The sequence below is a fragment of the Aethalodelphis obliquidens genome, unplaced genomic scaffold (genome assembly GCF_003676395.1).
Source record: "Aethalodelphis obliquidens isolate GAN/ISIS:26980383/991018 unplaced genomic scaffold, ASM367639v1 scaffold38, whole genome shotgun sequence".
Lineage (NCBI taxonomy): Eukaryota > Metazoa > Chordata > Mammalia > Artiodactyla > Delphinidae > Aethalodelphis > Aethalodelphis obliquidens.
The window spans coordinates 11,142,874-11,277,951 of record NW_020837982.1 but is presented as its reverse complement, the minus strand read 5'-3'; the positions used below and the strand labels follow the sequence as shown (position 1 = coordinate 11,277,951).

Sequence of the window (135,078 nt, the reverse complement as noted above, 5' to 3'; positions counted from 1 at the left end):
CAGCCACAGAAATTGCTGTGGGGCACCAGTATAACCACCAGGTGAGGGTTTTCCAACCCGCTGGCGTCCCTGCCCATTCTCTTCCATTTTCCCCAGGTTTCTGCCTGCACCCAACAGCCGCAACCCAGCCATGGCTCTGCCCAGCCCATCAGTTCGGCCCTACTCTGCCCCTGGAGTCCACCCAGACCCTCTTATCCCCATGTTCCCTGTTCCTCTAGCTTCTGCACCTATTTCTCTTGCCCCATTCTCCTGACCTGCTAATGTCCTCACGTGCATATACCCGGCCCTGTTCTGGGGTGGCGAGGGAGGGAAGGTGGGTTGACAGACAAGTGAGGGCCACATTCATGCTCAAAGCCCACATGGCACTGGTTGTCTAGACATCGGGTGCCTTTTATGGACCCATCCTTGGCACTGTTAGGGGGTGGCAGCCCCTGATGCCTGGGTGACTGAACCCCGCCCCCATGGTTTTTTCTCTGCCCTCCCCCTCCCCCAACCAGGGCATGTTTCAGGCGCTAATCAAGATTGGCCAGAAATATGGTCTGGTGGGGTTGTGGCGTGGGGCCCTGGGCGGCCTGCCCCGAGTTATCGTCGGTTCCTCCACCCAGCTGTGCACCTTCTCGTCCACCAAGGACCTCGTGACCCAGTGGGAGGTACTGCCTCGGAAGGGGGTGGGGCCACCCTGGGAATGTGGGCAGGGGGAGGGCAAGCTGAAGTGGGCTCAGCTTGAAGAGGGACAGTGCCAATATTCAATGTGAGGGAGCGGCAGGAGGACTTGGGGGGATCACTGTCTCTTTACAACCTTCCCACAGTTCTCTTGTCACTTCCTCCCAGGTGTACCTGAGTCCTCAGGGCCTTCCGCTCTTCCTCCTTCACAGTGTTATCACCGGTGGGGTGGAAGCTCCCTGAGTTACCAGCTCTCCACTGTACCTGCAGCACAGGGCCTGGGCTTTCCGAGGGCTTGAATGATTGGCTGACTGACAGAGCTCTTCCTCCCTCCCCCCCTTAGATATTTCCACCCCAGAGCTGGAAGGTGGCTCTGGTGGCCGCCATGGTGAGTAGCATTGCGGTGGTCCTGGCCATGACACCCTTTGACGTGGTCAGCACAAGGCTCTACAACCAGCCCACAGATGCTCAGGGCAAGGTAAGGGAGTGCTCTGGGGTGCAGGACAGCAGGGAAAGCCAGGGGGTGAGGGAAGCAGATTGTGGGTGCAGGTAGGAAGCCTAAAATGCAGGCTGCTGAGGTGAGGCCTCTGGTGGGCTCTGACAAACTCTGCTCTTCCTCTTCAACCTTTCAGGGCCTCATGTACCGGGGCTTGCTGGATGCTCTGCTGCAGACAGCTCGGATAGAGGGCATTTGGGGCATGTACAAGGGTATAGGTGCCTCCTACTTCCGCCTCGGCCCCCACACCATCCTCTCCCTCTTCTTCTGGGACCAGCTGCGCACACTCTACTACGTGTATACCAAATAACAACAGCCACTCTTCCAACACTCCACCAAGTCGGCACTCCTTCGACTCTTCTGACTCCATTGTTATGACCTGGTGACTTCTGACCAGATCATCCATCAGAGGGCGACCACCAACCCCACTCCCCATCTGTTTTCTCAGGGTTGAATCCCTACAAGGGATCGTTTCCCTCCCTTTCTTGGGTGTTGCTTTAAACCTTCCCTACCCGTACCCCTGTGAATTTCACACCCCTCTCTCAGGGCTGAACCAGTCACTGCAAAGTGTATTTCCTCCCTTCCTCCACTGCCGGCCTTGGGTCCCTTCTGATCCCATGCACAATTTTAAACTCCACCGTCCAAGACCAAAGGGAATTGGGGGGACCCAGGTGTTCTGTTGGATTCAAAGGCGCAGAGATTATATTGGTTATAAAGCAAGTTTATTTCTGCAGAGAGGAGGTGTCTTATGTTTATGCACCGGGAAGGAATTAGGGGAATATATCCAACCCTTTGATCCCCTTGCAGAACAGAGGCCCGAAGTCTTCAGAAGCAGCATGCAGCATTTCAGCGTCCTTACTGGGGACCAAAGATGTTGGGATCGTGAAGGGTCAGACTGGTCACCAACTGTTCAAAGTCACCCAGGCTCCAGGGCGGAAGCGACAGATTTTCAGGGCCAAGAGATGACCTATTCTCAGGGCTTGGGGTGAGGAACAGATAGAGAGAGAACATCATCTGGGCCTTGGGCTTGTAAATTCCCATTTCCTGTTTCCCAGAGGACCTGGTTATCTGTGACCCCAAACCCCTGGCCCACTCCCACTTCCTTGGAGGACCCCACCAGCCAGTCTCCCTACTCTGCCCCTCCAAGCCAGTTCTCCTGGGGACCCAGTCATGAGCGAGGTGCCCTTTCTGTTCTCCTTACGGGGGCTGATTGAAGGTGAGCAGGAAATCAGTCTGGTACTGGGGCAGCCGCAGCAAGGCCTGGTACAGTGTCACATACTTTGCTACCTAAAGTGATCAGAGTCAGGATGCTTACCTGATTCCCTAGAGCCACCCCCTTCACCCCTCCAAGACGTCTCACACTCCCCTGGCCCTCACCTGCTGGTTTTCTTTAGCTACCTGCTGCTTGCCAGAGAGGATCCAGGCTTCTTGACAGCAGCCCCTCAGGGCCAGGTTCTCCAAAAGGAGGGGCTGCACAGCCTCCACTTGCACAACCCTAGCCTCCTGCACCCCGCCAACGTCCTCAAAATGGTACCTGGAGTTGGGGGAGCAGGGTCAGGGAGGGGCATTTCTCACTGCCCCTTACAAGCATCTCATCCTAAACTTCGCTCATTTCTGGTGACGTGGTGTTACCCTTGGAGTTCTCACTGCCCAGATTAACCGTCCCGCCACAGGCCCCGCCCACTCTTTCGGCTCTGGTCCTCCCATTGGCCAGCCGCGGGCCCTCCTCCCTCACCGCGCTGCCTCTTCGCCCTGCACGTGGGCCTGCAGCTCCAGAAGTTCCAGGATCAGGCTCTGGTCTGTCACGCGATGACAGAAAACTTCTTGATTGTCCGGGACCGGTCGAAGGTCGCTGAAGAGAGGCGAGGCAGGCCCTGGTTGACCCCGGCTACTTCCCGCAACCCACCTGGTCAGCCTCCTTTGGTGCCCGGGCCTTCTTACCTTACGTCGATGGCCCCCGGAGGGAGAGTGGCGGAGAAGGCGCCCCCGAACAGTGGGTAGTCTCGCGTGGGCTCCATGGGCCTGAGACTAGGGTATGGGCATTAAAGATTTAAAAGAAACCCACGTGGGGCCACTTGGCATCACCTCCGTTTCGCAGCAGCCCCGGCCCCCTTCAGGTCTTCCTCTGCTCCTGATCCTTTAGGATTTGGCCCCGCCCCGCGATCACGCTGGCCAATTGGCGCCCGCGCCTTGGGGGGGGCGGTGCCCCAGCGGAGCTCCTCCCGGAAGTCAAGCTCTTAGAAGGGCGTGGGGCGGGACTGCGGGGTCCGCTAGGAGCTGAGACTTCTGTTTAGGTTTTGTGACACTCTCGTGGTCACTAGACCGCGCCCGCCGGTCTCCTCCTTCTAAAGGGGTCGCACTTTATAAGAGTGTTGCCTGAGACCCACCTTAGGGGCCGTTGCTCGTCCAAGGGACCGATGTCTTGTGGGGTCTCCTGAGTTGGTGGGGATAGTTTCAGGGTTTCCCGTATCACTCTCTCCCGGGCCTCTTGACAGGGAGTGAGCTGCCAGCCAGTTAGCTAATTCCCGGATGCATGGAATTAGGGGAACAGTGGGGCCAGGTGTGCGGGGCCGGGTTAGGATTCAGGCCTCACGCCTTCCTGAAAGCAAGACCCAAACCGGTGATTATACATCTAATCTCCCTCAAATCTTCACCTTGGGAACTGAGGTGAGGCGAGGGGATGGAGGGGTGGGGAGGGAGGCGTTGCCCACCCCTTACACACACGCCTGGACGAAAGCACAGAATAAACTTTTTCTTTTATAGATTTTTAGAGTGTTCTTAAAGTTTCAGCTCAAGTGTATCCTCCCAGCTAATTGCGCCATTCATCTTTGATCCCCAGCACCTGGCAGAGCGTTTAGAGCATAACAGACCCATGGTGTACTGTTGAGTGACTGAATAAACCCAACAGGGTGAATTTTGGAACCCAGGGGACCACCCATACCCTCAGGGGTTCTAGATGTCATCTACTTCACAGCCAAAAACTGAGCAAGAGGATTCTCATCCTGAGGCCATCCTGTTACTGACCAGGGTTCTTGGCCTCCTTAATTAATAGAAATTGATCAGAGGCCAGACAAGAAATTCAGGCAAGGCTTTATTGGGGCCCCTGCTGCAGCAGGGGGAAGTGAGAGCAAACAACAGTTTCCCTTGCTTGCTGGCTCCCTGAGGGTGTTCTTTATGTGGGTGAGGGTAGGGGTGTGTCCAGGGGTCAGGCCAGAGGAAGGCTTTGGTGGTTTTCCCACCCCATAGGTGGTGTGTGCAGGAGGCATGCGCAGTACCCTGCTTTGGCTCCGGGCTCTTCAAGAGTGGCAGTTGGGTTTTTTGGTTTCTTTGTATCTTTTATCCAGGATTTGTCCCGACTGCGCATGCGTGCAGTTATTTTTAGTCCCATACAATTTCTTTGTATTTTGTTGCTGGAGGAGAGGGGTGTCCAGGTGCAAGCACTGCAGCACCGCAGCAAAAGGTCCCATGTTGCAGCCTGTATCACTAGAGCTGGCTATTTCTGAATGGGAAAAGAATATGGGACAAAGCATGGGCTCAGAAGGTTTGCAGAACAGGAACAGTGAGAAAAGAATTTTATGTGTGATCAGGATTTTCTAAGGTTGGATTAACTTTAATTAGGGAAATAGACTTTATGAAGATCAGGCTGATGCAAGACTGGATTTGGTTTCTGTCTCTCATAAGAGAACAAAGTTGTCCTGGAATGCTGCTTTTGATAACAGATCGTGTGAGTTCCTGTGCCTTTAAATGATCTATATTTACTTTTGATTTTTTTTCCCTACCTTGGCTCAAGGAATCAATATTGTTTGACAGCAACCTATCATCCTATCCAACCGGGTGTTTTAAAACCTTTAAAAAATTTTGACAGACTTGCCAAATACATCATGGCTATTCTGACCCACTGTTGTATGAAAAGGAGCGTATACTGAGGAAGTCCGGGGAACACGCAGATGGCCTACTGGCCACCAATCCACACCACCAGATTTATCAGGTGGATGGGGATGCAATCCCAGAACATGATCCACACTGGGACTATGAATACCGTGTAGGCCAGGCTAGGATGAGACATTCTATTACTCGTTTATCAGAAGGAATGAAAAGGTGTATGGTGAAGCCGTGATAAGGTCTGAGAGGTTACACAGGAAAAAGATGAAAACCTGGCAGTCTTCCTGAGCCGGTTGACAGAGGCATTCAGGAAGGACACAAATACAGACCCTGAGTCTGCAGAAGGGAGGACACTGTCGGCCATGCATTTTATCACCCAGGCTACTCCTGATATCCGGAGAAAATTACAAAAGCTTGAGGCTGGGCCCCAAATCCCATTGTCAACCCTGGCAGAGGAGGCCTTCAAGGTCTAGAACAACCGAGACTTAACGGAGGAGGGCCAATAAGATGAGAGGCTAATAAAGAAAAGGCAGCCTTTGGCTGCTCGGATCCACCCACCACCTCGAGGGAACCCTGGAGGGCCGAGAAGGCGGGACAGACCACCAAGAAACCACCTGGGCCCAAACCAGTGTGCCTTTTGTCTGAAGGAGGGGCACTGGAAGGGGGAATGCCCTGAGCGCCCTCCTGTGGGACGCCCGAGGGGCAAACCCGACTGGCCCCAGTTCCTTGTGAATCTCTCAGATGAGAAATTCCCACACACTGACTGACGGCCCGGATCGATCGCCTGCCCAGCTCCAGATCCAACTCGATATCCTCATTTCTCCAATGGAGCCTCGGGTCACCCTCCCTGTGGCAGGTAGGAGAACTGAATTTCTTGTAGACGCTGGAGCTGCCTGCTCTGTTCTGACTTGGCCAGCCGGCCCCTTCTCCAACCATGACTGTACTGTGACACAAGTTGATGGACAGCTAAAGGTAAGGCGATTTACGTCCCCCCTTGCCTGCGGAATCGGGTCTGTTATTATTACTCATTTTTGTACATGCCAGAATGCCCTGTCCCTCTCCTCAGGAGAGATTTGCTAAATAAGTTAGAAGCTAGTATATTCTTAGGACAGGGTGAAGTCCAAGGAGGTAAAGAATTCGAACAGAGAGTGCATCTATTAGTAGCCCCAGATGACCCACCTGTTGGGCATCAAAATATTCCCCAAGACATCCCTCAAGAAATTAGAGAACAAGTAGATCCTGCAGTTTGGGATATCTCGGTGCCAGGAAGGGCAAAATGTGTTCCCCAAATAAAAATAAGGTTAAGGCCTAGGGAAAAATACCCCTGGAAGAGATAATATCCTTTAAAGCCTGAGGCCCTGAGGGGAATCCAACCTAAAACACAAACTCATTAGGCCCTGCCAATCACCTTGCACCACCCTGATCCTCCCTGTTCAGAAGCATGAATGTGGGAGTCATCCCTATTCACCCTCTGGTGCCAACCCATACATGCACCCTCCTCACCCAGGTGTCAGGGAGCACCCAGTATTTCTCTGTTATGGACCTCAAATATGCATTTTTCTGTATTCCCCTACACCCAGACTCTCAATACCTTTTTGCCTTTGAATGGAGGGACCCTGACCCCCTGGAGGTTACCCAATATACCGCAGGGTTTTCGGGACAGCCTCCATCTTTTTGGAAATGCGTTGCAAGGGAACTGGAGGAACTGAGCCTTGAGAAAGGAACTCTGTTACAATATGTTGATGAGTTATTGATAAGTAGTGAGACCAAACAAGATTCAGATCAAAATACTGTTAGGGTCCTAAATTTTCTGGCGAAAGGGGGATATAAAGTCTCTCCAACCAAGGCTCAGATCTCATAGCAAGGGGTTCAATGTTTAGGATTTGTTTTGACCCCAGGGGCATGAGTCCTGGCCATAGATCGAAAAATAGCAATTAGTACATTACTGTCTCCAACCACAAAGAGGCAACTCCGAGGCTTTCTCCGGATGGCTGGGTTCCGTCGTGTGGTTCCGTCGTGTCTGGATTCCAAATTATGGCCTTGTAGCAAAACCTCTATATGACGCTCTAAAGGGAGGAGAAAGGGAATGCCTTCAATGGAATAAGGACCGCCAGCAGGCCTTTGAGACTCTAAAGGCTGAGTTGATCAGAGTACCAGCACGGGGGCTTCCACGTTTGGACAAGCCCTTCAACTTATATGTTCACGAGAGGTCAGGGAGAGCACCAGGAGTCCTGATCCAAAAGCTGGGACCAGATCAGAGACCAGTGCCTTTCTTTTCAAAACAACTGGACTCAGTGGGCCTGGGATGGCCAAGCTGCCGGCGGGCAGTAGCAGCTGCAGCCCTGCTGGCTAATGAGGCTTCCAAGCTCACCCTGGGACAACACTTAGATGTGTTGACCCATCATCAGGTACAGTCTGTGCTGGAGGTCAAAGGACATCATTGGTTGACTAGAGGAAGGTTAACAAGATATCTGTCCCTCCTAATGGACACCCCCGACATTACCTTAAAGGTGCCAAACCCTGAACCCAGCAACTCTGCTTCCAGCAGTGGAGAGTGGAGACTTACTGCACCAGTGTATAGAGATCAGAGAACAAACTTACTTACTCCAGCAGGCCTGATCTTCTAGATGAGCCTCTTGACAGCCCTAAGGTCGAATGGTTTACTGATGGGAGCAGTTTTCTAGAAATGGGAGACCGAAAGGCAGGGTATGCCACAGTTAGTCTAGATGAAGTCATAGAAGCCAGGGCCCTGCCACCCCCTGCTTTTGCTCCAGGCTCCTCAAAAGTGGCAGTTGGGTTTTTTGGTCTCTTTAGTCCAGAATTTACCCCAACTGTGCATGCACACATAGTTATTTTTAGTCCCATACCATTTCTTTGTATTTGGTTGCTGGAGGAGAGGTGTGCCCAGGTGCAAGCATTGCAGCACTGCAGCAAAAGGCCCCAGGTCCCAGCCTGTCTACCCATTGGGTTCCAAGTGCCGATCATACCTCTGGACCGTAATCATTTTGTGACACTGGGGCCAAGGGGCACATATTCTTTGCTCCCTCACCTTACCAGGCCTTAAGCAAAAGGCTGAAGATATAAAGGCTATTAGGACAGAGCCCCCGCCTCACTAGGAGTATACAAAGAACAGTAGAGGACACTCTGAGTCTTAAAGGTTGACTCAGAATTCACCAGGGCAACCTAGGGGTATTCTAGCCAAGGGGAACGTCGGGAGCAAAGACTGGGAAATGAGAGGGCCCTGCTTTGGGGAGTGTAAGTATATCAGTTTGGCGAGGGTGCCCCGGGGAATGGATGGCAGGGAGCTGTGAGGCTGGAGGGTTGGCCACGGTCAGGATGTGCTGAGGAGCGTGGACCCCTCACTGCTGGCAGCCAGCATCAGACTTCTCTCGGAGCTTCATTTCCTCAACTTTAAAACATTGTTAGGAGTAAAGGAAGTACGGATGTAGTTGAATTGAATCTGTTTCGGGGCAAAGAGAGTGGACTAAGTTTGATCCATGAGCAATTAGAAAGAAGAGGGGTGTGTTATAGACCCCCAAGGGAGAGAAGGCGCCTGGACGTGGGGAACCGAGGGAGCCAGGTCACAGGGGTCAACCCCATGCTGCCTCCCTCACGTAGGGGGTGATGTACCTCTCTATCCCTCCCTCCCCATTTCTGCTGGCTTGCATTCTGCTCCCACCTGGCCCCCTCTGGCAATACTGGCTCTGGCTGCTTGGTGAGCAGTCAAGCAGGTAGGGAACCCTTGGAAAGGGACCTGCAAGGACATAGAAATTAACAGGGCCCTGGCACCGGGCACAAGCGGTGGGGGCCTATTCATGGGCCAGGAGGAGGTCGGACTAGATTAGGAACACTGAGGAGAATCCCCCCAGCTTCCTCGTTTTGGGTCTCTGGCACATTAGGTGTCATGCTCTGCTGTGAGCCTCTTGTGCATCTCGGGATGCCTGGCCCTCCACCGTTCTGGAGCTCTTGGGGCGCAGGTTAGGTGGGCTCTTCCAGATGGTAGGAAGCAGACCTCCAGGAAGTGACAGAGGTGCAGGGCGGGACCTCCTCTGGGAGAGTGGGGTGGAAGGAAACCCTAACTTGGCAAGTTCCTGCTCTTGACTCCACTTTCCTCTCCCTCACCATTCACCTTTTTCTCTGTGTCTGTCACTTCTTCTGGCCTTCCCAACCGCTGACTCCCCCTGCGTGTTCAAGTTCAAACTTCCCAAGAGACAGGATCAAATTGGGTCAGTTAGTCACCATCCAATCTGAAAGTACCTATTTGGCCAGATCTCCTGCCTGTCCACTTGCCATACACGGATGAGATCCCTTCCTTGTCCAGCTGGCTGTGGCTAGGATGACCAGTGTCATGGGAGAGATCTCAGAAGGCTGAGATGGCCCGAAGCTACATTTCTCAAGAGGGTGTGAGGGTGTGTCCAGCTCTCAACGCACGGGTTTGAAGTAGGCCTGCAACTGATTGATGCTGTACCCCTGGGACTTTCCCCCCTTCCAATGCCCTGCATGCAGTTGATGCACTTTTTTTGCTTTGGGGACAGTTTTCTCAGAGCCCCCACCTCCCCCCACCCCATCACCTTAGAGGGCACCAAGAGGTGGAAGTGATGGACTTGGACCAGAGAGGTAACTCAGTGCACAAAGTCAAGCATCCCTTTGGGAAGAGTAAGGACAATATATATTTCTACCAAGCAGGGTTTTTAACTTTTTTGCTTCCATACACCCCCTTGACAGTATGGTGAAGCCCATGGACCCCCCCCCTACTCAGAATAATGTTCTTAAATTCATAAGATAAAATATATAGGGGACTTCCCTGGCGGTCCAGTAGTTAAGACTCCGCGCTTCCACTGCAGGGGGTGTGGGTTCAATCCCTGGTCTGGGAATTAAGATCCTACATGCTGTGTGGCCAAAAATAAATTAATTAATTAAATTAAATGGATAAGCAACAAGGATAATATGTACAGGGAAATATAACCATTATAAAAAAATAAAATATATAGGAATACAAAGAAAATTAAACTATTTAAATACAGTTATCAAAATTAAAAAACAAAATTGTAAATGGAGTGTAACCTTTAAAAACTCTGTGTGTGTGTAAATTGGTATATATATATATATATACACACATATATATATATATATACACATATATTGGACTAAACGTAGATGTCTTCAGTATACTTTGTATGTTTTTAATATTTGAAGAGAGTTTTTTGAATCTGTGCATTTTATTTTTTCAATCTTATTTTACAAATTCCTGTTCTATAAATAATAGGGTATTTCAGATAGAGAAACTGAAGGCATTTTGCCATTTGGTGATGAAATGAAGGGCAGAAGATTTAGAAAAGTACATGTACCCAAACCCACAAAAAACCAAAATTATAAACTCATGTCTAATGTGTCCAGTGGTCAAAGACTTTATATGGCTGCCAGAATTGCCAAATAATTTTAATAAAAGTGGATTTGAACATAAAAAATTGGTATATATATATATACATGTGTTGGTGTGTATATATATATGTATGTGTGTGTTGTGTGTGTGTGTATATATATATGTCTGTATATATATATATACACACATATACACAATTGGTAATTGTGTGTGTGTGTGTATATATATATATATATATATACCAGAATTGTATTATAGTACATCCAGTTGGTGTTAGACCAGTTAGGGGTGAAATAGAAGAGGTCATTGTAATATCCCAAGTTTGGGGTGCTGAGGGTCTGTACTAAGCTGGTAGAGGTGGGAGAGGAGGAGATGAAGCCAGATAAGCAGAAAGCAGGGGCAGTAATAATACGGATGATACACAAAGTATGGAGCAGAAAGAGCAGGTTCAAAGGTGGAGACTTTGCCAAGAAGAACGGAGACACCAATGACGGAAATAGGGCTTCTGATGCAGGGTTTGATGGTGGACAGGGCAAAGAGGAGAGAGGGCTTCTGTTCTTGCCCCCAGGTCACAATTTGGGCACTTTACCCTCTGTCCCCCACTCGCCAACCGTGGAATTCTGCGATGCATCGCTTTTCACTACGGGATTATCATTGGCCAGCAAAGCAGGGATGCCTGCACCGTATGTCAGTGCTCTGCACCATTTCTTCATAAGGCCCCTGTGTCTGGAGCTAGTGAGCTACACACGTCCCCACCACCCTCAGAATGAGTTACGTATTCTTCCGACTGAGTTCTGGCAACTCCCAGTGTTGACTCCTTAACCTGCCCTCCTGCATCTCACACCTGTTTCTCAGCATTTATTCCAGAAGTGGGAGGAGGAGGCAACTTGGACGTGGTCAGATGGGAGAGGTGGTGTGTGGTGGTGGACATCCCCCTGGTGACCTGCTTAGAGTCTGAGGGAGGTGGGGGTGAGGGGCTTGGGGGTTGGTCCCATCACTGCGTTTCATAATCTGATGGGTCCTCATGGAGAGGGGGATGCCCATCACATCCTCGAGGGTAAGGAGAGGTTTCCTCGGGCTGTGACCCAGGCCAGGATCCTTGTGTCCTTAACCCAGTGGGGATGCCCCCTGTTCCTTCCCTTGGAACCTCCTATAAGGTGCCATTGGGAGTCCACGGGGCCGCAGCCCCCAAAGTGCCACATAATTTAGCTCTTTTCACCTGCTGTTTAGCCAAGCCATTTCCTTGTAACCTTCTGCAGGGGAGGTGTTTGGGAGTGGGGAGGGCTGTCTGTACTACGTTGGGAAAGGACCTAGGGGAGAGAAGGGTTTGCCTCACTGTGAAGGTGGGGTCAGCAGAGCTAGGACTCAGTGGTGAGGAGAACAGGCTGACTCCCTAGTCCCTTCTGTTGCCCTGGATACCTTCCCAGGGGCACCCCAGGATGCTCCAGTGACTTGGGCAGTGGGAAGCCACTCAGCCTGTTAGACTGTAAGGTTAGTCTAAGGTTAGTCTCAGCCTCCTCTTTTGCTGCCGACCCCTTCAATGTTGGGTTACCGGGCTCTACTCAGTGCTCCCAGATCACCTTCCCCACGCATAGGCCAGTGCCTCCCAAACCTTCATCTCCATCCCAGATCTCTTCTGACTACCTGGAGGACACCTCCATTTCTGTGTCCCACCGACACCTCAAACTCAACACGTCCTAAGCAGAGCACATCATCTTCCTCCCATATCTGTGCCATCTCCCGTGTTCCTATCACAGTTAATGAAATTATCACCTACCCAGTGGTCCAAGCAAAAAGTCTGGGCTTCATCATCAGCTCATCTCTCTCCTCCCTTCACACCCAGTGCCTGGTGATTCTACCTCCTGATGTCTCTTTTTTTTTATATATATAAATTTATTTATTTTTGGCTGCATTGGGTCTTCGTTGCTGCACGTGGGCTTTCTTTAGTTGCAGCGAGCGGGAGCTACTCTTTGTTGCGGTGCGCGGGCTTCTCATTGCTGTGGCTTCTCTTGTTGTGGAGCACGGGCTCTAGGCGCGTGGGCTTCAGGAGTTGTGGCTCGAGGGCTCTAGAGCGCAGGCTCAGCGGTTGTGGTGCACGGGCTCAGTTTCTCCGCGGCATGTGGGATCTTCCCGGACCAGGGCTCAAACCCGTGTCCCCTGCATTGGCAGGCAGGTTCTGAACCACTGCGCCACCAGGGAAGTCCCTCCTGACATCTCTTGAGTCCTTTCCTCCCTCTCCATCTCCACCGCCGCCACCCTAGTCCTGGCCAGCACTATTTCTGTCTGGAGCGTGCAAAGCCCTCTTATGGGACTCCCCAATCCTCTCTTGTCTTCCTCCTCTGCAGCTGGAGTGATCACGTTTCTCCCTAATATAAACCCATTTGGGTGGTTTCCCATTGCTCTTAGGATAAAATCCAGATTCCTTGACATGCTCTGTTAGGCCTTTAACTGTGCCTGTTCTGTTTCCCATTGTACTTTTAATGTTCCAGACAGACTCATCTTTGTTCATTTCCTTAACTTGGCTTTATTGCTCGTCTCTGAGGCTTTGCACATATCTTCGGCTTTCCCTCCCTCCCCTCTCCTGTGACCAGCCGCTAGTCATCCCTCAGGTGTCAGCTAATCCCGGGAATCCTTCCCTGATCCAGAGTCTGGGCTGCATCCCCTGCTGTGAGCTCCCACCTGTACCCTGAGCTTCCTCTCAAAGATGTTTCATTGAAATTGTCTGCTTCACGGCCCTCTCCCACTGTGTGTGCACCTGCCCAGGGAGGAGGCCCTTGACAGTTTTCTTACCTGAGTGACAGATGGGGCAGGGCTCCCTGTTTCACACCCTTTGTCCCATTCTCTAGCCAAGGGCTTCTCCTCCAGCCTGAGCAGACAGAGGAAGCTGCACAAGGCCACCCGTCCTGGGGGAAAACGGCCCCCAGTCGCTGGCACTCCTAGTGGACTGCTCACATAGGAGGGTCTTTCCTGAAGCCCAAGAGAGGTCTCTAACCCAGGCCCCACCGCAGCAGTGCCCGAGGCTCCACCATCTGGCTGTTTGCTGCTCCCAAATGTCTAATGACAGGCTGAGGATTTCTTTGATTTCTGCCCCAGGGTCTTGAATGCAGAAGGTGCTGGGGAAATAAATACAGCTTGTGGGACCCCGGGGCCTCTGAAGGCTCAGCTGCTTTGGGGGACACCCTCCTCCCACAGGCTCACAACTGTCTGGCGTCCACCTCCTTTTTTCCTTTCTACCCCTGTTGTCCACACCTGGGTTTGGGCAGGGTGTCCCAGGTGCTATTTGGAGGGACGCCCAGGGGTGCGCTGGCCTGTTAGAGAGGCTGGGAGCCTCTCTGGAGAAAGTGGCCTTCTCCAAGGGTCCCATCCGGACCCCTGCACACACGTCCCCCACTCTGTGCCCGGCCCTCCTGGAGCCCTCCTTCCAGCACATATCAGGCTGAAAGGGATGAACGCATGCTCAGTTCAGTGCCGTGTCTTTTTCTGTGAAATTGAAGGCCCTGTTGGCTGCCAGGCAGGTGTTAAGACAGAGACAAGACTTACTGGTTCTCCCTGTCTCTCCACGCCGCCCCCCCCCCGCCCCCACACATGCATACACCGTCCTTCATTTGACATGAGGACAAGAGCTTGCAACTTGGAATGACTGGAGGACTGAAGTCAAAAAGGCAAATGCTTGAGGACTTGCAAAGCAAAGCCACCCAAAGCCACCCATAAGTTCACTCTTCTATTAAGGAAAGAAATGTGTATCAACCTTTACTAACTTTAACATTCACATTTATTCCTTTGTTCAACATATATTTATTGAGCACCTTGTAGGTGACAGGCACCATGCTAGGTGGTAGGATACAGTGGAGGGCAGAAATGGAGTTCCTGCTCTCATGGAGTTTACACTCTACTGAGGAGACGACTCGTTGAGCAAAGAAACACATCGTTCAATGTAAGATTGCAGTGGTAAAAAAAAAAAAACCCAGAACAAAACAACAACAACAAAAGATTGCAATGCTGAAAAAGAAATTACAACAGTGACTTGGGCTAGAAAAGGAGGTGTGTGATGCTACCGTAGGAGCCTCCAGTATCTAACGAAGAATTTGGTCAGAGAGCTGTTGACTGATGACACCCAAAAAAAAGACAAGACTTAGGTTTGGACATTATTGTTAATGGTCTTGTTTCAGACCTCGGGTGTAGTGAGCTGAGGTCACCATACTCCTTCTGTTCACGGTACATTATTATCATTGCTCCACTTGGGTGCCCTCTCTTATTACCTTTGGTCTCTGTTTCTCATTCTGATTCCCCGTTTCCCCCATAGGTGGGTAATGCTGAATTTCCAATGGGACAATCTGCCCTGTTGTCTGGCTTTCTCTGGGAAAGCTGATGGGTTGGGATTTTGTCAAATGGGAATGATGAAAAGATACTGGGTCAAGTTGAAGGGCACTGGAAAAGCTGTTACTGGAAGTTGGATAAGGAGGGAAAAAGAGAGAAGAAATGGATTGGGGGAAAGATGTGATTGAGCTGGAGGTCCTGATGACTTTGAGATCCAAGTACTGAAGAGGAAAATGCATGATGGAAGGAAGGGAGGTTATGGTCAGAGGTAGGGTGCTTGAGTGAGTGTGGAAGTGAAGCATGTCTGGGTGATGACAAAATTCCATGGCCGAGGTAGAATGGAGGAAGTCATTGGAAAAATGTTCAGGTTGCACCCCTTCCTTTAAGAACACGTAGAAGTTGTATACATCATTTTCTCTCCTACCAATCAGAATTTAGTCACAGGGACTTCCCTGGTGGCCCAGTGGTTAGGACTCCATGCTTCTACTGCAGGGGTCACGGGTTCAATCCCTGGTCAGGGAACTAAGATCTCACATGCCACGTGGCATGGCCAAAAACAAAACAGAATTTAGTCACAGCTGTAAGGGACACTGGGAGATGTCATCTTTATTTTGGGCAGCCACAACCCCTGCTAAAATACTGGAGGGTCCTATTTCTAGAAAGGGGAATCAGATATCGGGGAACAGCTGGCATCCCCTTCCACAGGGAGTGATGGGGAAGTCAGCAGAACACAAAGTAGGGGGTGAAGGTGATATAGAATGGTATGAACCTAAAATGGGCAAGATTTTCTTCGAAAAGGGTGGAGAATAATCTGGGAGTGGTACAGAGAGGACCCAAACCCCAACTCCCTGGCCGGAGGAAGGTGAGATGAGGTTTGAGAATAAACGCCACCACATGGAGGGGCTGTGGAGTGGCTTTCAGAGCAGTTGGTTTCCCAGGAAGGCAAAGAGAGGCAGAAAAGAGCTAGCCGGTAGTTTGCTAGACGGCCTTTGGGAGAGGTGGGGAGATAGAAGCTGGGTTGGGACCAGCAAGGACAGGGTTGTGAGGCTTCTGGATAAAAACAGAAGCTGAGCTGACTTGGTTTTGGTAGTGTCCGAGGGTGGGTCTTGCTTGGCCAGGGTAATCTAAACCAGAAACGGCTCCAACTCCAAAATGCATGAATTTACCTATCACAGCCAATCAGCAGGGTACCTCACATACCATCCTTCTACTTTTGCGTCAAGCGCTTGTAAACCTGACATCCAAGACTTGGTATCAGCCCTCAAAATTGTGCATTTGAGATTACCTATATTTTATGTACACACACACACAGACACGCACACACAGACACACACACACACACACACACACACACACACACACACACGGCTTCCTAGCATCAGGGAGGAATACTGAAATGCCAAAAGTGACCCCTACTCCCGCAGACTGCTCAGGGTAGGTCAGTTTGCAAAGCAATGAGAAAAAGACCTGAAACAGTTATTTTCTCCATAGCCATGATTCAACACTGTTTCATCAGTCTCTCCTTAGGCTACTCTACTAGGAGTGCACAGCTCAGCCCGCCCTCAGGGATCTGAGAGTCCAGTCTCCATTCTCAGGGAAATTTCTTTAACCAAGGTGTTGAGCTATTCAGGGGGCAAACTGACTTGAGCTGTACGACAGGACAGTCACAACGGTCACAAGGAAGTGGCCTTTACACACACTCCTGTGAGCAAAGGGAGCAAGGACAGCTGTCAGCAAGAAGTCCTGCCGATGCTGCCTCCGGAAATGTGATTGCAGGGCAGTAGGAAGCAAATGCTGCAATTTATTTAACCTTAATTCTTCCTTTGTTTTAAAAAGGGAGGGGGGCTATCAAGTACTTTGCTGAACTCTTATGAAAAATAATTTAGTTACATATAAAATCCTAGCATATGCTTGGTTCATGGCAGGTGCCATATACAGATACTATTTCTTTTCAGCTTTATTGAGATATAGTTGACATATAACATTATGTGAGTTTAAGGTGTACAAAGTGTTGATCTGATACACTAGCAAGTGATTACCACCATACCGTACACCTGCATCACACCTTACACCTGCATCACATCGCATAATTCCTACTTCTTTTTCCTGGTAAGAACATTTCAGATCTACTCTGGTAGCAACTTTCAAGTATATGATACAGTATCATTAGCTATAATCACCATGCTGTACCTCAGATCCCCAGAGCCTGTTCATCTAATATCTGGAAGTTCGTACCCTTTGACCAACATCCCCCTTTCCCCCATCCGCCATTCTAGTCTCTGTTTCTGAGTTCAGCTTTTTTTAGATTCTACATATAAGTGAGATCACATAGTACTTGTCTATCTCTGTCTGACTTACTTCACTGAGCATAATGCCTTCAAGGTCCATCCATGTTGTCGCACACAGCAGGATTTCCTTCTTTCTTGTGGCTGAATACTATCCTGTTGTGTGTGTGTGTGTGTATATATATATATATATATATATATATATATATATACACATCACATACAGGTATTATTTTATTTTTTATTATTTATTTATGGCTGCGTTGCATTGGGTCTTCGTTGTTGCACACAGGCTTTCTCTAGTTGTGGAGAGCAGGGGCTACTCTTCGTTGTGGTGTGTGGACTTCTCATTGCGGTGGCTTCTCGTTGCGGAGCACAGGCTCTAGGCACGTGGGCTTCAGTAGTTGCGGCTCATGGGCTCAGTAGTTGTGGCGCACGGGCTCTAGAGCGCAGCCTCAGTAGCTGTGGCGCATGGGCTTAGTTGCTCCGCGGCATGTGGGATCTTCCTGGACCAGGGCTCAAACCCGTGTCCCCTGCGTTGGCAGGCGGATTTTTAAAATTTATTTATTTATTTTTGGCTGTGTTGGGTCTTCGTTGCGGAGCACGGGCTCTAGGCGCGTGGGCTTCAGTAGTTGTGGCACACAGGCTCAGTAGTTGTGGCTTGTGGGCTCTAGAGCACAGGCTCAGTAGTGGCACACGGGCTTAGTTGCTCCACGGCATATGGGATCTTCCCAGACTAGGGCTCGAACCCGTGTCCCCTGCATTGGCAGGCAGATTCTTAACCACTGCGCCACCAGGGAGTCCCACAGATATTATTTTAAAGCCTATTAGACCATAAACTCCCTGGTGGCAGCGACAGTGCTTGGCACTGTAGCAAACCATCGAAAATTAATGGAATGAATGAATGAACGAATGAAAGAATAAATGCATACTAAAGGCTCAGTGCTAGGGATAAGGAAGGGAGCTGCTAAACTAGGAGAAGCAAAGATCAGGAATATTGAGTTCAGAGGCCAGCACCAGGGCAGTCCTATGACTCAGCTGGAGACACTGTCACAGAAGCTGCCAACAACTGCTTACACTTAGCACAGCACTGCATTTAAAAAGAAGAATCAAGGGCTTCCCTGGTGGCGCAGTGGTTGAGAGTCCGCCTGCCGATGCAGGGGACACGGGTTCGTGCCCTGGTCCGGGAAGATCCCACATGCCGCAGAGCGGCTGGGCCCGTGAGCCATGGCCGAGCCTGCGCGTCCGGAGCCTGTGCTCTGCAGCGGGAGAGGCCACAACAGTGAGAGGCCCGCGTACCGCAAAGGGCAGACTTGATAGCTTATCTCAAAAAAGCTACTAATGAGTAATAGTTGGCCATTGCCTTATTTATTATGAAACAAATGTCTCATGACTTTTTATGTGTACCACATTTAAATTGATCTCATATAGCAGACTTCAGATCATGAACGGATGATGTAGTCTTTCTGTCCTGATTTGAATAAGATTGGCTTGTGGCTAAATGAATATGGTCAGCTTTTTGAATTTTGATAGTAATTCTGGTTCAACAAGTACTATCACTGTTTTCCCCTTCTAAAGAGATGATTAAACTTGAATAAGGAATGTTAAACTTTTCAGGGATATGGTGAATGCCTTCTCAAACCCTATAGGAGATTGGTTTTAGATTTAGATTTCTATAACTGGTTATATTAATATATTTAAGTACTGAGAAGCTCCCTTCACTGTCTCACAGACAAGCAAAATTCACGTGTGTTTCAAGCTGTGTTCATTTGCCTGTTGAAGCAAGGGCTGAAGATACACTGACAATGTCCATTTTATCTTTTTGGTCTTAACGATGCCAATTTAATTAAAATTCTCTATCTAAAGTTTAAAAAATAAAATAAAAATAGAAAGAAGAATCCAGAAAGCTTCTGCTGTTTTCCAGATGAGCACGCTGAGGTCCTGAGTTGCTTGCTTTTGTCCTCCCCCATCCCCTTAAACCCCGACGAGGAAGGGGGGCATAGGACATCCCTCCGAGCTCAGATGAGTGACATAAGTGATGTGGTGCAGCGAAGCGGGGCAATGGAACCCCCTCCCCCCATGCATCCTAACTTCCCACCGCAGGAAGTTTCTCTGAACCGCATGTTGCTTCCCAGGCCCACAAAGGACAAAACGTGTTAGAACAGAACTGAAAACAGATCCAACAGCGTAAGGCATAGACAGATTCATAAAATTAGCCAAGGTTTTTTTGGGCATTTTGGTCCTTGTCTGTCCAAGACACACAGAAATAATATGAGGTACTTCTAAAGACACCGTGGGTGAAAACCCCGGGGCCCAGGGGAGTCTCCCCGGCCTGCTCAGCAGCCTCCTTTCCGGGTCCAGTTTCGGGCATTGATGAAGAGCTGGAGCCAGGGGGAGGTGGTCATAGTGTCAAACGGAGGAGGTCGCCACGCCCACTGCCAAGGCCTCACAGACCGCTCAGGGTGAGGCATGAGAGCCAGGTGGCGGCCATCGGGGGAGCAGATGCCAGCCATGCCCCCTGGGGACCCGTTGGGATTCAGGGGGTACTGTTCCGTGGGGTTGCCGTCATCGTCTGCCCAGTGCAGCGGAGCCAAGCCCCTGGCCTCAATCTGGGCTTGGAGTTCCGGGGAAGAAAATGCCATGTAACCTGGGGCAGAAGGAGGGACGAGGGAAGGAGGGACGTGAGAGCAGAGCTCCCTGGCGTCCTCCCCCACCCTTGCCCTCAGGCCCTCCCCGACTCCCCGGAGCCTGACCTTCCCCATGGGCGCTCCACACGGGCAGCACGGCACCCTCCATCCCTCGCAGCATCAGGGCCGGCCCGGGCCCCACTCGCACGCTGGCCCAGCGCGACTCGAAACGCCCAGACTGGTTGTGGCGCAGCAGGAGGCCAGGCCGGGCCGGCCAGGACTCGTGGCCCATCTCTGCCGCCTCGTCACCAGGACTGCCTCCCACCCAGCCCAGCAGGGCCAGCAGCTGGCAGCCGTTACACACGCCCAGGCTGAAGGTGTCTGGCCGTTGCCGGAAGCGCCTCAGCTCAGCCCCGGCCTGGGGGTTAAAGGTCACAGCGGCTGCCCACCCTAGGCAGGAACAGGAGGCTGGGGTGAGCACCGGAATGAGGGGGGACTGTCGCCTTTCCATCCCAGCGTGCCCCATTACACTCGCTCAGGACCTCCCCCCTTTGCAGAGCTCAGGGCAAACGCCAGGGAAAAAAAGCAGGTTTAACTGATTGAAACAGATGTTGCCAACTCCTGGGCCTGAGACGGCCCATGACGAGTTTTCTGCTTAGGCAACAGAGCATTTTCAAAATTTTTTATTCAGTTGCCTAACATTTAATCAGGATTTCTGGCTTATCTTGAGAAACAGAAAGATCTGGCTGTGCCGAGCCTGCTTTCCGACAGGACAGCCTGCTGGAGCTGAGTAGCAGCTGCTGCTTCTGACAGGGCACATGCCCCCGGGCTTGGCACAGTGCCACCCAGCCCACCTGCCTCACAAGCTACCTGCAGAGGGCTTCCCTGGTGGTGCAGTGGTTAAGAATCCGCCTGCCAATGCAGGGGACACGGGTTCGAGCCCTGGTCCGGGAAGATCCCACATGCCACGGAACAACTAAGCCCGTGCGCCACAACTACTGACCCTGCACTCTAGAGCCCGCGAGCCACAAATACTGAGCCCGTGTGCCACAACTACTGAAGCCCGCGTGCCTAGAGCCCGTGCTCCGCAACAAGAGAAGCCACCACGAGAAGCCTGCGCAATGCAATGAAGAGTAGCCCCCGTTCGCTTCAACTAGAGAAAGCCCACGTGCAGCAACGAAGACTCAATGCAGTCAATGAATGAACGAATGAATGAAAAAAAAGGCTACCTGCAGGCCTGCTGGCGGCTGGCCCAGAATGAATGCGCTCACGCTTCCCCAGCCAGCCTTATGGAGGCGAGAGGCCAGTTCTCAGTCAAGGTAGAAGGGGGCTAAGGCAGCTCTTCAGGAACGTGCGGGGAGCGAGTGGGCAGGGCCGCACACCCACCTTTGGCAGAGCCCAGGACGTCTGCGTAGCTGAAGCCGCCCACGAAGGCCATGCCTTGGAACGTGTCCAGCCTGACTGCTCCAGAGCAGAGGTCCTGCATGGTCACGTCCCACACCTGGCAGGAGGGGGAGGGCAAGTGTCAGAGGGCCCATGGCCCAAAGCCCAGCCCCGGCTCTGCCGGGCAAGCTGCTCACCTCAAACCCAGCCAAGTGGAAGGCATCGGCCATCTCCCGGTCTCCGTTACTGCCTTCTTCTCGAAAGATGGCAATGCGGGGGGCGGGGCCACCTGGGGGGAGGAGTGTCCTTGTGCCAGAGGGTTACTTCCGCACCCCAGCGCCCCAGACACCTTGTCCAGGGCAGGCCCCGCATCCAAGCCTTGGGCTCCTCCCCAAAGTGCCCAGGCAGCCAAGCCACTACACATGTTTCCTCACCAGGCTCATGAGGCACGGAAGCTGTGGGGAAGGTGGGGGGCAGGCAGTAGGTGGGCCCCGTCCGCTCCCTCAGCCCTCCTTCTTCCTGGGCCACACAGTGGGGCTCTGCCTGCAGCCGATCCAGCTGGAAACTGGTCTCCTCCCAGAGGGCTCGTAGCTGCCCAACGGGCTCCTCCAGAACGACAGCCCCGTTCACTGATACCCGGACCTAGAGACGGGGGCAGATCTTTCAGGGGCTGAGAGCAAAGATGTCCACGTTGGGCCCCCTCCAAGGCTGGCAGAGGCAAACCACGACCTTCCCTCTGCAGGCCTGCCATTCCTCACTTCCTCACCGTGGCATGGGGCCCGGCGCTGCCCGTGCGGCCCAGCTCCAGGCAGTGGAGGCCAGCCTCCCGGTAACGTGTCAGTACTTGGGCCAGGTCTGGCTCTTGCACCTCCAGCACCAAGCCTGGCTCCTCAGCGAACAGTACAGGCAGCGCTGGGAGAGTAACAGAGGGGTCAAGGTGACTAGGGTATTGCCAGGGACTCAGAGGTGGAGTCAGGGGGCTATGGCTAAAGGAACAAAGGCAGAGGTCAGGGATGGGGTGAGGCCTGGGAAAGCAGGACCAAGGATGTGGCCTCAGGGTCTGCAGGAGGTTTCAGAGGTGCCACCTGACTCAGTGGTCAGAAAAGATAGCAAGGGACTCAGGGGAAAAGGAGTTGGGGACACTCTACTCTTTAATAGGACATGGGGACGGTCCACAGGATGGGGCAGGCAGCCCAGGCTGGAACCTAGACCTCAGGCTCCTCACCATTGACCCCAGGGGCAGGGACGGCCACCTCTATCCCACAATTCCCAGCAAAGGCCATCTCTAGCAGGCAGGTGATGAGACCTCCGTCACTGACATCGTGGCCTGAGCAGAGGAGGCGGTCTGGAGGAAGGAATAAAATGCTTGGCAGCCTTGGGACCCAAACCTGGCAGCCCCGCCCCCCTTCTGGGCAGTTGGGAGAAGACGGGGGCGAGAGTGTGGGCTCGCTCAGAGAACCAGAGAGAAGGGCGTCAGACCCCTCTTCGCCCCCCAGCACGTGCTCAGCTGGCCAGTGCCTGCCCCGTGTCAGCCACAGGCACCGTCTCCTCCAGGGCCTCACTCACCTTTCAGCAGCCCCTGGGTGATGCCGAAGGCTCGCACCAAGTTCTCGGGAAGGTCCAGATCGGGAGGCTGCTCGCCGAGCTGGGAGAAGCACTGGGCCAGAGCTGTGCCCCCGAGCCGATGGCGCCCAGGACTCAGAGGCACGTAGAGCAGGTGGCCTGGGGAGACAGGGGCGCGGTGAGGGGAGATGGCTGGCTCAGGAGAAGCCCTCCCGCCGTGCTCACTGAAGTTTCCAGGACGTGGTGAGGCACCCAGACCACCAGCCCCAGAAGGCACCACGCCCCAGTGCTGAACGAGGGGGCCCAGCACTCACGAAGCAGACCCCAAACAAAGGACCAGGCTGTGAATCCACAGTGCACGGAGGAGAGGGAAGAACCCGTACCTCTCCCTCCGGGACACTTGAGGTCTGGGGTCACAGTGGCTGTAATGTCTGGACAGACAGCATAGGCTGAGATGACCAGCGACCCTGCAGAGCAAGGAGTGGAGAGTGAGGCGCAGCCCGGCCCACAGAGCCGCCCCTCGCCCTTGGGCGCCCAGAGCTCACCAGGAGCCCGCACGGTCTCAGCGCCAACCCGGGCAGCCATGCTGAGGGAGTCCTTGCCACCATCCACTGCCACACCCAGGGCCGCCATCACGGCTGCCACAGCCCCACAGGCGTCGGCCAGAGCCGCACCCTCCCCCGGGAGCTTGGCCGCCCACATCCAGTTCCCGCTGCATTTCACGTCCTGGGAAGCGGCAGAGACTCGCGTTAGGGAGGGAGGGCGGTGTGGAGAGGCTGCGGGCAGAGGGGTGAGCAGGCGGTGGTCGCATCTGCGTCCCAGAGGCCGGGGGCTCCAGGACAGAAGCTGCAGGGGACTCACCCGGAGGTCGGTGACCAGAGCAAACACCAGGTTCGTGAGGGCTTCAGCCACAGCCAGCCGGGCAGCAACCTTGGGGTCTAGCAGGCTCTTGACGGGCTGCTCTCCCAGGGCTGTGGCAGCCCCTACGAGCTCCTGGTGACTCAGTGCCACCACCGCCACATCTGCCAGAGGGGTCTGCAGGGGTCCCACACACTGCTGCTGTGCCACCAGGCCGCCCACGGAGCGGTCCACCTGCGGAACCAGGTGGAGTTAGCAAGAGGCCAAGGGACAGGGACAAGGGGGTGGAAGGAGGCCTGGCTCACCCTGGACACAACAAGGCTCAGGGTGGACAGCAGGGGCTTAGGCCATCGGGGTAGCTGCCCTGCCCCTGCCACGTCCCCCTCGGGCCCGGTGGGCTCCCACAGCCATCCCCTGGGCTGGGCGAGCAGAGGGAAGGGCGCAGAGGGCTGAGAGGGCGGAGCAAGGGTGCGGGGCAGACCTTGCTGGTGAGGTAGCGCTTGCTGGCCACCGCAGGCAGCCTGAGGACCCATGCCAGGGCCTGGCGCACGCTCAGCCCTGGGGGCAAGGCCAGGGGCCGCAGCACGGGGAGACTCCTCTGGAGGAAGAACTCCTGCAACACAGGTGGCAACAGTGGTGTGAGCGCCTGGGGAGGTGCTGGGCACACAGGTGACAAAGCACGTGTAGGGCAGATGATGGTCTGAAGGGCTGGGCCAGAGAAGGAGAAACCTCCCGCCCCCCACATACCTTCCGGGGCATCTTGCCCAGCACCCAGTCCAGATCCAGGTCCACAGGTGTCGGGGGAGGTGTTGGGGGGGCATCCCCCTGGCCATCTCTTCCCATAGGACACTCCCGATCGTCCACCAGCACTATCTGTAGACCACAGGGACACCGCCCAGAGAGAACGAGACTGTGACCACCAGCAGGGAATAAACACTTCTGGAAAGCCGGGCAGAGGTGCTCTGTCCACCCCACTTGGCTTCTCCTGTTGAGCCCCCCGGCCCCACGCTGGTCCCCACGGCGCCCATGCTCTCGTCTCTTTCCTGAGACACCCTCCCTCCTGGGCAAGCCCACGCACAGCATCTGTTACCGACTCCCTGAGCCAACTCACCCTCCCGTCTCCCGTGATGGTGCCCACAAAGCAAACTGGGCAGCGTTCCCGGGCACTGACACGACTCAGGAAGTCCCGGTCGGGGGGCCTCAGCAGAAGTGCATTTGACTCCTGGTACTCAGCCCCCCAGATTTCCAGGGCGTTCAGGGTCGGGTCCCCGAGCTGCACATCCATGGGGGAGGACGAAAGGGAAGGGTCAGCGGGTGCTCCCAGTCTCATGTTCTTGCTGGGAGTGGGGGACAGATGGGTGGGGCCGGCTGGGACTGACAGGGGCAGGGAGACAATCAGACTTCAGGGAGGAGACCCACCTGGAAGCGGCTGGTATAAATGACGGCTCCAGCTGGGTCACTCAGCTCCTTCAGGACGTTGCCTGGTGAGAGGGTTTCCGGGAGAGGCTCTCATCTGGCCCTGGTCAGTACCGGGCAAACAAAAGGCCGTTCCCAGCCTCCAAAGGAGCCCCTAATTCTGTGCATCCCTGTTTGAACCGCTACTGCACCCTCTCCAGCAACTAACCCTGAGTCCATCCAGAACGTGTAGTGGGTGCAGAGTGGGGCCCAGAGCTAGCTGGTTGGTTGCAGATCCGCGATACCTCTCCCCAAACTGAACCTGGCAGGAGACCACGTAGGCCTGGTCCTCCGTCCCAACCCCTCCTCTCACCATTGCCACCGGCACCCTGGTCATGAAGGCTGCAGATGGGGTTTCCTCCGGGGGCCTCCACGCAAGCCCGGATCACACGGTTCATCTTCTGTTCCATCTCCGGGTCTCCCCGCTGCACAGCCCCGAAGTCCAGGTCGCTGGCGTTGTCTCCCTGCACCTGGGAGGACAGATGGCACATCTCAGCTCAGGGGGGCTGGGAGCTCACACCCCACCCATGCATGGGGCCCAGAGATGTCATGGAGTTGGCACCTGCGCTATTTGCACTTGCCTGCACGGACGAAGCAGCTCCGCCCCCGACTCCAATCCTGTAGACAGGACCCCCAACCTTCACAACATCCATGCCTGCGAGGAAGGAGGGCAGAATCAGAACACCCGGGAAGTGACCAGACGTGTGAGAACGAAGCAGTGTGAGGATAAAGGGAAGCTGGTATTAGAGGAGAGCAATCAAAATTCTTTGATTGGGTAAATACACTTTGAGGAATTTACCCTCCAGATTTATTCGCACAGGTACAAATCACCTACGTACAAAATTAAATACTGCAGCATTATTTGTATTACCAAAGACAAGAAATAATCTAAATGCTAACAACAGAGAACTGGTTAAATAAATTATGGTATAAGCCATATAATGAAAAACTAAGCCACCGAAACAGAGAATTTTTTTTTTTTGGCTATGCCGCGCGGCTTGCAGGATCTTAGTTCCCCAGCCAGAGATTGAATCCAAGCCCTCAGCAGTGAAAGGTGCAGAAGTATACCTACCCACTTAGAACAGCATCAACAAGAATAAAATACTTAAGACTTACACACTGAAAATTATGAAATATCTTAGGAGGCCTAAATAAATTGAAAGAGATCTCATGCTTATAGATCGGAAGACTTCATATTGTTACAATGGCAATACTCCCCAAAGCGAACTGCAGAGTCAACACAATCAGTCACCTTTTTCAAAGAAACTGACCAGCTGATCCTAAAATTTATATGGAAATTCGAGGGACCTAGAACAAAGCCAAAACAATCTTGAAAAAGAAGAACAAAATTGAAGGACTCATACTTTCTGCTTTTAAACGTACTGCAAAGCTACAGTAATCAAGACAGTGTGTTACTAGCAGAAGGAGACAGGTAGATAGATAGGTCATTGGAATAGAACTGTGAGTCCATAAATGAGCCCAAACATTTATAGCCAACTGATTTTTGGCAAGAGTCCCAAGACAATTCAATGGGGGTAAGAACAGTTTTTTACAAAAAGGATTTTGTTAGAACAACTGGATATCCACATGTGAAAGAAGGAAGTTGGATCCCTACTTCATACCATATACAAAAATTCAAAATGTATCAGAGACCTAAACGTGAAAGCTAAAAGCTATAAAAGTATTACCAGAGAATATATGAGTCACTCTTGGTGACCTTGGCTTAGGCAGTGGTTTCTTAGTCGTGACACTATAAGCCAGAAGCCACAAAGAAAAAATATACAGATAAATTATACTTTACCAAAATCAAAAACATTTGTGCTTCAGGGGACACCATGAAGAAAGTAAAAAGACAACCCACAGAATGGAAGAAAATATTTGCAAATCATTTACCTATCAGGTAAGGGGCTAGTACCCAGAATATGCAAAGAACTCTAACTTACACTCCAAAAAAAAAAAAAGAAAAACCAACTTAAAATTGGCCAAGGACATGAATAGATATTTCTCCAAGGAAGGTATACAGATAGCCAAGAAACAGGAAAAGATGCTTAACATCCTGAGTCATTAGGGAAATGCAAACCCAAACCACCATAAGATACTACTTCACATCCACTATGATGGCTATAATCAGAGAGACAGATAAGAGTTGGCAAGGATCTGGAGAAATCGGAACCTTCACACACTGCTGAGGGGAATGTAAAATGGTGCAGCTGCTTCAAAGACTGGGTACAGTTATCATGTGACCTAGCAAGTCCACTCCTAGTTACCTACCCAAGAGAATTCAGAACATAAGTACATAGGAAAACTTGTACACAAATGTTTATAGCAGGGCTTCCCTGGTGGCGCAGTGGTTAAGAATCCACCTGCCAATGCAGGAGCCCTGGTCCGGGAAGATCCCATATGCCTTGGAGCAACCAAGCCCGTGCACCGCAACTACTGAGCCTGGGCTCTAGAGCCAGCGAGCCACAACTACTGAAGCCCATGCGCTTAGAGCCCGTGCTCCACAGCAAGAGAAGCCACGGCAATGAGAAGCCCACGCACCACAACGAAGAGTAGCCCCCGCTCGCCACAACTAGAGAAAGCCCGCGTGCAGCAACGAAGACCCAGTGCAGGCAAAAATAAATAAATAAAATGTTTATAGCAGCATGATTCATAATAGCCGAAAAGCAGAAACAACCCAAATGTCTACTAGCCGATGAATGGAGAGACAAAATGATATAGCAACACGATGGAATATTATTCAGCCATAAAAAGGAATGAAGTACTGATACATACTATAACATGGATGAACCTTTAAGACATCACACAAAGTGAAAGAAGCCAAACACAACATTTATACCAGGGAAATTCATCGAGACAGAAAGTAGATTATTGGTTTCCAGAGGCTGAGGAAGGGGGCATGGGTAGTGACTGCTCGTGGGTGCAGGGTTTCTTTCTGGGATGATGAAAATGTTCTGGAATTAGTGGTGATTGATGCACAACTTTGTGAATATACTAAAACCACTGACTTGTACACTTTACAAGGGTAAACTTTATGTTATATGAATTACATCTTAATAAAATGGTTATTAAAAAAATGGGTGGGGAATTCCCTGGCGGTCCAGTGGTTAGGACTCAGCGCTCTCACTGCTGGGGCCCCGGGTTCGATCCCTGGTCGGGGAACTAAAATCCCATAAGCTGCGCAGCGAGGCCAAAAAGAAAAAAAAGGTGTGCACACGTGCTATTTGTTTAAACAAGGGGGGGCAAATATACACATGGGTCTGTTTATGTATGCAGGAAAAACCTCTGGTAGGGTACATAAGTAACCAATTAACATTGGTTATCTCTAGGGAGGGAAACTGGGTGGCTGAAGGTCAGGGGAAGGAGAGTTTCCACTGTATAACCTTTCTTTGCTTTTTAAATTCTGAGCCATGTGACAGGTCACCCATTCAATAAATGGTACCTGGCCTTTATCTTGATTCCACCACAGGTCCTAGCATGGTGCCCAGCACCCGATGGGCGCTCAGTAAATGTCGACCGATTGAACTGAGCTTGCAGATAAAAACAGGCCCTGAATAAACACTGGCTGCCTTGACTTAGCAGGGTGGGCCTCTGCCATGCAGAAGTCAACCCGGGAAGAAACAGGCCACACAGACTGAGCCTGCCCCACTGGCATAAAGCCCTGCCCTGCCTTGAAGGCCTGTACGGGGGAGAGGAGACATGAGCTGGGAGATAAAAAACAAACCACTGAAGTTCCTGTAAATTCCACTCCTGCGGCTGCCACGTGCTGGGGAGAAAGCTGGCTGGACCTGGTAGACAGGTGGCGGGCTCTTACCTGGCTCTGGGGGCTCCTTGCTCACATGCTCAGCTTCCATGCACCCAATGCCTCCACTAAACATGATGGGCTTGATCCACTCGCGCCGCTGGCCATCTGGGAGCTGGAGGCCCAAGGAACGGGCAAAGCCTGGAGCGTGGATGGCACAAGGACAGGGGACAGGGTCTGGTCGGCCAGGCTCCTCAGCGCTCGCTGGGTCACACATCTCACCCCACCCCGCCTCTGGGACTGTTATCCCCCACGCCCCCGCAAGCCTCACCAGCCAGAACCGGTTCTCCAAACTTGTTGCCGTAGTCAGAAGCCCCATTACTGGCCTCGATGGCAATCTCCAGGGGTCGGGCAAAGTTCCCAGGATACTGGAAGCTTGGATCCTCCCAGGGCATACTGTAACCTGGGCAGCAAGGAGAAAGATGGGTGGACTGTAGAGATGGAAGATGGAGGAGTCACGGCCTTCAGGAAGAGTCTGACTCTTGGGACCAGAGTTCTTAACACTTTCCGAGAAACTGGACTTTGGGACTTCCCTGGCTGTCCAGTGGTTAAGACTTCCCCTTCCAGTTCGGGGGGTGGGCGTGGGGGACGGAGGGTGTGGGTTCGATCCCTGGTCGGGGAGCTAGGATCCCGCGTGCCTCGCAGTCAGAAAACCAAAACATAAAAGCAGAAGCAATAAACAAATTCAACAGAGACTTTATAAATAGTCCACATCAAAACAAAACAAAACAAAACAATTGGATTTGGGGGGCAGTTGAGGGCCGTAAGTCCAAGCCAGTACCACAATTGTTTTTGGCTAAGTAGATACTGGTTTATAAAGAAAATTGTGGTTCTGCAAAGCCAGATCTGGGTCTTCCTTGGCCTACCGTCCTCACAACCATGGTTGGCGAAAGGCCAGCTATTCTAGAGCCCTCCCTCCCAAGAAAAGGTACCCATGATGACCCTTTGACCTAAGAGATAAGTGCCTGCCAGGACAAGGGATCTGGAAGGGGAGATGGGTAGAGAGGAAAGAGACGGGACCTGGGATGTGCAGGTTTCCAAAGCAATAGCCAGCAGTGCCTGCCACCACGTGGGCCCCGCGGCCTGTGCACTGGACATCTCGGATCCGGCCCCCCGTGCCAGTGGTCGCACCGCTGAAGGGGGCTACTCCTGTGCAGAGAGAGGGAGGGTATGGGTACTGAAAAGGCAAACTCCACCTCTGACCACCCCACTGAAAATAAGGACATGCAGCCAACCTGCTGGTCCCCAGGTGGGCCTGGGGCCTTTGCCCTACCCTATACTCTGACCCTGCCTATCCCTCCTGGGGACTCATCTCACCTGTGGGGAAGTTGTGGGTCTCTGCCGTGAAGACGACATGTCTCAGCCCCTGACGTTGCCGGAAGCAGCTTGGCCGTGAGGGGTCCTCGGGACGCAGGAATTGGACTTCTTTCCCCTGGATTGCACTGTGGACACATCCGTTCTGAGTCTCACTTCCTTCCTGGCATCTGCACTTACCCCACCAGAGCCTGGGGCCTCCCATTCCCTGGGTCTGAGGTCACCCCAGCTGAGGGCACAGCCCACCTGCTGTTGTCACAGAACTTGAGGACGTTGTTGGGGTGCGAGGATGCCTGGGTGCTCATGATGGACTCAAACAGCGAGTGTGCCAGCTCCTGCCCATCCACGTGGAGTCGGCCCTTGAAGAACCAGTGTCGGCTGTGCTCACTGCAGGGGGTGACGTGGGGAGGGAAAGGCAGGGTGGAAACATGGGTCATTTCTCAGGCCTTGCCATGTCTTCTCATCAGCATAAACGGCAGAGTTACGGCCACAGGTCAAAACAGATTCCAGAAGTCATAAGCTTCCAACAGTCTGTCATTGTGGATGGTCCAGATCCAGCGTGAAGATAAAACCAAGATGTGAATGCAGACTACGGGATGGATGGAGAACCCAGGTACTCAGACAGACTCAGGGAGGCCCCTAGGCCAAGAGAGAGCCATGCAGAGTCCCTGCGGTCTTCCCTTCCAACCTCCACGGGCTCAGACATCAGAATGTCCCCATTCCTCCCCACCTATTGGACTGAGCCAAGTCGAAGGCCTCCACAGTGCTGGGGTTCCGCTGCAGCTCCTGGAAGCGTTTGGTGTAGAAATCCAGGTCCCAGGAGTCTAGGGCCAGACCTAGGAGAAAACCACCAGAAGAGCTGACTGTGGGACTCAGCACCCCTACTAGCCTGGCCTGGGCCTTCCTCCAGGGACCCCTGCGCACCTAGCTCCTGGTTGGCTTTCTCCAGGGCAGACCGGCCCTCGGCCAGTATGTCAATTGGGCCGCCAAGGGGTGCTGGGGTGCACCCCAGGGAGAAGCTCTGGATGGGACAGGGGAAGTGCTGCTCCGTCATCCGGTCATGCAGGGTAGCCAGGGCGATGGCTTCCAGCTCAGCCGAAGGCGGGTGGGCAAACTAGGGGTGGAGACACACACAGAAGGCGAGGGGTGCAGGGTTGAAGAATGGACAAGATGGTCCACCCTCGTCCTCCAAGCCACACAGGACCAGCCCACTGCTAGCCTCTCTGGCACCTTGGTTCAGATTAGAAAAAGACGCTCCTTCCAGGCATGAGTCCCTGTCAGCACGCACAGATTAGTAAGGGGAGCACAGGCTGGGTTTCTGTCCTATTCACTCCTTGACCAGGTGGCCTCAGGCAGTGAACAACCTGCAAACAGGGCAGGCGTCAAAGCAGGAACTCCTCCCCCTGCTTCTCAGCGTTTCCTTAGAGTTTAGGACCCAAAATCTCTTCCGCTTCCTCCTCCTGATGCCCACCTGGCTGCCTACGAGCTCACCGAGAGCAGGTAGCGCCGGGTCGGCTCCACGCGGTCCACGGCCCCCAGCCCCGCAGCCTGGCACACTGACACGATGTTGCTGGATGTTGGCGTGGAGAAGTTCAGCCTGTGGATTGGTTAGGACCAGATGGTTAGAGCCCCAGCTGAGAAGGTGGATGCTGCCCACTGCTGTCCAGGCAATCTCCCACCTCTACTTACCACCCCCCCGCACCTGCCCACACCGCTGGCCTCCAGCCTCAGACCTGGGCACCAAGAAACCTGCTTTCAAAGGTCATTCAAATCAAACCATAACTGTTCCTGTAGCAACAAAATGCTTCAATTTCAACTTCTCAGGATACAACGTGTCGTATTTCCAGAACATGCCTGGCAGCTGGCTCAGTCTTCAAAGGTATCTTCCCACATGGGGAAAGCATGTGCCCAGCTTTCTAGGCGGGGAGTAGGATGAAGGGAAAACTAGTCTCCCAAGGACCGCAAGAGGAGGAAGAGGAATGAAAGTGAAAGGGGTGGCAGTGTGTCTGGAAAGGCTGACAGGCTCTGGACCGTGGAACGAGCTACCCGAGGCTGAGACACGTGCCTGGGCCCGACCTCCAGCAGCAGGTCAGTGGGGCCGGGAAGGAGCCAGGACTCCTGAGCGACATCGTCCAGTAACAAGGGGCAGCCAAACAGCCACGTCAGCTTCTTCATCTCCTCGGCGCTCGGGGAGGACTCAGCTGCAGGGAGACAGGGCAAGGACACCTTGAGACACTGCCCCTGGCACTTGGCACCTCTCCCGAAGAATCCAGTAAGTGGCCCAACCTGTCCAGTTCACATTGTAGCACAGCTCGGTCTTGACACCCTGCAGCTCTGGCAGTTCCCCTTGCAGCTTCCTTTGAGTATATTCAGAGGCTGCCCTCTCGTGGCCAGAGGGACGGACATAGAAGTGAAGGACTGAGGACATCTCTGTAGGTGTCCTTTGCTGGCGAGATGAGTCAGAAAAAATAACATTCACTAGAGCCTATCTGTTGAACTGATTTCAAGTTTCAAGGACAGCTGAGGCTGTGGAAGCATTAGGGATGTGGTGGGGGAAAGCAGTGGGGGCACTGAGGCATAAATGTGTCCAGACATTTCCCGTCCAGTGTGGTCAAGGCCACAGGACTGTGGGTACCAACCTAGCACTTTAGGAGTGGGAAAGCCTTCCTAAGGGAAATGGCATCTAAGCGTGAACCTGAAGGATGAGCTGGACGGGGCTGGCCAGTGAAGTCAAATGATAGTTCTTCTACTTCACTGTTTCAAAATATTATCTCCCTGCTCAAGGTAAATCCAAAGCCTTTAGCCTGACAGTCAAAGGCTCTCCACATCTATTCCCCAACTACTTTTCAACTTCTGATCCCACTGCTTCTCGATAGGACCCTGGCTTTACTCACTAAACCCTGCCTAGCCTCCTCGCCATTCCTTTGCCCCATCCTAGAATGCCTATGCCTATCCCTATCCTGTCCAAAGCTTTCCCATTTGTCAAGGTGAGTACAGGTCTCACCAACTCTGGGAGGCCTTCATCACTGCTCCAGTGCTCAGGGCCACCTCCCTCCTAGCAGAGCTGAGGGCTTCTGATCTGCACCATTCATTCAGCTCTGATCTCTCTCTCTCTCTCTCTCTCCCTCCCTCCCTCTCCTTCTCTCCCCCCCACCCCCGCCCTCTCTCTCTCTCTCTCTCTCTCTCTCTCTCTCTCTCTCTCTCTCACACACACACACACACACACACACACACACACACACACACACACACGTCTCCCAGGTGTACACGCCCTCTTCCCAAGGAAGTGGGAGGAAAGGAAGCTCATTGCCTCGCTTCTTCACTTGGACAACTCATAGGCATCTCAAATCTAACTCACTCAAGGCTGACTTTGACTATTCTGTCAAGGTCACCAAAGACTGCAACGTTGCCAATCTAGAGGTCACTTAACTTCCTACCTTATTCGACCTCTCAGCAGCATTTGATTTATTCATTCTCTACTTCCTGAAACACCCTCCTCTCTTGGCTTCTCGACACCACTCTCCTGATATTCCTCTCCCTTCTGGTTGCTCCTTCTCGGTCACCTGTGCTGGCTCCGACTCTTCTGCTCCACCTCTAAATGGTGGGTGCCCAAGACTGTGCCCTTTCTTCTCTTCCCTCTAAATGTTCTTCCTAAGAGACTTCATCCGGACCTGTGGCTTTAAATACAATCTATGAGACTGAACCAATGAAACTGCCAGCATTCAACCATTTTTGACTCAAAATGGCCATTTCACATGATTCGAGTTACTATCTGCCAACAGATTCCATAACTTTATCCAACTCTGACTCTCCCTGAAACTCCAAACTAGTACATTCAAATGCTTAGGTGACACTGCCATATAGATATCTCATAAACACAGATAGCCTGTTCTGGCCAAAACAGAAATTTTGATTTATCGTTTCTCCAGACCTGTGGTTTCCCCCCATTTTTCCCCATCTCGGTTAACACCACCATCATCCAATCTGTTGCTCAAGTCAAAAACACAGGAGTCGATCTTAATTTTTCTTTCCCTGAGCCCTCTCTATACCCAATCTGCCAGCGAATCCATTTCCAAACATATCCCAAATCTGTCCACGTCCTTTCCTCTCTGCTACCGTCACTCCAGTTCAAGTCAGTACCAGGACTCACTTGGACTAATGCACCAGTAGCCCTCCTGACCAGGACCCCTGATCCTACTGCTGCCCCAACCACAATCCACTCGCCACAAGTTAGCATAAATGAGATCATGGCTTCTCATCACACACGGTATAACATTCCAACTCAGTACCCTGCTTTATGTTGTCTGGCCATTGCCTACCTCTCCAACCCTATCTCACACCACTCTCCTTCTCGCCTACAGTGCACCAATCACACTGGCTTCTTTTCTATTACTGTTTTCTAACTTGCCAAGCTCAGTTCCGAAAGGCATTTTTCTCACCCTGCTATTTGCATGGCTAGCTTTCTTGTTATTTAAATTTCAGGTAAAATTCACCTCCTTGAAAAGGCCTTCCTTGACCAACTGCTCTGAAGTAGCCATTATGAGATGGTCTTATATTAATCTCCTATATGGTATTTATCACTATCTGACATTTTATTTTTAGCTCTGCCTTCCCCACTAGAACAAAACCTCGATGAGGGCATGAACTGTAGCTATTTTACCGCCATCGGATTACCAAGGCTTAGAACAATACCTGGGGCTTAAAAACCAAAAAATCTCAAACTTGTAGACTGACAAGTTCCAGGCCAGGTCTCATTTCAGCAACCAATGTTCCTGCCAGATCGTGATTCCTCCCATTCTCAGCGCCCCCACCCAATGCTTATGACCCCCTTTATTTTATTTTATTTTATTTTATTTTTTCCTTTTGCCGCACTTCGTGGCTTGTGGGATCCTAGTTCCCGGACCAGGGATTGAACCCGGCCCTCGGTAGTGAGAGCGCTGAGTCCTAACCACTAGACTGCCAGGGAATTTCCCTTATGACCCTTTTTCAAGTTAGGCGCCTCAGTTGTCCTCCATACCATAATTCCTTCACAGGAATTATCACAACCCGAAATCATTTTGTTTATTATACCAGTTGATTTTCGTCTATCATTCCCAGCGAAACAGAATCTCCAAGAGCACAAAGACAGGATTGTCTACATCAGGGCTGTCTCCCCAGAGACCAGCATGGTACTTGACATAAAACAGGCTGTCAACGGATTTTTTCTTGGTTGAATGAATGGTCATACAGGGGATGAGTTTACGTGGGGTCTCCCCTGCCAGGCGTCCAACAAACGCGAATGGACACCTGCACTAACGCGGGCACCCAGGCGCCCGCTGGGCGCAGCTCGGCCTGGTGAGGATCCTGCACCGGCTTGGATCAGGCTTTGGGTGGGTGGCTACGGGGTGAAGCATATAGGGGTATCCGGGTTTGCGCGCGGTAACCATACGCACGTGGCAGCCGTTCTCGCAGTCCCTGAGCTCCTGGAATCCTGGCGCGCCCACTTGCGTCATCCGCGTGCGCCGCAGGAAGAGGCGAAGCATGAGAACGCCCCCGCCCCCTCCTGCCCGCCGGGGTCTTTTAACTTTTGTGAAAATACAGTCAGATCCGTGCAGCCAGCTTGAGCTCTGACGGAGAGAGCACCTTACCTGTCCAGGACTCGCTTTACCCTCCCCCTACTCCCTTGGCTTTCTTTCACTTTTATCTTTTCTGAATGAATTCATTTATTTAATTCTTAGCAGGGTGGGAGGCATATATATATATATATATATATTTTTTTTTTTGTAGGGGGCAGGGCGCACCCCGATCGCTATGTGGAACCTCCCCGACCAGGGATCGAACCCATGACCCTTGCATTGGAAGCACTAAGGCTTAACCACTGGACCACCAGGGAAGTCGGGGAGGGATATGTTTTTAACTTCTGTATTCTGGCTAGTTACGGTGACAATAATAATGATCGGAAGAATTTATTGAGCACCCATTAAGGTACTTTACATGATCTCGTCCATCCTCACAAAAACCCCGTTTTACAGATGTGGAAGCTGAGGCTCATTGCCATGCTCTTGTTCCTTAGTTTTGTAACTCAAACACTTAGCAGCTTTGTACTGTTTTTTGGCACATTTTTTTAAACTCTCATACTATATACATATACGATTGTGATAGGGACAGAGTAAAGGGACAAATTAGGTAATTAAATAGTTAATCCCACTAGGGGATTGCAAGTAAAGAAAAAAGTATGGGAGACCCCTGTAAGTTAATGATCACTCAAGAAAACAGGTTTGCTTAACCACAAAACCAAGCAGGCCTGCTTAGCAACAAACCATGCAACAGAAGTATGAGACATGCCCCCCAAAAATAAAACCCTGGTGGCATGAGACCCACATCCTGCCCAGTGAGCTCAGTAAGTTAATGACCCCTAGGACATGCTCTCTGCACACATAAAAAACAATAATTTATGGAAAGATGACATATCAAAGTAAAAGACCCTCATTGTACTGAGACCTGAAATAATTTTTCCATAGTGCCATGACAGTCATGGCTTGACCATGTAGGGACAAGAAAAGTGACTTCCAGATTCATCAGTTTGTCCCTGATCCTTCTCCTGACTTGGGTCCTATATCTCCCGCTGCCCCCTGAACAAGTGTAGCTTATTCAAAATCACTGGATCTGAGACAGCACCCAATCCTCCATACTTACCCCACTCTTTGACAGACGCTGTGGCCCTCTCATTTGATCCTGCATGCTGCCACCAGATTAAGCTGCTAACCTGACATTTAAATCACACCAACGAGGGTGCTGGTGGATCCAGTTCAACTTACAGTCTGATCACTGTAGGCTAAACTCAACTCTCCCTCCTATGAACTAGCAGAGGTAAATCCCAGGATATAGGGCACACTTTAATGGACTTGGTAAACTAGAGCTAATCAATGAATTTGGTATAGTAGCAGGATACAAAATAAATGCACAGAAATCTCTTGCATTCATATACACTAATGATGAAAAATCTGAAAGAGAAATTAAGGAAACACTCCCATTTACCACTGCAACAAAAAGAATAAAATACCTAGGAATAAACCTACCTAGGGGGCTTCCCTGGTGGCGCGGTGGTTAAGAATCCGCCTGCCAATGCAGGAGCCCTGGTCCGGGAGGATCCCACGTGCTGCGGAGCAACTAGGCCTGTGTGCCACAACTGCTTAGCCTGCGCTGTAGAGCCCATGAGCCACAACTACTGAGCCCACGTGCCACAACTACTAAAGCCCGTGCCCATGCTCTGCAACAAGAGAGGCCACCGCAATGAGAAGCCCGTGCACCGCAACGAAGAGCAGCCCCCGCTCGCTGCAACTAGAGAAAGCCCGCGGGCAGCAACAAAGACCCAACGCAGCCAAAAATAAATAAATAAATAAATCTATTTAAAAAACAACAACAAAAAACTACCTAGGGAGACAAAAGACCTGTATGCAGAAAACTATAAGACAATGATGAAAGAAATTAAAGATGATACAAACAGATGGAGAGATATACCATGTTCTTGGATTGGAAGAATCAATATTGTGAAAATGACTATACTACTCAAAGCAATCTACAGATTCAATGCAATCCCTATCAAATTACCAATGACATTTTTTACAGAACTAGAACAAAAAATCTTAAAATTTGTATGGAGACACAAAAGACCCTGAATAGCCAAAGCAGTCTTGAGGGAAAAACCAGAGCTGGAGGAAACAGACTCCCTGACTTCAGACTATACTACAAAGCTACAGTAATCAAGAAAATATGGTAGTGGCACAAAAACAGAAATATAGATCAATGGAACAGGATAGAAAGCCCAGAGATAAAACCACCCACCTATGGTCAACTAATCTATGACAAAGGAGGCAAGGATATACAATGGAGAAAAGACAGTCTCTTCAATAAGTGGTGCTGGGAAAACTGGACAGCTACATGTAAAAGAATGAAATTAGAACACTCCCTAACACCATACACAAAAATAAACTCAAAATGGATTAGAGACCTAAATGTAAGACTGGGCACTATAAAACTCTTAGAGGAAAACATAGAAAGAACACTCTTTGACATAAATCACAGCAAGATCTTTTTTGATCCACCTCCTAGAGTAATGGAAATAAAAACAAAAGTAAACAAATGGGACCTAATGAAACTTAAAGGCCTTTACAAAGCAAAGGAAACTACAAAGACGAAAAGACAACCCTCAGAATGGGAGAAAATATTTGCAAACGAATCAATGGACAAAGGATTAATCTCCAAAATATATAAACAGTTCATGCAGCTCAATATTAAAAAAACAAACAACCCCATCCAAAAATGGGCAGAAGACCTAAACAGACATTTCTCCAAAGAAGACATATGGATGGCCAAGAAGCACATGAAAAGCTGCTCAGCATCACTAATTATTAGAGAACTGCAAATCGAAACTACAATGAGGTATCACTTCACACCAGTTAGAATGGGCATCATCAGAAAATCTACAAACAACAAATGCTGGAGAGGGTGTAAAGAAAAGGGAACCCTCTTGCACTGTTGGTGGGAATGTTAATTGATACAGCCACTATGGAGAACAGTATGAAGGTTCCTTAAAAAACTAAAAATAGAATTACCATATGACCCAGCAATCCCACTACTGGGCATATACCCAGAGAAAACCATAATTCAAAAAGACATATGCACCCCAATGTTCACTGCAGCACTATTTACAATAGCCAGGACATGGAAGCAACCTAAATGCCCATTGACAGACAAATGGATAAAGAAGATGTGGTACATATATACAATGGAATACTACTCAGCCATAAAAAGGAACAAAATTGAGTCATTTGTAGAAACGTGGATGGATCTAGAGACTGTCATACAGAGTGAAGTAAGTCAGAAAGAGGAAAACAAATATCGTATATTAAAGCATATATATGGAACCTAGAAAAATGGTACAGATGAACTGGTTTGCAGGGCAGGAATTGAGACACGATGTGGAGAAAAAACGTACAGACACCAAGGGGGGAAAGTGGCGGGGGCGGGTGGTGGTGGTGGTGTGATGAATTGGGAGATTGGGATTGACATATATACACTAATATGTATAAAATGGATAACGAATAAGAACCTGCTGTTTTAAAAAATAAATAAAATTCAAACAAAACAAAACGGTGGCGGGGGGGGGGTCTTCCAGAGTTAAGAAATATTGAATGCAAAAGGAATGATTAGGTTTGGGATTTTGACTAGGCTCTGACTGGTGTTCTAATTAGGGAGCCAGTGTGGCTGGAGGGGAGTAGGAGAGAGGTTTCAGCTTCTCTGGGGGAATCTCTCATTGCTGTTGTTTTGGTGAAAAGGGAAGGAACACATCTCTGATGTAATAATGGGAAATAACTGCAAACAAAGATTTGCCTTATAAATAACTTAGCACCACAGTGCATAACTAGTTCATGCAATAAGGAATAGAGAGCTTGCATTGAATGAAGTTGAATTAGGAGATACCATAACTTGTAGAATTAAAGTCTTTATTCTCCCGTTATGACTAGAGCATTCTTATTGTCTAAAGTGTTTATACTTACTATATTATAGTCAATGTTTATTCTATCTTGCTCCAAAAACAGTTTGAAGCTCCTATAAGTGTACAATGGCGTTAAATGCCTCTCTTTTACTTTATGTCTTTAATTTCCCCTCCTTCCCTCCAGCCTCACTGACTTCTTGCATTTCTTTCCACCGCTGGGCCTTTGTGTTTGTTGTTTCACCTGTCCATTCTTTCTCTTTGATCCCCATCATATGAATCCTTCATCTCTTTCAATTCTTTAATATAAAGTCACCTTTTCAGTAAGGCCTTCTTTATACAAAAGGGACACACCACACCGCCCCCTGCATTCCATAGCACCTATTACTAACATTCTACACATTTTACCTTTTTTTTTTTTTTTTTTTTTTTTTTACTGTCAGTCTCCATGTTCTAGAATGTAACCTCCATGGGAGCAGGGATTTTTATCTGCTTTGTTCACTGCTGTATCCCCAAAGCCTAGAACAGTGCCTGACACATTGTTGCATGAATTCTGTGCACTCCACTGCCTATTAAGACATGGATTGATTGGTTGGTTGACTAAATTAGGGAGAGCAGAGGCTTTTATTAGTAGATCCACAAAAATTTATCAAGTTCTTATTTAACAATAAGCACTGTTCTAGGCACCAAATACAAAGAATAGAATAAAGCTTCTAGGTACTCACAGTCAAGTGGGGAAAATAGGTAAACAATTACAGCAATGAGTTAAGGCCATAAAGCAAGTATGGATGATGTGCTGCATTAAGGAGGAAACACCTCTCTGCTTGGCAGAATCAGGGAGATGGAAAGATGCATAGGAATTACCAGCTAGAATGGCTGTGTTTGAGCTCCTGAGCTCCGCCACCCCACGGATACCAGACAGGATATCACTGGGGAAGAGGCTGGGGGGGTGCCAGAGTCGGAGTGCCAGAGTCGGAGACAGGTGTCAGTGGAGCAGAGAGGTCCTGACGCTGAACGTGGAGAAGTCGGAGGTGGAGCCAGGGGGGCGCCCGCCGATGACGTCACGGGCCAGCCTGCCTTAGAGCCTCCGCGCGCTTTCGAGGGGGTGGAGTCGCCGGGGCATCATGGCTGCCTGCCGGGCTGAGGCTCATGGCTCCGTGAGTGCTGTTCTCTGCCCCTCGTCCCTTTTTTCTTGCCTGTCCCGTATTTTCTTTCTGCTCCTGTAAGCTCCACCTTGCCTCTTTGCCTCCCTGACTTAGCTGGCCGCCCCCAGGCGAGGGGGGACGGTGAGGCTCTTCGTCCCGCCCCTCTCACTGCTTCTGCGATTACATTTATTCCACTATGGCTGTGGCGCCGGCTGTGAACCATAAATACACCTCTGTCCACTCTTTAGGCTTCAAGCCCAATGGGAAGCCAGGAGCCGACGAACGGCTAACTGTGGGGGTGTAGATTCCTGGGGGAGACCTCTGACGCAGCTGTATGGGAAAGGGGTAACCGATAATCTGGAAAAGCTTCTGAGACCCGAAGTACGTGCAGGAGTTAGCAAGGAAAAAAAAAAAAGCGCTAAAAGAGGTTTAAAGGCGGAGGCAAAAAACATGTTCAAAGGCAAGAGACAGAGCAGGTGTCTTTGAAAAACTCAAAAAGTTCAGCTGGGTGGTGGTGGAGAGGTCAAAGGTGACAGCCTCGTAAGTCTTGGTAGGCAGTGATTTCAACCGGAGGATAATTGGGAGTTATTGAAGGGTTTTAAGCAAAAGAGTGGATAAGTTTTGTTTTCGTTTCCTGAGGTAGCAGAGCAGAGAGTGGACTGCGGTGGTCTCCAACCTTTTTGGCACCTGGGACCGGTTTCGTGGAAGACTTTCTTTTGGGGGGGGGGGCATGGTTTCGGGATGATTCAAGCACATTGATTTATTATGGTCTCTATGCAGTCAAACCTCTCTGCTAATGATAATGTGTTTTTGCAGCTGCTACCCAGCGCTAGCGTCACAGTGCCTCAGCTCCACCTCAGGTCATCAGGCGTTAGATTCTCATAAGGAGTGCACAGGCTAGATCCCTCACATGCGCAGGTCACAGTAGGGTTCTTGCTTCTATGAGAATCTAATGCCGTCGCTGCTCTGAAAGTAGGCGGAGCTCAGCCGATAATGCGAGCAATGGGGAGCGGCTGTAAATACAGATGAAGCTTCGCTTGCTCACCGCCCGCTGCTCACCTCCTCCGATGCTGCCTGGTTCCTAACAGGCCACCGACCGGTACCGGTCCATGGCCCGGGAGTTGGGGACCCCTGGACTAGAGAGTATCAGTTAGAACGCTGTGATTTAAATGTAGTAAGAGATGGTAGTGACCCCGACCATGGCAGCAATGTTGAGGTTCCAGAGGTGAAAACAGAGTAAAAAGATACTGAGGAGATAGAATCTAAATTAAGTAAACTCCCCAGATTAATACTGATATAGGCCGAAGTTTGAGAACACTGTACACTTTCTTCTCGACCTCATCCACTGACTGCATGGCTTTAATAGCCAGTGATAGATGCTGATTTTTCCTAAATCTCTACTTTGGCTGTGATCTCTCTCCTGAGCTCTAGTTATATCCATCTGCCTGCCAGATTCTCCATCTGGCCAACCTACAGGCACCACATATGCCCAACACTGAGCTTTTCAGAAAATCCACCCCTCTTCCAATGTTCACTAACTTGGCAAATAGCACCCTCAACCGAATAGTTCTGCCGTGACATGTGGATGTCCTCTTTCACTTCTTCCTTTCCCTACACAGGACCCAAGTTCAAAACACACTCTGGAGCTAAATCCCCCCACCCCACCCACTCCTGGCTTCTGAGTCAATAGACGGGATCACCTAAATATCAGTTGCATTTTAAACAGAACTTTGGTGATTCTGAGGCATCAGTACCACTTTGAGAAACAGTAGTATTCAGTGTGCCAATGGACAGGTCCTCAGGAATAGGAGCTAAAAGAGAAGATCAAGAGAGGAAGGCAAAAAGTGGGAGTCTGATGTTGGTGGGCAGTTCTGAGTGATAACCTGGTCCAATTTTGACAACACTGACCATGAACAAGAGTGTTTGACTGAGATGGGGTGAAGGTGAAAGTCAATGATAGGGCCATCCACAAGGACACTGAAGTCATCTAGAACTTGAACACTGGTTTTTCAAGCTGTTTTCAAGCTGCTAAAGGTTAACTGGATGTGGAGGAGTGACTGGAGGAGCAGGGATACAGCTATAATGGTTTTGAATTATCACTGGGGATCAAGAAGGGTAAAGGTCATTAAGTATTGTTGAACTCTGTCGGAATTTTAAAATAAATCTGCTTAGCACTAGGAGTAGGCTAAACTGGCCCCCTCCCCTAGAGTTATCTATATATAAAGGCTACTATGTCCCCAGAATCTGGTACATATACAGAGATCGTTCCTGTCCTCCTTAGGAAGCCCACATCTTAGCTACAAAGACAGAACAGGAAACAATTCCAGTGGGATTGTAGCTCATATATTTAGCTTATAGACACTCAGATGTATACACTCCACTAAAAAAAGAGGGGGATGCTTAAAAATTATACTCTGCTTATGTCCTTTTTTGCAGTACGCGGGCCTCTCACTGCTGTGGCCTCTCCCGTTGCGGAGCACAGGCTCCGGACGCGCAGGCTCGGCGGCCATGGCTCACGGGCCCAGCCGCTCCGCGGCATGTGGGATTCTCCCGGACCGGCGTATGAACCCGTGTCCCCTGCATCGGCAGGCAGACTCCCAACCACTGCGCCACCAGGGAAATCCCTCTGCTTATGTCCTTTTATGGAATGTCTATTATTAGGCACATTTCCATTTCCATATACATATTACTGTACAGTGTTATGTACTATTCCTTTTGAGCAATTTAAAGGATTTTTTTTGAGGGTGACCTTAGACCAGTCTTGTTTTTCACCTTGCTGGCTTTAGAATCAGACCCCATAGAATGTGGGCTGCCACTGTATCTGGTGGTCATTGCTCCACGTGCAAGGTACTGTGGGAGCTCCAAGGAGGAAGCAGCATTCTGCCGGGGATGCTCAAAGAAGAGTTCACAAGGAATATTTATTCTAATTGAGCACTTTAAGGATCGGTACAGGTTTGTTAAAGAAAGAGGCAAGACCAAAGCTGGATGGCCAGTTGTCTAAGTTGATTGGCTAAACTAAGACTTCTAAGGTTTCTTCAAGCTCTAAACTGCTTTACTTTACATCTTCATTTTTTCCCGGTTGACTTTTTTTTTTTTTTTGGCTGTGTTGGGTCTCTGTTGTTGCATGCAGGCTTTCTCTAGTTGTGGCGAGCGGGGGCTACTCTTCGTTGCAGTGCGGGGGCTTCTCTTATTGCAGAGCATAGGCTCTAGGCACCCGGGCTTCAGTAGTTGCGGTGTGCGGGCTCAGTAGTTGTAGCGCACAGGCTTAGTTGCTTCGCGGCATGTGGGATCTTCCAGGACCAGGGATCGAACACATGTCACCTGCATCTGTAGGTGGATTGTTAACCACTGTGCCACCAGGGAAGTCCTCCCTCTTGATTTTTAAAAAAAATCTCTTCCATTATTATTCCCCAGTTTCCTTGGTGGGCAAGATGGTCAGGAAGGTGTTTGAACTCACTTCACTTTCCTCAGGAGCAAGCCTGGCTTGAGGCTGCCCAGGCCTTCATCGAAGAGACCCTGTGTCCACCTGGCAAGGAGCCTGATGTCCAGTTGACTCAGTTGGTAATTGACTGTGTGAAGACTGTCTGGTTGCCCCAGGGAAGGAACCAGGGTTTAACACTGCCCCTCAGCTACAGGTAAGGAGAAGTGGGATTCCCAGGAAAGTTAAATTTAGGATTGAAAAGGAAGGACTTATCATTTGAGTTGACTAAGGGGAAACTTAAGGGGAGGAAAAGGTGGTCTAAAGAAAACCCCTTCTGCCAGTCTTTCTCATTCTCCATCAAGCTGCTTTCCTTTTCTTGTAGTTCTCCTTAATTGGCTCAAGTCAAGTTTAGAGACAAGGAGAGGGGCATGAGAAGATAGAAAGAAAATACGGAAAAAGAACCCTCAAAGTGGGGCGAGAGGCTGATACTATTTCGTTTTGTGCATTAGGAAACTAAGGTACAGACTGTGACTTCGGCAAGTGTAGATCGTTGATTTTGAAAGACCTGAGTTTGAGGTCTTCTGAAGGTGCTTTTTTGGTTTTGTCCTTTTTAACACTATACTACCATTCCTAAACCGTTCTAGGCAATGTTAATAAAGTACTACAGGAAAAGGGTTCCATGGCCAAATAAGTTTGAAAGACATCGCATAAGATAAACTTCTCTAGGAGAATCATGAGGCTCATTGACATGTTAAAGGCTCCAAAAAGTTCTGCAAAAAGAAACCTGCTTACTTCCTCATAGAAGTAACTAGTATCTGGAGTATGAGGGTATATCATTCTTGTGAATATCTTTATATTTTTTTCTATCCATGCATCTATCCCTAAGCAATATTCAGTAGTTTTACATACCTTTAGACTTTGTATAAATGGTACCATACCTTGTATATCATCTGCGGTTTGCTTTTTTGTGCTTAACATTATGCTTGTGAGATTTATTCACATTGATAACTCTAGGTCATTTATTTTAACTGCCGTGTGGTATTCTGTTACGTGAATAAACGTATCACTTTTTTCTTTTTTTAAAAAAGGTAGAAATCTGTTTAGCTTTGTTTATTTTGTTATTTCCCAATAATAACTGAAAATCCAAAAAAAATAATTGAAAAGTGGTAAGTCAGCAATTTTTAGAAAACTTGCAACCTGTTTAAGTTCCTTGTTATTCTTCAGGATAAATGTAGACTAGATAGCACAACATGTAGAAGATGGTGAATGAGGATAGAGTAAAATTTATTTGACAGTTATAAATATTCATTCATTTTTCCATTTCCCTTCACTGAGTGCCTGCTGTGTGCCAGGTACTGTGGTGGCCTTGTAAGTTGGAGGGCAGTGGCCCATGCAAAAGGTCTGCGGTTATCACCTTCAGTTTCCTGACCCACACCCTGAAGGATCTGAGAAAAGTGACCCCTATCCTTACTGTTTTCTGTCCTGAAGGTGCCTAGGGTAAAGGCACGGTTCCCTCCAGTTGTTTTTTCCTAGGCTTTTGCAGAAGTAGGGAAAGACAAAAAGCCTTTTGAGTGAGACATACCTGGCTTTGCCACCTACACCACTGTGTACCTGAACCTCTGTAAATTTCCTCATTGGTCTGTTTCCAGGGATTTTTGGTGAAGATTCAATGCAGTATTGAGCGTGAATGGACCCAGTACAGTATGTGTATAGCAGGGGTGCAACGATGTTAGTTTCTGTCTTTGCCTTTTATCTGCTCTGAAGTCATTGGGGAAGAATGAGGCAGATGTGGAAGGGGTGTGGGCCATCTAGAACAGCATTTCTAATCTTTAGCACTCACATGTAGCTTATGTTCATGAGTGCAACAAGGAGGATAAATTGTCATGTTTTGTAACCTTATCCTGTTTCTTTTCCGCTGAAAAAACCATGGGAGTGGAAATGAGTGAAAAAACCGTGGGAGTGTAATAATGGCATGACAAAAATGTGAACCTACCACAACTTCAATCATTTAACTTGTATCACATTCTCTGTGATACACCCCACAACTGGTAGTGACTCAGCAGTGTTGCGGCACTTCGCTTAAGAATGGTTGATCTCAGACATCTCTTGAGATTTGGGAGCTTGTGATATCAACTCCCACCTCAGCCTCAGCTTCCCAGCCAGTCTCTAGTACTGTGATACTCCAGACTAGGAAGGAAACCTGGCCGGGGCCAATGAGGTTGAGCCATTAGGCAGATGCCTCAGTGCCCCCACTGAAGTTCTCTGTGGAGCTGAGAGCTGAGAATCTGTCAGGGGAGCAGTTTGTGTTGTCTCTAAAATGTTCTCCCCACCTGCTCATCTCCTCGGGCTGCTCTTACATTCCCACTCCATTTCTCTGGGTCCTCTCTGTGGCACTGTCTTGTTCAAGATATGATTCAGCACAGACTTTCTTCCTGCCTTCGCTAGGTACTACCCAGTGTTTGAACCCAGACCCCATCCTCATTTTCTTAGGCCCTCACTCCCAGTTTTTTCAATCAATCAAACTTTCTTAGTCCAGGTTCCCCATTGATCTTTCCTTGGGATCTTGGGGGATTTGTTGGGGTTGAGGATAAAATTCCTAGGCTTGAACATAGCTTTACGAAACCTCTGTTCCCTTCACTCTGCAGCTTTGTCTCAGTAAAGGACCTCAGGACCCACCAACGTCTCCCATGCTGCAGCCACCTGTCCTGGAGCAGTACTGCGTACCAGGATTGGACCAAAGAGGCCGGACCACGTGGCGTCCCCCTGCCCCGGGAACGGCTGTTACTTTTAGGGACACTAACAGACCTATCAGGGGACTTGGAACAAGAGTGCAGGAATGGAAGCCTCTATATAAGAGATAACACTGGTACCCTGGGCTGTGAGGTGAGTAGGAAGGGGGCAGTCAGATCCCTCAGATACTAATAAGAATGGTGTCTAGGGAGCAAGACAATTAAGTCTCTGAGGGAACAAAGATGGAGGGGGGTGGACTGGATGCCAGGGTCCTGATTAATCCTTGCCCTTGGTCTTTTCTAGCTCATAGATCTGGACCTTTCTTGGTTGGGCCATCTCTTTCTGTTCCCCAGCTGGAGTTACCTCCCTCCTGCAATGAAGTCCTCAGGAGAAGGGCACTTGGAGCTCTGGGGTGCCCCTGTGCCAGTGTTTCCCTTGACCATCAGTCCTGGCCCCCTCACCCCCATCCCTGTTCTCTACCCAGAGATGGCTTCCCACCTGCTCAGGCACAGGTAATTCTTCCGTGTAGGGGAGGAGGCAGCACTGTAAAACTGGGACGATGATGGTGGGTCAGTGGAAGGAGGGAAAGAAAGGCATTGAGAGTAATATAGATGGAATGTTCCCAATCAGGGGAACAGTGGGGCCTCTCAGAAAGTTAAGAGCCAGATTCTTCCAGGGAAGTGTGCCTTATCTAAGGGCAGGTAGAGTTTGAAGGAGGTTTTTAGAACAATGGCTTTGGGCTATGGAAATTTTACATCACTACTAGGTAATAGGGGAAAGGAAGGCATTTGTAGGGGAAAAAAAAAAGAGAGAAATAAAAATGACTTCTGTCTCTACTTTTTTAGAAGCAAGCACAGAAATGTGCAGCCAAACCTTGCTGGGGAGCTGGTTCGATTGAGCGCTCTGGTGACAAGTCGAAGGAAAGCCTACTTCATCCTGTCTCTTGGTGGATCATCCCCAGTTGGCAGCCATGTGTCTGTCATCGTGCAGGTGAGGATTAGGGTCAATTCAGGGGTGTGGAGGTGTGGGAGGGGGGTACGAGCTCCTAATAGGAAAGATAACATCATAGGAGGAACCAGGTGGGAAAGGAGGACAGCTGGGGAGAGTTATTTCTGGAACAGTGCTGTTGAGGGAACAGTGTGAGTGACGCCTTCCCTACATACAGGAGGTGGGGAGTAGACTTCCCTGCTGTGCAGCTCATTCGAGGAGACAACTTTTGTATCGTGTGTCCCATTTTGAAAACCTGCCAGAATCACTTGTTTTTCCCCTGCATTAGAAGAATGAGCAAGGAGAGTATTTATCTTAACACCATTAAAACATGAAATACATGTACTTTTAGTAAAACTTGGTACTTATTGTTGAGTCTTTTTACATCAACTGGTACGATTTTATTTTTTTTATTATTATTTTTAAAATATTTATTTATTTGGTTGTGCCGGGTCTTAGTTGCAGCAGGGTGGGCTCTTTAGTTGCAGCTTGCCAGCTCCTTAGTTGTAGCACATGGGCTCCTTAGTTGTGGCACGCAAACTCTTAGTTGCGGCATGCATGTCGGATCTAGTTCCCTGACCAGGGATCAAACCTGGGCTCCCTACATTGGGAGTGGGGAGTCTTATCCACTGTGCCACCAGGGAAGTCCCTGGTATGATTTTAAAGTCATTCATTTTTATACTGATTATTGTTATATGATTTATACAATTATCTGAATAACGTTTCAGAAGCATTCAAAACAATTAAAGGATGAACGGGCTCTTTAACATGCATATCGAAAAAGGAAACTATGAAATTTACTAGCACTATAAGAATTCTTACCTGTATCTGTGTGTGTCATGAGCTGGAGTAACAGTAATTAGAGTATAAAGAAACTGAAAACGCTTACAAACCACCCAAATTTCTAATCTTGTTTTTTCCTCTTGGGTTAAAGAGGAGCTTATGTATATTGTTTACATTAGAATGTTTTAAGTCTCCTAGAGCATTCAAAAATTCTGGGCATGGTAGGATTGGCTCATTCGAGGGGGAAAGCTCTGAAATGCACTTGAATTTCTGCAGGGCAACTAAAGTAGGCCAAGCCCTTTGGGTAGTTTATAATCTTATTGTAGATTCTATATCATATTGATTTGTAAAACAAGCAGAGCATAATACAGAACAGTGTGTAAGTTCCAAGGTGTGTGGTATAGTTGTAACTGCTATAGCAGGTTAGCTAGAGTTTATTATGTGGAGAGAAGCCTAAGGAGGGAGAGTTTAGACTCGATCTGGTTCTTGAAGGTGGCTAGGATTTGAATCCCTAGAAGAGAGGGAGGGCTGTCTGGGACTGGAGTATCACCTGTACCAAGATTGGCCCTTTATTGAGTATATGCTGTATGCTAGGGGCTTTGGTCATTTCAGAGGCACAAAATTGAGTAAGTTGACGGCTCTTGTCCCCTGGAAGCTCTCAGCCAGATAAGTGAGTCAATGATTACTGTTCAGGGTCATAAGTGCTGGGGTAGAGTCATGCACATGCACAAGGCACTGTGAGGGTGCAGAGGTGGGCTTTGGAATAAGTGGGTGCTCAGGGGAGGAGTGATCTTGGTTTGTTTACAGGCTGCTGAAGAGACACATTGGCGAAATACCGTCACTCTAGATGATCCCAGTGAATCACCTCCATGATAGAGGAGTGAGGTCGTGTCTAGAAAGACTGAACTCTGAAGAGAGGAGTAAAGGTTCAGGGTAAACTGCTGTGCCAAGCAGGTGAGGATAAGAGATCGCTAAGCAGTGACGGAGGCGCAGCTGGAGAGGGTTAGCGTCCGTGTTTTGCCCTGGGGTGGTGTGGGCCTGTCTTCCTCAGCAGGGTTTTTGTCTTAGAAGAAGAGTTGAGGAAAGAGGGCTGTGATGCTGTAAACTCAAGGGTGAAGTGTGGGTAAAAAGGGCAGGATTCAGGGGATAGGTATTCAGATCCTGGCATTCGGACAGAGGAAGGGAAGGACCTCAACGTCTGAATAAAGGAGAAGTGGCTGCAATATTGGGAGGTCCTAGTAAGAGGTTAGAGGAAGTCTAGTGAGGCCAGGGGGAGCAGGGGAGAGCAGAAGCAATAGTATTCAGTCATTCATTCGTGTGTTCAGTCAGACCATCATTAGCTACTTGTTTTGCATAAGCAGTAAGCTTAAGTGAAATCTTAGCAATACCTTGTGATGAATTGTGACGTCCAAGGTCTGACTGGTGGTACTCAGCTGGTTTTAGAGAGAAATGGGGGTCTGTGAAGCCGAGCATAGGGGACTGTGAAGTTCAAGTATCTAGAGTCATCAGTGTGTTTTGAAGCCCCTGAGAATGGCAGCCGTGCTCTGGGAGGGACATGCCCTAGAAGATTGTTATATTTATTGATGGTCTCATCTATGTAACTTTTTTCCTTTTGCTTAAATTTCTTCAACAGCCACCTTGCTCCATTCCATAGGAGACCCTCTGCCGTTCATTTTTATTTTCCTACTTGGATGTCTCTCCCTTTCCGAAAGACTGAAAGTCTTCAGCATGTTATTTCTGGGTTTTTTCTTCGTCTCGGCCCTTCCATCCTGTCTCTGGCAACTGCCAAGGCCATTCCTCCTCCGTCCCGGCAGGGTTTTCCCGGCCTTGCTCATTCTGGGTTCTGAACATTTCTGTGTTGTTGCCTGTGCTTGAGTCCCGCTCCTCTCTCCTCTCTACGTCAGCAAAGCAGAGATGGCCTTCAGGACCTTGGCAAGTTCAGCTTCTTTCACTTGGCCTTCCTGATCATTCCAACCCATCCCGACCTCTTTCTTTCTCTGAAACCTTACCGGCTGTGTATTGTTTTTGCCACTTGATCATACATGGCTCCATGTTATTACTTGGGTTTGTGTCTGTGTTTCCCTGTGGTTTGAAATATGTTGGAGATGAGAGAAGTCCATGATATTTCCCTTAACATCTATCCCAATACTGGATACTTACGTACCGTGTGCATACTGATTAAATAAGTGAACGTTGTTTGTATGGCTGGTTTGTATGTTGGAGTGGGATGGGGAAAGGGCAGAATTTTCTGAAAGGAATATTTATATATTTTAGAGAAAGTTGTAGGGCTGGTTTGTGCCTTGGGGGAGGGATTAGGAAATATTTTCCATTTCCATGAGAGGGGAGAGATCCTGAGAGTTCTGTGGCTTAAGATTTAATTGGGGAGCAGGGAAGATGAAGAGGCAAGAAAAGGCTCTCGAGGAGTAGGTCTTTGAGGGTCACATTGTGATGGGAAGGGACCCTGGCAGAGGGGCAGCATCATGGGAAGCCTCTCACGTACCGTGTTGCCTGCTTCCGCACAAGCCAGATCCCTGCCCAGCTGGTGTGGCACCGAGCCCTTTGGCCTCGTAAGGCCTATGTGCTGACGGAGCTGCGAGCGTCCAAGCTCCCTGGTCACCGTTACCGGATTTGGATGACCAGTCCCTCCTCCCGGCTTTTGCCACTGAAACCAGAATGTGTGCGAGAGCTGGAACTGGAGCTGGAAGGAGCCCCCTTGGAGACCAACCCCCAGCCACTCCCCATACTCAGCAATCCGCAAGACAAGAAGGGTCCGGGTCCAGACGGTCTCGTCCGGGACTCCAGGCTCTTATCATACACGGTGAGCATAAGGGAGAGATCCTTGAGCCCGAAGGGCAGGAAACGTGGCGGTCTCCAAAGAGGATGGGAACAGGGATCACCTGGCCCTTTGGCTTCTTTGCAGGGAACGGTCACTGGCACGCTGAATCAGCCTGCGGGCCTCTACGAGCTGGACGGGCAGCTGGGGCTCTGCCTTGCCTACCAGCAGTTCCATGGCCTCAGGCGGGTAGTGCGACCAGGAGTCCGTCTGGAGGTATGTGAGGGGCCAGGGCTGGTGACAGAAGGAGACCCTTTCAGTAGCTTGTCTTACCTTTACGGGCTGGTCCTTCTTTGCAACAGGTCGATGCCTCTACAGCAAGATTATAAAAATAATAAATGTGTGTTGGGGCGCGGGGGTGCTTTTGTTAAGAATGATTTGGACGAGAGCTCAGGTCAGAAGGGAGTAAAGAGTGGGGCTCTGGGAGGAGCAGTTAGGTCCAGAGCCTCTCCTTTCCAGAAGGGCCTTCCAACTGGAGCTGAAGTGCAGGTGAGCAGCCAGGGCCCCGCTGGCCAGGAGCCCCCGGGCCCACAGAAAGGCTGAGTGAGGCTTCTGGGAGATGAAGCCTTACCGCAGGGGAGCGGCTTGTGATGGAAGGCGAGGCATAAGGGGCTGGAGGGAAGCAACCTGTAAAGGAGAAATTGTATTTCTCCTGGGACCCAGGCAGTGGAAAACTGCATTTAACTCTACCTGCGATCACTGAGTTGCTTTTTCCCTTCTGCCTCCCCAGCTCCAGGATGTTCACCTCCTGCAGTCAATGGGTGGAGGGACGAGAAGGCCCATGTTAGCCCCCTGCCTCCGTGGCGCCGTTCTACTTCAGGGCTTCTCTCGTCTGATGCCTGAGACTCAGTCTTCCCACCGAACCCCCGGGGCCTCCCTGTATGAGCAGCTGGTGTGGGAACATCAGTTAGGACTTCCCCTCTACCTGTGGGCCTCCAAGGCCCTGGAGGAGCTGGCCTGCAAGTGAGGAGGACGACGGTCTGGGCTGGGGAGGCAGTGGGAGTGGGACACTTCCTCTGTCAGCGAAGCCAGATTCTGGGAGAGACAGGGTCTTTGGGGGAAGTGACTTCACTTCTTTCCGTGGCCAAGGCTGTGTCCCCATGTGCTGAGACACCACCAGTTCCTGCAGCATTCCTCGCCTGGGAACCCCAGCCTGGGACTACAAATCCTGGCCCCTACCTTGGAGGTTCTCGTTCCACCTGGCCGCCCCGGTCGGAATACACACAACGAGATCCTTGAAGAGCCGCATCACTGTCCGCTGCAGAAGGTCTGAGGATGTGGGGGAATGGAGTTGGCAGAGCTAATGCCCTGGGGGACACCCCGGGCACAGGGGACACATAATCTGATGTCTCTTCTCTCTGACAGTACGCTCGACTGCAGACCCCCTGCTCTTTCCCTACACTGGCCGCCCTGAAAGAGGAAGGGAAGTGCAGGGCCTGGGCCTCCTTTGACCCTAAGACCCTTCTGCCCCTCCCAGAGGCTTCTCACCTGCCCAGTTGCCAACTGAATCAGCGCCTGGCCTGGTCCTGGCTCTGTCTGCTGCCCTCTGCCTTCCACCCGGCCCCAGTAAGCGCGTTTCCAGCGGGGCTCAGGGGACTTCCTCTTTTTGCCATTTTCACTACCACTACCGTAGTCCTTTCTTGTCATTTTGATTACACTAGCCTTCTAACTAGAATACTCCACCTCTTCTTGGCCCCCTCTAATCCGTTCTCTTGTAGCAGCTAGAAAGGGGTGGGGTACAATTGAACATCGATTATAAAACTCTCTTAATTTAACTGCTTCTCTTGTTTCTACCAGTATGTATAAAATCAAACCCAAACTCCTTATGTCTTGGGAGGTCCTCCATGGTCTCCTAGCTCTAACCTCGGTTTGTATACTTTCTCTCTGGCTACTAAATGTGTGAATGCAGGTGCATTTTTTCCACATCTGTCTACCTCACTTCAATATAAATTCTTTGAGGTCACAGACCATGTTTTTGTGGTTCACTTTGTAGCTCTAACAGTTAACACAGTGCACGTGGTAGATGCTCAGTATATCTGTTTAATAAGACTTGATGCCTCGGCCTTCGTCTCCTTGTAGGTTCTGCTTGGGATTCTGGTGCCTTCGTCTCGTAAAGGTTGTCTGCGACTTCAGGACCAAAGCGGTTCCCTCCCCTGCCTACTCCTGGCCAAGCCCTCGCAGCCCCTCGCTGACCCCGGGCTCATAGGTTTGGAGTTCAGAGGTGGAGAGAGATGGTGGTGGGGTAGAGGTTCTCCGAACTGGGGGCTTGGCAGAAAGCACTGCTGGGATTTACTAGAGATGCTGGAGTGGCTTCTGTTGATCAACCAGTCTGGCGGGAGGTGTAGGAGGCTGGTATTGGCAGGTGGTGTAAAGGAGCAAGGGGTTCCCGGCCAGAACTACAATTCCCAACATTCACTTCTCCCTCCCTAGGCACACCAGGATGACAACTTCCATTTCTTACCTTCTTAGTGTGGAAGAGTAATGGGGCTTATTTGGGCTTATTGAGGTTTGTAGGCAGGGAAACCCTGGAGAGGAAAGCTTTTCAGATCTCGGAGCAGGCGTTTTAGGGATTTATGAGAAAGTAGAATCAAGGCCTCTCAGCCTAGGTGGCCAGGGGTGGGACTGGCCATGCAGATGGAATGGTTTCTCCCTTGGAGGTATGACTCCTCCAAGATGGGGCTCCGGCCTAGGCCTTCACGTTGTGTTAGGGGAGCATCTCTGGCCTGAGTCAGGCAGTGAGACCTGCAGGGCGGTCGGCTCTACTGCCCATCCCACAATCCTCCCCTCTTGCCAAAATAGAAAACTTTCTTCCTCCAGGCTGCCTGGTGCGGGCGGAGAGGTTCCAGTTGGTCGTAGAAAGGAATGTCAGAAGCAGCTTCCCTTCCTGGAAGGAGCTGAGCATGACAGGCTTCATGCAGAAGAAGCAGGCCAGGTTGGTGCTTAGGGTGGTGGCTGTCCTCTGAGACCCTGAGGGGAAGGGGAAGGGCCCGGTGCAGGTGGTAGAACTCTGGGGCCCACAACATCCAGTGCCTGCATCGCTAAGAAACCTATTCCTTGTCTCTCCCGACAGAGTCTATGTCCAGATTTTTCTGGCTGATGCCCTGATCCTGTCTGTGCCCAGACCCGTCCTTCACTCGGCCACCTCCTCAAGGCCTCCTCTGACAGAGCCCTCCCTGCCAGAGGGTCCCCACATAGGACAGAGCCGGCTGTTCTTGCTGTCCCACAAGGAGGCACTGATGAAGAGGAACTTCTGTGTCCCCTCAGGAGCCAGTTCGGAGGTGCCCAAGCCCACCCTCAGCTTCCTCGTGTTAGGGAGCTGGCTTGGGGGCACCCAGAGGAAGGAGGGAACTGGATGGGGCCCACCTGAGCCCAGGGAAGGTGAAAACTCGGATCAGAAGGTAAATTGGGGCCTGGGACCTGGGACCTGACGTCCTGTGCCCCAGCTCCTGTCTGAGGGACCCTGCTCTCCCCCTCAGGTTCTCCTCATCTTCCTCAGCTCCTCAGTCCGCTGGTTTGAGTTCTTGCACCCAGGGCAAGTGTACCGACTCGTGGTCCCTGGCCCTCCCGTGAGTGCCCAGTTCACCATGCCCTTCCCCAGAAAGCATTTTTTGGCTTGGGGTCTGGAGAGGAACTTCTAGGTCTCCTAGAAGAAGGGTGGATTTAGATCAAATAGAAGGCCTGTCTGTGTCTGGATCACTTCCTTCACTAGGCGCCAGAGAGGAAACAAAACTGGGTCGTAGTATGTTAGGAACCTGTCTCCGGACCAGGACACACTCAGAGACAATCATCTCCCCATTTCCTGGCAGACACCAATGTTGTTCAAGGAGGGTGGTTCATCCTGCGTATCACTGCGTCCTCCGGAGCTGGCTGGCTGTGCGTCCTGCCTCACTGTCCAGGATGAGTGGACCCTGGAACTTGCGAGCTCCCAGGACATCCCAGAGGTGCTGGGTATCAGCAGGGCACTGCCTGAATCTTCGCTGACTGACCTGCTCAGTGGCAAGTAAATGTCCAGCAGCTTCTCCAGCTAGTTTGGCTGTTCTCTCTTCCTCTGCAGTCGTTGGGTGGGATGAACAGCCCATTCTCTGCTACAGTGTGTGTTTCTTGCATGTGATTTAGCTCCTAGAGGAATGATGTCACTCTAAGATGCAAGTTGGGTTTCACACTTGATTTTCCCCCAGTATGTTACTGTTCTGAAACGACTGAGCAGGCTTTCTCACAGTTCAGGAAAAGCTTCAGCAATAAAAGGAAATATAAGAAACAAAAAAAACAAGGACAAAGCTGAAAAGCTTTAGGGAAGAACCTTCCTTTGGTGCAAGAAGTGGCTAACTTATGGCTTTAGGAACAGCTGTACTTTCCTCGGGTAGGCTTTTTCGGGGTAGCTGCAGTGCAGTTGAAGAAGCTGCAGAGATACTTCCCCCCTGTGTAAACAAACAAACAAACACCCTACTGGATTACATGTGTAATTTTTACAAAGCCGATCCCTATCAGAAGTGAAAGTTTTCAAGGACCTGTGATTTGAAGGGAGTGGGCGTGGGCCCCAGCATACAAAGCTGTGAACAATGGACTGACTGAGATTCTAGGTGTAAATGCAAGTGGAGATTCACCTCTGCTGGGGCGTTCCTTGGTGAGGCCTCTGAGTGCAAGGCTGTGTGGGTTTTGAGTGATCTGCACAACCCTGCTTTTCCCATGAACCCTGTTACTTTTAGCGTGCGGTTTGAGACAGTGCAAGGCTTTCCAGGGCCTCATAGATAATGTTCCGGCAGACACTGTAACTCCTTTCTGTCCTTGGGTCTGACTCCAGTCTCTGCTTTCTTAGGCCTCCATTCTCACTGTATTTCTCTGACCTTCCAGTTTCACAGATTCCTTGGTGTCTTTCTCAGCCGAGATATTGTCACATCTCTGGATAAAGCCTGGTAATGACATCTGTTTTGGGGAAAGGTATGAAATAGAGTGATGGGACCTTGTGATCCTGAGAGAGACCACTGACCCCTCGCCTCTCCTTCTGTAGGGAGCTCTGGGGCCACGAGACGATGTGTGAAGCTCACCGTAGCCCTGGAGACGGCCGACTGCGAATTCCCCCCTCACTTGGACATATATATTGAAGACCCACACTTGCCTCCCCCACGGGGACTTCTTCCAGGAGCCCGAGTCTACTTTAACCAGCTAGAGAAAAAGGTTTCCAGGTGAAGATCTGTGTTGATGTCCTTGCCTCCCCTTCCCACTGATGTGGTTCTCTTGAACGCTCGCCCCTACGTGTGTGGCAATGACACCTTCTCTTTGGTATTACGTTTGCTGTGTTTCTCTGGCGTTTATGCCCTCTGCCCCCGCGAGATGTTCCAGACCAGTCCTTCCCTTATTCTTCCCTCTGCTCCAGTAGAGCTGGGGTTAGGGCATGTCCCTCGGGGGAGTGGCCTGGCCTGTGTTGCAGTCCCAGCTCCTACCTCACACTGACTTCTTTCTCCTCATCACTCTTCCTCCTCCCCCTGCAGATCCCACAATGTTTACTGTTGTTTCCGGTCGTCTACCTATGTGCAGGTCCTGAGTTTTCCCCCAGATACCACAATCAGGTCAGTGGCCCAGGCCCCGGTCCCTAAACTTCACAGCCTCACATCTGCACACCATACTTGTTCCAGGGTCTGGAATTTTTGCCATAACTACAGTCTTCTCCACTCCTAGCAAAATATGTTGAGTGGCAAGGATTTCCTCTGCTTCAAATAAAAGATGTCCAGTACCTATCATTTTACCCAGAAAGATTTAGCGTTCTAGGATTTTCAAGGCTTTTCAGTCCAAAATACAAATCTTTCTTGGCTAACATCTTGGTTTTTCAAGACTGAGAAATAACTGATGACAATCAGAGATCAAGAATCAAAATGGGGGGACTTCCCTGGTGGTCCAGTGGGTAAGACCCTGCGTTCCCAATGCAGGGGGCTCGGGTTTGATCCCTGGTCTGATCCCTGGTCGGGGAACTAGATCCTGCATGCCGCAACTAATGATCCCGTGTGCTGTAACGAAGACCTGGCGCAGCAAAAACTAGGAAAAAAAAAAAAAAGTCAAAATGGGGGCCATGGGGCTTCCAGGAGAGCACAGAAGCCACTACTGTCCCCATCCGTATGCCTGCTGAGTCCTTCCAGACACACCCTGCTTTTAGAACCCTGTTGGCTGTTTCTTGACCCCTTTCTTTCTTTAGTGCCCCCCTGCCCCACATCTACCTAGCCGAACTTCTGCAAGGTGAGAAGGCCCCATTCCGGGCCACTGCCTCTTGCCACGTCGTTTTGGTCTTCAGCCTTCAGCTCCTCTGGGTGTGTGCTCATTGTACCAGCATCTGCCCGCAGGTATGAGAAGGAACAGGCCGAGCTGGGTGCAGGGTGCCAGAGGGATGTGCTGGGATCCAGGGGATTTTCCCAACCACTTTCTTCATCCCAGGGAAGGTGTACTCGTCAGAGCCCTGCTTGCCCCACTCAGACATCTATAAGCCAGGCCAGCATCAGGTGAGAGCAGAGCACAAGGTGGGTTCCCGTCCCACCACTTACATGACTTTGTGCCTGTTGTCCCAGTGTTAGCACAATTTCTGGCTTGTGGGAATTGCTTAATAAATATTTTCAAATCAACGAATGAGAGTAAAGTGAGCTAACGACTGGAAAAGGTGGAGAGGGAGTCGTGTTGGGTCCAGGTGACTGGCCACCTGGGTTCGCTGTGGGAGTTGCTATTTCCTACTCCCCATCCCCCGCCCCCGCCCCCAGGCTCCTGGTGGAGGATGGGACTGCCGAGGCTGTGGTGACCTGTAGAAATCATCAAGTGGCAGCAGCACTAGGACTGTGTCCGAGTGAGTGGACCTCCCTCCTCGAGCTCGTTCGAGGGCCAGGGACAGTGGCCTTGCAATTCACGGGGCCTGGAGCCCAACCTGAGGTGGGTGAGATGTGGCTGGGAGGCGGGGGCTCAGATACCCAAATTCCTGGGGGCTTGGTAGAGAGCATTTAGAAACTTGAGTTCTGTTGAAACGCGAGTTTCCCTTTCTAGTCCTCAGCCAAGACTGATGAGCCCTTGACCCTCTTCCTCTGGACACTGTGTACCAGTTTCTCTGTCCTCCGCCCTATTGTGCTTTCTTTTGAGCTTGAGAAGAAACCCTCCAAGATCATCCCGTTAGGTAAGGGTGGAAGGGCAGGGGTGTAGATAGATGGGTCCCAAGAGGAAGAGGGAGGAGGGATTGATAGGGGATTTCAGGAGTCGGGGAGGAGAATGGTGGGCGAGGACTAAAAACCACATTCATAGGACACGTGTTTTCCTCTCTTCCCATCTCAGAACCTCCTCGACTACAGCGATTCCAGTATGGGGAGTCCCTTTTCCCGACTCGTGTGAATCCCAGGATCCGACTGTCATGCCTGTCTATCCAGGAGCCTGAGCACCCCAGTGCCCTGGGGGCCTTAGTTTCCTCCTGCTAACCCGAACTGTAGTGGCCTGAAAGTTCTTCCTGCCCTGCTGGAGACCTTGAGGACTGGGCTTCAGCTCTTCCCCCTTGTCATGGCTCTTACCTTCTCTGTGATTGAACCAGGACCCCAGATCCCTGGATTCACAAAATGCTACCCTACTGTTATTTCTCCTATTCTAATGCCAGCCTGCCTTGAGGAGATTGTGGAAACAGGCAGATCATGGTGCTGTTGCTGTTTCCTCTCCAGTTGGTGTCAAGGCACCTGTGCTCACAGGTGGCCCTGAGCACCTGGGTTCTGTCTTTGTGGCAGGGACTTGCCCCTTGCGGGGATGCCCCTGACAGGCCCCTTGGTCTACAATAAAGCTCTGGGGATGTTTCTCACTTGTGCTCACGTGGGTCTCAGGCCTCATGACCTCCTGGCAGCTGGCCCATCGTTTACCATCATTTCAGCCCTTGTTTGCCACCCGTGCCAAAACTGGTTTGGAGAAGAGCTTCTGGTCCAGTCAAGTCAGGCCCTAAAGGGAGCAAAGTGGGGTGCGGGGTAGACAGCATTGCCATGATGGCCTCAGTCAGCAAGGTTGGGCCCAGGAAGAAGTCAAGCCTGGAATTGTTGCTAAGTATTGATGTAAGGTGGTTATGGAGAGAGGGAAGCACCAAGCATTAGGAGGGGCGTGGCAGGAACTTGTAATGTGGAACCCCAGTCAAGGGGTCAGTGCTGTGGGTGTCCTGTGGTCCAGGCCTAAGGCAGATAAGATACTTGATCAACACCATGAGACTGGCAGGAGTTCCTAGTCAGAACCTACAGAGTTAGGGTTTGCAGGAGCAGTTATTTGGAGATGCTCGTGCATTTGGCTGGTGTTCTGTCGTTTCTTTCCTGGTTGCTGCTTGCTAGATAGAGGGGTAGAGCGTAGCCGCACCTCCAAGCGCTGTACAGAGCACGTTCCTTCCTTTGCATTAGGGATCTCTTTTAGTTCGTATTTGAGAGGTCTGTGGATCGTGGCTGCTGCCACACACCAAGGTTTATGAGGATTTGAAAAGGGATTTGCCTCTACTTCAACGATACGTATGTGAAGATTCGAAGGAGACCGTTTCAGCAACTGGCCGGTTAGCTCAGTTGGTTAGAGCGTGGTGCTAATAACGCCAAGGTCGCGGGTTCGATCCCCGTACGGGCCAACAGCGTTACTTTTATTCCCTCCCATAGCCGCTGGTAGCCGGAAGTTTCCGACCGGAGCTGCTTACTTTCCCAATCACAAACGACAGAGAACCCACTACTTTTCAAAACCTGAGTTGCTCGCTCACTCCGACGCTCGGAAGGGCGCGCCCGGGTCTGGGAGCGGCTGCCACGTCTACTCTTCCCTGGGAGCTCACTGTTGGAGGCGGGCGAGAGAATGGGGTAGATCACAGAAAGGTGGGGCGGGGCCGCGAGGGGAAGGTCGATTACAATTATGTCCTCTGGTGTTCTCACCGAACGGTCTCGTAATCCTGGAAGCGCGAAATTGTGAGAGGGATGGTGTTTGCGGAGCAAGAAGACTAATGAAGGTTTGGAGCGAACCGCTCGTTTGCAAGCACGTAGTCGTGGCCGAGTGGTTAAGGCGATGGACTAGAAATCCATTGGGGTCTCCCCGCGCAGGTTCGAATCCTGCCGACTACGTGTCCCTTTTTTCTTCTCCGACGCGCACTAACTGAATTCCTTCCGTCCTACGTGTCACGGAGGATTGATCCGATCGGCGCCGCAGACATCCTCCAACCACGCACATCTAGCTAGTGTTGAGGTCTTTCATTTACATCTTTCAATATCCGGGGAAGCTCTTGAGTGGACGTTTGACTTCAAACATAATGATTTGTCAAAATTAATTTTAGAATCTTAAGTTGTGACCAGCCTGCCGGCGGTATACTTGTATATATCCCTGCAGAAAAACCCCCAACGCCTTTGGCGCCGTGGCTTAGTTGGTTAAAGCGCCTGTCTAGTAAACAGGAGATCCTGGGTTCGAATCCCAGCGGTGCCTTTAGTCAGCCGACTCCGAGGAAAAGATCGTATCTGTTTTGTCCCTGAAATCCTTACACTCTAATGAATTTATCAATTGCTTTTAGACAAGAGGACGCAAGGGCTCCAGTTCCACACTCATTTCCTGCGGAGAGGAACTGCCTTTTCCGGTAGACTGCTTCAAAAGCTTGCGCCGTGACCAGGGCGGGAACCCGGCGCAGGCCTACTCCTTCCTTTAGCAAAGCGGATGACACCCCGCTGGTGTTGGTGGGCCAGCCCTAGCAGCCGTCCCACTGCCTTGGTCCTCCCCAAGAACCAAAGTCGGTTTGTTTTGGTTGGTTCTTCATTATAGTTCTTTTGGTTTGGGGCCTCAGGATTATATATGTATATATATATATATTTACAAATAATTCTTAATTTAAAAAATCGAGGGAGGGGTGCGTCTTCTTTGCGCAGTTCCTGTACCAGGCCCTTCACGTATAGCTGTGTTCACAAGCTGGTAGTCAGGGTTAGGAATTAGCAGGAGATACTGGCTGGCATTCCGCCATCTGGTTTCCTGCAAGAGGGTGCGTAAGGGCTGGGACCCTGCGGACTGAGTGGGAGTAGAAAAGAGCATAGTCCCGGTGGGGCCTCCGGAGAGCCTGGTGTGGAAGGGCAGAACACATTTCTGGAGCACTGAAGCCGGGCGTGTGAGAGTAGAAGTAAATGCTATGGAGAAGGAGGCAAGAATTAGGATCTGTGGGCCGCTGACAGGGCCTAAACCTCCTTGGAAATTAGGTAGAAGGGTCTAGACACCATCCTTTGCCCAGGAACCACTGCAAGATGTCTGAGCACAAGTTTGGCTTGAAGGAATTGGTATATCGAGGTGACAAGTCAAGTAAATGACGCAGCACCACTGGGACCAGATTTGTGCCAAGCACTGGGCTGCACGCTGTCCATAACCAAATGAATAAGGCAAACCCCTTTTCTCATAGGAAGGCACAGTCAGACACAGTGCGCCAAGGGCAGGGACAGGGCACTGTGACAACACGGACAAGAGAAGTGGCATCTCATCGGACCTGAGAGTGGAGAGTGAATAGGGGAGGCTTTCTGGAGGAGGTGAGCTACGTCTTAAAGACCACATGGAAATTTGCCTATGTTCCATTCAACAACTCCATACTCTGTAACAGCCATTATTCTAGGCCCTGGGAATACAGCAGGGAACAATAAGCACAACAAAAAGCGTTTTTAAAAGTAAATTGTGTAATATGCTAGATAAATGCTACACAGAAGAATAACATAAGGGATCAGTATAGGAGGGGAGAGGACTTTGGGGGGTTGGTTATAGAAATGTCAAAGACTTGCACCTGCGCAGCTACAGAGAGATGAGAGGAGGGGATGAATTCGAGACATGTTTAGTATAAAAAACACTACAGGATTCAGTAACTGATACGATGTGGAGTCTGAAGAAAAGGGAGAAGCAATTCAGGACGTTGCCAGGGTTCCACTTTAGGGAGGTGCTGAAGGGAAGGGTTACTACCTTCTCAAATTCACTCTTTCTCACCCTATCTCTTTCAAACAACTGTGATTGCCCAAAGTTATACCTTAGAACTCAGTGTTTCCATGTAAAGCTTTGACTCCTGTTAAAATGTAAAATACTTGCAACAAGGTAGAGACAACATCAGTAGTTTACGTCTTAGTTCTTGGATTCTAAAAGTGGGGTCCATAGATATTGTATGGATTTTTCTAGAAAAGGTGGCCACAGCTTTCATCATGATCTATAAGGAATTTAGGCTTCCACCTCTGTGCAGATTAAGTGCGGGAGACCAGGTAAGACAGAGGTGACTAGAGACTTGGGGAAGGTGGGCGCCCAGGAGGAGGGAGACAGAAAATGGCACAGGGTGGCAGGAGGGAGATGCCAGATCAGCCCTGAGCACTCCTCACACACCTGAAAGGCCTGGGATGCCGATGGGAAAGGATGGGATGTTCTCTGCTGCCCTCCCCCGCCGTCTGGCCAGGGACACCTGGGAAAGAAAAGGCAAAGAGCTGAACCCTTCGTTGAACTCCCCTCCACCAAAGTATCTGTGGGTAGGGCCTTAAGAAGAGATGGGACCACAAATCACACGACTGGGCTATGGAACAAGATGGTTCAGCCCAGAGATGCTACGGGGGGGGGGGGGGTCGAGTTCAGGGGCCGATCAGAACCCTCCTGGGAAGACTCTCCAGAACAGGAACCGATCTGAGGGAACACGGTAGCTGGCAACTGACCCCATCAGATCCTGCCAGGACTCTTGGCGGCCCCCACGTGAGAGCACGGCGAGTGTATTAAAAGCTTAGAAGCTCGCACAGTTTGGAAAGCCCATCCCCCACCTGACCTCGCCAGCCACTCATCTCAATGACGCCTCCTGCGTGGGTCTTCTTGGCCCCCGGAAATATTCCCTCGCCTGGGCACTACCCTGCGGTCTGGGGAGACTGTGGGCTATCGAAGTGTCGGTCACTCCAGAAGGATGGACAGACGCAGGGACAGAAAGAGGGGCTGGTGTTCCCAGAGAGATCTCAGGACTCATTAATTGTCCCCAACCAGGCAACTCTACCGTTAGTCTTCAAAGCTCTGCGCCGGGGGCTGGGTCCGAGGACGGCGGGCGGAGGCAGGAAGAGTCGAGACTCCGGACTACGGAGTGGCGCCAAGTCAGTTACCGTAGGGAGCGGGCACACGGGTGCTCGAGGCAGTCCTGGAGGGCTGCTCGGGGGCGAGGCCGAGACCACTCCCTCCCACTTCCCCGACGTTATTTCCTGGGAGGAGTCGGAGCTCGCGGCTCTGGAGCTGAGAGAGATTCCCAGACCCCAGCTCCAGAGTATTGCGCGTCGGGGCGGGTGGTCCCCGACCGCGTCCTAGGATCAGGCCGCAGTGAATCACAGTCCTAGGACTGCAGAAAGCCTGGGACGACCTCTAAAGTCGTCCGCGGTCGTTACCGTACGTCGGCTCGTTGGTCTAGGGGTATGATTCTCGCTTCGGGTGCGAGAGGTCCCGGGTTCAAATCCCGGACGAGCCCGGCCTTTCAGTTTTGCGGAAAACAGAGCCCCAAGGCGGTTGTTACTTGGAACGGCGCTGAGGAGGCTGGGCTGGAAGGTGATCAGAGTGAACTGAGGGCTTGAAGGAGGTGTTCCGGGAGCTCTTTTGTTCTGAGTGGACACCCGGGTGGCAGGAAGAGGCTCGCAGCGCGCAGTCCTTCCCAGAGTTCCAGGAAGAGGGCAGGCACCTCTTGACATGGGCAAGACGCTCGCTGTCTGTTCCCCTCCTTCCTACTTGATGCTACTCCTCGGTCTCCAGAGCCTGGTTTCGGTTTGATTGATGTCCGTCAACTTATAGTAGTGGATGACAGTTAGTGAAACGGGTTGGGACCTACTTAGGATTATGTCTGGGAGAGCCCCAGGACTGTCAGAATTCAGGTCTCTGCAGGCTTGGAGGCCGTCTGTCTCTCGGTCACTCCTGCTTGTTTTCGCCCTTCTGGGGACTCGCGCTCAGTTATGGTCTAGAACATGCATAGGTTTGGGTCAGCATTTCTTACTGGACGGAGAGACAGCATCCACAGGAACCTCGTCATTGGCACGCCGCGCTCGGCGAAGATAGCAGATCAAGCATTTGGAGCAAGCAGTGTTCGTCTCATTCCTCGTTAGTATAGTGGTGAGTATCCCCGCCTGTCACGCGGGAGACCGGGGTTCGATTCCCCGACGGGGAGGAGTGCTAAACCTTTTGCACTAAATCTTAACTTCGGAAGTACCCATCCCGGGCCCTAGGATGAAGATAAAAAGAAGACGGGAAGAAAAAGGAAAGCAGAAGAAGAGGGAGCGTTTGTCCTGACTCTCAAGCTCACATTCTAAATTTCATGTTTGTTTTATTTCAAGTAACTCGTATTTTAAATATGTGGCTAAATTAATTATTCTCTCCATTCAATAGGTTTATTAGCCATTATTCTCGCCGTTCAATAAGCATATTAGACGCGTTCATTGACGATAATTTAAAATACACAAGAAGGCAAACAGCAAAACACTGTCACACGCGTAATTCGGGGGGGAAAAAAAAGAAAACTTTTCGTCATTATGCGTTGGCCGGGAATCGAACCCGGGTCAACTGCTTGGAAGGCAGCTATGCTCACCACTATACCACCAACGCTTCGCTTTTGTTGTTACTTATTGAAGTTCATAAATACTGAGTTAGGTCTACAGGGTCGTGACTTGAGTGATAACGAGTCAGGGCCTAGGCGAGAAACAGACGAAAGCGACACCGACACAGAAGTAACGAGTGCAGTGTGCGAGGCACTCACGTGTGAGCGGCGCTTGGCTCCCGGCACCGCCATTGAGCTCCAGTCACCACGCGAGGGACTGTTTGATTATACCCAGTCTACAGACGAGGAAACAAAAGTCAAGAGAAGCCAAGTAGGGGAAGAGCTGGGATTAAATCTAAGATTTATCCAGGGCGCCAGATCTGCACCAACACTTTATTAACCCCAAAAATAAATCTCAAACACATGAAGTAATTTCTCTGTTGAGTGAGCTCAATGTGTACCGAGGTTAAAGAATTGGGCCTTAAACCAAGTGCGTCTAAACCCAATTTGTCCAGGGGAGGATGATTAATCCCTTAGTGCGCGCGCGTCTAGCCCACTGGCGGCTCGGAGAACGGCTCTGACAAAGGGCCGGGCGGGGTCTGAGAATAAAACTCCGCCCCTTGATGCTGATGATGCATCTGTTCACGAGATCCGTCGAACAGCGGTTTCGAGAAGGCCTCGTGGCGCAACGGTAGCGCGTCTGACTCCAGATCAGAAGGTTGCGTGTTCAAATCACGTCGGGGTCAAAGGGTTATTTTCGGGAGCTGGATAGTTTTGCAAGTGAGATTCTTTTTCGGGAAAGAAAGAAAAGAATCTTGTGTTATTATATGAAAAAAAAAAGGAACCTGAGTGTTTCTGGGATTTTTTTTCCCTAAAGTATCTGAGTTTTCTACTAAAATACAAATTTTGGAACTTTTATTTTCATCTTACTGTTTCCATCAAATCAACCAATTAAATAATAATACCTTTAATCTCATAGATATTTTAGATATCCTAACACAGAAATTGTTCATAGCCAGTCACCAATTCTTGTTCCGAAAATGTATTTTGGAGCAATAAGTGTTCTTTATTGAAAAGAATATAGCAATAATGAATAATTTTAAAGTAATAATGATAATTCATAATCCTCCTAAACCAGTGGTTTAATTTTTGGCAATTTAAATTCCACTTGCCAGGGGTGTCCATAATCTTGTACTCCAGTATTTTCACTTATCTTTGTAATAGGAATAGGATTCTATTATCTTTATAATTATAATTTTAATGAACATCTGACTTCAAGGACAATGCTGTAAGTTATTAAGCAATTCTTCTAAAGTTAGACATTCTGGTTGTCTGGTGGTTATCTGCATTTTTTTCTCATTATTTAAAGTGTTACCATGTACATCCTTTTTTTTTTTTTTGGCCTCTGCTGAATTTGGTCTATGACATGAATTCCTGAAACTCCAGTTTCAGGGTTAAAAGTTCCCCTTAGCTAAACAGCTAACTGCACTGCTTTTGTTACTTTTTCAACTAAAAGCGATTTTCTTTTTTTCTTTCGTTTCCTCTCTTTTTAAAAAACAATTATGTTTCCATTACCGTGTTCTTGTATTCAGTTCAATTTCTTTTTTTTTTATGGCTTTAATCATCTCTGATGTTCCCTCCATGCGGTAGAACATTGGGTATTAAATACAAATATTTTGTATTTAATTTGCATTACATACAAATATTCTCCAGACTTCACTGCTGTCACTAGAAGCCCAGAGCTATGTGTATTTTTGCCGCTTCTGGTATATTGAAAAAAAAAAAAATAACGAAGAAATTTAAGCCATCCACTCCACAGGCCTTGTCTTTCCCAGTGGGGAATTTCTTCCTTGACATCTCTTTCCTTAACTAATAGCCCCTTTGTTAGTGTCACAGGCTTGGACTGCAGGAGAGGAATTTGAGCCGTCTCACCACAGCGCACAAAGCAGTCACCTACCCAGGCTAGAATCTGTGCCTCGCCTTCCCCTCCTCTCCCTACTCCCAGGACCGCCTTCCACCAGAGTGGTCACTGTGTTACATGTGTCACGACTGAGGCTGACAGTCTGCCAGCCTTTGTTGCAGAGGCCAAGTGTGCTCGATTTGAGAACCGCTGATGACTTAGCAAGGGGACAGCTCAGGAGCGTTGGTAACCTAACGCGGAAGGAGTGTGAAGCTGGCAGTCGGTAATCCTGCATCCCCTCCTTGGTGTCCACCCAGAACAGGGCCCCTTTAAGGAAATACAAAATAGTAATTTTCTCATTCTATCTTTCCTTATACATTAACAAAAATTTGATTCGAGTATAGTTGAGTTGCAATGTCATCTTAGTTTCTGCTGTACAGCAAAGTGAATCACTGATATACATATACATATATTCACTCTTTTTTAGATTCTTTTTCCATATAGGTCATTACAGAGTATTGAGTAGAGTTCCCTGCCCTATACAGTAGGTCCTTATTAGTTATCTGTTTTGTATATAGTATCGTGTATGTGTCAATCCTCCTTTCCCCCAACCATGTTTGTTTTCTACGTCTGTAACTCTATTTCTGTTTTGTAAGTAAGTTCTTTTGTATCATTTCTTCTAGATTCCACATATAAGCAACATCATATGATATTTATCTATTGCTGCACTTTTTTTTTTCTTTTTTTTTTTTGGTCACGCTGCCCAACTTTCAGGATCTCATTTCCCTGACCAGGGATTGAACCCAGTCCAGGCAGTGAAAGTGCCGAATCCTAACCACTGGACTACCAGGGAACTGGGAGACTTACTTTTAACTAGTCTGTGTAAATTTTATCATGTTCATGTATATGTAAAAACCAATACATCAACAGAATGGATAAATCTCACAAACATAATGTTGAATGAGAAAAGTCAGGTGCCAGAGAATATATACTGTGTGATCCCATTTGCATAAAGGTAAAAACAGGCAAAACCAGTATGTGGGTTAGAAGTCAGGACAGTGGTTACTCTTGGGGCCGGGGGGAGTGACTTGAAAAGAAGGCTGGGGGTCCTTCTGGGGTGCTGGTAATATTCTGTTTCTTGATCTGGGTGCTGGTTACCCAGAGGTGTTCAGTTTGTGAAAATTTGTCCAGCTGGACATTTTCCAGTATGTACACTTCAATAAAACATTTTACGATGCATCAGAAGTGTAGTGTAGAGGCTTCTTGTCCCGCCACATGGGCAGGGGCACTGTCCCTGCTGATCCAGTCCCTGAGGATGCACACATGGACCTGGAGGGGGCCTCAGGCCTCAATCTCAGTGGCAGGGATGTTTGGTCCAGGCCTGCGGTTTGTACTAAAGATGAACACTTGGGCTCTAATGGCCAAGAGCAAACCCCAGCGATGCTGTTTGACCTGGGAATGCTCGGGAGGAGTCTGGATGGAGGAGAGCAGCCAGGTCTTGATGCACCTACTCAGCTCATCAGCGTTGCCTCAGGTTTACCTTGAAGAGGACAACTTAGTGGGGAGACATGGGGAGTATTGGCTAGGCGCCTCCAACAAGGCCCTTCCAGAACCTTCTGAGTCTACTACTCCTCGTCCCTGGAAGGGACTTATTGGCTGACGATGAGAATTCATGTCTTGAAATTTCTTTGTGGGGGAGGGGAGAGAGGGGAGAGGGGGAGGGGGGACTTCCCTGGTGGTCCAGTGGTTAAGGTTCCACGCTCCCAATTCAGGAGTCCCGGGTTCGATCCCAGGTCAGGGAAATAGATCCCCTCATGCACGCTACAACTAAGACCCAGCATAGACAAGTAAATAAATTTCTTTGGGGGCTATTCCATTATCAGAAATAAAAGGACTGGCATGTGTGCCTCACACACATTACAGTATCCCAGCCATCCAGCCTGACCTTTGGAACACGCTACATTCTGACCCTTCCCAGTCACTGGAAAATTCAGCTCTGGGAGTAGAATAGTGACAATTGCCCCTCAAGGACACCTCTCAATGTTCCTTGGCCAGTAGCCAGAATCCCCAATCTAACAGGAACTGGGAGGCAAAAGCAAAGCAAGAGGAAAGAAGAAAAGAGTTAGACCTGGAGGAATTTGCTCATTTCCACCTTTATAAACTTGGGGAATCCCTGTGGGAGAGTGGATGCTGAGCTTGCCTCGCCGAAGAGAACAGGCCACAGTTTTGGATGGGGCTGCACTGGAGGTAGATTGCTGGTACTCAGCGTGGCCCGCAGACTGGCGCCACTTCATGAACTGTTACTTTTATGTCCGAGATGAGTATAGAATTTGAGAGCTACGTATTTAAAAACTCTTACAGCACCTGTCACAGTACTTTTATAAACATTGGTTATAACCAAAAAAAAAAAAAAAAAAAAAGCGAGCTTGTTATTTATTTTTTTTTTTGCCGTACGCGGGCCTCTCCCGTTGCGGAGCACAGGCTCCGGATGCGCAGGCTCAGCGGCTATGGCTCACGGTCGCAGCCGCTCCGCGGCATGTGGGATCTTCCCGGACCGGGGCACGAACCCGTGTACCCTGCATCGGCAGGCGAACTCTCAACCACTGCGCCACCAGGGAAGCCTGAGCTTGTTATTTTTATATTTTTTAGATTTCATTTTTCAAGGAACTCATTTTTATTGTATTTTATAAAAGTATCAATCTGTGATGGATTGGCAATAATTAAGGCTGGTTCTTCCCTATAGATCGTTTGAGGAGCACTGGGGTAAATAACAGAGATTTTGTTCACTAACTGGAACAGGCAGCTGATAGTTGCCTAGCTGCTAGAACAGATAGGTTTTGTTTTGCTTTGTTTTTTTGTGAATAATACAAATCTCAATTTTATGCTGGCCCATCAACTATTCCTGAAAGGCCAAATGTCTTCCGACATAATGTGCAAGTGGGAATTTAAAGACTCCGGGGGACAGAGATACTGTGTGGGATCTAACAGGCATATCCCACCCATGCACTGTGTCCCTGACACGCTCTAGAAAAGTCTCCCTTCACTAGATTATGAGGCATAAAGTATACTGCAAGCGACAGGATTTTTATAAAGATCTTCATTAGCTAGTCACTCTATGCCAAATATGTTGATAAAGGCACTGAAATTGAAATGGGCTCCTTGATCTTGGGAAGCAGGGTTGGGCTGACCCTGAGTGAAAACAGCACTGTACCTCCAGTGGCACATGCCTATTTCTACCACCACACCCCTGATCTGCTTTAACTGTAGGGGCTGGAAGAGATACTCACAGTTACCAGCCTCCTTTGCAGTACTCATGTGACACAGTTCTAGGCAAGGAGATATCTACTGGGAACTTTTTTTGGGGAGGGCTGCTCCTTGGGGCTTGTGGGGATCTTACTTCCCTGACCAGGGATCAGACAGGGTCCCCTGACAGTGAAAGCACCGAGTCCTAACCACTGGGCCGCCAGGGAATTCCCATATTGGGAACTTTTAGAAAGGCTTCTGATTTTCCTGATAAAAGAGACAGAGACTGTTGGAATCCATCTTGCAATGGGAAAATGTTAAGAGAATCACGGAGAGGCCAATCCAGACCTCTAACATTGTTCAGTTCCTGAGCCAAACTATCTACTTTCTGATTTCTTGTTATGTAAGAGAAAATAGATGTCTACTGTTTATGCCAGTGTTAACTGAGTTTCCTGTTACTTGCAGCCAAAAGCATTGTGAACTGATCTAGAAACCCATTAGGACTTATTTCATTTACATCGGGGTGAATCATATGAAATTGGAATTTTCTGTAGGTCAGAATAATTGACTGTCAGTAGTTTTGCATCATTCAACCCAAATGACTACAAACACTCTAGGTCTGTAGATGTGTGTCAGTTAGTATGCTTTTAACAGCAAATAACAGAACTCTTAACTCAATGCATTAGAGAAGGAAACCTGTTGGGTCATGGAAGGAAATGGCTGAAATAGGCATCCAGACGTTCAACATTGTCATCAAGTTCTCGGGTTCTTCCCAGGCCTCTCTTCTGCCTTCTACAATGTCAGCTTCGTACTCAGCCTGCTCCCTGCAGGAGCACCCCCACCAGCAATGCAGGCTATGTGCTTTCTTGCCCAGTTCCAGCAGGAGAAAAGGAGCTTCTGTCCAGCATTCTGGGCAAGAATCCTAAAATTCCCACTAACTGACTCACTAAGGTCACATGCTTATCCCTGAACCAGTGACCATGATCCCAGAATAAAGGGTGTTGACTGGTGTAAATCAGACAGGGTCCACTCCTGGACCTGGGATGGGGTCAGCTTCCCTCTCAGACCCACAAAACTCTAGTTGCTTTCAGGAAGTGGGAATCGCTGGGAGAATGGATGCTGGCTAGATAACCACAAAGTCCTCTACAACGTGTCTCCATCAAGTTAGCGATTTGGGGCTGGCAGCAACAGAAACCAACAACACAGAATGGGGAGACAGGTGGTTCCCTAAAGCGAAGTTAGAGTCTTATTATTAGAAGAAAGATGAAGGGTGCTGGACAGGCAGTATTTACAAATATCCACTAGTTATTTCATAGAAGGTCCCAAAATCTATTTATTTAACCCAATAATGAAATTTGGCGTTGGAAAGAGCAGAGAAGGGAGTGCAGCAAGAAGGAGAAAAGTGAGAGTGGGTCCAAGCAATTTGGCCTCGGTTGGGGGACCTGCAGAGAAAGGTCCTCTGGTAGAAAATTCTTATTAGGAATATGAGTAAAAGACTCAAAGAACAAAATAATAATGACATAAGAATAAACGCACATGGACTCCCCTGGTGGTGCAGTGGTTAAGCATCTGCCTGCCAATGAAGAGGACACAGGTTCGAGCCCTGGCCGGGGAAGATCCCACGTGCCCCGGAGCAACTAAGTCCTATGCGCCATAACTACTGAGTCTGCGCTCTAGAGCCCACGAGTCACAACTACTGAAGCCGGTGCCTAGAGCCCGTGCTTCTCAACAAGAGAAGCCACCACAATGAGAAGGCTGCGCACCAGAAAGACCCGATGCAGCCAAAAAAACAACCCCCCCCCACAACATTGTAAATCAACTGTATTTCAATAAGGTATTTAAAACTTAAAATAATAATAATAATAATAATAATAATAATAATGGGGCTTCCCTGGTGGCGCAGTGGTTGAGAGTCCGCCTGCCGATACAGGGGACACGGGTTCGTTCCCCGGTCCGGGAAGATCCCACATGCCGCAGAACAGCTAGGCCCGTGAGCCATGGCCGCTGAGCTTGCGCAACGGGAGAGGCCACAACAGTGAGAGGCCGGCGTACCGAAAAAAATAAAATAAAAAAAAAGAAACACACGTGCAAACGAACAAGCAATAAAACTTGAATAGAGCATCTAACTTAGTATATCAAAGGTAGCATTTAAATTCCCTTGGGAATGGTGCAGTTTGTTTAACAAATGATGCCGGCATAACTGGCTCTCTGACAAAAAACAAAGTTAAACCCTAGTTCATACAAGGATAAATTCCAGATATATCGATGACTTAAATTTTAAAAACAAAACAAAACAACAAAAAAAACCCATGAGACTATTTCGGGGGTCGAGGGAAACTTTCCTAAGCCGGAACCCGAGCTGCTCCGGCGCTCGCATTCCACCTTTTCCATTGGGCCCCTAGGGCTACGTAATGGGACACCCATCCAATGAGGACTGGGCATGGGCGGCGCGCTCAGCCAATGGGGCCAGGGCGGGAGATTTGAAAGGATCTCTGCGTGGGCGCGGCCGGGAAGGTTCAGTTGTTTCCCAGCCGCCAGGGAGGTGGCTGTGCCGCCGGCTCCAGGTGAGCTGTCCTCCTTTCGGGGGCCTTGCGCCGGGAGAGGTCAGGTGATCCGGCAGGTCGGGGGGTCCGTTGGGCGGGCCCGCACGCACTCTGCCGGGCTGCTGGTTGCTCTAAAGTGGAGAGAGGGTCCTGGAAAGGGGTGAGGCCGGTAGCAGGGCTGGGGCAGCGAGGCGAGCTCCGGGATGCGCCCTGATGAGGCCAGCTTGTAAACCTGCTCCCTTTCACCAGCCCCAGACAAGCGCTTCCGGCTAGATCTGTCCGACCCCTCACTCTCTCTCTCCTTTTTTTCTGCTTCTCACGGCTCTGCTTCTCTTCTCTGCCCAGTTCCCTCCCCCTTCCCTTCTAAGGATGGCCCAGAAGGAGAACGCCTACCCCTGGCCCTACGGCAGGCAGACGGTAAGGGCTTTCCCACTTCCCCTCCCCCCACCCGCGTGGCGAGGTCCCGCTTGCAGATTTGAGGTCCTGCAGAGGGCGATCCTCTTACCACTTTCTTCCCGGCTTTGCACTAGTTTATGGGCCCCAGTCTGGTCACTTGTAGCCACATCCTATCAGGTGCTGCCAACTTGAGTTTGACCAGCCTGTGAGGACCTCTGCAGAGCTGAGCCTATTTGTCACATCCAGATGACATCTGGGACTGAGCAGGCAGGGTCTGGCCTTTTGGCCATGATTCCCAACCCTTGTCCTGAAAAAATAGGCTAGGCAGGAAATAGAAATAGACTCTGGAAGGATTTAGATACGTTTATAAGTTTAAAAGGTCCAGGACAAGTCTAAATTAAGAATTTAGAATTTATTTTAATGACTGGTGTGAAGTAAGCATTCAATGGCTTTATTTTCCAGTTGTCCCAACACCTTTCACTGAAGAGTCTACCCTCTCATTTGAAATGCTACCTTTGTTACATATATTAAATTCCCACATATATGTGGATCTATTTCTGCACTCTATTTTGTTCAACTTGCTTATTTGTAAATTCCATGCTAATATCACTGTTTGCAAACAGGTCTGTAGGGGCACTCAGGCTTTCTTCCTCTCTTGGCTAAAGAAGAAAGAAGGGGCCCTGCATGGGCTTTGCTCTGTTTGCGGGGCTTGAGTATCCTGGGGGGTGTCCATATGTCCCCTTGTCCACCAGCTGCCTCCCTGGTGAATCTCTGAATGAGGCTGTCAATAGTGGAGGCTGAATGAGAAAACATTGTCATGCCCACACTGGTCACTCCTAAAAGAAAGGGGTGTATATTACTCAGAAGTTGAAAGTGAAAAGTGGTCCAGGGCCGTTAGAGTAGCCCTCAGTGTCCTAAAGCCTGTTGTGGCAAAGGGGTAAATACTGAGATTTGCTGAACACTCAAGGCCACAAGGACCTTATCTGAGACTTAACAGACTGAGCTTAGGGGACCATGAGAATACCGCTGTGCTAAAGCTCCTTGAATTTTGTGTGTTCATTACCCCAGCCTGTACTGCCCCCTGGGGTGGGGCACTGGGTAAAGGAGTGGTGTTATGGACAAGACTTTGAAGGTTGGACAGCCTTGGGCCTGAGAATGTGGAGTGGGGCAGGGCCAAAGAGGTGAGAGGTTAGGTGTGAGGGTAAGTCCCTGTCTTAGGCTGACTTAGGTTGTTTATTAATAACTCATTTTCTATGGGGCTCTGAGCAGAGTCTTCGGGCTGAGTAGCTAAATTGTGGTCTCAGTGTTCCTCTTTGAACTGGGGATTGGGTAGGTGGGTGGGTGGCTTTATAGCAAGTCCTGAAATGCTGCTTGTAGCACATTCCAACCCGGTCACTGGGATAAAGGCACTCTCAGAGCTCCCCCCTGGTCCTTCTCAGGCTCAGTCTGGCCTGAACACCCTGCCCCAGAGAGTCCTCCGGAAGGAGCCTGTCACCCCCTCTGCGCTTGTCCTCATGAGCCGCTCCAATGCCCAGCCCACAGGTAACTAGGACAAGGGGAGGGCATCGACCTGAGGGGACTAGGGTCTGGGAAAGGTGGATGGGGATGAAAATGTCAAAGGATGGCCTCAATTTCCCTGTTCTTTCCTTAGCTGCCCCTCTCCAGAAGGTGGTGGAGAACAACAGTCGGACCCCAAACTTCTCAATGTAAGCGCCCCAAGCCTTGGGGTGGCAAGAGAGGGGGAGGGACAGTGAACAGGTAGGAAATGGGGGAGGTAGAAGGTAAGGGCAGGAGGAGTAGGGAGGCAAGAAAGCCTGATCCATCCTCAGCTCCCCTGGAAGAGAAACAGGGCTGCGGGCAGGATGGGCTGAGGTGCAGGGAGAAGGCAAACGCCTCAGGGGACCGACTAACCGGTACTCAGCTGCCTACCACCCCCCACCCCCCCTCCAGCAGGCGTTCCTTCACAATCGACGACTTTGAGATTGGGCGTCCTCTGGGCAAAGGCAAGTTTGGAAATGTGTACTTGGCTCGGGAGAAGAAAAGCCATTTCATCGTGGCGCTCAAAGTCCTCTTCAAGTCTCAGATAGAGAAGGAGGGTGTGGAGCACCAGCTGCGCAGGGAGATCGAAATCCAGGCCCATCTGCAGTACGCGGCAGCGCCCTTCGAGCCACAGTACCCCTGGCGCCTCAACCCCCCGCTCCTCTTCCAATCCCACCACATCCGGACTGTCTTCTCTGCAGCTGTGGTCAGGCAGCCCCAAGGAGCTCTCAGTCCTGGCCAGGGCCTTGAACCCAGAGAGCTGCGTCCAGTTCCCCCTTAGCACCGCCAGCCTGGTGTCCCCTGCCTGGCCCAAGCCTGACCCAGTTTGCTGCAGTGGGACCTGTCATCTTTCCCATTTCCTTATGCCAGGATACAGCCTGATGCTTCCTCTGTCTCCTCTCCCAGGCATCCCAACATCTTGCGTCTCTACAACTATTTCTATGACCGGCGAAGGATCTACTTGATTCTGGAGTATGCCCCCCGGGGGGAGCTCTACAAGGAGCTGCAGAAAAGCCACACTTTCGACGAGCAGCGAACAGCCACGGTCGGGGCGGGTGGGCACCTGGGGCACCGGCCAGGGGCTGGAGGCTGGGGGGACGCTGCTTGCAGCCCGAAGTCTATCCTTGTCTGACTGCCTGTCGTTGGCCCCCCAGATTATGGAGGAGCTGGCGGACGCTCTGATATACTGCCACGGGAAGAAAGTGATTCACAGAGACATAAAGCCGGAGAATCTGCTCTTGGGGCTCCAGGGAGAGCTGAAGATTGCTGACTTCGGCTGGTCTGTGCACGCCCCCTCTCTGAGGTATGGTGGGCCAGGAGGCCGGCCCTGGGGGTGAGGCTGGGGCATTCAAAGTAAAACCACTCCAGGTCTTGTTACCCAGAGACATTCTGGGTGGTTCTTATGTAAATATACAGACACAGCAATATCTTTACAAAAATAGGAGACTCTCTGGGAATTCCCTGGCGGTCCAATGGTTAGGACTCCGCGCTGTCACTGTTTTGGCCCGGGGTTCAGTCCCTGGTTGGGGAACTAAGATCCTGCCAGCCACGCGGTGTGGCCAAAAAGAAAAAACCCAAAATAGGAGACTCAGTCTTGCCACCCAGGTTTCTCACTCGAAATATATTGGGACCTTCTTGCCATATCACTGAGAATACGCCCACGTCATTTTTAATGCCTTCATAATAGTGCATAGTAGAGATGTCACCTGATTAATGTAAGCAGGATGTGCTTGATGGACGTTTGAGATTTTTCCTTTAATTCTAAGGTGAACATTGCCCTCATATCTGATTATTTTAACACACAGCCCTCAGTGTGGAAACGCAGGCGCAGTGTGTAAGCCCAGCTTGGGGCTTTAGTGTATGTCTTCGCCCCACTCCTACCCCAAAGGCTCCATCAGAGCCTGGCTGGAACACTCCCCTGGCACATCCTGGGGTCTCTGGGCTCCCTGTCAAGCTTCAGGGAAAGGAGAGAAGGTCTGGACCTGGGATCCCTGCCCACTCACCCCCACCTCCAGGAGGAAGACAATGTGTGGCACCCTGGACTACCTGCCCCCAGAGATGATCGAGGGGCGCACGCACAACGAGAAGGTGGATCTGTGGTGCATCGGAGTGCTCTGCTACGAGCTGCTTGTGGGGAACCCCCCCTTCGAGAGTGCTTCCCACAACGAGACGTATCGGCGCATCGTCAAGGTGGGAGGCTAGCCCCGGGTGTGTGGTTGGGGTCTGTGCTGGCGCAGGGGCCAGGGGCAGGGAGTGGGCATATCGTGGTTGTGGGGCTTACGTCACTCGCCAAATAAAATGGGAAGTGAAGGGAAAGCAGCCAGGATGAAAGCTGGGGCCCTCCTTCTCCTTTACCTCTGCAGGTGGACCTGAAGATCCCCCCTTCCATGCCTGCAGGAGCCCAGGACCTTATCTCCAAGCTGCTCAAGCATAACCCCTCAGAACGCCTGCCACTGGCTCAGGTCGCAGCCCACCCTTGGGTCCGGGCCCACTCCCGGAGGGTGCTGCCCCCCTCTGCCCTTCAGTCTGTCCCCTGAACTGTCCCTGTTATTTTCTCAGTTGTGTCTGTATGTCTGTGTATGTGTAGTTAGGAGAAGGGGTCCCTGGCCTGTTCCCGCATCTGTCTTCTACCTCCTCTTTATCTAATAAAGGCTGAAGCTTTTTGTACTGATGAGTGTAGATGTTTACAGGCAGAAATTGCTGTGAAGGAAGCTGTCACCTGTGGGGAGGAGGCGGGGGAGTTGCCCATGCCGGGTGCCAGGACTGGCATTGCATCACTGCCCCTGGGAGCACCCTGCCCTCTCAGCTCTAACCCCCACCTGGTCAGCTCCACCCCACCCCCAAGTCTTTTCTTTCCCCTGCTCTGACTCCCAGACCTGGGGATGCTGGGGGCTTCAGCTCCACTCTGCTACGCCTGCACGCCAGCCATCTCTGCCCACCTTCTCTTACTACTTGCTCTTAGTTGACCTCTATTCTTTCCCTCTTCTGGTTCACTCCTGCTGACCCGGGAGCAATTGAACATTGTTGTACCCAGAAGTTGTTTGTTTTTCCGCTTTGATGAGGCTCTAGCACAGGAGTGAATAGAAGCAGTCATTGGTTCCTAACCTAAGGTTTAAGGTTTCACTGCTAGATACATGATGCTTGCTGTAGATTTTTAATACATGTCCTTTATCAGGTTGAGGAAGGCCTGGTCACTTCCTAGTTTGCTAAGGGTTTGGGCGTTTGTTTCGGGGTCAGCCGCAACAGCATGCGGGATCTTAGTTCCACGACCAGGGATCGAACCCGCGCCCCCTGCAGTGGAAGCGTGGAGTCTGTTGGGGTTTTTCTGAATCAAAAATAGGTGTTGACTTTCACCTAATGCTTTTTCTGCATCTGTTGATTATTTGCTCTTTTAAGCCATGTGGTGAAGAACATCAATAAATGTTTTTATTTTCATCTCAGTTACTCATGCTATATTCAATTCCTAGGGTTGCTGTAACAAATTACCACAAACTCGGTGGTTTAAAACAGCAGAAATGTATTCTCTGACACTTCTGGAGGCCAGGAGTCCACAATCAAGTTGTCTGCAATGCCATGCTCCCCTCAAAGGCTCTAGGGGAAAGTCCTCCCTTGCCTCTTCCAGCTTCAGGTGACTCTGGGCACTTCGTGGCTTGTGGCTGCATCACTCCAGTCTCTTGCTGTGTCTTCACACAGCCTTCCTGTCTTCTCTCTTTTCTCCTCTGTGTCTTATAAGAACACTAGTCATTTGGTTTATGGCTCACCCAGATAATCCAGGATAATATTGTCTCACGATCCTTAATTACATCTGCAAAGACCCTTTTTTCCAAAAAAACATCGCATTCATAGGTTCCAGAGGTTAAGACACAGACATATCTTTTTTGGGGCTACCATGCAACCCACTACATATGCCCATAGATTAAAACAACTGAACGATGTTATAAGGCTTAAAAAAAGCCCAAAAAAACCCTAGAGTCTGCCCATTTCTCTCTCCCCACAGACAGCCTATTCCAAATCCTTTTATGGGTTTGTTTTGTTTTTGGTGTTTACCATGTATTTCCAAATCACAGGCTTCTGTTGCTACTTCTTAAGTTTTCAGTTTTAGGCTCTATCTATTGTTTTCCTGCTACAAAATGTACAGGTTTCATTCTTTCACTCCACTGCCACCATACACATGTGCATTTTCTGTCCCTACATCCTTCTGATGTAGTTATATCAAAATTTTGGTTAGATTTATTCGTTTGACAATAGTTATTGAGTGCTTTCCACAGTCCAGGCACTGTTCTAGAGGCAGGGGAGTGAATAAATAAGAAAGAAAAAAAAAAAATCCTCTGAGCTCAGGAAGGTTGCAAATCTAGAGGATCAATGTCAGTATCCAGTGTGTATGTTATGACCATGAGATGCCAGCCAAGCTGTCTCATGACATTCTATACCTTTCTTTTGGAATAGATGTCCCTGAAGTCAATAGCCTGTGTTATTTTCTTAGCCCCTCTGAACAGATCACACCTCCAAATTCTCCCCCAGCCTGAGCACTTAAAGGTATCAACATTCATCAGTTGGGCCTTCATTGCATCATATGGGCCTGAGATGGAGTATGAAAGGTAAAAAAAAGCCCATTCTTAGCTCATAGGCCATATAAAAATGGGTGGAGAGCTGGATTTAGCCCACAGGCCATATTTTGCTGACCCCTAATGTAGTGGACACTGTTTTGCTCCCCCATAGCCCCTCCTCCGTCCTCCATTGTGTCGCTGCTACTTCAGTTTGGAGGGAACTGACCCACCTCTAGCTCCAGGAGGGGCATAATTGTTCTAACCTAATCAGTCAATTCTTCAATCACCTTGCCAGAGTGATTGCTTCCAAATACGAAATCCTAAGTCAATAAGACATGGTATCACCCTGACCAAAGTGACTAAATTGGGCATGTGAACCAGTTTAGGCCAAGGAGATGTGACGAGAGATTAACGGGGGCTCCTGGGAAAGATGCATCGGAAGCTAGTCCTTCCTCCCCTTCTGGAAGGTATGGGAGTATATCAGCCAGGGCTTCTGGTTGCATGCAACAGAAAACAATTCAGGTTCATTTAAGCTGAAACAGACCTTATTATGAGCATCCTGGGTAATTCATGGAATCTCTAAAAGGACTAGGCTTGGAGTCTACACAGTCAGGAAAAATTCCACTGCAGAAGTGGTCCAGTAGACCATGGTGGAGCCTGAGCCATGTGCTAGGGAATCTGGGAAAGTGACTGCTTGGTATTCCAGCTTTTGTAGTGGGAGATGGGCTCTGCCTAATGAGGTGGGAGAGTCCTCAAACACTGGGATTCAGATCCTGGGAGGCCCAAGAGAATGACAAATGATCGCAGTTATGGACTGAATATTTTTGTCTCTCCAAAAATTCATATTTGAAGTTGAAGCCCCAACTCTCAATGTGATGGTATTTGGAGGTGGGACCTTTGGAGGTAATTAAGTTTAGATGAGGTCATGAGGGTGGGGTCCTCATGATGGGACTGGTGTCTTTATAAGAAAAGGCCAGAAAGCTAGCTCTCTCTCTCCATCATATAAGGAGACAAGAAGGTGGCCGTCTGCTAGCCAGGAAGAGAGACCTCACCAGGAGCAGAATCAGCTGTCACCTTGGACTTACAGCCTCCAGAACTGGGAGAAAAAGAAAAAAATTCTGTTAAGACACCCAGTTTATGATATTTTTTTATAGCAGTTCAAGCAGACAACTATAATTCCCAAAGAATGACAAATGACATAGTGCCACCATGAGGAAGCCCACTTGGGATAAAGCTACTCCCTTGGGAAGAAACCAGGCCCTTTATGACAGTGTTAGGGCACTGAATGCAGGCTTCTCTGACACCTTAAGACCATTATTGTATGACAATAAATTCCCCTTGTTTTTGTTTGTTTGCTTTTGTTGATTCAACTTGTGTTTTCTGTCACCTGCAGAATACAGAGCATCTGCTTGCTGAGGAGTAAAAGGAGGACAAGGGCGGGGGTGTCATTCCCAAAGAGAGGGGGAGAAGATTACAGTAGACCATTGGTCTCATGCTGTATTAGTCAGGGCTCTGGGTGCAAGTGATAGAAACACATCTTGAATGAGTTCAAGCCAAAAAGGGGAAATTAATGGCCTAGGGTCATTTAATTAATAAATATTTACTGAGCACCTACTATACGCTAGGTACTGTTCTAAGCACTGGGGCTACAAATGAGAACAAAACCGACATAAAGTCTTACCCTCATGGCACTTACATGAGCAAGTAAGCAAAATGTATAGTATGTCAGATGGTGATAAGTGCTCCGGAGAAGAGGTAGAGAAGGAAGATGGGGAATTGCTGGAGAAAGTGGCTGAAATTTTAAACAGACTGTAAGGGGAGGCCTCACTGAAAAGACAACATTTGAATAAGGACCTGAAGGAGAGAAGGGAAGGAGGAATATCCGAGGTGAAAATTTTTCTTGGTAGACCCAGCCTCAAAAAAAGGGGAGGGCGGGAGGGGAGTTGCAAGAGCAAGTGTAAAGCCCTGAGAGGGCAGCATGTCTGTCTTGTCACAGGAGCTGTGAGGAGGCCAGGGCGGCTACAGCAGGACCAGTGAGGGGAAGAGAAGGAAGAGATGAGATCAGAATGGTACCAGGGCTCTGAACTTCAGGGCCATTAATTTATTGAATATTTTACGTAGTGGCAAAATCACATACCATCCTCCAAGAGGAGAGAGACTCAGACCTGGAGGGGACAGGAGACAGAGAACAGAGTGCCAAATACACAGGAAAGCCCTTAAAAGCCCGCTTCGCTGTCCACTGTGAGTCGTTCTGGGCAATTCATCTGCTCGGTCTGTTAGCCGAGGACGATGGAACGAACCATTCAAGCTCTGCTGAGAATTCTGGTTTCATCCTTACTGATCCAATAGTTGCGGTTGAATCCCGACGGTCCAAGCAGGATATACTACTTCCATCCCCAAAACCTCCTAGGAACCCCAATTCTGGTCCGCACTATAAGTGTTTGTTAAGCAGCAATTGTGGGCGTGACAATTGTGGGCGGAAAGAGCCCTAGCCCCGCCCCCGGAGGACTCCGTTATTTCAGGATCTTCACCTTTAAGATCTGCCCCCTCAACTTTTTGAAAGGGCGGGGCGACGAGCGCAGCTGTCACCTCCTTCTTTCCACCCCGCTGGTTCTCACGTGCGTTCAGTCGTTCAATAACAGCTCCTCTCCTGGGACTTCCTGGTTGCCGGGGCCAATCAGAGTGTTCTTCCCGTCCTGACCATTGTGAGCCCAAGGCCAATCGGCGCGCCTCTACAACGCCCCTTAAAGGCGCCGCCAACGCCTCCTGAGCCGGGGCGAACCAATTCCTTGGCTCCTGCCCCCAACTGCAGTATGGAGTCGCCCCGGGGGCGGCCTGGGCCCAAAGCAGGCCTTCTAGCTCTGGGGGAACAGCAAGCCGCGATCTTCGGCGGCGGCCCGGGCCGAACGGCCTCTGAGCCGCCCTCAGGCCTCCGGTTGTCCGAGGAGGAAGAGGCCGAGAACGTTGGGGGCGCGAGCCGCCTCCCCAGGGCGTCCCCGAAGACTTCGAGCTGCAGCTTCGTCCACCCGCCGGAATGGGAGGCTCCGGAGGAAGAGCCGGGCCGCGGAGGGACGCCTTCTGGGGCAGGGAGCAACCGGGGTGCGCCGGGTCCCGAAAACGACCCGTATGCGTCCTCCCGGCGCAAGGACCCTGAGGACAGGCCTGCATCCGAGGGCGTCTGCCGTCGAGGGAGCCCTGGAGGCGGCGGGTTGGATGTTGAGCAGGAGAAGGAAGACGACGACGAGGCGGCGGCAGACAGCAGGGCTGGCCGTTCCTTCTCCAGCCGCCTTCAGGACAGCCGCAGCCTGGACGGGTTGAGCGGGGCGTGCGGCGGCGCCGGGTCCTCAGGGGGTGCAGAGTGTGGCGCGGGCGGCGGGCGGCGCGCCACTATATCCAGCCCCCTGGAGCTCGAGGGCACGGTGAGCCGCCACGGCGACCTCACCCACTTTGTCGCCAACAACCTGCAACTCAAGATCCGCCTGAGCGGCGCCCCTCAACCCCCGCCCCCTGCCCCTGCGCGGCCCTGTTCGGCGCCCCCACCCACTCCGGCCATTCCTCCCATCGACCCCGACGTGCTGCGGGACCTGGAGAGGCTGAGTAGGGAGCTGGGCGGCAGGGTGGACCGTCTGCTTCGCGGGCTGGGTGGTGCGGTGCAGGAGCTGACAGCGCTGAGCGTGGGCTGCATCCAGACCTACCGTGATGCCGTGGACTCCCTAGGCGAAGCTGTGGACATGAGCATCAAGGGCATGTACACCTTGCTGGCACGCTGTGAGGAGCTGGAGAGGGCTCTGCAGCCAGTTCAGGGACTGGCGCGCCAAGTCCGGGATATCCGACGCACCCTGGAGGTGTTGGAGGCCCTGTGCAAGTGACCGGGAGGGCAGGAGAGGCCTGGCAACGCCAGGGTCCAGCAGGATCCTAAGGACTCTTCAGGGAGCCCTGGTGGGACCTGCCCACTGAGGGGAGGCCTGTATATTGGAGGCTCTTCCAGATACATTTAGTAGGCCCGCGACCACTACCTGGGCCTTATGCAGGTGTACACGGGGAAGTTCTAAAGCCTCTCCTGGTGGGTGGGGTTGATGCTCTGCTTCTATTCAGTTGGCCATCTGCAGCTACCTTGTTCTCCCAACTCTCTTCCCTAGTTAGAGCACCATCTCTGGGAAGCCAGGGCTTTAGGTCTGGGCTTGGGAGACATGACTGCCATATGTTCTCAAGAAAGGAGAACAGGGGAGGCTCCAGCCCCACTGTGGCCACCCTGACCTCCAGTGGTCACATCTCAGGTGCCAGGGGCTGTGGGAGCTTGAGGGGTCCTTGGCCACACACCGTGCAGACAAGGATGCACACTTGCAGATGGATAACCCCCTGCTTCTGCCCTCTGGCCCCCTGCCCTCGCACTTCCCCAGCCATAACCTGGGTGGAGCTAGAAGGAATGTATTGCATGGTAGAGGGGGTGAGTTGGGAGGGGTCTCACTGCTCTCAGGGTTCAGACAGAATTGTTGCTGGGTTTGAAGCCCACCTGTTGTGGAGTGTTCTAATCAGTTTTGGCTTTCTGAGTTTTTGTGGAATTAAAGTGCTGCTGCTGCTAAGGGTGAGACTCTGTCTGTGTGGGGTTAAGGGATTGATGAGCCAAAGGTATGGGCATGAAGGTCAGTCTTTCCGTGGAGTTTTCTTGGGGCCGGTGCTGCGAGTGGGGTGGGGGTCCCAGGCCACATGGGGAAGGATATGGTTCCTGCTCCTGAACAGCAGAACGGAGGGGAAATGTAAGACACAGATCTGGGCTCAGAGACCCAGTAAAAGCAGAATCAGAAGCAAGGTGATCCAGAAGAGAAAGGGAAAGGGCCATCTTCTCAGTTCCTGGGCAAACTGGACATCTTGGCTCTGGAAAGAGTGGAAACACTTGCTAACTCCTTTCTTGACCCCATTTCTCACACTCTGCTGATCAGTGCCATATGTATGGTCTGAAACAATCTTTGTTACAATCCCGGACAGCCTTCCATTTACCGTCACATAGTAAATTCCAGGAGCCCCCCGTTATGGTCAGGAGATTTGGAAACAGAGATCACAGAAAGAGATCCAGTTTCCTTAAACTTTTCTGCTCTCTCAAGACACTACGACTCGGAAAGAATTTAAGCACGTTTCTCTTTGGGGTGTGAAAAGTTCCGGTATTAGAAATGCTCCACAAGCCTTCCCTAAGCAACAAGAAATTAGCAGTACACATTTTTAAAATGTTACGTTACTGGCCCGTACGGGGATCGAACCCGCGACCTTGGCGTTATTAGCACCACGCTCTAACCAACTGAGCTAACCGGCCAGCTGACAATGGCCTCCAAAAAATGAATCTATGTAAAATACAAATTACTGATCAGTCCTCTCTTCAGGAAAATTTTAAAATGGGTAAGATTGTTTGGGAAGACAGGAAAACAGAATACGAAAACGGAATCACTTATCGTTTCAGGAAGCAACATCCAAGCCAAAACACTGACAAGCACAATAATGCCACTATGGTGCTTGGCGGCAGATCGAGGTGCAAACATACAGCTTAAGACTGACGACATGCACGTAGCGTTGACGCACACAACCGGAAATAGAAAAGGCCGCCTGATAGCAACTAGCAGATTCCCAAAGAGATGTGGAAAATTATGTATATAAGCGCCAAATGCCCACAGCTCTTTCCTTGCGGTGTTTGCAAAAGGTAACTGACACCTTCGGAGGCACCGCTGGGATTCGAACCCAGGATCTCCTGTTTACTAGACAGGCGCTTTAACCAGCTAAGCCACGGCGCCCGAGTTATATATTTTTCTATCTCGTTTCCCTGGCCAGGTCAGTTCTATGACAGGTGACTGAATGCCAGGGTGCCTTCCTCACCAACCTTTGGCCGTACTGGAAAACAGGGTAGAAGGGACGAAATCCGCGGCCGCAACCGAGAGAGGGTGAAGGGGCGACACAGAAATTGAATCCTGGCAGACCGAAGGTAAGAAGAGAAATTCTTGGATTATAAAAATCGAAGGCAGGCCACAGCAACCGCAAACCGACGAGGATGGGATTCGAACCCACGCGTGCAGAGCACAATGGATTAGCAGTCCATCGCCTTAACCACTCGGCCACCTCGTCAACGAAAAAGTTACTTAGGATCTCCTCTCTGGGGTCTGGACTCTTCTCAGAGTAAGCGTGAGCCCAACTACGTCGCGAAGGGAGGTGCGTCCCGAGAAATCTCGCCCAGCGGCTCGCAGAGCTCTGGTTACCGAGCGACCTTCTAGCTTGCGCCAGCGCCAGACCCTCTGGGTTGAGCGGTACAGAGCGTGCGTCAGTCCTCAGGAGACCCGCTATCGGCCCAGATTTACAGTACCCGGATCTACCACAAAAACTACCGCGACATCATTGCGCTCCCCCGACGGGGCGACTTCGAGCCGGGACCCTCCCCTTCCGGCCCCTAGGAAGAGCTTCTTTTCTGACTTGCGCAATGGGGCTCCAACCGGGTTGAAAATGAGAATAAAGAAAAGTGAGCAGAACTTTACAAAGAGGGAAGCTGACCCCGACGTGATTTGAACACGCAACCTTCTGATCTGGAGTCAGACGCGCTACCGTTGCGCCACGAGGTCCGCCGCGCATGTAGCTGGGCATGTCCCCTTATGACCATTGGACGGTCAGGCTGACGGGTCCCGACGATCGAGGCGCAAGAGCCGAGGGCCTTCCGAAACTTCTAAAATCCCGCGGCGTGGTGCCTGCGCTCTCCCTCCAGCATCGTGGGACCCGCAGGGCCCGCCGCACCCCGCAGGGCACGGCTTTGCGGCCTCCCGGCCTCCTGCCGACCAGCAGGCGGCCCAGAGCTGGTTCCCTGGGGGACCCAGAGCTCACAGTCCAGCGGGGACGGACTGGCACAGAAACTTGTGGAAGGACGGATACCAGGCGGAATGTGGTGGAGCAGTGCCAGAGCTCCGGGCGCGTAGGGTTAAGAGATTAGCTCCCCCAGCGGCGGTCTCCTCCCGGGCTGCACACTACAGTCGCCTGCGGGACCTTCCAGATAGCCAAGCACAGGCCCCAGATTTGGAGATTCTGATTCAAAGGTCCAGGGTAGAACCCCGGCATCGATAACTGTCAATTTTGACAATTCCGAGGAATCATTTACCTACAATGAAATGCACAGATCTTAAGTGTTTATTTTGGTGAGTTTTGACAAAGAACAAAGAAAGAAGACCTTTCCTTCACCCTAGAAGGTTCTATCATGTCCCTTCCCAATCAATCCCCGCTGCTCCCTTCCCAGAGGCAACCACTGTTCTGATTTCCATCGCCATAAATGTAGGTATCTTTTGAAGCTCCCCAGGTGAGCCAGAGCTGGGAACTTCTGAAGAGTGATACCAGAAGCTTGCAGAGACCCCCCATTTGCTTCTTGAAGGGTAAGAGGAGTTCAAGGGGCCAATATGGTGAAAGAAGTCAGGCTGTGTCTCACTCCTTCCAAGCCAAATGCCTGCACTTTTTGCATAAGGGCCATCCCGAAAGTTATCAGGGACCAGGGACAAGTCAAAGCCCGCTGAGGAGCTGGCCTTAATTGACTTGGCAACATCTTTTAAGAGCCTTCTCCCTTGGTTGTCAGGACACTGCTGTCTGCTGACCTTCCCCTAGCCTCTCGCCCTCCCCCCTAGTCTCTTTTTCTGTCCTTTTTGCTAGGAGTTTTGTCTTGTGTCCTCATGCTACACACCTTCCCTGGAGTCAGCCATCACCCGTGTGCTGAGGACTCCTGAATCCCACTCCCAATCCCAATGAAGCCTCTGGATTCAGATGTCTAGGGCCTGCTGGACACCTTCACTTGACCCTGTCATCCTTCTGAAACCCCGCACCTTGGGTGAGACTGGAATCCAGTCGCACCTCAGATGGGACTCAAATCCACAATCTCTCGCTTAGGAGGGGACTCAAACCCATAGTCTCCCAGCTGAAACTGCACACTTCCTCTCAGGACTTACGAAGCACCTGTGGGTGTTATTTAGCGTATGCTAGTGTATTACAGTGAGCCTATAATGAGGCTCAAGGTCTTCTGGAAGTGGAATCTTCTGCCATCCTGGACCTAGTTGGTTCTAACCATTTTATGTCGTATCCTCAACGACTATGTCATTCTTTTTTATTTATTTATTTATTTATTTATTTATTTATTTATTTATTTCTGGCTGTGTTGGGTCTTCGTTTCTGTGCGAGGCCTTTCTCCAGTTGCGGCAAGTGGGGGCCACTCTTCATCGCGGTGCGCGGGCCTCTCACTATCGCGGCCTCTCTTGTTGCGGAGCATAGGCTCCAGACGCGCAGGCTCAGTAGTCGTGGCTCACGGGCCTAGTTGCTCCGTTGCATGTGGGATCTTCCCAGACCAGGGCTCAAACCCGTGTCCCCTGAATCGGCAGGCAGATTCTCAGCCACTGCGCCACCAGGGAAGCCCTATGTCATTCTTTTAACGGTTGTGCCCTGCCCCCTTCCCTCCTGTTTCACCATCACCTTCGGGTTCAAATACTACTTTATTGGCTGGACCCCCAAGGCCAGGTGCTTCTTAAGCATGTGGGTCCCGGAACCAGGCTGCCAGCGTTCATAATCAGGCTTTGCTAATACTAGTTGTGTAACTTGAGCTTGTTATTGAACCTCTCTGTATTTCAATGTCCCTACCTGTAAAATAGTAAAGATTAAAATAGTAAAGATTATAGTAGATAATTATTAGAACATGGCTGGTAATCACCACTCAATTATTATGGTTGCTGTTATCATAACTCTCTAGTCCTTGCATGATTCTTCAGCCACTGCCTCCTCCCGTCCCGTGTGACAACGCTGCTGCCTTATTTACAGTCGCCTAAACTCACCTTGGTCACAGCTGTCTCTGTGTCACTGTCCCTGGTATTGCTTGATGGTCTTTCTGAAATGGAGCAGGACCCTGTGGGGCCCTCCTGGGCACAAATTTTCCTTGTGCCCTGTTTCCCCATTAGCAGGAAATAGGCTTCATTCAACCTCCCTGACCTTCCCTGGGTACCAAAAGGGCAGATTCTAATAGTTGCTAATCAAGGAAGGGAGGGAATGTAGAAACAAAGGAGGAGCAGTCAAGAAACAATAGTGCAGCAGCATGGGGCAGGGTCCTGATTCCTCCTCAAGGAAAGTATATAACAGTATATCTTTGAGCTCATCTGAAGGAAAAAAGACCCCCACCCAGATGGAGGATGGTAACTTCAGGCTGAGCACAATATTACTGGAACACCGCCCTGTTACCTTACCACCAACGAATCAGAAGAAAGTCTGAACACAGTGGAAGATAACAAAGACTACGACCCCCTCCCCTAATGATTACCTGCAATTAGCTTTCCCTATCTCCCTTTAAAAACTTTCATGGTCCAGCAGAATCTTCAGAGTTGGTTCTTGGACGTGAGTCCGCCTTCTCCCCAGGTTGCCGATCTCCTGAATAAAGCAAGCTTTCCTTTCCAGCCAACACTTGTCTCTCAAGTATTGGCTTTAGCCAAACCTGAGTTCGGCAATATTCTCAGTCCTTCTTTACCTGGCTGACCCTTATGTACCCCTCCAGACTCAACTGAGAAGCTCTCTCTTCCCCAATTCTTCCCCCACCTGGGGAAGGAGGTCCTTCCTGTGTCTCCTCCAAGGTAACACTTAAAATGCCGCCTTTTAATTTTTTGCCAGTTGTTTCCCTTACTACACTCTAAGTTACTCAAGAGTAGGGAATATGCATTCCTAGCACCCAGGACTATGGTATGTATTTAATAAGCACTTGTGAACTCAGTGAGGGATAGCTTTAGCAGAAGTACTAGAGTGGGCAAGAGACTGGCTTGTAGAGGAAGGAGTCTGGGTAGTTGAAGAGCATGGAGTGAGGTGGAAACTGTTGCTAGGAGGGGAGGTTGAGTCAGTGAATATGGTACCAGGGAATGGGAACATGGACTTGATTTCTAGGCCCAGAGAGTTGCTGCAGCAAATGAGAAGTATGATTAGTCCAGTGTCACTATCCAGAATACTCTCTGATGTTGAAATCTCCTCCATTCATCCTATCAGTTTCCAATTTTTTTTCTAATTGTATTATTTTTTTATCATTAAAAAAATGTATTTATTTATTTTTGGCTGCGTTGGGTCTTCGTTGCTGCGCACAGGCTTCCTCTAGTTGCAGCGAGCCGGGGCTACTCTTCATTGCGGTGCACGGGCTTCTCCTTGCAGTGACTTCTCTTTGTTGTGGAGCACGGGCTCTGGGCGCTCAGGCTTCAGTAGTTGTGGCTCGTGGGCTCAGTAGTTGTGGCACACGGGCTTAGTTGCTCCGCGGCATGTGGGGTCTTCCTGGATCAGGGCTTGAATCTGCGTCCCCTGCACTGGCAGGCAGATTATTAACCACTGTGCCACCAGGGAAACCTTCAGTTTCCAAATTTTAGAAACCAATAAATTATTCTGTCCAGAGTTGCATTGCTACATATGGTAGCCACTAGGGTGGCTATTCAATATGGGGCTATTGAAATCAAGTTAAATTTTAAAAATTCAGTCCCTTAGTCCAAATAGCCACATTTCAAGTGTTCAGTAGCCACAGGGAGCTAGCTGGCCACCATACTGGACAGAGACAATGTGGAGTATCTCTATCATCATGGAAAGTTCTGTTGGACAGTGCTGACCCCAGACTGAGACAATCTGAGACTCAAAAAGCAAAACAACTGCAATGCACTGAAACACACAAAAGATGTTAAAATCTAACAAATAAAAACAACTAATTAGTCACTTTGGGAGGATACTGGGGAACCATTATTCTGAAAATTGGTAACTAATGGAATGAAAATCACACATTTATCCAACCTTTCCTGTATGACCTGTATCTCATGGTAAACAGTGAGTCGATAAGGGCACATTCTTATTTACAGGAGAATCCCAGGTGACAAATGCAGAAGGAATGATAGAATTAGGACATCCCCAGTTTGCAACCCCCCCCTTGAAATAATGGAGCTAGGCAGTGACGATTAATTAAACCAGTAGGTGAAAAACTGATGGGGAACTTTACAGTGGTTGCCTCAGTCTGACTACACCTGAACCCACTGCTCAGATTAAAAACCAGAAAAAGAGAGACAAGCAAGCATGATGTGCTGCCAAGGCACAGTCATATGCATTTTCAAGACAAGGGATCATACATCAAAATGACATACTGATGTATTACATAAAGTTCACCAAGGCACATAGTCCAGGTAAGCACTTACAAAGTGACCGGCAAGTCACCATGATGCCCTACAGAGTTGGGAAAGAATGCTATTCTTTTAAGAAGTTAAAAAAAAAAAAAGTTACACTACTAGCATCAGAAGAAAGGGGGGAAAATTGATCTTTACAGGTGAGCAGTCACTTCTGTCTTTGAGGAGCTCTGGCTAATGTGTAATGCAGATACACACTGCACATTAGGGAGAGAGGGAGGAGGGCCAAACAAACACACAGAGAGAATTTTATGTTTAGTTTCTCTTGTCCTGCCTTAAAATATAAATTTTATTTCATCACCAGAATGAGGGAATTGAAGGCTAAGAAAGCTGTGTAACAAATGTCTTCATTAGTCAGCTACCCCTAGCACAAGCCCCTTTGTTAAATCTTCACAAATAATATTTCTTTGTCAAACAATGATATATAAACAGCCTGCTTTGGTCACTTCGGTGGTCCCATTTCTATGAGACTTCCCTGTGTATGAATTAAATTGTTTTTTTTCCTCCTGTTAATGTCTTGTGTCAACGTAATTATTAGATCAGCTAAAAGAACTCAAGAGAGATGGGGGGAAATTTCTTCCTCCTGGACAGAATTATTTCGTGATGTCTGGGATTTGCTTCAAAATAACCCAGTGGGACTGGGAGGGAGAGGATAGCTGAAAACAGGTTGGTCATGTGTTGGTAATTGCTGAAGCAGAACGGTAGGCTTCAAATGGGGTTTTCTTTACTTTTCTTTATCTTTACATATATTTGAATATTTCTGTGATTTAAAAAATGTTTTTCTAAATTCTTTTATGACCAGTTCAAATGTTGGGACATGTGAGTTCCAGCCCTGGGACGAGTGGCCCCCTGGGGAAGGGCACCTGGTCACCAGCAATACCTCCTATGGCCACAGGGTGGCTCCAAAACTCGCTTTTGTGAGACTGTAGAGCAGGCTTCCCTGAACCAAGGTCATGGAAAGTGACAGGACAGACCTAAATGCTTGCTGTTTACTAATTCACAATGTGAACTGTGACTGCCCAGTTCTTACTATCTATAGGTCCCCTAGGCAGGAAGGCTATTATGAGCAGAATACCCCAAACTTCCAGCTGCTGGAGCCCAAAATCTAGCAGTCATCCTTGACTGCTCCCTTTTTCTCATCCACCCACAGCCCCATGTTCAGACTTTATCTTCTAAGGATCTCTAGATTCCTTCCACTTCACTCCACCTCCCTGACTCCACTCTGGTCCAATCTCATCCTACCTTTCCTGGATAACACCATGGCTTCTTCATAGACCTTCCGCTTAAAATCTTAAAATCCATTCTCCATGTTGCAACCAAAGTCATCTATGTATGTTATACAAATCTGAGCCTGTCCCTCCGCATGGCTGCAAGGCCATGTCCCTTGTCTACCCATCCCACCTCGCCCTGATCTCTTCTTCCCCTTCCATTATGGGCTTCAGACACACTAGCTCCCTTTCTGTTCAACAAATACACTGGGCTTGTTCCCACCTAAGGAACTTTGCACTTGCTGTGCCTGACCTGGAATGCTCTTTCCCCAGATCTTCATACAGCTGACTCCTTCTGTTCATTCTATTTGCTCCAGGGACCTTGGAGAATCTTGCAAAAGCGGGTCATGGGCTTTCCTCACTTTCACTCTAGGACAGTGCTTCCTTCACCTGTGAATAGTCAGACCCGATAAACTGTCTGGGGGAGCGTGGCTCTGAAGTCCTGGGCTTTCTATTCCCAGAGAAAAGTTCTAACGAGGACATTCTCTTCCATAAAGGCAGTAGAATTATCAAAAACTCAGGAAATTAACACCGATACAGTACTATTATCTAGGCTAGAGACCTTATTCAAATGTTGCCAGTTGTTCCACTAATGTCCTTTATACTAAAAAAATTTTTTTCCTGATCCAGGATCCATTAGGATCACACATTAAATTTCTCAAGTCAAATTTGGCACATCTTTTTTTTTGATTGAAGTATAGTTGTTTCACAATGTTGTGTTCATTTCTGCTGTAAAGCAAAGTGATTCAGATATATATATAGACAGATAGATAGATATTCTTCTCCATTATGGTTTATCAAGGATATTGAATATAGTTCCCTGTGCTATACAGCAGGACCTTGTCGTTTGCCCATTTTTGTCACATCTCTTTGTCTTTCATGACCTTGAGGAAACATCTTTTGACTGTCTCTTTGACTTACGAATTTTTTCACCCACTGGTTTAGCAAAAAGGAAATCCATTTATTACATTGGGGACCTGGAAGAGAGAAAAGCATTTCCTCTCATTTTTGACCACATTTCCTAAAACAAAGTTTAAGAACAAATGACCCATTTTCAAAGAAACTTTCCTGATCACATTATTCTAATATTTCCCTTAAAAATTTTTATTTACAGCACTTATTATCATGCAGACATATTATTTGTTTGCCTGTTTGTCGTCGATCTCTCTGACCCCAGGAAGGTAGACACTTCTGACTTGTTCCTCAAGAACATGAGCCCAGCACAGTGCCTGGGACTTATAGCTAGTCAATGAATATCTGTTGAATGAATGAATGAAGAAATAAAAAATGCCTCTAGGGTTTGTAGTTTAGACCCTCCTAGAAGCACTGAGATGAAGAGTAGTGATAAAAGAAATGTTCACATATTGAGGTATGGAGAAGTCATTCTGGCTTAAACATGAGTTAACTTGAATTTTTGTGGGGTTTTTTTTGTTTTTTTTTTTTGCGGTACGCGGGCCTGTCACTGTTGTAGCCTCTCCCGTTGCGGAGCACAGGCTCCGGACGCGCAGGCTTCACGGCATGTGGGATCTTCCCGGACCGGGGCACGAATCCGTGTTCCCTGCATCGGCAGGCGGACTCTCAACCACTGCGCCACCAGGGAAGCCCCTAACTTGAATTTTATGCTAACTAAAACAGCCTGTTTGTGGCCTATCAAACATACATTGTACACCTGCTTTATTAAAGAAAAGGGCACACTGACCAGAAGTAAAGAATGTCCATGTTAAAAATAAACATGGCATCTTGGGATGCCAATGCTGGTCCTCTTTTGATGATGACTCACTTCCCAGGTGCCAACACCATACTGACTTGCTGTGTACTCATGGTCTGTTCTTTTTTTTTTAAAAAAAAAAATGAAGAAATGTAACACTTGTTTAATGTTCTTTGTTCTGACCAGATATAAAACTGTACTGGAAACCATGCTTCCCTGGGGCAGTTTCTCAGAGTGATGTGGGAAGTGGGCTTCCGGGCTAGTCCTTAGTTTGGTTCAAATAAAACTCTTTTCTATTCTTACTATAGATGTTTATCCATTATTGTTCTTGACAGTAGGAAGAGAGATGATCTGGTAAGTGGGTAGGGAGGCCCCTGCGAGGTTGTGACTAGACTGTGAGCAATGAATGCGGGCGAGAACTGTCCGTTCTGCAGGGATCCCCTTTGAGGCCCAAAGGTCAGTGAGGTCGCGATAGTGAGAGATGCTTGGACTGTAGTTGGGCTAAGTCGTGCCCACAGCTCAAAGAGATAAGGAAATCGTTGCGGGGTCTGCATCTCCGCCCTGGATCCTTGCCTCCCAGGGACGCAGGGTTTCATTCTCTTCCTCCACTCCCCGCTCCACCCCCTTTTCTCGTACACTCCCTTCCCTAAACAAGTCTCTCATCCACACCCTAGTTCAGGAGAGCGGGCCATTTTCTGCACTCTGCAAATCCCTCACCAATCTGAGCAAGTTGTCTGGGGAGTTGGTTGGGGGGAACCCGAATCAAGGAAGGTTCAGGTATGAACCTTGTCCGCCGACAAGCGGTTGTCCGCCGACAACCAGGGGCTCCGGGAGAATAAACGACAGCCGGACAACGTAGGGGCATCCACCTCTCCAAGTTCGGCCCAGGGCAGGTGGAAGCTAAACGGATGCGGAGGATGGAAGAAAAGAGAGTGTCCAGGCCTCAGGCATGGCGATGCCCTAAGGCCGGCGTGGCGGTGACAGTGGTATCCGGAGAGTCGTCCTGGGCAGCGCAGCGGGGGCTGGGGGCCGGGCGGCTCCCGGCGTGGGCATCCGGGTAGGAAGGAGTGTCCTGGGCTAGGCAGGGCGGGTTTCCGTTCGCCGTGGCTGCGCGGGCAGAGTCGGCAGTGCGGGACCGCGCCACCGGCGCACACTCTCAGGTGCCGACAGCTCGGCTGCGCGCGGAGAGGCGGCTGGCTGTCTGCACCCGGCCGGGATGAGGTACAGAGGACCCGTACCCGCGATCCTCTGGGGGTTCTCCGCGGCGCGATAATTTACTGCTCTCGCGATATTTTCAGAGATTCCCGTCGTAGCCCCCGCTTATGCGGTTACCAAGGCAACTGGGCGGCACCAGCGCGAGCGGGAAGGCGGAGTACGTCGAATTTTTGTAGGCTAACCTGGAGACTTAAGGAGTGGCCCTCCCTGAGCTTCCAGTCCCAGAGACCACGGTCTCTGCTCCAGGAGGTAACCCTTACCCAGGGGGCCATGGGTCGGATCTCGGGACTCGTGCCCTCTCGCTTTCTGACGCTCCTGGCGCATTTGGTGGTCGTCATCACCTTATTTTGGTCGCGGGTAAGACCCATGGCCCCCCTCCTCTCGCCCCCCTTCCCACCTTGGGGTGGTCCCAGCCCCACCGCACCTTTTCCCCCGGGGCCTTACCCGGTGGGGTCCTCCCATTCCCCCGCCATCCGCCGCCCGACCCTCTTTCAACTTCTCTTTCTGCCCTGCTCCCCAGGACAGCAACATCCAGGCCTGCCTGCCTCTCAAGTTTACCCCTGAGGAATATGAAAAGCAGGACATGCAGTGAGCACTTGGGGCAGGGTGGTCAGAATTAAGCAGTAGTGGGAGTGAAGGGGTGTTAGAAAAAGGCCAGAAGGCCTAAGCCAGCTCCCTTCCTTTCTACAGGCTGGTGGCAGCGCTCTCTGTCACCCTGGCCCTCTTTGCAGTGGAGCTGGCCGGTTTCTTCTCAGGAGTTTCCATGTTCAACAGCACCCAGAGCCTCATCTGTATCCTTTCTACTTGTGCACCTTTCCTGTACGGCCCATTTCCATCTTAACACCCTTCAGCCACCTAACTAGGCCTTTCTGGCACAGTGGTGTTTGCCCTAGCAGGCAAACAGAATCCCTCCAGTTGAGAGGTCTTCTTAGGTAATGTAGAAGATTTAATACAATCTTTGATCATTTGTTAAGCTCCTGCTATGCGTCAGGCACTGGAGATCTCAAAATGGGAGTAAAACACAGTTTTCTATCTTGAGGAAGAGGCAGACACACAGACAGACATCTGTAATTCAGTGTGATAAGCACTGTGCCATAGGATGTGTAAAGATGTGAAGCACTATGGGAATGCAGAAGAGACTGAGGAAGATGGATCAGGGAAGGCTCTTGACACTGGGATAGTGGACGGGGAGGACCAGGGTGCTGGAGAGTGATTCTAGCAGGGTGTATAATGTCACTGTGAGCGTTCCCGTGTGCTTGGAGTAGGTGGGGAGCCTACTACTTCACCTGATAGATATGGGGTGGCGGTAGCTTGGGGCCCCAGCTGTGCAGGCTCAGTTCTGGCCTCCACTCACATGGCAGTCCTAAAACTCAGAAGTCAAGGCTGCTGACTCTGGCCTTTGCAGTGTGGTAAACGGAGCAAGAGGTGCCCTGCTCTCCAGGAGGTGAACCAGAATGCAGATGCCAGTCCCACCACTGGCCTTTTCTGGCCCATCACTACCTATTGATCCAAAGGCTTTCCTTGACTCTGGTGCGTTCCCAAGCCATTGGGGCTCACTGTAGTGCATCTGTGGCCCTATCCTTCTTCATATTTGAGCGTTGGGAGTGCACCACGTACTGGTACATTTTTGTCTTCTGCAGGTATGGTAGCACCCAATGTTTGAGGACGGGGAAGGACGGTTTACTTTAAATCTGAAGGTTTCCCCTACCCAGCCCTTTACTCCATGTATAAGATATCAGATCCACTCAACATCCCGTGGTCTTTTTGAGGTCCCCCACTCCTACACTTTGGGGGTGGGATTGCTGGCTTGGGGATTTGGATGTTTTTATTGGAAGGGGCCCTGAACCTATCACCTACCTTCCATAGTGCCATCCCAGCCGTCACCGAAATAGCATTATTCATCAGCGTCTTTGGGCTGAAAAAGAAACCTTTCTGATACCTTCGTGACTGGAAGTAGGGATGAAGGCTGGAGAAGCGAGGGACCACTCACCGTTCCTGGAAGAAGGGAACCATAGACTTCAGCCCTCCCCCTAAAACTGCATTTGGTGGAGGATGTCAGTGTTAGGGTAATTGTCTCTCGAGTCTGGAGTTATGAGTTTTGTTTACAATTCTTTGTAAAAAAAATATATTTTAGGGTAAGATCAAGACTTACTGGAATTCGTGGCAGTACAGTGGTTAGGACTCCGCGCTTCCACTGCAGGGGGCGCGGGTTTGATCCCTGGTCGGGGAACTAAGATCCCGCATGCCGCGCAGCGTGGCCAAAAAAAAAAAAAAAAGATAGATCAAGACATAAAAATTTCAGGAGAAAATTGGGGTGGCCAATCTACTATAGAAACGGAAGTCTTGCACTCTAAGATACTAGATGTCGCTTTTATTTTGGTTATTACGGTAGCTTTCTGGCGGAAGGGGGTGGGCGGGGATATGTAAATAAAGTGAGGCGGCCGGGTACGACAGCAGGCTCTTAAGTGAGTGGAGCGTTCTGGGAGGAATTAGCCTATGCTTTTTTGACGCCAAATGCAAAAATATATTTTATAACATCTGCAAATAAATGTAGCAACAGAAATGGAAGAACCTAGATAGCTTTAGGTTGCTCAGGGTAACGTGTTGGGTTCTCACCCTCGCTCAAAGTGGAATCTTTTTCCCAGAGTACGGAATGCCCCAGAGTTTTCTATATCGTCAGGTAGGATAATCCTTACCTGTTTCTCCTTTTGGAGAACAGAATGGAATATGATGATTGGAGCACGCATGATTTCGTGATTAACGGCTGTGCGTAATCAGGCTTTGCAACATCCTGATTGCTCCTCTCTGATTCTTTCTGACGATCTTTATCTTTAGTGTAGTTCTTTCCGTGGGTAATAGTTAAGTGTTTTTAGCGGTATGGTATGCTTATTGAAAGAAGAAACAGACGTGTTATTCGTGTCCAGAGCACCAGAGTTTCTTGGGATTTGTTAGTAATGAGATGCATTTTTTGGAAGGAGAAAGTTTAGGGTTTTTTTTTTTTTGTTATTTGGAGAGGTCGTGTAGCGGTAATTCTTAGATATATGTTAAATACTACGGTAGTAAGTGCTGGTTAATGTTATTTTTTAAGTTTTTAATGACGTGTTATGTGTCTTTGGGTTTTTGAGGAGTGGGTTTTCTGTATTTGTTATGGTTTTATTCTGGCAGTATTAGTTTCGAATCTTTAATTTCGCTCTGCAGGAGTTCCCTTGTCGTGTAATTTTTCTTTTAAGAACCTGTTGAAGCTTCTGTTTTCAGTCAATAGTGTAAGTAAGAGTACCCTGTTTTTGCTTGGTAGTTTATAGAAATAATACGTTCAAAAAGAAGTTATTGAAACGCGTTGTTAGGTGTTGTGAAAACTACAGGAGTCGAAGGTTTGGTCTTGTCATGGGGTGAGTATATTTATTTGCAAGCTCACGTTTTCAAGAGAAGGGTTGTTGTGTGTTGGGAAAGTTTTGTTCGTACATTTCAGTTTTAAAAGGTGGAGTCCAGGCCTTTTTTTTTTTTTAAGCTGTACGCGGGTCTCTCACCGTTGTACCGTTGTGGTCTGTCTCGTTGCGGAGTACAGGATCCAGACGCGCAGGCTCAGAGGCTATGGTTGAGAGGCCCAGCCGCTCCGCTGCATGCGGGATCTTCCCGGACCGGGGCACGAACCCGCCTTCGTCTGTATCGGCAGACGGACTCTCAACCACCGCGCCACCAGGGAAGCCAAAAACACATGCAAGGAGATGTTTTCTGGTGATGCCCTGCAGGTGATTCCTGTACGTAGATAACTTTTTCCTAGCTCTCTCTGTTTTCTGGCAGCGCTTCTTTATGGATACTAGTACTGTATGCTGTAGTAGGCACTGAGGGAGTAGATGTTTGATCCTCGGCCATCACAGATATTGCGGCTCATGGAAAGAGACAGAAGTGTGTGGTACTCCCAGAGTAGTTTAGTTCTAAATTGTTATAAAAGCTGCAGAGGCGATTTACAGGTGCTACGAAGGAGTGATGAAATTGCCGAAGGTGGCAGGAGTGCTGCTTCTCAGGAGCTGTTTGAGTGAGGTCCTCGAGTGTGGCTGGAGCAGAGAAAAAAGGGAGCAGGTTGTCCGCGAGGAAAAAAAGGTGGACCTTTGCAACGTCACGGGTTCGAGCCCTGGCTCAGGAGGATTCCACATGCCGCGGAGCAACTACACCCATGCGCCATAACTACTGAGGCTGAGCGCTGGAGCCTACAAGCCACAACTCTTGAAGCCTACACGCATTAGAGCCTATGCTCCGCAACAAGGGAAGCCATGAAGCCACGACAATGAGAAGCCCACGCACTGCCACAAGGACCCAACACAGCCAAAAATAAGTTAATTAATTAATTAATTAAAAAAGAATCTTTGGGCTTCCCTGGTGGCGCAGTGGTTGAGAGTCCGCCTGCCGATGCAGGGGACACGGGTTCGTGCCCCGGTCCGGGAAGAACCACGCGGAGCGGCTGGGCCCGTGAGCCATGGCCGCTGAGCCTGCGCGTCCGGAGCCTGTTGCTCCGCAACGGCAGAGGCCACAACAGTGAGAGGCCCGCGTACCGCAAAAAAAAAAAAAAAAAAAAAGAATCTTGAAATGTCATGTCTATAGGCTGTTACACTGTGAATAGCACAGAAAGTTGAGGATACATTCCAGGATTTGAAAACTGTTGTCAGTTTCAGCAAAGAAATCACTCAAGTCATTGAGGAATCTGTGAGGTTTCAGCATATCGTGTGTTTCATTTTTGTCTTACTCAAAAACGTAAATGAAAACATCAACGAACGTTCACGTTGGAACTGCACTTGTACTTAGGCTATAACTCCATTTATGAAATCATGGATACAGAATAGCATTTACAATAAAAAAAATTGTACATTTTATTATTTGTGGATTCTGTTACATATCCTTTATATCAGTAAAATTTATAATAAACTTATGTACATACACAAATGCATACTTTTTTTGGAAAGTGGGTTGTTAAACATTTACCAGCACTTTCTTGCTCCTGCAATAATCCCAAGAAACCTCTCATCACCAATGATTTCCTTGTTCCTAAATCCAGAGGTTCCCTCTCAGACTAGAGTTTGATCTCTTTCCAATATGCTGACCACTCCCCTCATTTGAAATTTGTTCTCCCTTCGTTTCTGAAATTAGTTCCCCTGGCTTACCTCCCCCTGTTCTGGCTGCTCCTTTTTAGGCTCAGCTGATGAATATTGACTGAGAACCCAGAGCTGGCCAGTCACTGGGGACATATTACTGGGTTGTCGCCTCTTAAGTGCCGGTGGTCACTACTCCTTGGGTGACTTCATCCACCTCTTCAGACACCACCCAGATGCTGCTGGTTTCCATGCCTTGGCTCTCTTCTGTGATCCCCAGCCTAGGGCAGAGACCAGAAGCGAGCTGTGGAGCCAATCCTGGGGTTAACGTGCACCCTCTCTCCTTGGTTGTGTGATCACCAACAGGTCACTAAACCTCTCTGTGCCTCAATTCCTTCACGCTCCAGAAGTACTTACTACAAGCACCTCAACAATCTATCTCTTAGCCACCACCCGAGGCTTTGCCAATTAGCATCAAAAATAGGTTCTCACTTTATTGTGAAATTAGTGGCTTGTTAATCAGCGTCAGCCAGTCATGAAAAAACAAATACTGCTCGATTCTACTTATATGAGGGACCAAGAGTAGAGGCTCAAAGTCATAGAGACGGAATGTAGAATGGTGGTTGCCGAGAGCCGGGGGAGAGGAAAAGGGGGAGTTGTTTAATGGGTAGAGAGTTTAAGTTCTGCAAGATGAAAAGAGTTCTGGAGATTGGTTGTACAACAATATGAATGTACTTAGCACTACTGAATTGTACACTTAAAAATGGTTAAGATGGTAAGTTTTATGTATTTTTTATAATTTAAAAGTAAAAAAAATTAAAAATCAGTGGGGAAAGGGATTAGTCAATAAAGTTTATTAGAAAAACTGAGTAGCCATTGGGGGGAAAATATGGATCAATACCTTATAATTTTAGAGCACAGAAAAGTTTCAAAAACAGTACAAATGTCCTGTATACCCTTCACCCAGCTTCTCCAGATGTTCACATCTTGCATAGCCATGGTATAATTATGGAAACCAGGAAATTAGTGTTGATACAATACTGTTAACTAATCTACAAGTCATATTTGAATTTTTCCGGTTTTCCCATTAATGCATTTTTTCTGACTCAGGATCTAATCCAGGATTTCACATTGCATTTAGTTGTCACGTCTCCTTAGGCTTTTCCAATCTGAGACAGTCCCTTTTTTTTTTCCTTTCATGATCTTGACACATCTGTAGAGCACTGGTGAGTTATTTTGCAGAATATCCCTCAATTTGGATTTGTCCAATGTTTCCTCGTGATTAGATTGAGGTTATGCATTTCTGGTAAGAATACCACAGAAGTAAATAGTTTGGAGTAAGGAAGACATAAGTATGAAAACAAGATGCAGAAGTCATGAAAGACTGATATATTTAAATCTGTATTTAAAATGTTAAAAGTGTGTGTGGTAAAAAAAAAGCGAAAGTTAAAAGACAAATGAAAATCTAAACAAAAATATTCATAATTCGTATTAGAAAGAGCTAATTTTGATACATAAAAATGTCCTACAAATCTGTAAGAAAAATACTGACAACCCAATAAAAATGTACAAAAAACTGTACAGACATTTCGCAGAACAGGAAATATAAAAGGAAATATAAAGAACTCTCAAATATAGGAAGAGATGCCTGACTTCATTCAGCATAAGACAGATGCAAATCATGCCTAACTTACACTCAATGACCAAGAAGTTTCATAGCGAGTTGAAGAGGGTATTGGGTTTAAGTAAACAAGCCTCACCTGTTTGTTGGTGGAATAAAAATTGGTAACACATCCACCTGAGAGCAATTTGGCAATATCCCATCAAAATCAAAATCAATCACAAAGAGCCATACCCTTTGACCTAGGACTTTCACATCTAGGAATTAGCCCTTCAGGTTTGCACACAGGTAGAATGGGGATGTGTAGATTATTTCTTGCAGCTTTGCTTGTAGTGGCAAAAGATTGGAAGCAAATGTCTGTCAACAGGGGGTTGGTTAAACTGCATTACCATGTAACACTGCAGCCAGGACGAAAGCAAACCTTATACATGGTTATGGAACAGTCTCCAAGATACTTAAGTGACAAAAGCAAGTTACAGAACAGTTCGTGTGGTGTTCTTCCATTTGTGTAAAGAAAGGTGGAAAGGTATGTGCACAGAGCATCTCTGGAAGGAGGGAAACTACTGGGAGGATTGGAGCTGAGAGGTGGAAGCTGGAGGGCTGGGAGAAAAGGGTGAGAGAGAGACTTTCTCCATATGCTCTTCTGAATTTTTGGAATTTTGAACCACATTCATTTTTTTTTTTTAACTAACATTTTAAAAGAATGTGAGCCTGCAGCTGCTTCTGTTCCCTATCTGGAAATGAAGCTAAGGCAAAGGTCAGCAGGCCTGGAAACAGAGAACCAGATCCCTGATGACATCACATGAGCACCTGGACCCTGCTGTTTCCAGCTACACTCCAGTCATGTGAGCCCTCAGAGCCTCCTTTCTGGTTTAAATCTGTCTGAGCTGTGTTGGCAAGTGTCTTGATCATTACGTCCATCAAAGATCATCGTGGGTGCTTTTTTTCCCTCCAGCTTTATTGAGGTATAATTGACAAACATGATGTGTTGTGGGTTTTGTTTTTATTTTTTTGGCCGCACGGCTTGGCTTGCAGGATCTTAGTTCCCTGACCAGGGATTGAACCTGCGCCCTCAGCAGTGAATGAGCAGAGTCCTAACCACTGGACCACCAGGGAATTTCCTCATGCTCTGTTTAATGATCTCTTTTCTTGTATATTATTGTAGCTCCTGGTGCCAGCACAGTGCCCGGCATTGTAGAGTGAAAGAGCCCTCATTTAACAAATGAGGAAGATGAGGCCCAAGCAGAAAGCTATTCGCTTGAGGTCATCATGCAGATAGGGAGATCTGGGACCAGAACCTGAGACTCCTGGCTGTGAGGCCAGATCAGTTGACTCAATTCAGCAAGTGTTTCATAGAGGAGCTTGTTAACCCCAGTGAATTTCTAATGAATAATAAATGGAAGGTTGCAGAGTGAGGGTATGGGATCAGGAGGCCTCCCAGGCCTGCTGTGCTGGGCTCTCCTTTAAAACGTTCCTCACTGAGACCGCGGTTCACCATCATTCATTATTCATGTGCCTGCCTGGCTTCTGCGCTGTGCTTGGTACCTGAGAAGGGAGAACTACACAGATTAAAAAGATGCCAGTTTATGTACTATAATATGTTGCATACGAAAAAAAATTTAAGAGATATTTATTCTATATATGAAAGAAAACACGGACTAACCAATTTAATAAAAGATCCCATCAAGGCATTTCTCTGAGCCTAGGTTTCCCCAAATGTAAAATCAAGCCAATACCTACTTCACAGGATTGTCCTGAGGGCTGACTGATGGTGGGAGGTATTTACAACAGTGTTCCTAAGAGCACTGTTGTAACAGCGGAAAAATTGGAAACAACCTAAAAGCTGGTCCTTGGACTTCCCTGGTGGTCCAGTGGTTAAGACTCCAACATGCCCAAGGCAGGGGGCACGGGTTCCATCCCTGGTCAGGGAACTAAGATTCTGCGAGGAGCGGTCGGAAAAAAAACAGAAAAAAAAAAATCCGAAGTTGGTCCTTGAGGGACTAGTTAAATAAACTGTGGTGAGACTTCTGGCTAAACATGGAAGACATGTGAACATGAGCATTTGTCTTCTCTCCCTTCCATAACTGAACTGCATAACAGGAGAGGCGTCAGAGAGGCATGTATGTACACGGACAAAGACCCGGAGAGAAGACAGCAGTGGAGAAAAAGATTCCAACAGGCTTTAGAGGCTGGACAGTGGCCTAAGGGTGGTGACAGAATGAACAAGAAATGATGCTCCACGATCCTGGAGGTCCCTAGACTCTGGGTCAGGGCCTGGCTGAACACAGAGGGTGGCCGAGAGCCTGTGTTCAGGGTGTCGAGACCCCTGGGTCTCCCTCACCTCCCACATCTGAGTCACACACACCAACCCTCCGCACACTCATTTTTGGGGAGGCTTTGGACTTGGGGACCCCAGGCGCAGCAGAGGTGAGGCTTGAAGCTAGAAATAGGAACTCCCACCCTGCCCTCCCAACCCACACCCATACAGGACAGGGATGGAGAATGGAGGACATTCTCTCAAAAAACTGAACGGCCCCAGAGAAAGCCTGCCACCTGTCAACATTTGGGAGTCTGCGTAAAAAGGCTTTCACTGTCCTACAGCAAAGCCGACAGTCAATGAGTGCCCTTCCCCACACACACACACACACACAGCTTCCACTCGGCTTCTTGCTGGCTCCCTATTAGATATTAACAGAGAGCCAACGACCAGCAGACATTTAAGGAAAGCCTCCAAAATGAAAAGAGAGAGACTCCTTCCATATATTCCTCCCAGATATTAAAAAGCCTATCAAAGAAATCTGGAAGAAATAGAGAAACTAGGAAGCACAAGAAAAAAAGAAAAAAACTCTGTAATTGGAAAGTTAAAAAAAAAATGGAAGGGGAAACAATGCATATAGTCTGTTAGCATTTGTATTTTTAAAGAGAAAAGAAGTATCTATGTCTGTGTCTCTGCACCAACCAATCTGGAGGATTTACAAGACTGAAACAGCAGCTGTGTGGAATAGGGGTCTTGGGTGGCTCAGGACAAATGTTCGCTGTACGTTCTTTCGTACCTTTTGAATTTTGATTGTTACCTATTTCTTGGGTTACAATATAATACTGCATTTAAAAAATATAGATGCAGAGAGATGCGAGAAGATATTGCACTTTGGAAATTAAAAAGGTAATCAACATCCATCTTTATTTAAGCATAAAGAGTAATGGAGAAAAATAAATATAACAAAAAACTTTTTCCCCCCAAAAGGAGGACACAGGAAAACTTCCAGAAAGTAAAACAAGAAGATGAAGTGGGGGGTGTCCAAGGGAACCTCAGTTTTATGTCTAGTGCTTTAATATTTTTTGAGGAGAATGCAGTCATATTATTTGCGTAATTAGGACACTGAATGTGGGTGGCAATCCATGTAAAGCTCTTCACATGCAGTAGGTACCTGGTAGTTTCCCTTCCCTCCAGGAGCCCAGGGATTGGCAGGCAGCCCCGAGCCTTCCAGTTTGGAGGGTAGAGCCAGAGGTCACAGGGTTTGAGTAGCCGATTGTGAGGGGGGCTAGGCCCTTGGTCCCCATTCCATGCAGCCCTCCCAGGGGCATGATTCTCCTAATTAGAAGGCCTTTTCTGTACATGCTGTGTTGAGGGACACACAAGGTCTCTGAAATTAATTACTAGTTTGGTCAAGTTTGACTCATGTGGATGGAGCAAGTTCATGAGTCAGTGGGGCAATGACCCAGCTCCCTTCCACCCCAACTTTGAAGTCAGTTGTTAGAAGAGGAAAAAGCAATAAAAGAAAACCTTTATTAAACCTTTATTAAAGGTCTCTGCCATGCCGCCTACGTCAGAATCATTGGAGGTGCTTGGCCCCCTCGCACATCTTTTGAATGAGCGTTGGGAGTGGAGCCTGGAAATTTGGCTGCCACCCCCCAGAAGCAGGTAAATGTAGAAGCTACGATCTCAGTTATGCAAATATATTACTTTATTTTTCTTTAGTTCAATTTACCTCTATTTTGGGTCTCCATTCTAGCTGCTTGCAGAAAACATTCTCTTCGTCATTCCCAGGTGAACTCACCTGGTCTCCCCCACCCCCACCTCTTCTCCTGCCTCCACCATTGATGTAAATGTGGGGAGTTCCCTAGCACCACAGCATAGGTGGGGTGGGTGGGGAGGGCTGCTCGGTGAGCTGCGCGTCCTCTCTTGGGGATAAACCCTCCTGGGTCCCCGCCTCCATGGGTCCATGTGCTCTCATTTCTGTTCTGCTACTGCTGCCCCCAGGATCCAAGAGCAATGGCAATGTGCCAGCCTTCCAAGCCACACCGCATGGCCTTGGCTCCCCCAGTGTATTCTGGGTTCCGTCCCTTCCATGTCCCCTGGACTTGGCCGTTGGGGAATGAGGATCACTCTTACACCCGTGTCTATCATCGTGTCTGGTCCTCCACTAGCTTCTCCCCTGCTAGCATAGGGTGTCGGGGCAGGGTGTGGGTGGGGAGCGCTGCCTGTTTGTACCTCCTTCCAACCTTACCTGTCTGAGACCCAGACCCTGAGGCTTTTGAACTCAAAAGCCTGGAATTTGGCGTCTTCGTTCTCTGGCTAGAAAGTAAAGTAATCTCAGGGCCAAAAAGCAAGAGCTAGTCTCCCACAGCATCATCTGAGACCATCAGGGAAGCTGCTCTTTTCTTCCTTTTCACATAGGCTGAGCCACCCAGACCTTCTGTGTCAGTGCCCAAGGACCAGGGAAGTGGCGGCTCCTGGGAGGGGAAGGGAGCTGAGCGCATCTTATCTTAGATCTGCTGGGTCCCCACACCCAACACACACTCCCAGTTCACTCACCTCCCCCGGACAGCTGGGAAATGACACCTCTGGTGACAGAGCCAGTCCCAGGCTTCCGCTGGGAGGGAGTGGGGTGCTGCATGGGGGAGGCTGTCACACCGGGAGGCCCTGGGAAGCCTGGGTGGGGGAGGGAAGAAGCTAGCTCCTGTTTGTCTCAGAGACCAAGGCCACCAGCCTCCCCTGCCCCCCTTCCAGGGACACAGTGAGCACCCCTGCCCCCGGGCCACTAGGTCTTCTTCTTCACTCTTGAGGCTGGTCCTGACCCATCCCACCGGACAGGCAGCTCACCTGTTCCCATCTTCCCCTGCCTCAGGGGGGCCAGTCCTTCTGGAAAGGAGCGGGGTGGGTGTGTCAGCTGCTGCGTCAGGGACGACAGGGGTAGTGGATTATCTCCTACCGGGTCCCAGTAGTATATTTTGGGTCCAGAGCCAGGACAGGAGCTGTTAGGCTGACACCCATGAGGTTAATCTGCACGTACAGTAGTACCAAGTACCTGGGTACCGCAGGTGCCGTCCCTGCCTACTTACTGTCCTTCCGCCTAAAGGAATACCAAAACAACAAAAAAGCAAAAGTCCTGGGCTTCCCTGGTGGCGCAGTGGTTGAGAGTCCGCCTGCCGATGCAGGGGACGCGGGTTCGTGCCCCAGTCCGGGAAGATCCCACATGCCACGGAGCGGCTGGGCCCGTGAGCCATGGCCGCTGGGCCTGCGCGTCCGGAGCCTGTGCTCCGCAACGGGAGAGGCCACAACACTGAGAGGCCCGCATATCGCGCGCACATACACACACACACACACACACCCCGCAAAAGTCCTGTCCTTTCGCCCAGGCCCTGTGCCTGGGATCAGAGGTTGAGCCCTCCTGCTGCTGCCAGGGTAGCTGCCGCCACTCTGGGACAGAGCTAGGTTTAGGCCAGTCTGCAGCCACCACCTGAAGCAGCCCCACGGGGCAGCCCCGTGCCCTCCTCCCGGCGCCCTAAGCTTGCCCCACCTCAGCCAGGCCTCTCCTGCCACGGACCCCTGGTCTGAACCTCAGCTGTGAGGATCGTGTTGCTATCCCCCCTACTCAGCTGTCAGGGGCCCCAGACCTCCCTTGAGATATCCGTCTGCAGGGCAAGGGGTTGGGGACCAACTGCCACCACTTCACCTCACCAGCGGGGTCCCAGCTATCCGCATGGCCCGGGAACCTGCACTTGCCCCTTCTGATTTCCCTCCGCCCGCCCATTCCACATGCTGAAGGCGGGTCCGCAGGCGTTGGGACCTGGGGGCAGGCCGAGACCTGGGGCTGGGTGGGGTGCGGACCGGTTGATGGGTTTCACGGAGGAGGAGGACGACGTGTTTGGGGCTGAACGGGGAGAGCTGTGGTCAGACCGGGTGGGCCAGCTGTTGGTGTGGGGAAGCCGCGGCCGCCAGGCTCCGGGCTCCCAGGCGATGAAGGAGTGGCTGGGGCTCCGCGGCGCCAGACCAGCTGCCCAGCCAGCCGCGATCTCCGCCCTCCGCGCCCCGCCCCCGCGGCCCGGCTGCCGACTAGAGGCCCGCCGCGCCCCGCCCCCGCCTGCAGTGCCCGGATGTGAGTGACGTGCGGCCGCCATCTTCCTGTCCCGGGCAGCCAGCGCCAGTCGGAGCCAGCGCTAGCCGCCGCCGCCATCACTGCTGCTGCCAAGTTCTCCGCCCGCTGCCCCCGCCATGTGAGTTGGCGCCCGCGCCCGCGCCCGCACCGGGTGGCCTGCGCCGGCCGCCGGCCGCCGCCCTTAGGCCCAGGCCCAGGGAGGGCCCGGGGTTCGACTTGCGCCCCCCGGCGCGCCCCGCATCCCGAGACCAGGCCGGCGCCAGTGACTGCGCGCAGGCAGCCGGAGGGCCCCGCGTCCCCGGCTGGCCGCGCGGGCCCTGGCCGCGGGAGGGAGCGGACCCGGCGTGCGCCCGCCCCGCCCCTGTCATCGCTGCCGCCTGTCGTTTCGGGTCCACCCTCATTTGACAGGCGGGGAAACTGAGGCCCGGGGGGGAGGGGGCCTCACTCAAGGTCACGCAACAACTCGCTCGCGGGGCCGGACGGAGTCCAGGGTTCCCATCGGGTGGCTTTCTTCCCGGGAAGCAGGAAGGGAGGGACGGATGGATGGACAGGCGGATGGGCGGGGCCCTGGCTGCGGAGCCAAGGGCTCCAGGCCTTGGGTCTTGATCCGTCCCTGCCCTTCAGGTCGGCCACGGCTGCCACCGCCCCCCCTGCCGCCCCGGCTGGGGAGGGAGGCCCCCCTGCGCCCCCTCCAAACCTCACCAGTAACAGGAGACTGCAGCAGACCCAGGCCCAGGTGGATGAGGTGAGTTGTGGGGGGCGGGTGTCAGGCCAGTGGGAAGGACCCTGAGGGTTGGGAAACAGGTGTGCGGGCCCATCTGGGGTTGGGGGTGACGGCACTTCATGTCGGTGAGTTTGGGGACAAAAATATGTCATGCCCGGTCCTTGTCAGCATGCAGTTGGGAGGGCCGTGAGGTGTCAGTCAGCCTTGCTAGCCTGGGGTGTTTCACCCTGGGCGGGTGTGCTCTGGGGATCGGCAGGCTGCTTGAGGCTCGGTAAATAGAGGGTGCTGCTGTGATATCTGAGATGTCTGCCTACCAGCATGCCTTGGCGCATCTGCGGCTATGCTAGGCATGTTCTGTGTATGTTCTTGTCATGTTAGCCAGGCAGCATCAGGGTGCGTGTTCTATATGTGGGCTCATGGTGGAGGAGTGCCCTTTGCGATGGGCCTTGGCACACTCCCCCTGCTTTGCGGGCCTTCCCCCAGGTGGTGGACATCATGAGGGTGAACGTGGACAAGGTCCTGGAGCGGGACCAGAAGCTGTCGGAGCTGGACGACCGTGCAGACGCACTCCAAGCAGGGGCCTCCCAGTTTGAAACAAGTGCAGCCAAGCTCAAGCGCAAATACTGGTGGAAAAACCTCAAGGTAAGGGTGGAGGCAGGCGGGAGGGCAGGTAGGAGGAGTGGGGGGTGGATGGGAGTATCATGGTCTGTCTCACTGACCCTCCCCTCTCGCCCCCAGATGATGATTATCTTGGGAGTGATTTGCGCCATCATCCTCATCATCATCATCGGTGAGTAGGTGGGAGTGGCTAGGGCCCCTTCCTGAAGAGGTTTCCCTTGTCATTTCTGGGTTTTGAAGGTCATTAACCTAGTTTTTACTATTCAGCAGAAAGCACATATAGCTGCCAATAGAAGTTCTGATTCATACACAGCCCCAAACCTTGAAGCTGTTTAGCTTGCTCTTTGCCTGAATCTGGGCAATTTCTCTTAAGATTTTTGGAAACAGGAAAGCTGGTGGATCCCCACTGCTCCCTTGAGGACCCTTTGGGCCTAGGAGCCCAGTCTGGGAACCCTGGAATTGGGGAGTGGGAGAGCAGCAAAGACCCAGGGGCTTGAGAAACAGCTAGGAAGCCAACCACCCCACTGTCTGAGAGCTGTGGTCTCAGAGGCCCAGAGAATTAGGGGTCTGTGGCCCCAAGGCCATACCGTGGAGTTGAAGAGACCTTGGAACCGACCTGTCCAGCCTCTTTGTGTTACAGATGGAGAACCTGAGGCCAAGAGGGGAAGGGATGTCAACCGGCTGGGAGGTGGGGAAGATGGGAGCAGGGCCGGGCTGACACACTGCTTTCTCTCTCTCTTTCTCCCTTCTCCCTCTTCTTCCTTCTCTTTCCCTCTCCACAGTTTACTTCAGCTCTTAAACCCCTGAGGAGCCTGCCCTGCCCAGAGAAGGGCCTCTCCCCCCCACCCCCAGCTGCTCCTCCACCTCTCAGCCATATCTTCCAGCCCACCTCCCTGGATCCGTGTGTGTGTGTGTCGTGTGTGTGCCCCCTTGTAAATAGCCAGCTGTTATTTATACATATATAATATTATATATATTTGGTCTGTTTGTAGTTTTATTACTAGAAGATTTTTTCCGGTTGTCCTTAACACCCCTTCCTGAGGTTCTCATCACCTCCTTTTTCTCTTTCCCTCCTTCCCTTTCTTCCTGACCAGCCCCAAGTCCCCTTCATTTGCATCTGTTATGCAGTCCCCTCTTCCTCCTTCCCTTGGATTTAGCTGATCCTTCCTCCCGCCCTGGACTTCCCCATACCTCCACCCCCTGCAAAAATTATAAAAAGCAACTGTCCAGGCCTCCCTAGGTGCATCTTCTTTGCATCTTTGGGAGGCTCCGAGACTGGTCCCTTATGGTCCTGAGAATCCCAAGGTCTTTTGGGAGCTTCCAGCATGTTAATTAGCATCCATTTGCCTACTGACATCCCTTTTGGTTTCCTTCTCCCCCCCATTTTCTCTTCTGTTCAGTCTTTCAACCTGTGTTTCTTTTTTACTGAGGAGTTAGTCCCTGTTGGTCCTTGTATCACACTTTCATTTGCATGACGTTACTTGCAGGTGGTGGGGAGCCTGGGCTTTTGGGGAGCCAGGCTCTTCTGGCCCCCAGGTTTGCCTCCTCCTAGCCCCCCTAGTCCAGTTTGCCTCCCCTACCCCGATTTTCCAAACCTCTTGTCCCTCCTTTCCCTCCCCCCAGCTGGTGTGTAAGTGTCTTGGAGTTCAGTGTGTTATGATGGACCAATAATTCTGCCACTTGGAGTCTCTCCCCACATTCCTGCTCCCCAGTTTCCGTGTGGGGTGCTCAGTTGACATTCCCATGGGGTCTCCCTCCCTCCCATCTGCCTGATCTGCCTCCTCCTCCTCCCACCAGGAGAGTTGGGGGTTGGCCACAATCTGATCTCTCTTGGGAGAGGTGGCTGCCAGTGTGTCGGGGGGGTCATCACTGCCTTGGGGAGGATGGGGCAGGGCAAAGAATCCCTCCAGTTCCTTCCTGAAATCTCTGGCCCCACCCCTGCTGGGGGCTGAACTGAAATCCCTCCTCCCTCATTGGGGGGTGTTGCCCCGTCACTGCCCAGCTCCTCTGACTGCCCCCTTGAACTCAGGCTGGGAGTACTGGTCACTGCCAATGTGTGCATGGGACGCGCTGCAAGACGGGGATTCTTGCCCCTCTCCGGGTCTCCTCCTTAGGTGAAATGATGAAGGAAGGGTCTAATGTCTTTTTAAATGGCACAATTTTAGGGGTCTGAGGGTGCAGTCCCTTAACCTGCCACTGGAGGGCACCCCCTAAACTCTTTCTTCCCCCCACAGTCGAGGTTCCTGTGTGGAGGGGGAGCAGGGAGATCGAAGCTGTGGTGTGAAAGGGTAGGGAGAGATGCTGGGGGTGAGGGTGCTGTGTTCTAGACCCCCCATATTATCCCAGTATCCCCTGCCCCCCTTCCCTCACCCCATGCCCCCAATTCTGTGGCGCATCCAGATTGTGAAAATGTACAATAAATGTGTAATGAGTAACCAGGTGGTGTTTTAAGATCTTTTCTTAACCAGTGGGAAGCGTATTGGATCTGCAGGTGTAACAGGAAGGTTGAGAAGATACATCTGGAAGGGACAGCTTTGCCAGGGGGCCTGACCTTGGGCAGGGCAAAGGCAAAGTGTGATTCACCAAGTGGCCACGAGGGGGCACCAGGAGTTGATAATGGGAAATGTTCATGATCCCACTGTCTCTCGGTCCCGTGAACCCTGAGGTCTGGGCTTCCCAGCTCCCCCCCCCCCCACTTCCCTGCGGGCATGCTCTTGCTGTTTATTGGATCCCTTTCTACTCCTTGATTTAAGTCTCAAATGCTCTGCAGTCTCTCCCGTGGTCATGTACTCCTAGGCGTGAAGTAGATGGACAACTGTGAAACGTCTCTCCCTCATTGTGCCTAGCACAGTGCTACATCCAGAAGGCGTTAGTAAATACTTATTGAACAAAACAGCTCAGGGAGATCCAGCTGAGTGCGGTGTGGAGCTGGCTGTAGATGGCCTGCTGCCCCTGCACTCTGTTGCCCGACTGGTGGCTCTAGACCCCATACTGAACTCCTTTAACCTCCAGCTCCATAACGCCCTTGACGTGGCACCCTAGCATCCCTGCCCACAGGCACTTCTAACAGTGGGTGGTGAGTGCTAGGTGAGTTCTGGAGGGCCCACTTTTCTGTGCTGCAGCATGAGGATTCAGCAGCCTAGGAAACCTAATAGTGTTTCCCAAACTTCTAGGCTCCTAAGAACTACCGGGAATGCTTTTAAAAATAGATTTTCAGGCCCCTTCCCCGGAGATTGATTCCGCAGTTGTAAGGGACCCCGGTGATTCTTATCATTATGTATACAGTCATTATAATGTTCATCACTTGTTGAGGGCTTACTATTTTCAAGACAGTGCTCAGGGCCTTTTTGTGCTTCATCTACTGAGTCCTTCACATGTTTAGGGTTCCCGCAGGCCTTAGGGCCCACCTTTATCGTATCAGGGACCTGAGTTCAAATCTTGACCCCACCAGAGACTAGCGTGTTAATCCGGATACATTATGTAACCTCTCTGGATCTCAGTCTCATTTGAGACAGTGGGAAGTAGATCAGCCGCCTCCTCCGGGTTTGTAAGCGCATGGCCTGGCCCACAGAAAATATAATCTGGGAGGTGGCTATCATCTTCATCGTTACCACGCGGCACTGAGACCTGAAGATCGCTTCACCGTAATGCCAGCAGCTTCCAGCTTCAGGGAGCTTCAGGAACCCAGGTCCACAGTCCCAGCGCGGGGGCGCTCTTGTCACGCGCCTAACGGCTCAGAAAGCGCCCCCACCAAAGCCACCACTGCTCACATCTGCGCCTGCGCAGACTCGGCCGTCCTGGGTTAGCGTGTCGTCAAGGAAAATCCCCAGCTTCTAGGTAAACAAGTTGCCGCGTGAGATCGCCCGCACGTGTCCTCTACAGCTCCGGGACTTCTCAGCCTATGAGAAAATTTGGAGGACTGGACTGGCGTTCGCGTCACCGATCTAGGCGGGTCGGGGGACGCTGCCACAGCCAGTAAGAACTTCGGAGGTGGATGTGGGCGTGGCTTTCGGTCAGCTTCCAATCAACGTGCTAGGGTGGCCCCTCCCGCACGTGGATCTGTCACTGCTGGTTGGCAAACTGACCAATGAGAAGATGAGGGAGGCGGGCGGCGCCAATGGTGGCAGTGCGGGGGCTGCGCGGCCGCACGCGGCGCGGGGCATGGGTCGGCGCCCTTCCGCCAATAAGCTTGAGGGGCGTGGCATCCTGGTCGGCGGGCGGGCCTGGAGAAGCGAATCCAAGTCTCCTTGATCCTAGTTAGGAAGAAATTGGACGGCGTGCGCGCTGAGCGGTAAGTGCTCAGGCGTGGAGGGTGAGGAGCGGCGGTCGGTATGGGTTTTTCCACGGTGGTTCTGTAAGGAGGGGTGTTAATGCATTGCCGTGAGGGGGATCTTGCAAATGCGTGATCACCGCGGTGGGAGCTCTGATGGTTACGGGGGAATAGGGGCTGCGAACTCAGCTCTAGAGAGAGGGGAGCGGGAATCCTTGACATCAAATCCCTCAACGCCCTAGGGTCCCTGTACCCCTGACTGCCGCGGGGAGGGGCTCAGAAGCCAGCGAACTGAGGGAGCTGAGAACCCTACTCCCAGGGAGGTACGGGACAGGACCCCTGAGAGCCGGTGGGAGACGTTCCAGTGCGTGACTGCTGTTTTGGTAGGTGCCTTAAGCACTTGAAATAGGCAGGGGTTCTGAGGCTGGAGAGAGGTCCTGCTAGGGCAGTTGAGAGGGTACCAAAGGGGATACGGTGATTTGAAAAAGGGTGGGGTGATGATTTGTGTGACCCTGAGCTAGTCACATCAGGGCTCTGGATGTCTTTCTCATGTGTAAAGGGGAGGGGTTGGGACTCGGAGCCATCTTTGGGAGTAAACGTGGGGTAGCAACTGTCGGATCCTGAGAGGGAGGATGGGCTTGTGCAGATTGGTTGTATACTTGTCTTCCTGAGCCCCTGGCGGTGAGGAGGCACCAACAGAGTGCTCTGGTATCTGTCTGTACAAGCAACGAGGCCTGTGGTAAAGTGACCTGCGGTAAGGTGGAAGAGTGAGGAAGTGGGGTTCCTAGGAAGTCACTGGGGCTGGTGGCTGCTAGGGTGATCTCAAGGACTTTGTGAGCATGTGAAAACTGGGACTGTGATGATTTGAAGTGTGTGGAGAGTGCAAACTGAATGTCCCAGGGTAGAGGAGAGGTTGGATGGAGTCTGTGTTTTAGGCACCAAACTTAGAATTGGCTGAGTGTTTGAGAGGCCCAGGTTCCCAGAGCTGGTAACACCTCAAAGGTTCCTGAAGGGTAAGAAATCAGAATGACAAGCCATTATCAGAGCTCAGATTTGAATCCTGAGTCCCATTTGTTAAGAGCCTGAGAACTGATTATGAGACATTTTAGGCAAGTTTGGTAACTTCTGAGCCTTAGTTGGTCCTTGTGGAATGGGGATAATTATACCCATCTCACAGGATTGTTCTGAAGATTAAATAAGATAATGTATGTAAAGTGCTCAGCGCAATGCCTGGGTCATGTTTTTATTTATTTATTTTTTTAGGTAAAAGAAAATTGCTATAGGGTGACAAAAGAACAGTGACAGGGTGTAAGATTTATGTGAATGCTGTGGTTGGGAACTATTCTCATATTCTTTTTTTTTTGCAAATTTTGGTGACCCCCGCCCCATTTCCCTCTTCCTGGTTCTTGTCTTGAGGCACCAGCCCCAAACCTTCATTCCTCCCTTTTATCCCTCTCCCAAGATCCAAGGCCCCAGGCTGGGCCACTTGCTCTTTCCCAGTTCGAGCTCCTCATCCTAGACCCATTCTCCTCCCTATCCCTCCTCCCTGTCTCTGCTACCATAGTAACAAGAGATTCAGGCTCTGAAGGGGGCCTCAGGGAAGGAGCAAAGGTCTCTTGCAGAACCTGGCCTCCAACTTACCCGCCCTGGCTTTGGGATCGGGCCAGCAGATGTGTACAGTCTGGAAGAGGGGGAAAGCCAATGCCAGGAGCTGTAGGAGCAAGCCAAGGGGAGGGCGGATGCGAGTCTGGAGAAGAGAGCCAGGCGTGGGGGCGGGGGAGGGGGGACCCCTTCCTCCTAATCCTCTCTCCAGGAATCCCTGGCTTTGGGACAGGATGGCTATCGTTGGGTTGGGGGGAGGCGTCCAGGCTGGGTGCATGTCCTGGGCTACCAGCCAAAAGAACATGATGTTCCCAAGTTCTCTGGCCGCCGCCCTCTCGGGCTGGCCGCCTCCCAAACCGCTGCCTCTCCAGCCTCCCTGCCCCACATTCCCCGGCTGCCTCGCCCCGCCCCCTTCCTCCGCTTGACGTCACCGCCGCCTCCCGCCCCCTCTCCTCCATTGACGGCAGCAGGGTCTGGTTACTGTGGGGACCGTGAGGCAGGATCCTGATTAGGGCCTTGAGAGCTGCTGGAGCGCTGGACCCTTTTGTCTACGCAAAAGGAAAATATGGAGGTGGAGGTGGAGAGCAAGGATCGCCTGTGCCGGGGGAGATCACATCTAGAGCCCTAAGGAGTGCTGAGGAAGAAGAAAAAGGATGTTTCCAGAGAAGAGGTGTCTGAAAAGGAGACAAGGGACTGGGCCACAATATATGAGTTGGGGGGGCATTTTCAAGGAGAGAAGACTGAGAATCCAGGCTCCTCAATCCTTTATTTCCTGTGTTTTCTTGCTTTGGTTTTTCTGGGTTATTCTGTAAGCTTTTCCACAGAGCCCTGACCCTGCCCACCCCCCCAACCCCCCATGGGGAACACAATTGTTAAGGAAAGCTTAGGCCACGTAACAGGCGTGTGCACCCACGCTGATTACGTCAGCATCAGCCTCTTCACTTGCCACCCACGTTTCCAGGGAGCCCTGAGAGGAACTACACATCAGTCTTGGATGGAGGGGGTCTGTGTAACTGAAGCTCTTCGCGGCCCAAGCTGGCACTTTATTCCCCCAAATTTAGGACTCAGTGTTCTGCTTCTTGCCTCTTAAAAAAAAAATTATAATTTCCAGCTCCTTCTCTATTACTGAGGCCCCTCCCCCTCCCCTAGCTCTAGTTACAAAGTCACCATGTTTATGATCACCTACTGCGTGTCAGGTTCTCTCCTGGGGGCTGCGGAATACAGTTAAGGAGACAGGTGATGAGGTCCTTGGCTTTCTCTTCTCCTTGCGGTGGGGACCTGAAGCCCTTGCCACCCCACCTTTGTCTAAGGTCTCTTCTCTCAGCCACCGCTTTGTTCCCCTGCAGCCCTGGCTGCCTGGCCCCTACTTTTGGTGCAGCCGTAACTGTGGGTGGCTGCATCCTCAGGAGAGAAGCACTAGTCACCACGTAGGTTGCCCGGTGACCTTTTCTCTGATTGGCCATGGAAACACCTGCCATTGTTTCCCTTCACAGCTCCTGTTGGCTCTGGCTGCCCCTTCTATTGTTTGCATCCTTCCCCCCACTCCACCCCCTCCTCAGATGTGGACCCTCGATTACCCTCCTCCTAGCTGTCCACAGGATTTGAAGTGTCAGAGGAAGGGATTGGGTAAAAGGGCTCTATTGTGATGACAAGGCTGGGGAGGGGAACCTAGGAAAGGCCAAGCTGGGTTTTCTGTCCATCTCCTCCCAGGGACCAGCTGTCTCATCCAGCTTGGCCCACCTCCTAAGGTCTGCATTCTTTCTGCCCACCCCTGGCAAGGCCAGGGTGTCCTGTTGTGCAAGGCTGGTCGGTTCAGGAAGTAGAGTTATCTTAAATACCTACTGTGGCCCTGGTATGTTCTCTGAAGAGGGACAGCTTACCTCCCCTCCCTTCCCCTCCCCTCCCTTCCATTATTTACTGTACAAGGCGTCCCGCGCCCATTGGCTGGGCTGTGGTGTCTGGGGCCCTTCAGCCCAGCGCCAGCACCCAGATCCACGTGCGCCCGTGTGTGTGACACAGCCCTGACCTCAGTGGGGGCCAGTAGCCAATCAGGCGCCGGGACGAGATCCCCAGCCAATTGGGGGCGGGGCCTGTGGCTCCGCCGGCAGGAGGCCAATGAGGGGCAGCGCCTGGCGTTATGCAACCCGCCTCCTGGCCCCGCGGAGCTTGCACTCAGCTGCGGGCTGCAACGGCGGCGGGCAGGCGACCGGAGGGCGCTCGCGCGGCCAGGTAAGCATCTCCGCGGCCACCCCAGGGGCCGGTCTTCGGCCCGGAGGCTGACTGCCGCCACTTCCAGCCTGATGGGCCGCTTTCGGCCTGGGCACTCAGACGGCACACCAATAATCCGCCTTCCTTGCCGTTGTCCACCCGCTCCCTGTCCCCGGGGACCTAGGTATTCCTCACAATCCTGCACTGGGCGTCCGCACTCCTGACCTGCCTACCTTACCTCCAGCTTTGCCCCCAGCTCCCAGCTGCCCCGGCCCCACACCTGACCCTCATCAGGCATGCCCCCTGCTGCCTTTGTCACTCGGGGGTCTCCGGTTTTGCCCCAGCACCAGGACCCCTTCGGGCTTTCCACGCTTCCCGCGCTCCCTCCTCCAGTCCCTGGCCTCGCGCCGGCTGTGATGTCAGCCCGGTTCAAACTGGAACATCTCGTTCCCGGTGCTAGTTCCTGCTGTTGGCCACAGCCTTCCCTTTTCTCCTGAAGCTCAGAAAATGCTCTGAGGTTGGGGGTGTGGTTGGAGGGAGAGAGTAAGGGAACAGCCGTCTCTGGCCTTTGTCCGTCCCTTGGTCAGAGCAGAGTGTGTCTGCTTCGGATGGCTGTGGGGGGGGGGGGGGGCGGTGGCGGCGAGTGTATAGAAAAGTAGGGGACCGAAGAGAGGATTCCTGGGTTCCTGACAGTGGCAGGCCTCGGTCCTGGGGGTCGGGAGAAGGTGCAGGGGCAAGAGGAGGAAAGGCTGTGTTGTCTTAACCAGAATGATTGGGATCCTGGAGAGCGCCAGTCTGGGGGCTTTTGCGCGGAGGGCGGTGGTGGTTGTGTTTTGCCCTGGGGAGCAAGGCCAGCCTCTGAAACCCCGATGGCTGCCCCTCTTCCTACGGCCACTCGGCCCTCCGGGGACTGGGGATCTATTAGAGGTGGGCGACCCCTGGTCGCGCTTGCGAGTGCGGGAGTGTGTCGTTGCCCCGTTTCCGCCGAGAAATGGGGGAGGGGTCGCCCCCTCCCCCGCCCTCTTGCGGGCCCTCCAGCAACCGCTGAGCTCAGCCGCTGACGTCGGTTTCCCTGGCGACCGCAGTGGCGGCGGAAGCGCGTGGTGGGGCCGCGCAAGTCCGCGCGCATGTGCGGCGGAGGTGGCACCGCCCCCGGATAAAATTAGCCCGGAGGCCTAAATATAGAAGGCGGCAGGCTCGCACCCTGCTCCGAGGCCTTGGAGTTCCAGGCGGAGTGGGGGCCTGCTGGGAATTTGGGAATGGGAAGTATCCAGGCTGTGGCTCACAGCTGAAGTTCTTTCTAGTCGACCGCTTAGGTATTACCTCCTCAGGCCACGCTGGCAGGGGATGTGGGGGAAGGACCAAGAGAGGCCCCTTTCCACCTGCAGCCCCCCGACGCTCCCCCGCCCCGTACGCGGACAGGAAACAGAAATTGCTTAGGCTCCATATTGGAAGCCTGGGTCGCAGGAGCGTGGGGACCTGAAAGGGAGGGGGCTGAATGAAATTGGCAGGTGTTGTGAATTTACAGCCCAGGTTTTTCTCCTTCTTGGTCTCTCTTTTCAGGCGCTGGCTGTGATCAAACTTCTCAGCTCTCTGAGGCTTGAGTCTCCCACCTCGCTCCCCTGGCCAGGCCTCCCGGCCCCCTCGTGCCTCTCTGGTGGCCTCTCCGCCTTCCCTGTTCTCCTAGGCTCCCCATGGCCCAGACATGAGCGGCCCCCTCGAAGGGGCTGATGGGGGAGGGGACCCCAGGCCGGGGGAATCCTTTTGTCCTGGAGGGGCTCCATCCCCTGGGCCTCCACAGCATCGACCTTGTCCTGGCGCCAGCCTGGCTGACGACACGGATGCCAACAGCAATGGCTCCAGCGGCAATGAGTCCAATGGACCGGAGTCCAGGGGTGCATCTCAGCGGAGCTCACATAGCTCCTCCTCCGGCAATGGCAAGGACTCGGCCCTGCTGGACACCACTGAAAGCAGCAAGAGGTGTGTTTGGATGGGTTGCAGGTGCTAGGAGTGGTCTTTTGAGCAGACTGAGCTGGGAGACAGGCCCGTGCTGCTGCCCACTTTCTCCTCATCTTGGGTCTGTTGCTTCTCCCCTAGCACAAATTCTCAGAGCCCATCCCCACCCAGCAGTTCCATTGCCTACAGCCTCCTGAGTGCCAGCTCAGAGCAGGACAACCCGTCTACCAGTGGCTGCAGGTTCGTGGGGTGAGGGCTGGGGGAGAGGGCTGGGGGCCACGCTCTGGGGCTAATGTCTATACCCGCTCCCTCCCTGTGGGCCCTGCAGCAGTGAACAGTCAGCTCGGGCAAGGACCCAGAAAGAACTCATGACGGCGCTGCGGGAGCTCAAGCTTCGGCTGCCACCAGAGCGCAGGGGCAAGGGCCGCTCTGGGACCCTGGCCACGCTGCAGTACGCACTGGCCTGTGTCAAGCAGGTGCAAGGTGAGTGGTGCTTCCTGGGAGGGCAATGTTCAGGTCCTGGGCTAGTACCATGGGGGCAGTCTCCTCACTAAGTGTGCTGCTGCCCGCACCCTGCAGCCAACCAGGAATACTACCAGCAGTGGAGCCTGGAGGAGGGCGAGCCTTGTGCCATGGACATGTCCACCTACACTCTGGAGGAACTGGAGCACATCACATCTGAGTACACGCTTCGCAACCAGGTCAGCGCAGCCCAGCCTCTGTATCCCGACGCACCCCCAGCCCCACTCCCACAGCTCCTGAACCTGCTCTTGTCTTTGCTTTCTCGCCTAGGATACTTTCTCCGTGGCTGTCTCCTTCCTGACAGGCCGCATCGTCTACATTTCTGAGCAGGCAGGTATCCTGCTGCGCTGCAAGCAGGATGTGTTCCGCGGTGCCCGCTTCTCAGAGCTCCTAGCTCCCCAGGATGTGGGTGTCTTCTATGGTTCCACTGCCCCATCTCGCCTGCCCACCTGGGGCACGGGGGCCTCCGCAGGTGAGGTCCCGAAGTGCTTGGGGGGAGGGATGAGCAGTTCCAGGAAGCACCTGCCATGAGGGGCCAGGGGCCCCAGGCTTTTCCTTGCTGGGTTCTTCTCAGCCCAGGGAGGGGATGGGGAGCTGTGCTTACTGTCCTCCTGGTCTGTCTCAGGTTCAGGCCTCAAGGACTTCACCCAGGAGAAGTCTGTCTTCTGCCGTATCAGGTAGGCAGGGGATGTGGGAGCAGACCCCTTGCACCTCCCACACCCCGTTTTTCTTTGCTGTGTGGCCCATGACCTTGAGGTGGGTGGTGGGTGGCTCTTCACTGACAGTCCCTAATGCCTCTTTCTCTTCCTTGCTAGAGGGGGTCCTGACCGAGATCCCGGGCCTCGGTACCAGCCATTCCGCCTAACCCCATATGTGACCAAGATCCGGGTCTCTGATGGGGCCCCTGCACAGCCGTGCTGCCTGCTGATCGCAGAGCGCATTCACTCTGGTTATGAAGGTGGGCGGGCCAGGCGCCTGGCCTGGTTGGGGTAGGAGGAAGGGGGCCTTCTCTAGGCTGGGGGTGAGGCAGGACGGGAGTGTGGGAGACAGCTTTGGAACACAGAAGGTATTGTTAAAATGAGGGTTTGAACGCCTCTTTAGAGGTAGAGTTGGATGAGAGCCCTAAGCTAGGAGAAGGCAAAGGAGAGTACCTTGGTTTTCAGTTTCATTATCAGCATGGGGCACAAAGATTGTCCAGACCATCTTTGTAGGCTAGAGGGCCCAAGGCAGAGCTGTGGAGAGAACTGTCTGCCAGCCAGCCTGGGCCTGAGGCAGCATGGAGGGCTGAGGAGCTGGACCGTTCTGGAGGAAATCCAATGGCCACACTTTCTGTGCCTCAGCTCCCCGGATTCCCCCCGACAAGAGGATCTTCACTACGAGGCACACGCCCAGCTGCCTCTTCCAGGATGTGGATGAAAGGTGAGGTCAGGACCTGGAGAAAAAGGAGGTGTCCAGGGCCGAGGCTTTGGCCATTCTGATGCCTCTTGTCATTTCAGGGCCGCCCCGTTGCTGGGCTACCTCCCCCAGGACCTCCTGGGGGCCCCAGTGCTCCTTTTCCTGCATCCCGAGGACCGACCCCTCATGCTGGCCATCCACAAAAAGAGTGAGTTCCTTTCATCCTGCGCTCCCTTCCGGCTGTCTCCAGGGCTTCCTAACAGCTGTCCTTGTGATTGTGTCTTTCAGCGCCTTGGCCTCTTGGATTTCGGGTGGGGGGAGGCTCCAGGGGGCTCCACAACCTTACTTAGCTCTCCCTCCCACTGACCCGCACCTCATTTCCCACTCCCTTCAGTCCTGCAGCTGGCTGGCCAGCCCTTTGACCACTCCCCTATCCGCTTCTGCGCCCGGAATGGGGAGTACGTCACCATGGACACCAGCTGGGCTGGCTTCGTGCACCCCTGGAGCCGCAAGGTGGCCTTTGTGTTGGGCCGCCACAAAGTACGCACGTAAGTGGGTGGTGCCCTGGAGGGCGGGCCAGTGTGGAGGGGGCAGGGCTCAGCTCATCCTTCCCACCCCGCAGGGCGCCCCTGAATGAAGACGTGTTCACTCCCCCAGTCCCCAGTCCCGCTCTCTCCCTGGACCCTGATATCCAGGAGCTCTCTGAGCAGATCCACCGGCTGCTGTTACAGGTGAGAGTTGAGGGGACGGGGCTTGAGAATGAGGAAGGGGTGCGGAACAAGGCCTTGGACATCTGACCTGTCGCTCTTCCTGCCTCAGCCTGTGCACAGCCCCAGCCCTACCGGGTTCTGTGGAGTCGGCCAGGTGACTTCCCCAGGCCCTCTCCTCAGCCCTGGCTCCTCCAGTGCCAGCAACGGGGGTGACGCCGAGGGACCTGGGCCTCCTGCACCGGTGAGTGCCTCTCTGCCACTTTACCCCTTTAGTCTCCCGTTCCCTTGTTCTCAGAGTCAGCACTGCCAAACCCAGAGGAGCCGCGTCCACCTCCTTTTCTTTCTCGTCCTGCTCTCATAGTGATCTCTGCTCCTCCCCACTGGGGCCTTTTTCTTTTTTTTTTTTTGCGGTACGTGGGTCTCTCACTGTTGTGGCCTCTCCGGACGCAGCGGCCATGGCTCACACACAGGCCCAGCCGCTCCGCAGCATGTGGGATCTTCCTGGACCGGGGCACGAACCCACGTCCCCTGCGTCGGCAGGCGGACTCTCAACCACGGCGCCACCAGGGAAGCCCTGGGGCCTTTTTCTTGCGCTACGCTCTGGGCTCCCCAGGCTGGCCACGCCCCCCCAATGCTGCCCACTGCCCTGCCCCACAGGTGACCTTCCAGCAGATCTGTAAGGACGTGCACCTGGTGAAGCATCAGGGGCAGCAGCTTTTTATTGAGTCCCGGGCCCGGCCTCTGCCCCGGCCCCGTGTCCCTGGTGAGTTGGTGAGGGTGTGGGTGAGGAGTGAGGCCTGGGGCGGGGCGGGTCAAATGACCCTCAGCCCAACCCAGAGGAGCTTTTCTCTCCTCGGCCCAGCTGCAGGCACATTCAAGGCCAAGACCCTTCCCTGCCAATCTGCAGACCCAGAGCTGGAGGTGGCACCTGCTCTGACCCAGGCCCCACTAGCCTCGGCTCCTGAGGAGGCTGAGCGGAAAGAAGCCTCAGGTTGCTCCTACCAGCAGATCAACTGCCTGGACAGCATCCTCAGGTAAGGCCATCCTGGCCCATTCTCCCGCTTGGGCCCCGGCCCTGCCCCACCCAGGCGCTGCTCTCATGTCTTCTGGTGCTTCCTCAGGTACCTGGAGAGCTGCAACCTCCCCAGCACGACCAAGCGCAAGTGCACCTCCTCCTCGTCCTGCACCGCCTCTTCGGCCTCCGACGAGGACAGGCAGCGGGCGGGAGCGGTCTCTGTGGGGGCCGAGAAAGGTGAAGAGCCAGGCCATCCTGCCTCCACAACCCCGTCCTCTGTTCCTGCGTCTGCATTTCTGTCTTTGGGGCCCCACCTCACTCTGTCCCGTCCCCGCCCAGCCTCCAGATCTCCACGCTCCTCTCTCTCCCCACCCCCACTGGGGTTTCCTCTCCCAGCCTCCCAGCGGGGCGATAACCGGCATCTCTCCGTACAGATCCATCGGCAGTGCTGTCTGGGGAGGGGGCCGCCCCTCTGAAGGAGCCGGTGGTGGGAAGAGGCGCCCTGAGCCCGCTCGCCCTGGCCAATAAGGCGGAGAGCGTGGTGTCCGTCACCAGTCAGTGTAGCTTCAGCTCCACCATCGTCCACGTGGGAGACAAGAAGCCCCCGGAATCGGGTACGGGCATGGCTGAGGGGGGCGGTGCCCGGGCTCCCTCTGCTCCCCCAGCCAGCGTCCCCCCTCCTGCCGGCTGCCTTCTCCCGCCCTCTGGTTCCTGATGGAGAGAAGGAGGCCCCCGCTTAGCTCAGGGCTGCCGCTTCTTGCTCTCCACCCGCCCGCCAGCCTCTGCCGCCTTGTCTGTCCCTCATCCTGCTTCCTGTGTTCTCACCGTCAGTTCACACACAAAGTCTGGGGTGTAGTTCAGCCTGAGGTGCTGCCCGCAGACGGTCGAGGCAGGGACTGTTGAAAAGCCCTGAAGGGTCTTCGGGCATTGACCTGGAAAACGAGTGAGGGAAGTGCGAGGTGTGGGCTTCCCTTCCAAGGAGTCACGGGGGGGTCATCCTAGGGTAGTGCCACTGACGAGGACTGAGTATCCTTTTCTTACCCTGGGACGGCTTTACACGGGGAAGAAGGCCCAGAGCCAGTTCTCGGTGGGGAGGTGGCCAAGAGATGCAGGGGAGGCCCAGGCTCGGCCGCAGGGCAGAGCCCAGGTCTTTGGCTAAGCTGCTGGACATGGAGGGTGCCGTGTGGTGTGGGTGTGCTAACACTTAAGGTGATTCTGACCTTTCCCCTGTCTCATCTTCCTCAGACATCATCATGATGGAGGACCTGCCTGGCTTGCCTCTTGGCCCAGCTCCCAGCCCAGCCCCCAGCCCCACGGTGGCCCCTGACCCAGCCGCAGGTGCCTACCGGCCAGTGGGCCTGACCAAGGCTGTGCTGTCCCTGCACACCCAGAAGGAGGAGCAGGCCTTCCTCAGCCGTTTCCGCGACCATGGCAGGCTGCGTGGACTTGACGGCTCCTCCACGGCCCCCTCGGGCCCCGGTGAGTTGGGTAGCCACCTGCCTGCACCCGGTCTAGGGCCAGACTGTCGGGGGAGGGGTTCTTGAGGGAGATCCTTGTGCTCCAGGGACCCAGGCTATTGCCACCTCCGCCACCAGGGCCCTGCCTAGGGATGGCCCCTCGCTAGCTCCTCCCCAGCGGGCGGGGGTCCAGGCTGCCGCCAGAGGAGGGCAGCACTGAGACAGGCAGGCAGGGGCGCTCTGCTCCAGGTAAGCCACTCCAGGCCCAGTCTGGGGGCTGGGGCAGGAAGCGAGCCCACTCAGGACTCAGTTGCTGCTGACTGGGAGATCTGTGTAGACCGGCAGGGAGGACTGGGACGACTTCGGGTGGGGGCAGGGCTTCAAGGGCAGGTGGCAGCCCTCCAGGTGCCTGAGGGAGGCCCCCTGCAGGCGGGCATAGGGCTAGGAACTGGGCTTTCCCGCCCACCTTGGCTCCATCATGAGCCATGCGGAGCACGGCCCCGCTGGCAGGAGGGTCGCCCAGGCTGGTAGTTGCCTGCTGGACCGGAGCCACCTGCCCATTCGTCCACGACCTCGCCTGCCTGCTGTCCGCCAGCAGGCCTCGGTCTTCTGCACACCTGCAGCACCCCGCCTCGTGTAACCTCTCCTTCCCCGGCCGCTTTGTCAGTGATTCCCGCGTCTTCCCTGAAGGTCCCCCCACCTCCCCAGAGTCCCCTCTGTTACGTGTGGGCCAGGGAGGCAGACTCTCTGGGGCCTATCCTCTCCCTGGTCCGAGTGGCAGGGCAGCCGGCCGGGGTGGCAGGGCTGCTAACCCCCAGGTCGAGGGCCTTGCTTACCCTAGTCTCTCCCCTCAGGCTGCCGCCACGGCCCCGCAGCCCCTGGCCGCCGCCACCACTGCCGATCCAAAGCCAAGCGCTCCCGCCAGCACCCGACCCCTCAGGCCGAAGCCCCCTGCCCCGTCTCCCACCCGTCACCTGTGCCATCCTCTGCCCCCTGGCCCCCACCACCAGCCACGCCGCCCTTCCCGGCTGTGGTCCAGCCCTGCCCCCTCCCCGCGTTCTCCCCCAGAGGAGGCCCCCAGCCTCTCCCTCCTGCACCCACATCTGTGTCTCCTGCAGCTTTCCCTGCCCCACTGGTGACCCCAGTGGTGGCCTTGGTGCTCCCTAACTATCTCTTCCCTGCCCCACCCACCTACCCCTGTGGGGCACCCCAGGCCCCCGCTTCCCACTCCCCTTCTCCGTCCCTGCCCCTGCTGCCCCCCAGCCCTCCCCGCCGCCCCGACTCTCTGCTCTTCAACTCGAGATGCAGCTCCCCGCTCCAGCTAAACCTGCTGCAGCTTGAGGAGCCCCCCCCGTGTCGAGGAGAGTAGTGCTGGGCACCCCCCTCCCAGCGAGGAGACTGCCGACCCAGCGGCCAGACCGGTGAGCACCGAGGCCCGCCCCCATCCTCTTAGGGCCCCCACGCGGCCCTCTCCCCTGCTCCTCCCGTCGCTCTTCCTCCTGCCCCCCGCCCACCTGGCGTCCCCAGAGGGTGGTGTCGTGGGGTGGGAGGCCCCAGCTGCGTTTCTGAATGAGGCAGAAATCAGCTGCCTCATCTGTGAAGTGGGGACAGGCCCGTCTGTCTGACAGGTGGCGAGGACATCCCAGTAACTTCTGAGCGTGCCTCTGCTGCTTGGAAAGGGCCCAGCGCCACGGCGCTGCTCTGCGCCAGCTCTCGTCACTCAGCCTGGGCCCACTGTCATGGAGTGGGAAGAGGCCGCTTGGCTTGGGTGCGCTCCCGGCCAGAGGCAGCCGTTGAAGGGAAGCCTAGGTGCTGATCCCTTAATCCCTCCCCTCCCCTCCCCCAGGTGGAGATAACTGAGTCCTCCAACCAGGACGCGCTCTCCGGCTCCAGCGACCTGCTGGAGTTGCTGCTGCAGGAGGACTCGCGCTCTGGCACGGGCTCTGCTGCCTCGGGCTCCTTGGGCTCTGGCTTGGGCTCTGGGTCTGGCTCAGGCTCCCATGAGGGGAGCAGCACCTCAGCCAGCATCACGCGTGAGTGCCCTGCCTCCCACAACACCTCCCGGGGTAGGACAGTGTCTGGGGGGTTGGGAGGCCAGGCCCCACTTTGGCCAAGCAGCCTGGGCCCCTGCCCTGCTTCCTAAGGCCAGTGGGCTTGAGCGAGGCCTGGTGGAGCGCCGGGCGGCCTGACTCTGTTGGTTGCCCGCCCCTCACTCTACAGGCAGCAGTCAGAGCAGCCACACGAGCAAGTACTTCGGCAGCGTCGATTCTTCCGAGGCTGAGGCTGGGGCTGCCCGTGCCAGGGCTGAGCCCGGGGACCAGGTCATTAAGTACGTGCTCCAGGATCCCATCTGGCTGCTCATGGCCAATGCTGACCAGCATGTCATGATGACCTATCAGGTGCCCTCCAGGTGAGGACTTTCAGGGACCTCCTCTGCCTCTTCTTCAGAGGAGTGGGGAGGCTGGCGGCCCACCCTCACTGCAGCTAACTTGGGGTTTTCTTTCTGGGCCTGGCTCTGCTCTGGGGCTTTCCTGTTCTGCCCTCCGCCCCTTGGAGCCCCACCATTAGTCAGGCTGAGGGCAGCTTTCCTGGTCCTGGAAGGCCTGAATTCCCAGAGCACCGGTTCAGGGGAGGAGCATGAGGCAGTGAGTGGGGAGCTGGGGAGTTGAGGTAAAGGAAAAATGCCAGCCTCGTGGGCCCTGGCCCCAGCTCCCATTCTCTGCCTCCTGAACCCCTTCCCGGAGCAGGGACATGGCCTCTGTGCTGAAGCAGGACCGGGAGCGGCTCCGGGCTATGCAGAAGCAGCAGCCTCGGTTCTCAGAGGACCAGCGGAGGGAACTGGGTGCTGTGCACTCCTGGGTCCGGAAGGGTCAACTGCCTCGGGCCCTTGATGTGATGGTGAGAAGTCAAGTCTGGGCCAGGAGGGAGAAGAAAGAATTGAGCTCAAGTTGAAAGGGTAGAGGCTAAGGGCTGATCCCCTCATTGTTCCTTGGATCATTAATTCTGAAGGACGTTAATTCCACTAAATTTGCTGCTGGGTTATTTAGTGTTAAACCACGTGTGTTTTGGTAGACCTTTTCTCGGCCAATCTTATGCTAGTGTATAGTGCGGTCTGGGTACAGGGTACGATGCATTTTCCAATCTTGTTGACCCCATGCGCATCTGTATGGATTAATGTTTCTTGGGCATACATTGTGGGAAGTACTCTCGAGTTGGGGAACAAGGGGAACTGGGGTGGCAGGTCAGCAGTGGAACTCTGCTGACTCGCTCATATCCTTTCTTTCTCCAAGGCCTGTGTGGATTGCGGTAGCAGCACCCAAGACCCTGGCCACCCTGATGACCCACTCTTCTCGGAAATGGATGGACTGGGGCTGGAGCCCATGGAGGAGGGTGGGGGCGAGGCGGGTGGCGGTGGTGGTGAGGGCGAGGGCGGTGATGAGGCCCAGGCCCAAGCTGGGGCCGCGGTCTCAAGCTCTCAGGACCTGGCCATGGAGGAGGAGGAACAAGGTGGGAGCTCATCCAGTCCAGCCTTACCTGCCGCAGGAAATGGCACCAGCTAGACTACATTTGGGGCCACCTCCGGGAATGCATGAGAAGCTTCCTTCTCCCATGTCCCAACTCGCAGAACTCAGACGTGGCTGGACCAACCAATAGAAAACTGTCCCGGCTTCTCCCGCTGTAGGGGGTGTGGGACCTCCCCCCGCCAGCAGCCCAGGATCCAGGGGCTGCCTCTGGCCTCTTAGAGAACAGAGGGTGGCACTCTTTAGCCCAGCCCAGAGAAGCCGCACCTCCCATCCCTGCTGAGGAGTCGTTCCTTCCCCTGGACAAGGTTGCTGACAAGCTGCTGAAGTGGTTCTCCAAGCCCCAGCTGAGCCGGAGTCCCTGTCCCTGCGGCTTGGGGCTGCGTTTATTTATTTGGAGAGCCAGCCCTCTGAGGCCCAAGCAGGACCCAGTGGTCCAGACCCCTAGCTGCTCCGGGGTGGGGGAGGTTGGTGGACCGTGGAGTCCCTGGTGCTGCCCCTCAGGTGGGACCCAGGTGTTCTCAGCTGTACCCTCTACCGCTGACATTTGTGTTTTTGATATCGTGTCTGTTATTTTTTAATATAAAAAGAAAAAATACCAGGACTTTGTGGAATGAACTTTGGGGGCTGGGTTAGGGGAGCTCTTTGTGGGGAGGTGTGGCGCCCCCGTTTCCGGAAGGTTGTAGTGAGAGTGAGCCATTCCCTCCTCTGAGGACCCGCATCCCTCTTCTCCACAAACCCTTTCTCACTGAGAAAGCAGGTCAGTCTAGGTGGCTAAGGGACGGGGGGCCACGCAGCCATTCATAGTCGAGTTGGTCCCCAACGGTGTGGGAGAGAGGCGGGTGGTGCAGAGTATTAACCCTCAGGCTCAGAGCTTGGGAAGGAAAGGGGGAACCTTGGAAAGGATGAGTCACTGAAGCCCCGTGGCAGCCGTTATTTCGGTCGTCTCGATTAGTGACCCTCAGGAACAGCTGATCTACATCTAGACTCAACAACCCACCCAACGGCGCCGTGGCTTAGCTGGTTAAAGCGCCTGTCTAGTAAACAGGAGATCCTGGGTTCGAATCCCAGCGGTGCCTGGGACGGTTGACTCTAGTATATTATTGCTGCGAAGGGGCCACATTTCCAGACTTTGACAGGGCGCCTCTCTGTAGTACATATGGAAGGATTATTCTTCTTACCAGCCATCCCATTGCTACTTGAGTCTCCCTCCCTGTGCACTTTTAGTGCGAATTTGGAGGCTGACCCTAGCTGTCAAGAACCAGGGTGTAGCGGCATCCCTTTGTCTGCCTTCAACGGTGTGGGAACGGTTGGGCCCATTTTGTACTGTGGCTCGGGGCAGGGAGAGAGAACTGGAAAGTCGCCGCTTCTGTAGGGCCGTTGCCTCACAAGCGCACGCGCACTGACATCAAGACAGCGCTCGCAAGAGGCGGGCGTGTTGATAGGCAGCTATAGTTCCGCAGGCCCCAGTCCACAGGCGGCTGTGATGGCCGAGTGGTTAAGGCGTTGGACTCGAAATCCAATGGGGTCTCCCCGCGCAGGTTCGAATCCTGCTCACAGCGTCAGTAGTTTTGGGAATGAATACTACTGCCGCCTCCGGTGAAGAAAGCAACTTGTTTTTCCAGTGCTGTCTTTCCCTGGAGCAGATTCCAATTTTATTCCAAGACTCTCAGGGACTCAGCCACCCAGGACCTGTCCACGAGCGCCCTCTTGCGGGCCTCAGATTCCTGCTTCTACTCCTCCTCCAAAGGTTATATCAAGCAAAAAGCCGTTTTAACTGCCAATTTGAATTCATAACTCCAAACTCAGGTGTTTTCTCAGTGCTATTAGCAATCATATCACATTTCCCCATCCATTTCCCCTCCATCTCTCCTATACGACTCTTTCATTCCTTTTCACATCAAACCACGAATCCCTTCATCCTCCTTCAGCTTTACTTCCTGTTTCACTGTGTTCAAAAGGCATTCGGTAATCAAAACACTATGGTACTGGCACAAAAACAGACATATAGATCAATGGAACAGGATAAAAGCCCAGAAATAAACCCACTCACCTATGGTCAATTAATCTACAACAAAGGAGGCAAGAATATACAATGGAAAAAAGTCTCTTCAATAAGTGCTGCTGGGAAAACTGAACAGCTACATGTAAAAGAATGAAATTAGAACATTCTCTAACACCATATACAAAAATAAACTCAAAATGGATTAAAGACCTAAATGTAAGGCCGGAGACTATAAGACTCTAGAGGAAAACAGGGAGAACACTCTTGGACATAAATTGCAGCAATATCTTTTTGGATCCGTCCCCTAGAGTAACGGAAATAAAAACAAAAATAAACAAATGGGACCTAATTAAACTTAAAAGCTTTTGCACAACAAAGGAAACCATAAACAGAATAAAAAGAACCTACAGAACGGGAGAAATATCTGCAAATGATGCGACCAACAAGGGATTAATTTCCAAAATATACAAACAGCTCATACAGTTCAGTTCAAACAACCAAAGCAAAAAATGGGCAGAAGATCTAAATGGACATTTCTCCAGAGAAGACATACATGTGCCAACAGGCACATGAAAAAATGCTCCATATCGCTAATTTAGGGAAATGCAAATGAAAACTACAATGAAGTATCACCTCACCCTGGTCAGAATGGCCATCATCAAAAAGTCGACAAATAATAAATGCTGGAGAGGGTGTGAAGAAAAAGGAACCCTCCTGCACTGTTGGTGGGAATGTAAATTGGTGCAGCCACTATGGAGATCAGTATGGAGGTTCCTCAAAATACTATAAGTAGAGCTACCATATGATCCAGCAATCCCACTCCTGGGCATTTATCCGGAGAAAACTTTAATTTGCAAAGATACATGCACCCCTATGTTCACAGCAGCACTATTTACAATAGCCAAGACATGGAAGCAACCTAAATGTCCATCGACAGATGAATGGATAAAGAAGATGTGGTATATATATATATATATATATATATACACAGTAGAAATATTAGCCATAAAAAAGAATGAAATCATGCCATTTGCAGCAACATGGATGGACCTAGAGATTACCATATTAAGTGAAGTAAGCCAGACAAAGACAAATATTATACGATATGGCTTATATGTGGAACCCAAAAACAAAACAAAACCAAAACAAAACAAATGAACTTATTTACAAAACAGAAATAGACCCATAGTCATAGAAAACAAGCTTATGGCTACCAAAGCAGAAGTAGGGGAATAAATTAGGAGTTTGGGATTAACATATACACACTACTATACATAAAATAGATACCCAACAAGGACCTACTGTATAGCACAGGGAACTATACTCAATATTTTGTAATAAGCTATAAGGGAAGAGAATCTGAAAAAAATGTATATGTATTCACTGAATCAGTGTGCTGTACACCTGAAGCTAACATAACACTATAAATCAACTATACTTCAATTTAAAAAAAGGCATTCCGAAGAAATTTTCCTACTGACATCGGCAATCGCACCTGCCTACCTACCTGAGTCTGTGACCACATGCTATTCCCCTTCCTCCTAACTGTAGATGAACCCTTCCACCTAACTAAGGCCAACCCCCACACCAACTAGATCTCCCGTTCCCTCTGGCCCACTCAAGGACATTGCTCTGTTTTCTTTCTTTACCATCAATTTCCCCCTTTTCTAACTGGATTATTCCCACCAGGCTACAAACATAATGAAGTTTATCTCAATTTAGAACATGCAAGACAACAAACGCCATCTTAACCCCACAACTCCCCTCCAGCTACCACTACGTTCCTCTGTTCCCCTCTACAGCAAAACAACTTCTCTTATGCCCACTGTTTCCAATACCATCTTTCCACTTTCCTTTGAACCCTCTCTAATCAGGTGCCCCCAACCCTGCACCTGCCCCCAACAAAACTGCTTTTGTTAACGTACAAAATGACCATCACGTTGCTAAATCCATTGATCACTACTGAGCAGCAGTTGACACAGATGCTTACTCTCCCTGCTTAGAAACGCTTTCTTCACTTGCCTTCTAGGACACCACACTCTTCTTATATTCCTTCCACTTCGTTAACAATTCATTCACAGATGCCTTTGCTAGTTCGTCATCTCCTGGATCTCTAAATGTTGAGGTGTTTCCAAGGCTCAATTTTCTAGCCTCTTCTCTTCTCTATCTGTATTCATTCCCTTGATGATCTCCAGGCTCATGGTTTAAAATATGAACCTACATTACATTAACGCATCCCCAATTTTCATTTCTAGCTCCAAAACTCTTCCCTGCATTACAGATGCATATATCCTATTGCCCACGTATTGTTTCTACTTGGATATCTAATAAGGAATCACAAACTTAAAATGTCCCAACCAAACTTCTGGTCATCTCCCCCAAAACTGCTTCACCTGTAGTCTTTCCATTTCAGTAAATGGAAATTCCATTTCTTCAGTTAGCCAGACCAGAAACCTTAGAATCATCTCTGATTCATCTCCCTTTCTCTCACACACACACAGTCCACATCAAATCAGTCAACAATTTCTTATTTAAAATAGGTAAAAAATTTGACTCTTTGTTACTACACTTCAATACTACACCTTGGTCCATGCCACCCTCATCTCTCACCCAGATTATTGCAATAGCCCCTAAATTATTTCCTTGCTTCCACTCTTGTTCCTTGTTCCCTTACAGTCTACTCTGAACACACTGGGCAAAGTGATCCTTTTAAAACATAAATCAGATTCTGTCGTTCCTCTCTTTAAAATCTCTCAGTAGGGTATAAATATGAATTCATGGTTTTAATGTGTATAGTTAAGGAAGGAAATGTAATAATAAGGAAATGTATGCACATACACAATGTATACATTCACCTATATTTCCTAGCTCTGTCTGCTGAGGGAGCCTAAAAGGAATGACACACAAGTAGTGATAAACACACCAAGTGCTCAGATCTTGGTTACTAAATACCATTTTCTACTAAAATGAACCAGCACTCCTTGGAGAAAAGGGTGTCTCTAGGGCTGCAGCTGGGGAATTACAAAATGATCTTAGAACATTTTGTTTCACCAGAAAGTAAAGAAGTGCTCAGAAATATTGGGTGTATATCAAAAAGACACAGCAGCTAGGGGCTGTGGCTAAAGGGGCTTCCACTGGCTAAATCTTGGACAATCTGAGCATTAAAATAAATAATGCACTGAATCAAGTAAGAATCCAAAGTTCATATCAGTATAAATAAATAAATGGGGGCTTCCCTGGTGGCGCAGTGATTGAGAGTCCGCCTGCCGATGCAGGCTACACGGGTTCGTGCCCCGGTCCGGGAGGATCCCACATGCGCGGAGCGGCGGGGCCCGTGAGCCACTGAGCCTGCGCGTCCCGAGCCTGTGCTCCGCAACGGGAGAGGCCACAACAGTGAGAGGCCCGCGTACCGCAAACAAACAAACAAACAAATAAATAAATAAATGGGACCTAGTCAAACCTACAAGCTTTTGCACAGCAAAGGAAGCCATAAACAAAAAGACAACCTGCGGACTGGGAGAAAATATTTGCAAATGATGTGACTGACAAGGGCTTAAGTTCCAAAATACACAAACAACTCATACAATTCAACAACAACAAAACCAATCGAAAAATGGGCAGAAGACCTAAATAGACATACAGATGGCCAACAGGCACATGAAAAAATGCTCATCATCGCTAATTACTAGAGAAATGCAAGTCAAAACTACAATGAGGTACCACCTCACACCGGTCAGAATGCCCATCATTAAAAAGTCTGCAAATAATAAATGCTGGAGAGGGTGTGGAGAAAAGGGAACCCTCTTACACTGTTGGTGGGAGTGTAAATTGGTGCAGCCACTATGGAAAACAGTATGGAGGTTCCTCAAGAAACTAAAAATAGAGTTGCCATATGATCCAGCAATCCCACTCCTGGCATATACCAGGAGTATATCCCACTCCATAGGCATGCACCCCTATGTTCACAGCAGCACTATTTACAATAGCCAAGACATGGAAACAATCTAAATGTCCATCGACAGATGAATGGATAAAGAAGATGTGTGTATACACAATGGAATATTACTCAGCCATCAAAAACAATGAAATAATGCCATTTGCAGCAACATAGATGGACCTAGAGACTATCATACTAAGTGAAGTAAGTCAAAAAGAGAAAGACAAATACCATATGACATTACTTATATGTGGACCCTAAAATACAACACAAATGAACATATCTATGAAACAGAAACAGACTCACAGACAGAGAACAGATTTGTGGTTGCCAAGGGGGAGGAGAGGTGGGGAGGGAAGGATTGGGAGTTTGGGATTAGTAGATGCAAACTATTATATATAGGATGCTAAACAACAAGGTCCTACTGTATAGCACAGGGAACTATATTCAGTATCCTGTGATAAACCATAATGGAAAAGAGTATGAAAAAGAATACACATAAGTGAGTCACTTTGCTGTACAGCAGAAGTTAACACAACATTGTAAATCAACTATACTTCCATAATTTTTTTTTAATTCCAGGATATATATAAAAAAACTGAAGATCAAGAATCTTCCAGATTAAATGAAACTGAACAAACAGAACAACTAAATGCAGTGTGGGATCCTGGATGGAATCCTGGATTGGGAAAAAAGGGCTATAAAGGACATAATTGAAACATTTGAGGAAATTTAAGTATGGACTGGCATTAAATAATACTATCATATTAATTTTAATATTCTGATGTTGACAGTTGTACTACTATGTACTATTATTACTACAAATGTCCTCATTCTCAGAAAACACACTGAGTAACCTGGGCAAAAGGGCCTGACATTTTCAATTTACCCCCAAATGATTCAGAAAACAAATATTTTATATCTATATTATATTTGGAGAGAAATGATAAAGCAAACGGAGCAAACGCGAACAATTAACAGAGAAAAGAGTACACGGGAGTTCCTTGTACTTTCTTCCTTTTTTTTTTAATTGAAGAATAGTTGATGTATAATCCTTGTACTTTTTTGTAACTTTTCTGAAAATTTGAAATTATATAAAAATTAAAAGTTCCAAAAACAAACAAAACAAAAAAGCTAGGGGGAAAAAAGTCCCCCAATGGCTTCACATTACACTCAGAGGTGACAGAGTCCTTGCGATGGCCTAGAAGGTTCTACATAATCAGCCTACTGCTTTGTCGCTCTGATCTCACCTGCTACGTCCACTCCAGACAACCCCACTCCGCCCCCTGCTGCTCTGTTCCCTTGACAAGCCTGGCAGGTTGTCCTACTAGCCAGCCTGTCCCTCTGTCTGGAGTGCTTTTACCCCAGGTGGCCCTGTTTGTGCCCTCACCTCTGTAAATTTCACCTTCTCAGTGAGTCCTTCCCTAATCTTACTGTCTAAAGTCACAATTCCCACTCTCCACTCTTCCTTGCTTCACTTTTCTCCATAGCACTTATCACCAACTGACAAATGATAAATTCTGTACGATGTGCATTTGACTGTTTCCCCCACAAGGACGTATGTGCCGTAAGGCAGGGATTATTGTCTGTTTTGTTTGGGGCTCTATAGAGGTCTTC

General features: G+C 51.0%; 9 protein-coding genes, 1 long non-coding RNA gene and 14 other non-coding genes across 46 annotated transcripts in view; 16 read left to right on the top strand and 8 right to left on the bottom strand.

The window, feature by feature from the left end:
• SLC25A35 (solute carrier family 25 member 35) overlaps positions 1-1,894 on the top strand; it is a 3,732-nt gene extending 1,838 nt beyond the window's left edge. The window contains exons 2-5 of the mRNA XM_027131007.1: positions 1-41; positions 498-650; positions 1,007-1,141; positions 1,296-1,894. The exon at positions 1-41 is cut by the window's left edge and continues 25 nt beyond it. Of these exons, the coding sequence (XP_026986808.1) occupies positions 1-41; positions 498-650; positions 1,007-1,141; positions 1,296-1,469 (503 nt within the window). The 3' untranslated portion in view covers positions 1,470-1,894. The remainder of the gene's footprint in view (positions 42-497; positions 651-1,006; positions 1,142-1,295) is intronic.
• RANGRF (RAN guanine nucleotide release factor) lies at positions 1,865-3,305 on the bottom strand. 3 transcript variants are annotated; one of them, XM_027131008.1, is made up of 5 exons: positions 3,101-3,305; positions 2,895-3,011; positions 2,537-2,693; positions 2,361-2,446; positions 1,865-2,138 (listed from the first exon to the last, which is right to left on the bottom strand). In XM_027131008.1, the coding sequence occupies exons 1-5, from the start codon at positions 3,175-3,177 to the stop codon at positions 2,015-2,017; spliced, it is 561 nt and encodes a 186-aa protein (XP_026986809.1). In that variant the 5' UTR covers positions 3,178-3,305; the 3' UTR covers positions 1,865-2,014. The 3 variants fall into 3 exon arrangements, with proteins under 3 accessions (XP_026986809.1, XP_026986810.1, XP_026986811.1); XM_027131009.1 differs by having other exon boundaries at positions 2,558-2,693; positions 3,101-3,296; XM_027131010.1 differs by lacking the exon at positions 2,361-2,446 and having other exon boundaries at positions 2,021-2,138; positions 3,101-3,296.
• A 932-nt stretch (positions 3,306-4,237) lies between these two features.
• On the bottom strand, positions 4,238-7,107 carry LOC113633055 (uncharacterized). Its single transcript, XR_003438029.1, has 2 exons — positions 6,983-7,107; positions 4,238-4,658 (listed from the first exon to the last, which is right to left on the bottom strand). It is a non-coding gene; the product is annotated as an uncharacterized LOC113633055 (long non-coding RNA).
• An 11,265-nt stretch (positions 7,108-18,372) lies between these two features.
• PFAS (phosphoribosylformylglycinamidine synthase) lies at positions 18,373-35,479 on the bottom strand. Of its 7 annotated transcripts, none has more exons than XM_027131001.1 (28): positions 35,461-35,479; positions 32,315-32,474; positions 32,094-32,229; positions 31,520-31,625; positions 30,953-31,142; positions 30,759-30,864; positions 30,275-30,415; positions 30,032-30,156; positions 29,735-29,863; positions 28,986-29,117; positions 28,727-28,855; positions 25,494-25,567; positions 25,226-25,382; positions 24,877-24,938; positions 24,569-24,730; positions 24,205-24,330; positions 23,939-24,070; positions 23,461-23,691; positions 23,145-23,325; positions 22,983-23,066; positions 22,603-22,758; positions 22,262-22,381; positions 21,803-21,948; positions 21,471-21,678; positions 21,234-21,325; positions 21,040-21,154; positions 19,780-20,103; positions 18,373-19,673 (listed from the first exon to the last, which is right to left on the bottom strand). In XM_027131001.1, exons 2-28 carry the CDS (start codon positions 32,454-32,456, stop codon positions 19,363-19,365), a joined length of 4,017 nt encoding a protein of 1,338 aa, XP_026986802.1. In that variant the 5' UTR covers positions 32,457-32,474; positions 35,461-35,479; the 3' UTR covers positions 18,373-19,362. The 7 variants fall into 7 exon arrangements, 6 of the variants coding, with proteins under 6 accessions (XP_026986802.1, XP_026986801.1, XP_026986803.1 ...); XM_027131000.1 differs by lacking the exon at positions 35,461-35,479 and adding an exon at positions 33,466-35,451; XR_003438028.1 differs by lacking the exons at positions 18,373-19,673; positions 35,461-35,479 and adding an exon at positions 33,466-35,451 and having other exon boundaries at positions 20,039-20,103; positions 20,883-21,154.
• A 5,130-nt stretch (positions 35,480-40,609) lies between these two features.
• CTC1 (CST telomere replication complex component 1) lies at positions 40,610-59,219 on the top strand. The gene is made up of 23 exons (XM_027130999.1): positions 40,610-40,660; positions 44,120-44,283; positions 46,715-46,952; positions 47,103-47,311; positions 47,645-47,789; positions 51,097-51,387; positions 51,490-51,618; positions 52,133-52,365; positions 52,492-52,669; positions 52,768-52,968; positions 53,482-53,608; positions 54,220-54,334; positions 54,473-54,800; positions 54,879-54,968; positions 55,209-55,402; positions 56,254-56,315; positions 56,411-56,585; positions 56,892-56,969; positions 57,590-57,734; positions 57,826-57,890; positions 58,143-58,308; positions 58,420-58,546; positions 58,702-59,219. The coding sequence occupies exons 1-23, from the start codon at positions 40,628-40,630 to the stop codon at positions 58,839-58,841; spliced, it is 3,633 nt and encodes a 1,210-aa protein (XP_026986800.1). The 5' UTR covers positions 40,610-40,627; the 3' UTR covers positions 58,842-59,219.
• Positions 59,220-59,927: 708 nt separating this feature from the next.
• Positions 59,928-60,001, top strand: TRNAI-AAU (transfer RNA isoleucine (anticodon AAU)). Its single transcript has one exon. It is a non-coding gene; the product is annotated as a tRNA-Ile (tRNA).
• A 396-nt stretch (positions 60,002-60,397) lies between these two features.
• On the top strand, positions 60,398-60,479 carry TRNAS-AGA (transfer RNA serine (anticodon AGA)). The gene has a single exon. It is a non-coding gene; the product is annotated as a tRNA-Ser (tRNA).
• A 281-nt stretch (positions 60,480-60,760) lies between these two features.
• TRNAT-AGU (transfer RNA threonine (anticodon AGU)) lies at positions 60,761-60,834 on the top strand. The gene has a single exon. It is a non-coding gene; the product is annotated as a tRNA-Thr (tRNA).
• Positions 60,835-63,772: 2,938 nt separating this feature from the next.
• Positions 63,773-63,844, top strand: TRNAP-CGG (transfer RNA proline (anticodon CGG)). The gene has a single exon. It is a non-coding gene; the product is annotated as a tRNA-Pro (tRNA).
• A 615-nt stretch (positions 63,845-64,459) lies between these two features.
• TRNAD-GUC (transfer RNA aspartic acid (anticodon GUC)) lies at positions 64,460-64,531 on the top strand. Its single transcript has one exon. It is a non-coding gene; the product is annotated as a tRNA-Asp (tRNA).
• A 362-nt stretch (positions 64,532-64,893) lies between these two features.
• Positions 64,894-64,965, bottom strand: TRNAG-UCC (transfer RNA glycine (anticodon UCC)). Its single transcript has one exon. It is a non-coding gene; the product is annotated as a tRNA-Gly (tRNA).
• A 606-nt stretch (positions 64,966-65,571) lies between these two features.
• TRNAW-CCA (transfer RNA tryptophan (anticodon CCA)) lies at positions 65,572-65,643 on the top strand. Its single transcript has one exon. It is a non-coding gene; the product is annotated as a tRNA-Trp (tRNA).
• Positions 65,644-72,465: 6,822 nt separating this feature from the next.
• Positions 72,466-77,958, top strand: AURKB (aurora kinase B). 13 transcript variants are annotated; one of them, XM_027130995.1, is made up of 9 exons: positions 72,510-72,604; positions 72,929-73,000; positions 74,419-74,521; positions 74,631-74,685; positions 74,933-75,124; positions 75,425-75,573; positions 75,673-75,821; positions 76,534-76,708; positions 76,882-77,958. In XM_027130995.1, exons 6-9 carry the CDS (start codon positions 75,493-75,495, stop codon positions 77,053-77,055), a joined length of 579 nt encoding a protein of 192 aa, XP_026986796.1. In that variant the 5' UTR covers positions 72,510-72,604; positions 72,929-73,000; positions 74,419-74,521; positions 74,631-74,685; positions 74,933-75,124; positions 75,425-75,492; the 3' UTR covers positions 77,056-77,958. The 13 variants fall into 13 exon arrangements, with proteins under 13 accessions (XP_026986792.1, XP_026986791.1, XP_026986795.1 ...); XM_027130988.1 differs by having other exon boundaries at positions 72,515-72,604; positions 75,425-75,563; XM_027130987.1 differs by having other exon boundaries at positions 72,515-72,604; positions 74,930-75,124; positions 75,425-75,563.
• Positions 77,959-81,653: 3,695 nt separating this feature from the next.
• On the top strand, positions 81,654-83,658 carry BORCS6 (BLOC-1 related complex subunit 6). The gene has a single exon (XM_027130984.1). The coding sequence runs from the start codon at positions 81,879-81,881 to the stop codon at positions 82,932-82,934; it is 1,056 nt and encodes a 351-aa protein (XP_026986785.1). The 5' UTR covers positions 81,654-81,878; the 3' UTR covers positions 82,935-83,658.
• Positions 83,659-84,299: 641 nt separating this feature from the next.
• TRNAI-AAU (transfer RNA isoleucine (anticodon AAU)) lies at positions 84,300-84,373 on the bottom strand. Its single transcript has one exon. It is a non-coding gene; the product is annotated as a tRNA-Ile (tRNA).
• A 398-nt stretch (positions 84,374-84,771) lies between these two features.
• On the bottom strand, positions 84,772-84,845 carry TRNAT-AGU (transfer RNA threonine (anticodon AGU)). Its single transcript has one exon. It is a non-coding gene; the product is annotated as a tRNA-Thr (tRNA).
• Positions 84,846-85,091: 246 nt separating this feature from the next.
• On the bottom strand, positions 85,092-85,173 carry TRNAS-GCU (transfer RNA serine (anticodon GCU)). The gene has a single exon. It is a non-coding gene; the product is annotated as a tRNA-Ser (tRNA).
• A 416-nt stretch (positions 85,174-85,589) lies between these two features.
• TRNAW-CCA (transfer RNA tryptophan (anticodon CCA)) lies at positions 85,590-85,661 on the bottom strand. Its single transcript has one exon. It is a non-coding gene; the product is annotated as a tRNA-Trp (tRNA).
• Positions 85,662-93,902: 8,241 nt separating this feature from the next.
• Positions 93,903-97,378, top strand: TMEM107 (transmembrane protein 107). Of its 3 annotated transcripts, none has more exons than XM_027130981.1 (6): positions 93,903-94,278; positions 94,520-94,685; positions 94,957-95,024; positions 95,127-95,227; positions 95,980-96,076; positions 96,303-97,378. In XM_027130981.1, the coding sequence occupies exons 1-6, from the start codon at positions 94,130-94,132 to the stop codon at positions 96,370-96,372; spliced, it is 651 nt and encodes a 216-aa protein (XP_026986782.1). In that variant the 5' UTR covers positions 93,903-94,129; the 3' UTR covers positions 96,373-97,378. The 3 variants fall into 3 exon arrangements, with proteins under 3 accessions (XP_026986782.1, XP_026986781.1, XP_026986784.1); XM_027130980.1 differs by having other exon boundaries at positions 94,520-94,793; XM_027130983.1 differs by having other exon boundaries at positions 94,160-94,793.
• On the top strand, positions 97,110-97,246 carry LOC113633185 (U8 small nucleolar RNA). Its single transcript, XR_003438098.1, has one exon. It is a non-coding gene; the product is annotated as a U8 small nucleolar RNA (small nucleolar RNA).
• A 10,132-nt stretch (positions 97,379-107,510) lies between the features above and the next one.
• VAMP2 (vesicle associated membrane protein 2) lies at positions 107,511-111,301 on the top strand. The gene is made up of 5 exons (XM_027130978.1): positions 107,511-107,639; positions 108,146-108,266; positions 108,729-108,887; positions 108,984-109,035; positions 109,646-111,301. Coding segments are annotated over exons 1-5 (351 nt in total). The 5' UTR covers positions 107,511-107,637; the 3' UTR covers positions 109,663-111,301.
• A 1,767-nt stretch (positions 111,302-113,068) lies between these two features.
• Positions 113,069-128,120, top strand: PER1 (period circadian regulator 1). The gene is given in 24 exon segments (XM_027130976.1): positions 113,069-113,154; positions 118,507-118,923; positions 119,041-119,139; positions 119,228-119,382; positions 119,479-119,600; positions 119,692-119,893; positions 120,047-120,098; positions 120,237-120,379; positions 120,762-120,840; positions 120,918-121,024; positions 121,211-121,364; positions 121,439-121,547; positions 121,636-121,767; positions 122,184-122,289; positions 122,389-122,560; positions 122,648-122,778; positions 122,976-123,155; positions 123,787-124,020; positions 124,853-125,360; positions 125,362-125,419; positions 125,845-126,031; positions 126,219-126,408; positions 126,746-126,896; positions 127,289-128,120. Coding segments are annotated over 23 exon segments (3,816 nt in total). The 5' UTR covers positions 113,069-113,154; positions 118,507-118,648; the 3' UTR covers positions 127,559-128,120.
• A 404-nt stretch (positions 128,121-128,524) lies between these two features.
• TRNAT-AGU (transfer RNA threonine (anticodon AGU)) lies at positions 128,525-128,598 on the top strand. The gene has a single exon. It is a non-coding gene; the product is annotated as a tRNA-Thr (tRNA).
• Positions 128,599-128,999: 401 nt separating this feature from the next.
• Positions 129,000-129,081, top strand: TRNAS-CGA (transfer RNA serine (anticodon CGA)). The gene has a single exon. It is a non-coding gene; the product is annotated as a tRNA-Ser (tRNA).
• Positions 129,082-135,078: the final 5,997 nt, after the last annotated feature.

Coding starts and splice junctions, on each gene's coding strand:
- BORCS6 (XM_027130984.1), top strand. CDS start 81,879: ATGGAGTCGCCCCGGGGGCGGCCTGGGCCCAAAGCAGGCCTTCTAGCT.
- VAMP2 (XM_027130978.1), top strand. Junction 108,267..108,728: donor CCCAGGCCCAGGTGGATGAG/GTGAGTTGTGGG, acceptor GCCTTCCCCCAG/GTGGTGGACATCATGAGGGT. Junction 108,888..108,983: donor ACTGGTGGAAAAACCTCAAG/GTAAGGGTGGAG, acceptor TCTCGCCCCCAG/ATGATGATTATCTTGGGAGT.
- CTC1 (XM_027130999.1), top strand. CDS start 40,628: ATGGCTGCCTGCCGGGCTGAGGCTCATGGCTCC. Junction 54,969..55,208: donor TCGTGGTCCCTGGCCCTCCC/GTGAGTGCCCAG, acceptor ATTTCCTGGCAG/ACACCAATGTTGTTCAAGGA. Junction 55,403..56,253: donor ACTGACCTGCTCAGTGGCAA/GTAAATGTCCAG, acceptor CTGACCTTCCAG/TTTCACAGATTCCTTGGTGT.
- PFAS (XM_027131000.1), bottom strand. CDS start 33,501: ATGAATAAATCAAATGCTGCTGAGAGGTCGAATAAG. Junction 32,230..32,314: donor CTACAATGTGAACTGGACAG/GTTGGGCCACTT, acceptor GTCTCCCTGCAG/CTGAGTCCTCCCCGAGCGCC. Junction 20,104..21,039: donor CGTCCTGGGCTCTGCCAAAG/GTGGGTGTGCGG, acceptor GTTCCTGCCTAG/GGTGGGCAGCCGCTGTGACC.
- RANGRF (XM_027131008.1), bottom strand. CDS start 3,177: ATGGAGCCCACGCGAGACTACCCACTGTTCGGGGGCGCCTTCTCCGCC. Junction 3,012..3,100: donor CCGGGGGCCATCGACGTAAG/GTAAGAAGGCCC, acceptor GCCTCTCTTCAG/CGACCTTCGACCGGTCCCGG. Junction 2,447..2,536: donor TAGCTAAAGAAAACCAGCAG/GTGAGGGCCAGG, acceptor TGATCACTTTAG/GTAGCAAAGTATGTGACACT.
- TMEM107 (XM_027130980.1), top strand. CDS start 94,130: ATGCGGAGGATGGAAGAAAAGAGAGTGTCCAGGCCTCAGGCATGGCGA. Junction 94,794..94,956: donor TCACCTTATTTTGGTCGCGG/GTAAGACCCATG, acceptor CCTGCTCCCCAG/GACAGCAACATCCAGGCCTG. Junction 95,228..95,979: donor CAGCACCCAGAGCCTCATCT/GTATCCTTTCTA, acceptor TGCGTTCCCAAG/CCATTGGGGCTCACTGTAGT.
- AURKB (XM_027130990.1), top strand. CDS start 72,481: ATGGGCGGCGCGCTCAGCCAATGGGGCCAGGGCGGGAGATTTGAAAGG. Junction 72,605..72,928: donor GGCTGTGCCGCCGGCTCCAG/GTGAGCTGTCCT, acceptor TTCTCTGCCCAG/TTCCCTCCCCCTTCCCTTCT. Junction 74,686..74,929: donor CGGACCCCAAACTTCTCAAT/GTAAGCGCCCCA, acceptor CCCCCCCTCCAG/CAGGCGTTCCTTCACAATCG.